The following is a 144,179-nucleotide window of genomic DNA, read 5'->3' as shown; positions in this document are numbered from 1 at the left end:
GCTACTCATTTAGGCATCACTGCTTGAGAACCAACTCTGCACCAGGTGCAAGCAATAAAGATTCTAGCTGCTCAGTGATTTGTTTGCTAATGTGGAACTTGAAGGTCTGGAAGAAATGGGCCAGATCTAAAATCCAGAAACCAGGGTTGCAATGCCAGCTCTGCCCCTTAAAGCCTAACTGACCCTAGGGGTGGAGGTCAGTTCCCTGCTGGACTTATTTCTTCCCCATGCGGGTAGTAGTACCAACCTGCCCATCCTCAAAACAGCGTTACATGCATGCACCTTGTTAATCTTTAATTTTCACAACCACTTACCCTCTGCTCCCAGAGCAAACAGGTTTTCATTACAAATGAAAGGCAAGGGAGCTAATGGGTAAGCCCAGACCATGGCTTCAGAAGCCCTGGGTTCAAATCCTAGTTCTGCCAGTTACTTACCTTGTTACTTTAGACAAACTATTTAATCTCTCTCAGTGCCTATTTTTCTTGTCTGTATAATGGGCATAATCATAGGGTTCAACAAGATAATTTACATTTTTAAACTTTAGTGTGAGCAAAATCCCCTGGGATTTTGTTACCAGAACCACCCCTTCTCAAACTTACTGGTTTCTGAATTTCTGAAGATGGCCCAGGCATCTGAGCAGTAGCCAAGCTACCCAGGTGACTCCGGTGTACAACAGCCTTTAACAACAAATAGAATACACCTGGACCCCTGGTTGTCAAGCTTCACCTCACATTGGAATCTTTAAAAATACCTCCCTGTCTAGATTCTGATAGAATGGATGCAGGGGAGAGTCTGGCACTGGGATTAGTAGAAATTTCTAGAGGGATCCTCATTTGTAGCCAGGGCTGAAAACCACTGCCTTAGCCCTGTGCCTGAAACAGCTGCAGCTGCTATATGGTCGCTAATTTGTGTCCAACTCTTTTGTGACAGCATAGACTGTAGCCCACCAGGCTTCTCTGTCCAAGAGATTTCCAAGGCAAGAATACTGGAATTGGTTGCCATTTCTTTCTCCAGGGGATCTTCCCGACCCAGGGATCGAACCTGCATCTCCTGCTTGGCAGGCAGATTCTTTACCACTGAGCCACCTGGCTTCCCATCTGATACAGAGAAAGTCCTAACACATGTTAAAAGAAGCCCTACTAACACATCCACGTCATGACTTAAACACCGAGCCTTTATTCAACAACAGTATATCGTGAGCCTCTACCAGGCGCCAGGCACTGGCAAAAAAGCGGCCATCCAACCAAAAGAGAGACAAAACTCTGCCCTCAGGGAGGTCACAATAATGCAGGGGCCGACTTGTCATTCTGTATGGGGCCCCCAAGATTATGGAGCCTACCCAGGGCATGGAGGTTGCATATCATACAGGGCATTGTGGGTCAAAGTAAAAACTTTTTCTCTTTGAGATGGATCTATTCACACATCAAGGCTATGGTTTTTCCTGTGGTCATGTATGGATGTGAGAGTTGGACTGTGAAGAAGGCTGAGCGCCGAAGAATTGATGCTTTTGAACTGTGGTGTTGGAGAAGAGTCCCTTGGACTGCAAGGAGATCCAACCAGTCCATTCTGAAGGAGATCAGCCCTGGGATTTCTTTGGAAGGAATGATGCTAAAGCTGAAACTCCAGTACTTTGGCCACCTTATGCGAAGAGTTGATTCATTGGAAAAGACCCTGATGCTGGGAGGGATTGGGGGCAGGAGGAGAAGGGGACGACAGAGGATGAGATGGCTGGATGGCATCACTGACTCGATGGACGCGAGTCTCAGTGAACTCCGGGAGTTGGTGATGGACAGGGAGGCCTGGCGTGCTGCGATTCATGGGGTCGCAAAGAGTCGGACACGACTGAGCGACTGATCTGGTCTGATCTGATCTGATCTGATTCACACATCCCACAGTTGTCTCTCTTGGTAAAGAAGAGATTTCAAGATGCCATTTTACCTTCGTAAAAGTGTCAGTCGCTCAGTCCTGTCTGACTCTTTGTGACACCATGAACTGTAGCTCACCAGGCACCTCAGTCCATGGAATTCTCCAGGCAAGAATACTGGAGTGGGTAGCCATTCCCTTCTCCAAGGGATCTTCCTGACCCAGGGATCAAACCTGGGTCTCCTACAACGCAGGCAGATTCTTTACAGTCTGAGCCACCAGGGAAGCCCCAGAGAAGAGATTTCAAGATGCCATTTCACCTTCAAAAACAGGACCATTCAATGGCAAGATTTCCACCGGGGGACCTGGGTAGGGGGAGACACATTTGGTGCACTGAGGCCCGTTCTGACTCACTGTGTCCCATGTATGTCTGTTCCCCTTTGAGGAAGGCTGTCTGAGAAGGAGATGGGTGACCACCAGTTGGAATGGCCTCTGCCTCCGCTGCTCGCTGTCCGGCAGCCAACACCACCTTCCTCCCAGCAGACTCAGCCGGTCAGATGTTTCCAGCTGTACAAGCAAATGGGAATACTTACTCTTAATTAGAATTTCAGCTTTGCACCTGCTCCCCTTGGCAGGGCTGAGCCTACTTCAGAGGCCAGAGCACGGAGGGAAAGCCCTTTTTAAATCCCTGTAGTCACTCAGCCAACCCCCAGCTGCTCCTTAGCACCCATGAGTGAGGCCAGGGAAGCTCCGTGAAATCTTGTTAAATCATTGAGAGCTTGGGGGAGGGACCGTGGAGAGGCCTCTCTCAACCTTCCTACTAAAATAACTGCCTCCCTGGCTCTCCTCTCTCTGCGTTATTTTTATTCACAGTGCCTATCATAAGCTGACACTTTGTTTGTTTACTTCTAGTGGTCTGCCCCCCACTAGAATGTAAATTCTGTGTTCATCACCCATGGTGTCCACGGCACCAAATGGTGTATAACACCTAGAAGTAGATTTGTTGAATATTGTTGAATGAATGAATGGATCAATGAATGACTTGTTTTTAGTTGACTCCAGTTAATACCAACTTGGTTGTTATTAAATGCTCCAGCAAGGAGAATAGGAGATTGGCGGAGAACTGACAACAGCAGTTCTGTGTAAACAAGACGGGAAAGTACGTGTCCCTTGTGAAGAGGGAGGATTCATTCCTTAAGTTTGCAGGGTTTTTTCACTGGAAAGAGGAGGGGAAAGAAGAGGGATCAGATGGGATCCCAAACAGGAAACCCAAGTACAGCCATCAGACATGTCCTGCTAGACCTGCAGCTTCTTTGTTTTGTTGGTTGGTTTTTGCTTTTCTGCAAATAGCATGTTTCCATATCAAAAACCCAGCCTTCCTGGAAAAGCCTCCTGGCAGCGAAGGAGCCCTATTCCTACAAGGGAACAGCAGCCTGTTGCTGTGGGGCCACTGCCCCTTTACCCAAGCAGGACTCTCCAGGAACGCCCTCCTCTAGGCTGCCTCCTCCTCTCATTCCCTCCTTAGCCTGGGCTCTGCATGGCTGGCCTTTCCTGCCTCTGCCCTGCTGCTTTACTCTTGGTCTGGGCCTAGGGACTTCCGTGCCCACTCCCAGTGACTGGCCCCAGACTGTACTGGGCAGTGGACTCCACCTGGTTCTCTGCCCTCCCATAGCTGCCAAGCACTGTGCAGTCTCCCAAACCTGTCCACAGAGCCACAACCCTGAGCAGCCAAGGTCACCTGAGGGACACTCAGCATCACTCCTATGTAACCACAGGGCCAACCAAGGTGGGTTTAGTCTTTATCCTTCCCTCATGTGGGAATTCGGCCACCAGGGTGATTTCATTCAGGTTATCTTCCCCAGCTCAGAAAAATCAGTACTCTCCATTTTGCTTAGTCTGGTAGACATGAACCCCTGCCTTCATGATCTCTGGTCCCCCTCTCCCTTTTATTCCCTGCTTAAGTATTTCTCAACCAATCTCATTCCTTTTCATTTCTCTCAGCACCCTCAATCATCCAGCCCTGCAAATCGACTCAGCTATCTCTGGCACACAGCCTGTTCCTTGTTACTAACAAGGTTGAGAAGAGTGGATAATAAATGAGACCTTGCTTTCAAAGGGCTTTCACACCACCAACTCAAAGCCTCCCAAGAACCATACAGGTAGATACTGACAGGTGGAGTTTAACTTTGTCTATGATCAGCAGCTAGATATCAGTGGAGCCAAGTTGGGAACCTATTTTAAGTGCCATTATTTATGTCCTATCAGGAAATTATCATTTTAAAAAATAAGTGAGAGGAAGAGACAGTCCAGATTTTAAAATACGACTTTATTACATGTCAAGGGCAAGATTTATTCCCCCTCCTTAGTATTATAATTAAAGTAGATGGAATAAGATTTGGTATTATATTTGCCTTTCAAACAACCTTTCAGAAATACCAGCATTGCTCTGCAAAAGGAAAACCATTTGCTTATGTATTCACTGCTTTAAACAACCACTCATTCACTCAATCAACAATTGTGTTGTACTCTTACTATGTGCCAGGTCCTGGGCTCAACACAAGACAAACATCGGTGAGCAAAGCAGGCGGGCCCTGCCCTCATGCATTTAGAGTCTGGTGGTAAAGTGATGCATTAAACCAAGATTCACACCAAGAATGTATAATGAGAAAGAACCACCATATGACTCAGCAGTTCCACTCCTAGGTATATGTTTGAAGACAATGAAAACACTGATTCAAAAACATATGTGCATCTCACTGGTCATAGCAGCAGTATTTACAATAGCCAAGACATGGAAGCTATCTACGTGTCCATCCACAGATGAATGGATAAAGAAGATGTGGTGTATATATATATATATGCACATACATACAATAGACTGTTGCTCAGCCATAAAAAGAAGAATGGAATTCTACCATTAGCAATAACAAGGATGAACCTGGAGAGTTAAATGCTTAGTGAAGTAAATCTAACAAATACTGTATGATATCACTCATATGTGAAATCTAAAAAATAAAACATGAATATAATAAAACAGAGACAGACTCATAGCTACAGAGAACAAACTAAAGGTTACCAGTGGGGAGGGAATGTGGGGAGGAGCAAGATAGGGGAAAGGGATTAAGAGGGCCAAACTACTAGATATAAAATAAGATATAAGAATGTAATGTACAATTTAAAATGGATAACCAACAAGGACCTACTGTACAGCACATGGAACTCTGCTCAATATTATGTGGCAGCTGGGATGGGAGGGGAGCTTGGGGGAGAATGGATGCATGTATATGTCTGGCTGAGTCCCTTCACTGTTCCCTTCAACTATCACAACATTGTTAATAGGCTAAACCCCAATACAAAATAAAAACTTAAAGAAAAAGAATACAATGTACAGCAAAGGGAATATAAGCAATATTTTACAATAACTTTAAATGGAGTATAATCTATAAAAATATCAAATCAGTAAGTTGTACACCTGAAACTAATATTATACCATAAATCAACTATACTTCTCCAACACTGTGTTAGTCTGAGCATCCCTTTGCCTCTCCTAGATTGTCGTAGTCACTTCCTAATTGGTCTTTGGGCTCTACCCTTGCCCCTCCACACAGCAATCAAGGGGCAAGTATTCAGTTTGTGCACATAGAGTCTGACCTGGGTGCAGATCTAGGCTCAACCCTGGGAAAAGTCACTTAAGCTCTGTTTCCCCATCTCTCAATCAGTAGTGATAAAACTGATGTCAGAGCGGACTGAGCATTCTGATTGAGCATTCAGTAGATGGTAAGTGTATCACGCTTAGCTTGACTCCTGGTTTATAACGAGTGCTCCATCTCAGTTCAGTTGCTCAGTCATTTCTGACTCTTTGCAACCCCATGTGGCACGCCAGGCTTCCCTGTCCATCACCAACTCTCAGAGCTTGCTCAAACTTATGTCCATAGAGTTAGTGATGCTATCCAACCATCTCATCCTCTGTCATCCCCTTCTCCTCCTGCCTTCAATCTTTCCCAGCATCAGGGTCTTTTTAAATGAGTCAGTTCTTCGCATCAGGTAGCCAAAGTTTGGAGTTTGAGCTTCAGCATTAGCCCTACCAATGAATATTCAGAACTGATTTCCTTTGGGATGGACTGGTTGGATCTCCTTGCAGTCCAAGAGACTCTCAAGAGTCTTCTCCAAGCCACAGAAGATGCTTCTCCTTCAAAACTATCAATTCTTTGGCACTCAGCTTTCTTTATAGGCCAACTCTCACATCCATACATGACTACTGGAAAAACCATAGCTTTGACTAAACAGACCTTTGTTGGCAAAGTAATGTCCTGCTTTTTAATATACTGTATAGGTTAATCATGCCTTTTCTTCCAAAGTGGAAGCGTCTTTTAATTTCATGGTTGTAGTCACCATCTGCAGTGATTTTGGAGCCCAAGAAAATAAAGTCTCTCACTGTTTCTATTGTTTCCCCATCTATTTGCCATGAAGTGATGGGACCAGATGACATGATCTTAGTTTTCTGAATGTTGAGTTTTAAGCCAACTTTATCACTGCCCTCTCTCACTTTCATCAAAAGGCTCTTTAGTTCTTCTTCACTTTCTGCCATAAGGGTGGTGTAAAGAGCAATACTGCATAGGAAACTGGAATATTAGGTCCATGAATCAAAGTAAGTTGGAAGTGATCAAACAGGAGATGACAAGCGTGAACATTGACATTTTAGGAATCCAGGAACTGAAATGGACTGGAATGGGTGAATTTAACTCAAATGACCATTATATTTACTGTTGTGGGCAAGAATCCCTTAGAAGAAATGGAGTAGCCATCATAGTCAACAAAAGAGTCTGAAATGCAGTACTTAGATGCAATCTCAAAAATGACAGAATGATCTCTGTTCATTTCCAAGGCAAACCATTCAATATCACAGTAATCCAGGTCTATGTCCCAACCAGTAATGCTGAAAAAGTTGAATGGTTCTATGAAGACCTACAAGACCTTCCAGAACTAACACCCAAAAAAGATGTCCTTTTCATTATAAGAGACTGGAATGCAAAAGTAGGAAGTCAAGAAACACCTGGAGTGACAGGCAAATTTGGCCTTGGAATACAGAATGAAGCAGGAAAAAGGCTAATAGAGTTTTGCCAAGAGAATGTACTGGTCATAACAAACACCACTTTCCAACAACACAAGAGAAGACTCTACACATGTACATCACCAGATGGTCAATACAGAAATCAGATTGATTATATTCTTTGCAGCCAAAGATGGAGAAACTCTAGACAGTCAGCAAAAGCAAGACCAGGAGTTCACTGTGGCTCAGATCATGAACTCCTTACTTCCAAATTCAGACTTAAATTGAAGAAAGTAGAGAAAACCACTAGACCATTCAGGTATGACCTAATGGTCATTAGGTCACATTAGGTAATGGTCACTGCCCTCTTTCACTTTCATCAAGAGGCTCTTTAGTTCTTCTTCGCTTTCTGCCATAAGGGTGGTGTCATCTGCATATCTGAGGTTATTGATATTCCTCCCGACAATCTTGACTCCAGCTTGTGCTTCATCCAGCCTGGTATTTAGCATGATGTATTCTACATATAAGTTAAATAAGCAGGGTGACAATATACAGCCTTGACGTACTCCTTTCCCGATTTGGAACCAGTCTGTTATTCCATGTCCAGTTCTAACTGTTGCTTCTTGATCTGCATACACATTTCTCAGGAGGCAGATAAGGTGGTCTGGTATTCCCATAACTTTAAGAATTTTCTATAGTTTGTTGTGATCCACACAGTCAAAGCCTTTGGCATAGTCAATAAAGCAGAAGTAGATGTTTTCTGGAACTCTTTTGCTTTATTGATGATCCAAGTGATGTTGGCAATTTGATATCTGGTTCCTCTGCCTTTTCTGAATCCAGCTTGACCATCTGGAAGTTCACATAGTGTTGAAGCCTGGCTTGGGGAATTTTGAGATTACTTTGTTAGGGTGTGAGATGAGTGCAATTGTGCAGTAGTTTGAATATTCTTTGGCACTGCCTTTCTTTTGGGATTGGAATGAAAACTGACCTTTTCCAGCCCTGTGGCCACTGCTGAGTTTTCCAAATTTGCTGGCATATTGAATGCAACACTTTCACAGCATCATCTTTTAGGATTCGAAATAGCTCTACTGGAATTCCATCACCTCCACTAGCATTGTTCGTAGTCATGTTTCCTAAGATCCACTTGACTTGTCATTCCCTAGGTGAGTGATCATACTATTGTGGTTATCTGGGTCATGAAGATCTTTTCTGTACAGTTCTTCTGTGCATTCTTGCCACCTCTTCTTAATATCTTCTGCTTCTGTTAGATACATGCCATTTCTGTCCTTTATTGTGCCCATCTTGCCTGAAATGGTCCCTTGGTATCTCTAATTTTCTTGAAGAGATCTCTAGTCTTTCCCATTCTATTGTTTTCCTCTGTTTCTTTGCATTGATCACTGAGGAAGGCTTTCTTATCTCTCCTTGCCATTCTTTGGAATGCATTCAAATAGGTATACTTTTCTTTTCTCCTTTGCCTTTTGCTTCTCTTCTTTTCTCAGCTATTTGTAAGGCCTCCTCAGATAACCACTTTGCCTTTTTTGCACTTCTTTTCCTTGGAGATGGTCTTAATCCCTGCTTCCTGTACAATGTCACAAACCTCCATTCATAGTTCTTCAGGCACTCTGTCTATCAGATTTAATCCCTTGAATCTATTTGCCACTTCCACTGTATAATCATAAGGGATTTGATTTAGGTCATATCTTGATGGTCTAGTGGTTTTCCCTATTTTCTTCAATTTAAGTCTGAATTTGGCAGCAAGGAGTTCATGATCTGAGCCACAGTCAGCTCTTGGTCTTGTTTTTGCTGACTGTCTAGAGCTTCTCCATCTTTGGCTGCAAAGAACATAGTCAATCTGATTTCTGTATTGACCATCTGGTGATGTCCATGTGTAGAGTCTTGTGTTGTTGGAAGAGGATGTTTGCTATGACTAGAGGATGTTAGCATTCTCCTGGCAAAACTGTTAGCCTTTGCCCATAAATGTGAGCTATTGTCACAATGATCCTCATATTCCCTTAAGGCCAGTTCTGAAAGTTGGGCATCAGTTGTTGCTGATGCTGGTCAGGAAACCAGGCAATGCCTAATTCATTATGTCAGTCTCTCATTCTTCCCCAGCCTATGGTGACTACTGAGCAATACTGCCAGCTTGGCACAAAGTTTTGAAACGTGATGTGAGATGGTGTTTGGACAGCTGTTTTCTCCACTCACAATGAAACCACGTCCTGAAACACCTATTCCCCAGACCCAGAGGGGAGCCCTGACTTTTGCAGGCTCCAACTCTGAGGCAAGACTTTGCTGTAACATCCTGGAAGCAGTCTTGGCCAAGAGAGGAGATGGGTGTGGCTAGGGCAGAGCTGTTGCTCATGTTTATATCCTACTATGGGATTTCCAAACTATGAAAATAAAACTCATCTTTTTGAAGAAACTAGAGCCAAACATCACAGGCTGGGGAACACAGGCCCTCTGGTGAGGGATCCCCAACCAGGCCCCTATACTTACCTTATATCATCTTTTCTCACTCCATCTCCTTCCTGGGAGGCTGCAGGTTCAGACTGCAGAGTCTGAAAGATGTGAGTGCAAGTCCCAGCTCTGCCACTGGCTGGCTGTTTGACCTGGGGCAACTCTGAACCCTCTTTGAACCTTGGTTTCTTCATCTATGAAGTGAGAAACAATAATAGGAGCTGTGTTGCAAAAATAATAAACATAATACTGAAAATGGGGAAGCGGCAGAAGACAGCAGTTAGGATGGGCTCTGGAGTTTGAATCCCACTTCTTCTGCTTACTGGCTGACCTTTGAACAAGTTAATCTCTCTGTTTGTCTCACCTGCAAAGGGGGGTAACAATTGTTCTTCCCTCAATGACACACTGCGGGAACTAAAGGTGCTAACATAGGTAAAGAGCCTTGGGCAGAGGCTGACACTTAGAAAGTGCCCACCCTTGCCTTTATTTCCACCTACTTCCTGTAGCCCTCAGTCAGGGAACTGACTGGTGAGGAGCCTGGGTGGAAGGGAGGTCCCAAGATAGGTATAACCCATCATTCCTTCCATAACAAAGAGAATTCATTGCGGTCTTCCTTGTTTTTCAGAATGCTTTACAACCAGTCGTGAACTGACTCCTGAAAGAGAAGCATCTGGGACCTGCCTAGGACAAGTCTTCCTGCAGAACTGCCAGGGAAGACAGACAGGCAGTCACAATTTCTGAAGGGACAATGGACTAACACAGACAGATGGAAGTCTCCCACAATGGTGCCAGGATGTGTGATTCTGGGCCTCTCTGTGAGTTCCTGCTCTCCAGGACTCTTTTGAAGACAAAGTCCAGCAGGACAGAAAGAGATGTCTCATTAGACAGCATACTGATGGTCATTGCCATATCACAGGCACAAAGGTGAGCCAGTCAATGGGTGGCCGTCATCTGATACAGAAGATGCACAGACAGGACATGGCTGGATGCATAGACAGTACATGCCAGATGGTTTGTATACTGCACACAGAAGATAGGTTCTCCAGAGCCCTTACAGCTGGGACATTTGCTCTCTGGGTTTGCTCTGGGGCCTCAGAAGAGAAGGGACCTGGGGCAGGATCGCTTTTGTTTGGGTTAGGGGGATACCAGTCCCCTCTTCCATATGCTGTATGTTATTATCAGTGTCTTATCAGAAAGACCTGGGTATAAATATGCCTGAGTAATCCTGGGGCCCAGGTGTTTCCTGTGTAAGGTTTAATTTCCCCCATCTGTTAAATGGAGTTGATGGTGGGACAATGTCATAGGATTGTTAGAATTAAATGACTCACTCCACATATGTGCTAAGAATGATGCCAGGCACACTTTTTTGCATTCAATAATTTGCTTTCAGTACGTGGTTATTGCCATTGTGGTTGGAAATACTCTGTTTTTATTCTCCAAATTCCAGTGTACATCCAGCCTCTCAATTTCCTGATACAAAGCAGCATCCAACTCTCTATAAGCCTCACAGAAATTGAGGAACTGTCCAGAGAGACAAGGCAAGCTAAAAGTGAGGTCCAAGAAAATAATAACAAATGAAACAACTGACAAAGGATTAATTTCCAAAATATCCAAGCAGCTCATACAACTCAATGCCAGAAAAACAAACAGTCCAATCAAAATGTGGGGAAAAGACCTAAACAGACATTTCTCCAAAGACATACACACAGCTAACAAACATGAAAAGATGCTCAACATCGCTCATTATTAGAGAAATGCACATCAAAACCACAATGAGATATCACTTCACACCAGTCAGAACGGCCATCATCAAAAAGTCTACAAACAATAAATGCTGGAGAGAGCGTGGAGAAAAGGGAAAGCTCTTGCACTGTTGGTGGGAATGTAAGTTGATACAGCCACTATGGAAGACGGTTTGGAGATTCCTTTAAAAACCAGGAATAAAACCACTATATGACCCAGCCATCCCACTCCTAGGTATATACCCTGAGGAAACCAAAATTGAAAGACACATGTATCCCATTGTTCATTGCAGCACTATTTACAATAGCAACCTAGGTGTCCATCAACAGATGAATGGATAAAGAAGTTGTGGTACATATACACAATTGAATATTACACAGCCATAAAAAGGAATCCATTTGAGTCAGTTCTGATGAGCTGGATGAACCTAGAACCAATTATCCAGAGTGAAGTGAGTCAGAAAGAGAAAAATAAATATCATATTCTAATACACATATACAGAATCTAGAAAAATGGTACTTAAGAATTTATTTACAGGGCAGCGATGGAGAAACAGACATAGAGAGTAGACTTATGGACATGGGGAGAGGGTAGGAGAGGGTGAGATATATAGAAAGAATAACATGTAAACTTACATTACCATATGTGAAATAGATAGCCAATGGGAATTTGCTGTATGGCTCAGAAAACTCAAACAGGGGCTCTGTATCAACCTAGAGGAGTGGGATGGGGAGGGAGGTGGGAGCAAGGTTTGAAAGGGAGGGGATATATGTATACCTATGGCTGATTCATGTTGAGATTTGACAGAAAACAACAAAATTCTGTAAAGCAATTATCTTTCAATAAAAAAATAAATTAAAAAAACAAGTGAGGTCCAATCTATGTTTACAGGGAATAGATAAACAGATGCAGGGAGGACTGGATTTGGTTATTCGTGTATTCATTGATTCATTCATTCAATTATCCAACAACTAGGCACTTAGAGACTACTGTATGTCAGGCCCTGTTCTGGCTCCTGGGACCTGAAGAAAGGGTGAGAGGATAATTTAACTCCCTCAAGTTAGCTCTATCGATTGCTGTGGTACCCCCAAACTCCTCCATATACAGAGTCTGTAAGGCAGTAAAGGAAAGTAGCCTAGAAGCCAGAAGACCTGGTTCTTTCAGTGGTGTTTCGGCCTGCTAGCCGTAGGATCTTGGGCAAAGCCCTTACCTTGTCAATTCCTTTAGATAGAAAATTAAGATGAAGACAATGATTCAGCCTCTGGGTTTCTACAGGGCTATTGGAAAAATCAAACAAGTAATACATGAGAACCTGCTTTTCAATATGGGAGCGGTTTACATATGTGAGGAACTGATTATTTTTAAATTTTTAATAAAGACCTTCTTGACAAAAGGACCATATTTTGCAGAAACCTAGAGCTCTCAGGGGAAAATCAAGAGGGAAAAATTCAATGTCTGTGCGATTCTCAGCCACCCACACTGCTCAGTGTCACCCTGCCTTTAGGCTCAGGGGACCAGGAGTCCATTGGCCTCTTAGGCTCAGGGGAGCTGCCATCAGCCCAGGTGCACCCTCACTCACACTCCCATCCCCTCTGAGCCCCCAGGGGAGGATCTGGCCTGCGGGCCTTTCTCCTGAAGGCACATGGCTCTTCACTAAGAACTAAAACCCCACCTGAGTTGGAATGTATGAAGCACCCAGGTCTAATCTCAGGTTTAATCCAAGGGGTATTAGCTAGATAGGTTTTTTCCTTTTGATGGAAAGTTTAAATAATGAAACTTGAGAAATGAACTACAAAGTGAAATCAGGAAAGAAAAATACTGTAGTATCTCCTCCCAGGATGTTTCTGTTCTCTCTAGGAAATACCCCAAAATGTAGACTTTTCCTTTCTAACTCTGGATTCATCCTTATACATCGTCATTTCTGCCAAATTAAGTTAGTCAAGATAGTCACCAAAGTCTGCTCGGGTTTGAAGGGAGAGAATACTGACCCTCCCCCCACCCCAACCCAACTTCAATGGAGATGTGTCACATTACAAAAATATCCCATCAAAGAGCAGCATGTACAGTGGGATATACATTGCTATGGCTATCTTTGGAAAATTCTACCTGCCACACTAGCTTTTTAATGAAAGCAGAAAAGCTCTCATTAAAAACTAATGAGTCAGGCTGAAAAATAAAATGCAAAGCAATGAATTATTATAGGCAATACTATTGCAAGAAAACAGCATGCTTACCAAAGCATCCTCCTGGAACATATTTTGACAATAATGACACCAGTGATGTTTCTCACCCTATAAAGTGTCTCCGTATCATGATCTCTAATCCAGCAATGCTGTCAAGCAGGGGTATCCACTTCCCAGGGGGAGAAACTGAGGTTCCCAGCAGTAGGTGCCCTGCCCTGTGTCATACACTGGTTAGTGACAGTATTAGTTTGAACCCAAGGCTTCTGACTTCAGTTGTGGTGTCCTTTCCACATCTGACCAGCAACTAGATTGAGTGATATTTAGCTCCTGTTTCAGAGATCACAAAAGCCCTCTGAAATTTTCAGCCTAGTAATCAGGTTCTAGGTGTGGCTTTGCCACAGTTTGAGTTGGAGCAAATCACTTTCCTCTCTGAGATTCAGTCTCTGCATCTACAAATGCAGGAGTTTAAAGTTTAAAGTTCAAAAAAAATTTTTTTCTTAAGCAACCACACTCTTTCCCCAAGTGAAACCTTATCAAGATTCCCATTCCATGAAACATCTATTCAAAAGCAAAACTGCTCTACCCACCAGAGCTAAACATGCAGCCACACTATGCTTCATTCATGAATATACACTGGACACAAATGCATTCATCTGTCCACCACAAAGATCAAACCAGTCAATCCTAAAGGAATATTCATTGGAAGGACCGAAGCTAAAGCTGAAGCTCCACTACTTTGGCCACCTGAAGCAAAGAGCTGTTTCATTGGAAAAGACCCTGATGTTGGGAAAGACTGAGGGCAAGAGAAGGGGGCGACAGAGGATGAGATGACTGGATGGCATCATCAACTCAATGGACATGAGTTTGAGCAAATTCCAGGAGATAGTGAAGGACAGGAAAGCCTGGCATGCTGCAGTCTATGTGGTCCCAAAGAGTTGGACACGACTGAACAACCACAGTCCACCACAAGACTTGTGCTGAATGTCCATGGCAGCTATGTTCATAACACCAAAACCTGGAAACAACCCAAGGGCTCAAGAGTGAAAAAGATCAATAAATTGTGGTGTAGTCACACAACAGAATTCCACACAGCCATGAAAAAGGACAGGCTACTTCCGCCTGCAAACACATGGATAAATCTCTCAGATGTAATTTTGAGTGAAAGAAGCCAGACATGAAAGAGCATAAACTTGTAATTTCATTTATTTAAAGGCTCAAAATGGGCAAAATCAGAATGGTGGTTACCTGTGGGGAGGATGTTGTTCTGACTGGGAAGGACAGCATACAGCCTGCCCAGGAGGGCAAAGAGTGTTCTTTACCTTGATCTGAGTAGCAGCTACACAGATGTATACATATATAAAAACTCATCAGGCTTTATCATTGAAATTCCTATACCTCATGTCATGTAAGTTGTACCTCAAAAAAAAGGTAAAAATGTGGAGTTCCTATGGCTGAAGTAAGACAGAGGGTTTTGAAGATCCATTAGCTAAGGCTTTACCCCATTACTTCCATCCACCCACCCCTTGGGGGACCCTAAGGGACCACAGGACACAGTATTAAAGGCCACCAGACTCGACCATCTCTAAGGAAAGAGCAGATCCAACAGATTCACTTTGAGAATTCAGCTTTAGTTACTTTATCTCAACATCACCTTACAGTTGACAGCTGCTTCAAACACCCAGCTTTTCACTTGATGTTCTTACCCTTTTCTCATCACCTTTTTCGCCACCCTGCAATGCCCAAAGCCCATGTGCTGCTCCCAGGACCAAAGCTCCCTATTCACCCTCCCTAAGCATCACTACCTCCTTCCAACTTGCTAAGAAGGCCCATGTAAGCTTCCCTCCTGGTGGTGAGCACAAGCTTTCCTCCTGGTGGTGAGCATAAGCTCTCAGGTCCATCCACTGAGGTTCAAGTCCTGGCTCCTCTACTTGCAGCTGGATGCACTGCTTCTTGTGCTATGAGATTGTTAATCATACAGACCTCACTGAATTGTCAGGAGAATGAATGAAGATAATACATGGAGAAGACTTAGTACAGTGTCTAGTCCATCCTGGGTGCTCAGTAAGTGTTAGCTATGTTCTGATCATTGTCTGTTCTTCAGTTCTGTCCTTGGTTGCTCATGGCTAGAGAATGTATAGCTTTTAAAAACCAAAATAATCTCGTAAAATGCTTACCACATGCTTTGTTGAACTTCATCCTCACATCCTAGCGTCCTTCTGAGTAGACTGAGGTTAAGTTTCCAGAGTCACACAGCTGATCAATCAGTGATTGAGTCAAAACTCTAACCCAAACTCTCCTGACCCCAAAGCCCATCACAGTCTGAGCTCTTGGCTACTTGTTTAGTGAACCACGTAACAGAATTGACAGAGAAGGCACCCAATCCTAAGAGAGTGTATACTGGAGCCACCAGTGTGATAGAGTTTGGAATCAAACAAATCCAGGTTCTAATCCTGGGTTGTGTGGGTTACTAGTTGTGTGAATTTGCACTAATTATTTAGTTTCTCCCAGCCTCAATGAGCTCATCTGTAAACTGAGACACAGTAGTGAAATGCATTAAAGGAGCTTCCTAATTGTAGCCAAAAGGAAAGAAAAGTTAACCCCGGGGATTTCCAGCATCATGGGATACTGAGGAGGAGTGATTTGGGGAAGGGACCTTATACTTCACCCATGTTTGTTCAGTTCAGAACAGAACCCCTTATCCAGGGACAACCCCCTCTAAGATTAGGGAGTTTTTTAAAGATCAAATGATACTGAAGTACAAAATGTTAAATTTGTCTGTGGTTCTGGTCTCTCTTCCCTTGTTGTCAGTTTTAAAAAAAACAGTAGCTAAAAACTAACCTCCCCTCTCAGCCTATCTTCCTCTTCTTGTTTCTAAGTCAAAGACTATATTAGAATTCAAGTCAGTTTTAGTTTTCAAATAGCACATCTTTCAAATTCTCTGTTTCTTATCAGTCATGACATTACTTTCTCCCCCTACCTCATTCTGGACAGCTATGCCTTAAGAGAGAGGAATTAGGGTTACATCCTAGACCTCATAAGTTCGGACTCCCAGGTTGCTCTGAGAAGCAGGTTGTTGGAACAGTGACTCAGAGTCAGAAGGGAAGGATTTGGCAATAAATGTGGGTTTAAAAGGTCTGATATCCATATACACTCACTTCATAAACTTTCACCACCCCCAAGAGGACAGTGGGGCAATCATGCTCTCTCTCTCACCTCCACACACATTACTGAGGCTGCAATTCCTTCTGTTGACAGCCCCCTCTTCTTTCCCCTGCAGCATTGCCTCTGATGGCCAATGAATCAAGATTGCACCTCTCCAGGCCTGAAAGAACATCATCATGTGAACTGAGCATATTCAAGCAACTGTGGACGGTCCAGTCTACCTGGAAGGGCAATCTGGTAATCAGAATTGAGTCTTTAAAAGGTTGATACTCAGTGTCTCAAATTATCCTTGGTTTATTAAGGAGCCCCAGTTTGCAGGGTATTAAACACAAATTTATCTCCAATTGTGTACTCTCAAATTCTCTTCAACAATGTTTAACACCATTTTGGTCAATTCTATTTAATTCTAGTTATTATAGATTATTCAGTCCCATTTTGTTTCCATAGAACTCTGTAGAAGTGGATGTTTTTGCTGATCACAGATTTATAATGATCAAATGTCAGTGAGAAGTAAACCCCGCAAAGGATCTAGAAACCTGGAAAAAGAAAACAGGAAGGTTAGAACGGGAGGCTAAGAAGTGACAAGGATTTCCAAAAGGAGTTCAATTAGTGCTGTCATCCTGGGTGACAAGCAGTCCTGACAGCAGAAGGTATGCAGGCACTGGTTAGGGACACTCTTCCTGTCCTGGGGTATGAATCCCAACTATGCCATTTGGATAAGTTAATTTCCCTTGGACTCAGTTTCCACATTTGGGATGCTGTGGGAATTAAAGAGGCATCACAACTGCAGTGTCTGGTACACAAAGGGATTTCAACAAGTATTAACCACCATTACTATATGTGCCCTGAAATTTCTGAATAATTAATTGTGACTGTGAACTCTTGAATGAGTCTGTGTATTGCAATTTACACAGAGAAAGTGCTTTATGGTCTAAAAGCACATCTTTGCAATACAAACTGAAATGTGTCACCATCTATCTCCTACCAAATTGGAAAATAATACTGCCCAGTGTTAATGAGAGTGTGGGGAAGTAGACATGGCTTTGCTGTTGATGGGAATGTAACTGAGAAGGGCTATTTGACAAAATGTATCAGCTCCCTTGAACATCCACACTGGGACCAAGCAGGATGGGGAGAAAAGTAATGTGGTGGCAAAGGGTTGAGCAGAGATGGGAGTAGGATGTCTGCTAGAGGCAAAATGCAGAATCTAGGATGAATCCATGGAATTCACAGATCTTTAAAGAGTCCCAGACATGCCAAGGAGCAGATGTAAAATGTGTGGTCCAGCAAATCAAGTCTCACAGGACTGTTGCTTGTATGTTAGGGAAAATGCTAATCTCTTAAGACTGGAAACATACAAAAAATACATCTCTAGCTGCCAATTGCATGTCCCCACCCAGAGATCTCACAGTCGTCTTCGCCTCAGCACACCCAGGTTGGACCAATTGACTGACCACACTCCCCACCAAAAACTATTTGTCTTCCAGCAGTCCAGTCTCAACAAGCAACATAAAAGATTCCACAACTTGCTGGTTGTTCCAGCCCCAGTCTGAATGGTCATCCCTGAATTCCATATTCCCTTCACCAATAAAGCACCTCCCCAAAACCCTACATCCAACCATTCAACGGATCTGGTTTCTTCTCCTTCCAAAATATATCCTGAATCCAGTGACTTCTTTCAGTCTCCTTTGCTACCATCTGATCTAGACCACCATTATTTCCCACCTGGACAAGCCTTGTTGATTATCTTACTTCTACTCTTAATCCAAGTCATTCTCCAGGTAACAGTCTGAATGTTCTTTTAAAAAGATAAACCAGATTGAGTCACTGGATCAACCAGATGAAAACTCATCAATTTCATGCTGTCAATCTCTTCATCTTTGTCTACCATCCATCTTCCCTTCACCCACTACCCTGCAGACACACAGATCTACTTTCTCCCTGTGAACCCCACACACTCATGGCCTTTCCCCTTTGCTCTTCCCTTGGCCTAGGAGGGAAGAGCAAAGCTCTTCTCAACCTTCAGATCTTTCCTCAAAGAGGTCTTCCCTCGATAGACCACCCAAAAGAGCCCCTCTAGTCACTATCTCAATACCTGTTCAATTTCATTCACAGCAGTAATCTCCAGCTGAAATTCTTTTATTTGTTGACTTGTACACTGCTTGTGTTCCCTACCACCTCATACCACTAGAATGTGAGCTCCACAAAGGTAGGAGCCTGCTTACCTCATTCATTGTTTATCCTCGGCATCCAGGGCATGGAAAGTACTCAATAATTAGTGGGAACAAATTAGTGAATAAATATAAAATCTGAGTCAAACAAGTTCATGGTGCCTCCCCCTCTAGAGTCCTCTGGCCATTGATGACTTCAAGGTTGGTGGCGGGAGAAGAGGGCAGAGAAGTAGGAGAAGAACAGGCCACCAGTTCTGATGGAGAGACAAGGATGAGTGCTTCTTGTTTAACCAAGGGGAAAGCTACAGGAGAGCTCAAGATTTGGTCCAGGATCTCACAGCAAGTTGATGGCAGGAGAAGCTAGTTTCTGCCCCTTGGCACTTGTCCGGGTGATTGCTCCAGATGTGTCTTGTCACTATCTCTACTGGGCTATTTCACAATGGTGTAAAGTGGATGAGAAGTAACTCCATCCCAGAGGAAATTCTCTTGGGACATCTGGTCATGAGGTATGTAGGAAGTTGATTAATGAATAAGCATTCAGATGATGAAATGCTAAAACATCACTGCCTGGTATGCAGCACAACAGAGATCCCTTAACTTAGTATTGAAGGCACACCACTCTTTAGCCTCTTTCCAGATCTGAAGTCTCTTTTCAGCTCAATTTCCACAAAAATGGGAAATACAATGAGAAGCAAATAATCAGCAAAGTCCCTTTCAGCCCTGATATAGATAGATAGATATAGATATAGATAGGCTGTGCTGGGTCTTTGTTGCTACATGAGGACTTTCTCTGGTTACAGAGAGCAGGGGCTACTGAGAGAGTCAGTTCCTAGGCAGGTTGATAAGGAGTCTAGGGGTCCCCAAGGAGAGAGGGGTCTGGAATTCTCAAGGAGGAAGAAAGGACAAACTTTTTTTCTTTCTCCGCATTCCTTAGGATTATATAACAATAATGTATCCTGCCTAAGGACAGTTCCTGGATTAAACCTTCTGTTATCTTAAAGTGTAAATTATGGGAGTAGGTCTGATGAGGTCTTTACAACCTCCAGACATTCTTTGGATTATATAACTTCATTATTAACACTAGCAAGCGGGTACTCTTTCTGCCCCCTTCTGATGCCTATGTCAAGCTTTCTCTATCTCCTTTATACTTCAATAAAACTTTATTACACAAAAGCTCTGAGCAATCAAGCCTCGTCTCTGGCCCCGGATTGAATTCTTCTCCTCCGGGGGCCAAGAATCCCGGTGTATTCACGTGATTCAACAACAGCCTTTCACTACTCTCTAGCTGCGATGCATTGGCTTCTCACTGTGGTGGCTTCTCTTGTTGTAGAGCACAGGCTCTAGAGCATGCTGGCTTCAGTAGCCATGGCACGTGGGCTCAGTAGTTGTGGTGCATGGGCTTAGTTGCTCTGCAGCATGTGAGATCTTCCTGGACCCGTGTCCCCTGCATTGACAGGCATATTCTTAACCTCTGGACCATCAGAGAACCCCGAACCCTGATATTTTAGAATGCTTCTCTTAGACATGAGTTCCTTCCCTAAACCAAATTGATGTACTTACTATCCTTCCTGTCCCCTATCTATGTATGTGTGCATGCTAAGTCCCTTCAGTCATATCCAACTCTTTGTGACTCGATGGACTGTAGCCTGTCAGGCTCCTATGTCCATGGGATTCTTCTGGCAAGAATACTGAAGTGGGTTGCCATGCCCTCCTCCAGGGGATCTTCCCAACCCAGGGATCAAACCCATGTCTCTTATATCTCCTGTATTGGCAGACAGGTTCTTTATCACTAGCCTCATCTGGGAAGCCCCACCTATACATAAACCTAAAAATACTTGCTTTTGTTTGTACTGCCCCTCTATTAATAATTCTGTTATGTCCTCTCTGCTCTCTGAAATACTGTATAAGCCTCAATAATCAATGGAATTTCTACTTCCACTCTTCTTCCTTATTTGTCCCAACTGAAAATATTACCCTTTTATAAACAATCAGGCATTTATTGTCTAATCCTGGAGTTGGTAAACAGCAGCCTGCAGACCAAATCCAGGTCAAATCTGTTTGTTTTATAAATATAGTTTTATTGGAACACAGCCATGCAATTCATTTGCATGTTGTTTATGGCTGCTCCTGCTGCACTGCAAGACAAGATTGACTAGTTATAACAAAACAGTTACAACTGGATTTAGAAAAGGCAGAAGAACAAGAGACCAAATTGCCAACATCGGTTGGATCATAGAAAAAACAAGAGAATTCCAGAAAAACATCTACTTCTGCTTTATTGACTATGCCAAAGCCTTTGACTGTGTGGATCACAACAAACTGTGGAAAATTCTGAAAGACAGGGGAATACCAGACCACCTTACCTTCCTCCTGAGAAACCTGTATGCAGGTAAGAAGCAACAGTGAGAAGCAACAGTTAGAACCGGACATAGAAAAACGGACTGGTTCCAAATTGAGAAAGGACTATGTCAAGGCCATATATTGTCACCTTGCTTATTTAATATCTATGCAGAGTACATCATGTGAAATGCCAGGCTGGACGAAGCACAAGCTGGAATCAAGATTGCTGGGACAAATATCAATAACCTCAGATATGCAGATGACATCACCCTTATGACAGAAAGTGAGGAGGAACTAAAGAGCCTCTTGATGAAAGTGAAAGAGGAGAGTAAAAAAGCTGGCTTAAAACTCAACATTCAAAAAACTAAGATCATGGCATCCAGTCCCATCACTTCATGACAGATAGATGGGGAAACAATGAAAAGAGTGACTGACTTTATTTTCTTAGGCTCCAAGATCATTGCAGATGTTAATTACAGCCATGAAATTAAAAAACGCTTGCTCCTTGGAAGAAAAGCTATGACTGACCTAGACAGCATATTAAAAAGCAGAGACATTACTTTGCCAACAAAGTCCCATCTAGTCAAAGCTATGGTTTTTCCAGTAGTCATATATAGATGTGAAAGTTGGACCATAAAGAAAACTGAGCGCTGAAGAATTGGTGCTTTTGAACTGCGATATTGGAGAAGACTCTTGAGAGTCCCTTGGACTGCAAGGAGATCCAACAAGTCCATCCTAAAGGAAATCAGTCCTGAATATTTATTGGAAGGACTGATGCTGAAGCTTAAGCTCAAACTCTAATGCTTTGGCCACCTGATACAAAGAACTGACTCATTTGAAAAGACCCTGATGCTGGGAAAGATTGAAGGCAGGAGGAGAAGGGGACAACAGAGGATGAAATGGTTGGATGCCATCACTGACTCAATGGACATAAGTTTGAACAAGCTCCAGGAGTTGGTAATGGACAGTGAAGCCTGGCATGCTTGAGTCCATGGGGTCGCAAAGAGTTGGACATGACTGAGCGACTGAACTGAACTGTATTGGAATGGGTAGCCTATCCCTTCTCCAGCAGATCTTCCCAACCCAGGAATCTAACTGGGGTCTCCTGCATTGCAGGTGGATTCTTTACCAGGGAAGCCCTGAACTGAATGGAAACTATATGGCCCACAAAGCCTGAATGTTTACTTTCTGGCCCTTTACAAAAACAAGTTTGCCAACTTCTGGCTAATCTGTGCTTCTCAAACTTGAGTACACAAAGATCCAGAATGGGTTCTATACATAAGATATCCAACAAAGTCACTGGGTCAACACAGGGTATCTTGTTGAAGCACAGATTTTACTAGAAGACTAGGGAGAAAAAATGGATAGTAGAATGTAAATGTGGATATTAAAGCAAAACATATTTATATTAAGAAGTGGATTCCAGCATATGCATGAAATATTATGTAAAATCCCAAATGTGACCAAAGCTTGGGAAGGGCTGCTTCACATTATTGCTGCTCCTCCACTGTTACAAATGTTTTGCTATACAATTTTGGGAAATACCTATCCATGCCATTTAATTTGAAGTGAAAGTACATAAATCCTATAGGGTTTTGTATCCTCACCGCATCTGACACAGTACATGACTATACAAACTCCAGAAGGTCTAGGGTAACTTATCAAGATAAATCCTAAAAGGTCCTCACCTGTCAGAACGGTTAATGGGTCCTGCCTGATGGCAGAGGAAGGAACCAGAGAACTTAACCAGCAATGGTTTCTTTCACTGTGGAGGAGCAGGGCAAGGGGCTTATTAGTGCTCTGACTGTCTCTCTGGCAACAAAATGTCTGATAGCATTCTGTTACCTTAACAATATCTGCAATAATACCATTATCAGGGTTTCCCAGGTGGCTCAGTGGTAAAGAATCCGCCCGCTGATGCAGGTGACACGGGGTTCCATCCCTGGACTTGGAAGATCCCACATGTCAGGAAACAAATACGCCCACGTGCCACAACACTGTGCTCTAAAGGCCGGAAGCCACGACTACTGAAGCCTGTGCACCCTAGAGCCAGTGCTCCACAAAAGAGAAGCCACCACAACGAGAAGCCTTCACACCACAACCAGCGAGTACCCCTACTCGCCACCACCAGAGAAAAGCCCGCGCAGCGGTGAAGCACAGCTAAAAACAAATAAATCAATAAATAAATTTAAAAAAAAATACCATCACCAACTCAAACCACTAATTAGTTCCTTCCTGAACTGAAGGTAGAACCTATCTTCAGAGTGAGTGAGTGATGATCTAGTTGTTTTTTATTTATATCTGCCTTTTCTTTTCCTATTTATCTACTTTGGAAGAGAAAAAGGGAGAGGAGATACTAGAAAGTTTACTCCATCCCTGGCAGCCGACACCACCACGTTGCGTTCCTGCCAACCATTCCCGTCACCTCAAAGCATCTCCCTCTGACTTCTGAGATCAGAATGATCCCTACTGGATAAAGACACTCTCTATGCTAATATGGGAACTTCTCCAACACGTATTAAGTGAAAACAAAAAAAGTGCAGAAGAATGTGTGAGTATACTACATTTTGTGCAGCAGAGGGGAAAATGAACCTAGTTATCCATTGTTTTCTATATGTGCATAAAGAAACTCTGAAAGTTCACATACAGAAACTAATAATAGTTTGTTGCTGAATGTTGTTGCTCATGTTTGTTTTGTTTTTTGAAGACAGATGTTCCTAGGAAAGGATAACACATAAAGTTATCCTAGTAAGAATCGGGAGATGGTTTTGGCTCTGGGAGTTGGGGTAGAAGGCAGGCCCAAACTCATGTCAAGGTGGGAAGATCTAAGGCCAACCCCAATTCTGCCATTGACCTGCGGACAAATTACTTTCCATTTCTGCACCTTCAGTTATCTTTCTTGTAATGTGAAAGTTGAGAGCTGGGTAATCCCCAGGAGTGTTTGCAGTTGTAAGATTCTACAGTTCAAGGCAGCATAACTAATGGAAAGATTAAGGTCCTGACCACATGGATAGACCTCAAAAACATAAACCAAACTGGAAAAGGTTAGTTGCAGAATGACATGGACTGTATGACACCACTCTAACTTTCTAATTTAATTTTTTCAAGTAAGTAACATAGTCCATCTACATTGCTCAAAAATCTTTAAGGAATACATTTAATATCTTCCTTCCCATCTCCCACCCCTCTGTCCTCCCACATGCAAAACTGTTATTAGTTTTTGTATGTAAACTTTCAGAGTTTCTTTATACACATTTCATCTCTTTTAAAAGACAATATGAAGCAAGCATGCTGTACTGTGCTTAGTCGTTCAGTCGTGTCCCACTCTTTGTGACCGTAAGGACTGTATGTAGCCTGCCAGTCTCCTCTGTCCATGGGGATTCTTCAGACAAGAATACTGGAGTGGGCTGCCATGCCCTCCTCCAGAGGATCTTTCCAATCCAGGGATCGAACCCAGGTCTCCCTTATTGTGGGCAGATTCTTTACAATCTGAGCCACCAGGGAAGCCCAGATTGGGTAGCCTGTCCCTTCTCCAGGGGAACTTCCTGACCCAGGAATTGAACTGGGGGCTTCCCTGGTGGCTCAGATGGTAAAGAGTCTGCCTACAATGCAGGAGACCCAGGTTCGATCCCTGGGTCGGGAAGATCCTCTGGAGATGGAAATGGCAACCCACTCCAGTACTCTTGCCTGGAAAATCCCATGGACGGAGGAGCCTGGTAGGCTACAGTCTATGAGGTTGCAAAGAGTTGGACATGACTGAGCAACTTCACTTCACTTCTTTCTCCTGCATTGCAGGCAGATTCTTTACCAGCTGAGCCACCCGGGAAGCCCATGAAGCAAGCATGGCAAAGAGGAAATAAAAGAGGAAGGAAGGAAAAGAAAAGAAAAAGAAAATAAACTTTAAAAATCAATGAACCTTGCCGGGAGCCAGCGTGAGGAGCTCCGCCCGTGGCAAAGGTCATGAGAAAGGAGGCTCGGCATATGCAAAGGCGGGATCGAGCCTCAGGAGTCCCCCTGGAAATTCTCAAGCATCTACCCCCCCAAACCAGAGTCTGCCTACTTTCTGCTTTGTGCTCTCACCTACACCTCTGACTTTATGGGGGGCTGTCCCCCACTACCTCTCTCTGAAAAAAAGAGTTAACTTACAGCTCCAGTTAATAAAGTTCCTGGGTGTGATAGTGTTTCAACCTACAAACTCCTTTGGAAGTCCTCTAGCCTGCCTGAATAGGTTTTTGCAACCACATGTGATTGCTCAGAGCCCCCCAACTGTGAGAGGCATGAGATGTTCTAAACTGTCTAAATACAGATTCCTTTGAGCAGTTAAAAGATGGATTAGAAATTGTATTGGTAAAGGGTTTTTCATTTGTTGGGCCAATGTTTGCTGCTAAGTCTCCATATCCCTTACCTGCTGTGTCCCTGGCAGTGTATTGATTAATATAATTGGTGTAAGTAGTAGCTTAATGTTTGTAACCTTGGACCCTTGAGTTAATTCTTTTTCTAGTTATACCCCACCACACCTTTGCCCTGTAGGAATGCAACTTTATTTAATGCTTTTGGAGGGTGGCGCCTGCCTAATCACCTTTAGAGAAAAATAAGTTTTCTGAAGAAAGGGTCTTAAAATGTTAACAGGCCTCCGGGCCAGAAGATGATGCAAATCACCTAAACTTTTGCATATGATAAGTTTGCAGGAAGAAAGCCTGGCTTACTGCATGACTCTACCCCTTCCCCCATTATCCTCTATGCATAACTTAAGGTATAAAAACTACTTTGGAAAATAAAGTGCGGGCCTTGTTCACCAAAACTTGGTCTCCCCATGTCGTTCTTTCTTTCACCTTCTGGCTGAATTATTCAGCCTCTTTTCTCCACTGAATTTCCTCACTGAGCTATCCTTATTTAACCACTCTTTATATCCTTAATTAACGTTTAATTAAGCAATTGTTTCCTGATCCTCACCTACGCCATCCCCGCTTCGAATTCCCTGGATCCACCGGGGCTGGACCCCGACAGAACCTGAACTTGAATCTCAGCCCCACCATACAAGCTCTCTTTCTCAACTTCAATATCTGTATGATACAGATAATGCCTGCCTGGCAGAGTGAGAATTAATGTAATAACTAAAGATAAGCCATGTGAAACCATGATTAGCACATAATTGTGGTTCAACAGCCTAGAGGAGGACATGGCAACCCACTCCAGTGTTCTTGCCTGGAGAATCCCATGGACAGAGGAGCCTGGCAGGCTACAGCCCATAGGCTTGCAAACAGTTGGACACAACTGAAGCAACGTAGCGTGAGTGTGTGGCTCAACAGTCATATTATAATTCTTAACATTAATTTGGTTATTATTCAAATATAAACAATACTTCAAGCCAAAGAAAACTCTAGTAGCTTTTGTCAGCTCTACTACCTCTTTTTCCCTTGGGTTTCCCAAAGAGTCTTCTTGATGACACCATAGCAACAGTTTCAACCCCTGTAACACCTTTTCCAAATGTCCTGCTCAGAGTTGCCTCTGTCTGAACAAACGACTTGTGTGACTGGGTGAAAGAAGCTAGGGTGTGGTCAGGGGCAGAGGGGGGAGTTTCCTCTGTGTCACAACCTCTGTTCCCACGAGTTCTGACCTCTACTAACACCCAATGAGACTCTGGCTTCCCACTGTGTAGCAACTAGAAAGTCCAAGTCCGACACATACCTTCTCTGGGAGCAAACCATAGGCAAGAATCTCCACCCTGACTCTGCCCATCCCTCTGCAGGATGACATGTGGGAGAATTACAACCATGCTTTACCTGAAACCTATAACCACTGTAGCCTCAGAAGTGGCCATTTCCTCCCTTGGGCCTGAGTCTGTGTTACATCAACAGGCAGCAAACTGCACACACTCTTACCGCCTCACTCTCCCAAAGAGAACCAGGAAATATTTGCCTTTGCTGTAAATTCCTTTTATCAGAACAGAGGAGATTAGAGTAGTCAATTTTTGTTTTTTGGGAGGCAAATTATGCTCAGAGATTGAGACTGTCTCTGTCAATATTTAACACAGGTTCACTGCAGGAATTATAATTTCACAAGCAAATAACATAGGATAATGTCTCTCAATAAACTAGTAAAGAAATAACGTAGCTCAGCTGGTAAAGAATCTGCCTGCAGTGTGGGAGACCCTGGTTTGATCCCTGGGTTGGGAAGATCCCCTGGAGGAGGGCATGGTAACCTACTCCAGTATTCTTGCCTGGAGAATCTCCATGGACAGAGAATCCTGGCAGGCCACATATAGTCCATGAGGTCATGAAGAGTCAGATACAATTGAACGACTAAGCATGCACAAACCAATAATGTATTAATCACACTTTTGTTCCAGGTAAGATGAGATGAAAGGAATAAAGTCCCAATTTAGGTGAGGTATGCCTTTCTTCATGAGTTGGTTCCTGGGAAAGTCAGATTAACCAACCTAGAGTCTGACACCCAGCTCCCAGCAAAACATAAGTCCCCTGTTGCTGGAGCAGGTTGCTAGGGAATCAAGATGCCAGTGTTGACAGGCAAGATAATCCCCCATGCAAGGAGCTGCACTGCTTTTCTCGTGTCCTTACCCCATTACCCACACAGGACCTAATGCCCCATGATCTAGCTGTTTAGGTCAGTGAAGGGTTGCCTTGCCCAGACCAAAACTGTCAGATTGCCCTCACAAACTGTGAGTGCTTATAGTCTAAATGTCCCCTCACCATACATGTTTCTTCATATTATTGCAAAGCCCCCAGGCACCCCTGGACAGCTGAGCTGCTGAGGGCTTATGGGCAACCGTAGACGTCAAGAGATGTCTTGATGTAGCTTCTTCATATCAAAATGACTTTCTTATAAAGACAATTTCATTCTTCAACCGAAACAACTTCACTCTTAAAAACAATTTCATTTTTGCCATAAGCAAGTGGATTTGACATCATATCAAACCACCACATAACAACTGAGCACATTCCTTCTTGAATCTCTGGATTATTTCCAGAGTTGAATTGGTTTCTATTCTTTTTCATTATTTTGACCCTAAAACATCACAAAACTAGAAAGAAAAGAGAAGAGGAAAAGGAGGATGGCAAAGATACAGAAATAAAAAGACTTGAAACAGACAGCATCTTAGCAACATAACTTACTGGACTCTTTAGGGAGGAAGATCCAGAAATGAAATAAAGGTCTGTGTCACCAGGTCCCTGATTCATGGCTGAACCCACTATAGAAGCCAATGAGAGAAAGCAGAGCCAATGCTACTAGCTGGGTGAGCTGAAGTCATACCTGCTCTAATAACGTCTGGAAGCTTCACCAAGTCAGCAAAGAAACCATCCTTCAAATATTGGTAGCAATGAACCAATAACAACCCATCAATCAACTAATTAAAATCATGGGGAAACATATTATGATTATTCATGGCAGGTGAAGAATACTTTCTCCTTGGCAGAACAGATCAGAATCAGAAAGGAAACTGCAAGACACATAAGCTTAACTTTCTGGAACTTGTAAGTATTTCTTTCTTCTTTTAGGGACCTGGATTCCATGAAGCCAACATCCTCTTCCTGTCGCATCCCTCGCAGGCCTGCCAACACATTTACTGCCAATGCCTCAAGTCTCTTCTCTTTATCCAAAATTCTCCTTCACTCACCTCATTTCCCATAGCTCTTCACTGAGAGACAACTACCTGCTCTGAGAAGCCAATCCTTCCAAAATGATAATGGATGCAGTGGTAGACAGAAAAATAACCTTCCAAATATATTCACGACTCAATCCCCAGGATCTTTCAGTCTTTCAAAGGGATTTCATGAATAGCATTAAAGTTAAGGACCTTGTTAAGGACCTTTGGCAAAACTAATACAATTATGTAAAGTTTAAAAATAAAATAAAATTAAAAAATAAAAGTTAAGGACCTTGAGATGGGAGGAGTATCCTGCATTATCTGGGTGAACTTAATAATCTAATTACTAGGGTCCTTAAAGGTGGAGGGGCTTCCCTGATGACTCAGACAGTAAATAATCTGCCTGCAATACAGGAGACCCAGATTCGATCCGGGGGTCAGGAAGATCCCCTGGAGAAGGGAGTGGCAACCCACTCCAGTGTTCTTACCTGAAGAATTCCATAGACAGAGGAGCCTGGCGGGCTACAGAGTCAGACGCGCAAAAAGTCAGACATGACTGAGTGACTAACAGTTAGAGGTGGAGAACCTTTCTGTGCTGGGTCAGAGAGATGAGAGGGAAGAAGAAGAAGCGTTGCTAGCTTTGACGATGGAAGAAGTGGACACAAGTCAAGGAGTGTAAGTGGCCTCTAGAAGCTGGGAATGGCCCTCAATGACAATGAGCAAAGAAACAGCTTCTCAGTCCTACAACCACAAGGAATTGAATTTTGCAAACAACTCAAGTGTGCAGGGAAACAGATCCTTCCCTAGAACCTCCAGTAATGAACACAGGCCTGCTGATACCTTGATTTTACCCTGCTAAGACACACATCAAAAGTTTTCCTACAAAACTGGAAGGTAATAAATTGATGTTGTTTAAACCATTACATTTGTGGAATTTTGCTATTCTAGCAATAGAAAACCAATGCAGATGCTAATATGAGACCCTGTTGGCAAGGCTTTCAGTTAGTTTGCTTGCTGAAGCAACTATTATGGTACCAGATTAAAAAATCTCACATATATTTTAGAACAGGCAGATTGCTTTACTGTTTACATGCTTTACGACTCGTGGCTAGGCGTGTCATCCACTTTGTTCATTCACCTGTTCCGTTATGGAACGCTAACTATGTACCAGGCACACAGTTCCCCATACATGTGGCTCCTTCACAATTATATCTGCTATACAAGCTTTTTTTTTGTTTTTGGTTTATTGCACTTAGCATAATGTCCATAAGGTTCATTCATATTGTAACAAGTATAAGAATTCCCTTCCTTTTCAAGTCTGAATAATATTCCATTGTATTTATATACCACATTTTGTTTATCCACCCAACCATTTGGGTTGCTTCCACTTCATGGCTATTGTGAATAATGCTGCTCTGAACATGGATATACAAATATCTCTTCAAGATCTCACTTTCACTTCCTTTGATTATAGATCAAAGGAGCTAGAATTGGAACATGATTCACTCTGACTCTGATGTTCATTTTCTTTCCAGGGTGCCACACAGCCTGGGGTGAAGTTATGGCTTTCTGTGCTATAACTAACCAGATATGTGAAGTTTTTTGCTCTCAGTCTGCTTTACACAGAGCTAGTTTTATTTTACGATTTTTCAGTGATTCAAATACAATCAGATATTCTGCACTTAGAATAAAATTCTATATGGCCCTATATGATCCGGCCTTTATCTTCGGTCTAACCTCATTTCCAACCACTTTAGCCATGCTGGCTCTGTTTCTGTTCTTCAAACATAAACATTTCCTAACTCAGGGCCTTTGCATTTGCTGTACGTTCTCCCTCGGATTTTGTATAACTGGCTCCTTCCTATCATTCAGGTCTCAACTCTAATGTGACCTCTCAAAGAGACCTCTCCCCACCACACTTTACAAAGTAGCACCTCCTAGCACCATCTGGCACATTGTTCTCATTTGCTTTCCTCATAACGATCTAAAATTTGTTTTGTTGTTGTTGTTTTCTAGTTTATTATCTATCTCCCTCACAAGAATGTATTTTCCATACAGAGATCTTATCTGTCTTGTTTCTCCAGTATCCCCAGAGCATAAAGCCATACCTGGCACATAATAGATGCTTATCAAATATTTGTTGAATAAAGGAAGTATCAAATACTTGTTGAATAGAGGAACTTCATTGCAATACTCTTTATCATATCCAAAAAAATGGAAACAGTGACCTGAATCAAACAGATCTTATAATCTATCACCTAGTACAACTCACCTGTGGCTTCCCTGGTAGCTCAGACAGTAAGGAATCTGCCTGCAATGCAGGAGACCCAGGTTCAATTCCTGGGTTGGGAAGATCACCTGGAGAAGAAAACAGCAACCCACTCCAGTATTCTTTCCTGGAAAATCCCATGAACAGAGAAGCCTGGACGGTTGGAGTCCATGGGATCACAAAGAGTTGAACAGGACTGAGCAACTAATGTCATCATATTGAGCAACTAATGTCATCATGTCACAGATCACTTAGAGAATGAAAGAGGTTATTGTTGATAATTACACTACATCTGTAGGCAAAACCAGGATTGCATGCCCAATCTACCTCAATCATTTATTCCAACCCTCTCAATTTGCCGATGAGGACACTTATGAGACCCAGAGAGGGAAAGTGACCCAGTGAAGGTTGCACAGCAAATTAGGGGAAGAGATGGAAAAAGTCTCAGTTATTGACACTCAGACTGGGGCCCTTTATTCCTCACCACTTGGTTGCTCTGAGGCTCAGCAAAACATGCCCAAGTTTGTCACTGTGCCCTCACATGACTCTGGGAAAAAAGAGAGCTCATTTTTCTGTCCCAAGAAGCATGCGGTTTGGAGCTCTTCTTTTTCTCTTATTTTTTCTTCCCCCTTTTTGTGGTCATATGTGGGCTGGCTAGAGGGGAAGCACTTAGGTATCGTGGGGTTTCACTGCTGTTCCATTACATAAGTGAAAGCCCTACCAAGGGGAGAATGAAATGCAAAGCAGGGCCATCTGACCAGCTCCTTGGCTGGTCCCAGGACTGCCTGGGTCACCCCAGGGCTTGGTTCCAGGAAATGCTCATTTCAGTACATTCCTCATCCAACTATTTCTGGAGCATCTTCTGGGTTCCAGGCACTGAGCTATACATGTGGTATATAAGAATGGATAAAAAAAGACATGATCACTGCCCTCGGGGAGAGTTCATTATGGAAAAAAGTGAGGGTTGGATAATAAACATACATACAGATAAATTAATCATAGACATGGTTAGTTCTCAAAAGGAAATACAGTGCTCTGATGAACAGTAGTAATAGTTGACATCTCTTGAAGTCATCTTGGTCTATACCACTTTGTGAGATAAATATTATTATGATCTTCATCTCATAGATGTGGAAAGAGAAGCACCAGGTCACACAGCTGGTATGTGTCAGAGCTGAACCTGAACCCTAGAGACGTGCTTCAGAGTCTGGGTTCTTAACCATGAGCTATCTTGGGCAGCAGTGGCTCAGAGGGGAGTGCATGCTTTCAGTAGGTGAGGGAAGGCCTTTCTGAGGAAGTGGCATATAAGCTTAGATGAACTATAGAAAGAACTGGCAGAAGAATGTTCTAGGCAGAAAAAGGAGCACACAGACAAAGGTGGGAAAGAGGCCAATATGTTCTATAATCCATCAGAAGGCCTGGGAGACTGGGGCAGAGGTTGGATTTTTATTAAGGTGCCCCCCACAAAGAGCCTTTATAGACATATATTTTCTCATTTGATCAAACAGCTTGGTTAGGCCAGTCAAGCAAGTGTTATCATCTATGTTTTATAGAACACTGTACATTGTTTCTAGGAACTTGAGGTTGGAGATGAGACTGGCCCCAAGACTTTGAACTTGGGTCAAATGCTCTTTCTCCTCAACCTCCCTGCAGCTGCCTCTTTGCTGCCCCATGTTTCCTTAACTACAATGTACCCCTGTGTCTCTAGCACTTCCTCCTCGTTTCAACTCAGAATTTACCTCTTCAGCTGCCCTAACACCTTAATTTCCAGGGGATCCTGATAAACCAAACTGTTCTCATCTGCTAATGGGGAGTGGAGCCCTGTAGAAACCTAGATGGAACTTGCTCTTCTATCTCTATGCAAACCTACAACAGCCTTCCCTTCTTCCGGTCATAAAATCAGCCTCCAGCTAACTAGCATTCTCTTCTGTGCCAAAGTGGCCATCATTATATGATTCATGGCCTCTTCCCAGAGGAGCCTGGCAGAGTTTGAGCTTTGGGCCTTTGGTTAACAGGTAGCAGTTGACAGATGCCAATAATCCATGCATTGTTCAAATCAGTTAATTCCTGGTCTGAGAATGTGATTGCATCCACCCTCAGAAACCAGCCCCATGAGATGGGGCTCTGGGCTCTTGTCTCCTCATCGTGGCACACGGGCCCTCCAAGTCCCAGACACCACCTTCCTCTCCACCTCAGCCTGTCCTCTTTCCTACCTTGACCTTGGGGAGCAGACTCACCAGAAGCTTCTCACCATGGGCTCTGAACACATACCTGCTTTCATACCTGCATGTGCTCTGCTTATGACATCCTCCCCACCTTCTTCACTGGCCCCCAACTTTACACCCACGAACACAACCCAGATACCACTAGCCCAGGAAGCCTTCCCTAACTGCACCTCACTGAGTCTTACACTCGCCTTCTCCATGCTTCCAATCACAATGAGTAATGTTGTTTGACTGCCTGCGATATACTCAGCACCCACGGCTGAGCAAAAAGTACTGTAAGTAGGTTATAAGCCAGGCAGTCTGAGTTCTGGGTCTGGATCATCACCATCTGCTGTGTTTACCATCACAGCCAACATTTATAGGGCATTTACAGTATACCTCCCATAGCTCTAAGACACTGACATACATACTCACATTGAATTTTCATAAGTCTTATAAAATTTAGTCACTACAAGATGAGTATTATTATGTCCATTTTGAAAGTGAGAAAAGTAGGGCCCAGAATGTTTTAATTATTTAGCTAAACCACACATTAAGCAGAATACATGGACTGTACTATCATGCATTGAAATTGCCCAGATGAGTTGAGGCCCACTAGTGATCTACCCAGCACTCCTTCTCCTCCCTTTTCATAATATCAGAGAGTGTATTGTCAGAAATAAAAATTGTTCAATTTAAGTTAAAAAAAAAAAAAAAAGATAAACAAAACCTCTCCCAGTCACCTCTGCAAATGCCGTAGCCAAAGATACATAACTCAATACCTTGGTGTATCACTTCCAGGTAACTGATTCAAAGAGGGTATACCCTACTATTACATACCTATTTGCATTTGGCCCTTTCTTCTTCTTCCTGTTTGAGACATGAAGACTAGATCTCCAACAGCCATCTTTTGACCATGAAGCAATCCTACAGGGAAAAAATAAATCAGAAGAAAAGAAGGAATCTGCGATCCTGGTGACACCACTAAGCAACCAGACCAGCATTGTGTTGCCCAGCTCCGAACTTCAAGGAATTTCAAAGAAAAAATAAAAGTCTTGTTTAAATTGCTGTTGCCTTGATTCTTTGTTCAGTTCAGTTTAGTTCAGTCGCTCAGTCGTGTCCGACACTGCGACCCCATGAATTGCAGTACACCAGGCCTCCTTGTCCATCACCAACTCCCGGAGTCTACCCAAACCCATGTCCATTGAGTTGGTGATGCCATCCAGCCATCTCATCCTCTGTCATCCCCTTCTCCTCCTGCCCCCAATCCTTCCCAGCATTAGGGTCTTTTCCAATGAGTCAACTCTTCGCGTGAGATAGCCAAAGTACTGGAGTTTCAGCTTCAACATCAGTCCTTCCAATGAACACCCAGGACTGATCTCCTTTAGGATGGACTGGTTGGATCTCCTTGCAATCCGAGGAACTCTCAAGAGTCTTCTCCAATACCACAGTACAAAAGCATCAATTCTTCAGCACTCAGTTTTCTTCACAGTCCAACTCTCACATCCATGCATGACTACTGGACAAACCATAGCCTTGACTAGACGGACCTTTGTTGGCAAAGTAATGTCTCTGGTTTTGAATATGCTATCTAGGTTGGTCCTTTCCTTCCAAGGAGTAAGCGTCTTTTAATTTCATGGCTGCAGTCACCATCTGCAGTGATTTTGGAGCCCAAAAAAATAAAGTCTGTCACTGTTTCCACTGATTCTTTGTTACTTGAAGCCAAATGTAATTCCTAACTCACTTATTTTGCTTTGTATATGACCAACCATCCCACTGAGCTGTGTGGTCCTAAAGGGTGAATTCAAAGTCCCTTTTGCCTCTGTACCGACATCAGGAGCACACCACCTGTACTGACCTCAAACAATTCTAACTTTCTCCCCATCTTATTCACCCTCCCTGGAGGCAAAGGACATGAAGTTAGGAAACAAACATTTCTGATTTCATGGCACAGAATTAAGGGAAGGGTTAAGAACAGTGTGGAGAGAAGTTGGCTCTAATGTGTGAAGTACAAACACTGGGAAGAATTGACCCAGCCTCCAACCTGCTCAGATGTGGGAGGGCAAGGCTGGCTGAGTACCATGTGCTCCACCTGATCCTCTGCTTCCAGCAGTGGTGATGCCATTTCCATGCCTGGGAAACCCAGGGCCAGGAGCCAATTTAAACCTGGAAAGTGAAGTCAGGAGAGTACCTGAACCAGAGCTGGCTGTCAGCCTATGCAAAATAGCCAGCCTCTCCAAGTATTGCAAATTGAGGAATTATCTTACATCTCCACCCTCTGCTCACCACATCTGAAATCCAACTGAAATCAACAAGACAGTTGATGCCAGTGAGATATAAGGCTTGCTATGCCATGCCCCTGAGACAATGAGTGCACTGGATGTTGGGAAAGTCAACCTCTGGGAACCTTGGTTTCCTCATCTGTACAGTGGAAATAATACTGTCTACTTCTGCTTCCATATGGGGAGTTGGTAATAAGGTCAAAAATAATGGTGAACAGGAAAGTCTTTTTGTAAATAATAAAGCATTATAAAAACTTGAGATAGTGTGTGTATTAATTTTTCCGGGGCTTCCACTTTCACAATTATGGAAAATTCCTTCTAGATCCTTCATTCTATATTCATTACAATATTTTCTACACTCAAGTGTATACAGTATTGAAAAGTTGTTAAGAGATAAATCCTAATTTCATCATAAAAATAATTTTTTTCCTTTACTTTTCTTATTTTCATTTTATTGTATCTATATGAGAAGATTGATGTTAGCTGAACCTACTATGGTAATCATTTCACAATCTATGTAAATTGAACCATCATGCTGGGTACCTTAAACTTACACAGCAATGTATGTCAATTATTTCTCAATAAAACCAAGAGAAAATGACTTTAACATAGTTTCCCCACCCCTGCCATCTCCCACCTCCTGTGGGGCCACCACATAATACAGAAACCAAAGTTTTTAGTCCAGTCATTAGGCTCTGGCCATCTTATTGATGCCACAATTGCAGGGAAACAAGTCTAGGTCACATGTTAGTTCCTGCCCAGCCCTGGGCTGGGTGCTGTCCCCAGGGTGTAGTTGCAGGGACACTGGATACGGAAGTATGAATCCCCATCATTTGTCAATCCCCCAGGTCAAGATCAGATGGAATGTACTTTAATCCAACTACAGCATTAAGTCATGGGAGGAGTTGCCCATTAGCTAATCTGCCCAGAGTAGAGGTTAGCTTATCTGATTAGCTCATTGCCACTACCTACTCCTAAACAGAAAGCAGAGCCTGAAGAGACTACAAAAAGGATATGCTAGTTTTGATGGGAGGCAAAAATAAGTAAATAAATATACACTGGAACTCAAAAGGACCTAAGAGATGATCTAATCAGGACACTGTAAACCCAAAGGCTCTAGCTTTATCCTGTTCACCAGTGTAATGGGGTGTTTTCCTCACATCTGAAGGCCTTTATACACATTTTTCATTTTACCTCTCCTCTCCCTGTTATCCTTTTTCTGACTGCCTGCCATCGCCATGTTATCTGCTTGGCCCAATGAGTGGCCCTGCCAGGACTCAGTCAGTTCAGTTCAGTTGCTCAGTCATGTCTGATTCTGTGACCCCATGGACTGCAGCACACCAGGCTTCCCTGTCTATCACCAACTCTCAGAGCTTGCTCAAACTCATATCCATTGAGTCGGTGATGCCATTCAACCATCTCATCCTCTGTCATCCCCTTCTCCACCCACCTTCGATCTTTCCCATCATCAGGGTCTTTTCCAATGAGTCAGTTCTTTGCATCAGGTGGCCAAAGTATTGGAGTTTCAGCTTCAGCATCAGTCCTTCCAATGAATATTCAGGACTGATTTCCTTTAGGATTGATTGGTTTGATCTCCTTGAAGTCCAAGGGCCTTGCAAGAGTCTTCTCTAACACCACAGTTCAAAAGCATTCATTCTTCCATGCTCAGCTTTCTTTATAGTCCAACTATCACATCCATACATGACTACTGGAAAAACCATAGCTTTGATTAGATGGACCTTCCTTTGTTGGCAAAGTAATGTCTCTGCTTTCTTTTTAATATGCTAAAAAGCATATTAAAAAGGTTGGTCTAGGTTGGTCATAGCTTTTTTTGTAAGGAGCAAACATCTTTTAATTTTATGACTGCAGTCACCATCTGCAGTGTTTTTGGAGCCTCAAAAAATAAAGTCTCTCACTGTTTCCATTGTTTCCCCATCTATTTGTCATGAAGTAATGGGACTGAATCCAACTCTTTGGGCCCTATCCTGGGGCCGTCTGGTTAGGGCTAAGCATCTATAAGGATATAGGCACCTAAAGGAGAAGGGGATAGCAAAAGGAGTGGAAGAACTGGACAAACAACACCATCTCTCCAAATCTCAGAAACCTCTGAATATTTCTTATAAAATGGAGCTAATACTGCTTAATGGAGCTGAAGCTCCAATACTTTGGCCACCTGATGCAAAGAACTGACTCATTGGAAAAGACCCTGATGCTGTGAAAGATTGAAGATAGGAGGAGGAGACGACAACAGAGGATGAGACGGCTGGATGGCATCACCAACTCGATGGACGTGAGTTTGAGCAAGGTCCAGGAGTTGGTGATGGACAGGGAAGCCTGGCATGCTGCAGTCCATGGGGTCACAAAGAGTCAGATACTACTGAGCAACTGAACTGAATACTGCCTATCCTTAAAAGTCTAATTAGAGAAGTCAGGTGAGCTGCCTGGGATACAGCATGTCCTCATTGAATGTTTCTTTCCTTTCCTTCCCAGAAGCTGAAAGATGCTCTCCAACACTCCTGCCTTGTGACTCCACATCACAAGTATGATCAGGGTGCTTCAGAGGGGTGAATGGAGGCAAAAAATCAGGAAATGATCTGCCCCTTGCCACTCAAGCAGCCACCTCCACAACTGTCACCCAGTTACCTAGCCACATCCTAACAATGGTTGGAGTTATGCTGCCAACTCTACCCACAACCTGGGTGCTGTATGGTATCAATACAACGATATTGATACCACTGATATTGGCCACTGGTTCTACACAAGTAAACCAGCCAAAGGCAGAGACCAGTCACAACAAACAAGCCAAGAGGTTTCTCACTGGTTTCTTTCCCTTGCTTTATTCTTTTGAAGAACAATGCATCTCACAGATTTTTGTCTTTTGAGTTGTCCCCTGGGTCAGCTTATCATTGGCACACGGATCCCAACCTAGCCAGTCATCTCAGCAACCTAGCCAAAACTTCAGTCAACAGGGGCAAAATGATTCTTTGGCGTCATGGAAAGCCACCACCCAGGGGTTGGGCACTATTTGGCCTTATGAGTTGGGTGCCCAAAAAGATTGCCCAGCTCCAGTTGGCTGATCCATTGGTGAGATCTCCTGTGCCCTGGGCCAGTCTCCTAATGTGTTTATTGATGAACATTAACCCCACTTTTAATGACTAAGTCAATTTGATCACAATAGAAACCAAGGGGGTCTGGCCCTGGCTGAAATCTTGGCATTTCTGCCACTAGTAAGCAGTGAACTTACAGCTGAAACCCACCTCTTCTTTCTCTCTCTCCTCCTAGTATTATCTTTCTTTGGATTTTCCATGGAGTTTCATTTCTTAGCAGCTGTTTCCCTGGGTTTTTATCGTTTTACACTAATTTCCTCTTTGTCACTAGTCTTAAGTCCTACTCTCCCTCTGCCTCTGCCTCCTCCACATTACTCTTTCTTCCTCCTTCTCCTCCCTGTCTCCTTCATGTAAACGTTCCTTGAAATGCTTGGACTCCGATGAGAATTGAATAAATCTGTCAAAGAGGGTGAACTAGGAGAATTTACTGGTTAAAAGCAGAAGCCTTTGGTGCCAGCTTTGAATTTGAAGCTGAGATTTGCCACTTAGTAATTGTGTAAACTTTGGGCATATGATCTAGCCACCCTGAGCCTCAGTTTCCTCAACTTAACAACAGGTGTGACAAGACTCATTTCATGGGATCAAGGGGAACACTGTGTATATATAAACTGTTTTCTCAGCAAAGTGCCTAGTATATGGTATACTGTAAATAAAATTTAACTTGGCAGGGGAAGAAATTTTAACTTAGGAGGGGATAAAGGTATTAACACAGTCTTTGGTCTCTTTCACAAAGTAGATCAGCAAGGTTCCAGCTGGGTTTGTTGAAGGTCTGAGGCTCTAAGACTTGCCAGGGATGGGGAGACATGTGGTAGGTGGCCAAAGGCTGAGTCCCATTACTCTCCCACATTCAAAACAGATCCTATTTTCTCTCTTTTTCATGTTGGGTCTCTGAAGAATATTCTGAAAAAAGGATTCCATAGCCACGAAAAAAATTTTGGAACTGGCTTAAACTGATTTTTCACCTGTCCTTTTCCTGGTTATTTTCCTCTTTGCATTCATTCTAAAGAGTAAGTCCCTAACACACAGAAACTACTAAATCATTGTTCCAGTCCCTGTCATTTCCTTGAACTTAAACCTTCCTCTCTCCATGAAAAATTGTAACTGACATTTCTATTTTGCAAAGAAGATGTTGAGGAGTTTAACCCATCCAGGAGACTTTCTTGGGAGTTCATTTTCACAGGCCCGACTATCAGACAGTGAAAGACAGTTATTAGGTGCTCAGTTTCATTTGAAAAAAGAGTCAATTGCCCATTTTCTTTACCATTTGAGAAATGTGGTTACACTCAGAATTTCACATGAGAGCCTGTGGTTGCGAATTGAATTTGAAAAAGTGTTCTCCATCCTAGGCAATGCTGTTTCACTACCCTAAAAAATATTCTCTTAAAATAAACAAGCATGACCTTATTGAAAACAGACCAGAAACAAAGGTCATCTTTATGATCTGTAATTCCCTCAATGATCCCCTGGAAGTAGAGGCCCCATCACCCCATGTTCACAAATGTATTCAGGCTTCCACAGGTTCTAGGCTTCTGGCAGGTGAGTTCAGAGGCCTCTTCCTCCCCCACCCTCCCCCGCACCATATCCATTTTGCATCCCCACATTTATTTGCATCCCTTGTGTTTTGCTGAGGGAGGTAGGACACTGCAAGTGCCTAGGGAGGAAAGAATCCTATGCGGTTACTAGTCCCAGAAGTGAGCCCACATTAAGGTACATGTGGTTCAGGTAAACCACTGTAGGATTCATGTTCACGAAAGATGATGTATACAGACAGAACTATTTGAAGATCTAGGAAACCAAGAGGGACATTTGACTGAAAATTCAATGGTAGCAAAGCTCAGGCCAATATCATATATCAGTGTAGTCCAAGGGCCTAACACATTGCTGGCACACAACAGACACTCAGGAGAGAGCCATTGAATGATGAATGAATCAATGAAAGAAAAAGGAAAAAGCGCTTAGGAAAGAGTTATTCTCCCTTACCTCCCCTACCCATTCCACAATAGTTCATAGTGGGGCTGATGGCCTTTCTGCTTCCCCTCATGTTACTCTCCAATTTACCCTTCCATGCTGCAGGAAGAGTGAGCCATTTGAAACTTAAATCAAGTCTGCCAGGCCTATGGCAGGTATGGTCCCTGGCTAGCTCAGTGGCCTCATCCCCTTTCTTCCTATCCCTTTAATTTCTCTACTCCAGTCACTCTGACCTATTATCCATTCCCTGGACAAGTGAAGCTCATTCCTGCCTCAGGGCCCTTTCACTTACTGTTTCATTAGCATAAAACACTATTTCTCTAGATTTTTAAATGAAAAGATACTTTCTTATCATTCAAGTAAGTTAAGTCGCTCAGTCGTGTCCAACTCATTGCAACCCCATGGACGGTAGCCTACCAGGCTCCTCTGTCCATGGGATTTTCCAGGCAAGAGTACTGGAGTGGGTTGCCATTTCAAACCTCATGTCAAGTGATACCTCCTCAGAGTGTCCTTTCTTGAGCACTCAATCTAAAATAGCCACCTGTTCATTCTCTATCATGTCATCATTTTCTTTTTCCTCGTAACAGTAAGCACTTGGGAAATTATTTTGCTCATTTCTTTGTTTTCACAATTATTGTCAGTCTTGGGCTCTAGAATGCAAGCTCCTTCGATTGTATTCACTGTCTAATCCTCCAGTGCCTAGAACAGAATGGCACATGCAGGCCTCTATAAATATTTTGAATGAATTAATAAAAGCAGCCTTGGCATCCTAAGGGCTCTGGGAAACAAGTGAATTCACCCAGGAGGCTAATGCATCAGAAACAGAAAATAGATGCCTCAAACAGAAGTGCCAAGAAGGAAGAAATATGAATGATAATAGCTAACATTTGTAGAGTATTTACTATATGCCAGATATTTTTCCAAGCCCTCAATATTTATCATCCATAATTCTCACAGCCATCCTTGGAGGTAGGTCAAATTATCCCTATTTTTTAGATAAGTTGATGCTTTTGAACTGTGGTGTTAGAGAAGACTCTTGAGAGTCCCTTGGACTGAAAGGAGATCAAACCAGTCAATTCTAAAGGAAATCAGTCCTGAATATTTATTGGAAGGACTGACGCTGAAGCTCCATTACTTTGGCCACCTGATGCAAAGAACTGATTCCTTGGAAAAGACCCTGATTCTGGGAAAGATTGAAGGCAGGAGGAGAAGGGGATGACAGAAGATGAGATGGTTGGATGGCATCACCAACTCGATGGACATGAGTTTGAGCAAGCTCTGGGAGTTGGTGATGGACAGGGAAGCCTGGGGTGCTGCAGTCCACGGGGTCACAAAGGGTCACACACGACTGAGCAGCTGAACTGAACTGAACTGATACAAAGAGAGTAAACAACATATCCTCTGACAAAAGTGGAAAATAGAAAAGCAAAGAAACAAACCAGACTGTGAACCACTACACTACAGCTCTTCCTTCACACTGTCTTGCTCAGAGCATACATGGGCTAACAGCCACTCCTGGGGAGACTATAGGAGGCAGGTAGAAATATGAAGCAAGTCATAACATCACTAAGTATTAGAGGAATGTAAATCAATGGTCAGAATGAAATATCACCTCACAATGGTCAGAATGGCCATCATCAAAAAGTCTACAAATTTGATTATGCTGGAGAGGGTGTAGAGAAAAGCAAACCCTCTTACACTGTTGGTAGGAATGTAAATTGGTATAGCCACTATGGAAAACAGCATGGAGATTCTTCAAAAAACTAAAACTACAGCTACCATATGATCCAGCAATCCTATTCCTGGGCATATATCCAGAAAAGATGAAAACTACAATTCAAAAAGATACATGTACCCCAATGTTCACAGCAGCATTATTTACAATAGTCAAGATATGGAAGCAACCTAAGAATCCATCAATAGATGAATGGATAAAGAAGACGTGGTATGTATATATATATTATACACACACGCATACACACACACACACACACACACACACACATATACACACACAGACACACACAATGGAATACTGCTGCTGTTGCTGCTGCTAAGTCTCTTCAGTCGTGTCTGACTCTGTGCGACCCCATAGACGGCAGCCCACCAGGCTCCCCCATCCCTGGGATTCTCCAGGCTAGAACACTGGAATGGGTTGCCATTGCCTTCTCCAATGCATGAAAGTGGAAAGTGAAAGTGAAGTCACTCGGTCGTGTCCGACTCGTTGCGACCCCATGGACTACAGCCCACCAGGCTCCTCCATCCATGGGAATCTCCAGGCAAGAGTACTGGAGTGGGGTGCCATTGCTTTCTCCAAATGGAATATTACTCAGCCATAAAAAAGAATGAAACAATGCTATTTGCAGGAACAAGGATGAATCTAGAGATTATTATACTAAGTGAAATAAATTAGATAAAAAATGACAAATACCAAATGATATCACTTATATGTGGAATCTAAAAAAATGATACAAATTAACTTATTTACAAAACAGAAACAGACTCCTACACACAGAAAACAAACATATGATTACCAAAGCAGAAAGGTGGGGGAGGGATAAATTTGGAGTTTGGGATTAATAGATATACACTATTATATATAAAATACATAACCAATAAGGACCCACTGCATATAGCACAGGGAACTATACTCAATATCTTGTAATAACCTATAACAGAAGAGAATCTGAAAAAAAAGAATATAAATGTATAATTGAATAGTCTCATGTTAATAGAAAATGCCCTGAAGTCTGCCATTTAGCCTTTTGGCCAAAAACATTCCTGGTAAAACTCCATACCCACAGCTGCAACAGTATCTGGTGGCCGTCCCTCTGCCATCATCCAGGTTTGTGTGACCTGTAGCCTGAGAGCCTAAAGACATGTTTTGCTGAATCTTCAAGGTATAGTTTACATAAACATTCTTTAAAATTATACCTGTGGCCAACCCTTAAAATTAGGATACTGCACACTGAAGTTCAGATTTCTGGCTTCCATCAAAACACAAGAACTTATAATACTCATCTTGGTTTAACACCTAGCACAGTCAGTCAGAACTGAGTCACAGAAGTCCTCCTGGAAAGGAGCATGTGCATTTAGTTCATCATGGTCTCCATCACTCCCTAGTTTGTCTTTAATACTGAGCCTTATACTTCTGTGTGTATTCACTTACATGAGCTGTGTATGTTTTGAGTGTTTGAGTTAATGATCAATGGCGGGCATTTACCACCATATCCTGCTCTGCTGAGACAGCTCTAACTGGCCTCTCAGCCTCCAGTCTTTATTAACCCAATCAACCCACAGCCATTATTCCCAGTGCTACCAGATCCCAACTAACGGCGAGGGAAGTGATCAGCCACATAGCCAGGATTTAAACACAAATTCATCCCTGGCACTACCATCTGCTGTGTTGCTGTCCTCCCCTCCCTACACTTTCCTCATCTTTAAAATGGGAGAGTAATAATACCCACTTTGGATGGCCAAAGAACATTTTTAAAATATGAACAAATTCCATGGCACATATGCCATTCTGCTGCTAAATCACTTCAGTCGTGTCCGACTCTGTGCGACCCCATAGACGGCAGCCCACCAGGCTCCCCCGTCCCTGGGATTCTCCAGGCAAGAACACTGGAGTGGGTTGCCATTTCCTTCTCCAATACATGAAAGTGAAAAGTGAAAGTGAAGTTGCTCAGTTGTGTCCGACTCTTCTGGGCATCATATACCATTTATATCTGTCTCCATTGTTCTTTTACCCAGAATCTTCATCATTTGATTAAAAATAATAAGATACATGAAGAAGCAAGGAAAAAATACCCTCCTGCTAAGAGAGAAAATATACAACAGAACCAGACCCACAAATAACCTAGCTTCAGAAGTATCAGACAGGGACATTATAACTACTATAATAAATAAGTTAAAGGAGTTAGTATTAAAAAGGAAATGTATGGATGATGGGGAGTTTCAGCTACTAAAAAAGGGTCAGATGAAAATTCTAAACATGAAAACACAACATCAGAGATGAAGAATTACCCAGACAGACTTGTCAACAAATGGGACAAGCAGAAGAAAGGATAAGTGAATCTGAAGATAGAAAAATTTTATACAAAAATGAAAAGAGAACCATCAGTGAAAAAAACCCAAGAGCTGTGAGACAATATCAAATTGCCTGACATAAATGAAACTGAGTGCCCGAAGGAGAAGAGAGAGAATGGGGCAGATGAAGTGTGTGAACAGATCATGGTCAGTGAGAGAAACAGACAAAGCAATAATTATAGTTGGATATTTCAACTTTTTTCTTGTCAATAATTGGTATAAAACTTAATAGCAACTCGACCTAATTCATAGAATACTGCATCTCAGAGAATTTACTTTCTTTTCAAATGTTCATGAAATATCCAAAAGTAGACCATATTCTAGGCCATAAAACTAATCTTAAAAAATTTAACAATAAAAGAATTAAAAACACAGAAAGATATATTTTCTGATAACAATGATGTTCAATTATAAATCATCAACAGAATGACACTGAGAAAATTCTGAAATATGTAGGTAATAAACAGAACACTTCTAAATAATCTATAGGTCAAAGAAATAACCAGGAGGATTACAACATATTTTTTAACTAAATTGAAATGCTAGGAAGTCTTATAAATTTGTAGGATTCAGAGATTTCTATGGTGGTCCATTTCCCAGTGGTTCAGGTTCAATCCCTGGTCAGGGAACTAGATCCCACGTGCCACAGCTAAGAATTCACATGCTACAGCTGAAAGACCCCATGTGCCGCAGCTAAGACCTGGGCAGCCAAATAAATACTTTTTTAAATGTGTAGGATGCAATTAAAGCAGAGCTTAAACAGAAACAGATGGCATTAAATTTTCATATTAGAAAAGAAGAAAGGTCTAAAACCAATTACCAAAGTTTCCACTTTACGAAACTAAAAACTTAAGAGCAAATTAAAACCAAAGTAAGGAACTATAAAGATAAGTGCAGAAAACATTGAAATAGAAAACAGAAATATAGTAAGCAGAACAGAAATATAGACAGTTGATGCTTTGGAAAGATCAATAAAATTGGTAAACCTGATCAAGAAAAAAAGGACAGAGACCCAAATTACCAGTGTTGTAAATGAAAGAAGAACTGTCATAGAAGATCTATCAGATATTAGAAATGATAATGTTATTTTATGAACAAGTTCCTGACAATTAATTTGACAACTTAGATGAAATAAACAAATCCCTGACTAAAACTCATTCAAGAAGAAAGAGAAAACTTGTGTGGCCTTATATCTATTAAAGAGATTGTATTCATGGTTAAAGTCCTTCCCACAAAGAAAAATTTCAGTTTTAATGGCACCCCACTCAGGTACTCTTGCCTGGAGAATCCCATGGATGGAGGAGCCTGATGGGCTACAGTCCATGGGGTAGCTAAGAGTTGGACACGGCTGAGCGACTTCACTTTCACTTTTCATTTACATACATTGGAGAAGGAAATGGCAACCCACTCGGGTGTTCTTGCCTGGAGAATCCCAGGGATGGGGGAGCCTGGTGGGCTGCCGTCTATGGGGTCGCACAGAGTCGGACACGACTGAAGTGACTTAGCAGCAGCAGCAGCAGGGAATTCTACCTAAAGAAGATACAATATCAATTCTACATGAACTCTTTCTGAAAATAAAAGAGGAAAAGGATACTTTCTGGGGACTTCTCTGGTGGTCCAGTGGTTAGGACTTCAAGCTTCCAGTGCAAGGGACATAGGTTTGATCCCTGGTCAGGGAATTAAAATCCTGTATGTCACATGGCTTGCCCCCCCAAAAAAGTAAATTAATTAAAAAAAAAAAAACCTTCCAATTTGTTTTACCAGGTTGCCATTATCCTGACATTAACCACACAACCCAGTGATTCTATTCCAAGGAATTTACCTGAGAGAAATGAAAACATATGTCTTCCCAAAGATTTATACAGGAATGTTTATTGTATATTTATTGCTAATAGCCCCAAACTGGAAACAACACAAATGTCCATCAACTGGTGAGTGGATAAACAAATCATGGCATATAGTAGAGTACTACTCAGTAATAAAAAGGAACAAACTAGTCAGAAACATGGATGAATCTCAAAAGCAATATGCTAAGTGAATAAAAAGACACAAAAGACCACATAGTGTATGATTCCATTCAAAAGACAGTCTGCTGCTGCTGCTGCTAGGTCGCTTCAGTCATGTCAGACTCCGTGTGACCCCAAAGACAGCAGTCCACCAGGCTCCTCTGTCTCTGGGATTCTCCAGACAAGAATACTGGAGTGGGTTGCCATTTCCTTCTCCAATGCATGCATGCCTGTGAAGTTGTGCAACCCTATGGACAGCAGCCCACCAGGCTCCTCTGACCATGGGATTCTCTAGGCAAGAATACTGGAGTGGGTTGCCATATCCTTCTCCAAAAGATAGTCTAGAAAAGGCAAAAGCATAGTGACAGAAAACAGGTAAGTGATTTCTAGGGACTAGGAATGGGGAGAGGGGGTTAATAGCAAAGAAGCATGAAGGAACTTCTGGGGATGATGAAAATGTTCTATATTTTGATTGTTATAGCATTTATACATTTATACCTTCCTGTATAAATTTATATATTCCTGTTGTTGGAGAAGACTCTTTAGAGTCCCTTGGACAGCAAGGAGATCCAACCAATCCATCCTAAAGGAAATCAGTCCTGAATATTCATTGGAAGGACTGACGCTGAAGCTAAAGCTCCAATACTTTGGCCACATGATACGAAGAATTGACTCATTTGAAAAGATCCTGATGCTGGGAAAGATTGAAGGCAGGAGGAGAAGGGGATGACAGAGGATGAAAAAGTTGGATAGCATCACTGACTCAATGGACATGAGTTTGAGTAAACTGCGGGGAGTTAGTGGTGGACAGGGAGGCCTGGCATGCTGCAGTCCATGGGGTCACAAAGAGTCAGACATGACTGAGTGACTGAACTGACTGATAGCTGATTCATTTTGTTGTACATAAGAAACTAACACACATTATAAAGCAATTATATTACAATAAAAAAGTGATTTTATCATATCTAAATTATATCTCAGCAAATTTTAAATCTCTTTAAGAATGTCACCATTAGGGGAGATTGGGTAAAAAGTACACAGGATTTTTCTGTAGCATTTTATACAGATGCATGTGAATCTACAATTATATCAAAATTTAAACTTTTTAAATAATAAAAAATTTAATTATAAGACACTTTAAAATCTCTTTAAGAGAAGGATAGAGCAGAAAATGCTACTTCTGTTTACTAAAAAAAGGAAGAAAAAGGTTTATCCTATAAATCAAAGCTCAGAAATAATGTAGATCACACCCCTGGGTAGAAGTTCAAGGTAATTTACCCAGTGTTGTATTCATGTGAGACAAAATAATGACTTCTCCTCTGAGTTTGCTCAAGATGCCATCAGAAAGCCACTGCCAATTATGATTCAAAATGGTTCCAAAGTTTAGAAGGAATTCTGCAATCTTCAGCAACAAACTTCAGCTTGAGATCTTACCACAAAGGCTCATAGTGACAGTTGTGCTAAGAATCCAAGTCAAACAGCAACTATTCCAAATCTCCCAGCTGTACTTTCCACTAGTAGAAAAGGACAACCCAGGACAAGTGGCCCTTGCCTAACAAGAGACTGGTGAGCCACAAAAATACGTCCCCAAAAGTCCACGGGGACATAAAGGGCTAGAGCTGTCCACAGCAGTTGGTGAAGTTCCTCTTTTGGGCTCCACCTCTGCCTGGCAGACTTCCTCCCTTTGGTACGGCAGACCGGGTTCCAATAACCACAGGCTGGCATCACTATGGACTAAGCAGGGGTGAGGCATTCTGGGAGGAAGCAAAGGGGCAAATGGTTAAACAGAGCCTGAACTCTGATCTGAGCAAAAGGCCCTCCACACGTTCATCCAGAAGCTAGAACCTAACTTTCATCAGAAGACTTGAGGTTCATCCTGGCTCAGTTATTGTGGGACCTTGTGCAAAGTCTTCGACCTCAGTTTTCTCAACACTGATGATCGTAATACATCATGAGAAAGATATTAAAACATAATGAGGTCATGGCTATTCAAATGGTGGATTTCTCTTTTTCCCTAAGTCAATGTTTTCCACGGTGTAGCACCAAGCAGGTACATTAGAAAATTTTAGGTTAGACTTTTTTATTTTAATACTTATAAACTAATTTAAAGGGCATTAGAAAAACAGAACTAGTTCATCTACCTTGCTAAGATGAAATTTAGTTTAAAATGGAATGCAAGTAAAACCTATGTTAAAAATATATTAGGTTAAAAAATTTTAAACATAGTAGATATGGCAAAATAATAAAGATGATTATAATTTGAGATATAATACTGCCAGCTATGAGGACCAGGGCTGTGAATTTCATCATTGGGTCTCCTGGAAGGAGCACTTGAGGCCTTTCACATTATATAACACAATACTCTCTTTGTAAGAACCTAGGGACACATTATTTTAGGTCATAGGATCAGATATAGCTGTACTTGTCTCAAGTATTTGGTTTATCTAATGGACACTGCAAACTGTATAATTGATTGTTTCCTTGTTTGCACTGAGAAGAAAGCTTAAAGCCTAAACTGGGGACCAATTAACACATATGTATAGGACTGTGTTATATTCGTTGTTTATGAGCCTCACTACTAACTCTTAGTATCATTTTTTAAAATCTCTCTTCTATATTTAACTTGTCTTCCTATATTTTATATCTTTTTAAACCACCTTAAGTCTTATTTGAAATTAAAAAGGAGATAAACCGTTAAATGTTTTTTCTTTTTTTAAAGACAGCACAAGCAAAATGTGTCAAATTCCAGGGACTGTTCTTTCTGAATCTTTTGGTGTCCCTAAGTTAATACAGATTCAAGTGCGCTTTGATAAGAGTGAGACAATCAAATCAGTTTCATTTTGAAATTAGTCCTTGTCAAAAGTCATCCTTTTCAGTATTATATCACTGGTACAGAGAGTTTTGACTGATATCATACCTGGGTAACCCCATGGACCTTAAGTAAAATGGGAAGTGGGTGCTGTGGCGGAATTGGGCTTCCTCCTTTTTCCTCAAAAGCCAAACTTGCTGAAAAAAAAAAAAGCTAAAATGATACCAAAATCTGGCGTCAGAGCACTCAGAATACCTGCAACAATGGGAAGCTATTTTATTCACAGTTTATACACTGAGTCTCCTAAACTAGCAGACTTTTCTGATTGCATCTCCCTGCATCTTTTCCAGTATGAGAAGGGTGGGTATTTGTTTTATATCTACCACTCATTTTTCAATATTTTGGTTACATTTTACTTTCTGAGCCTCATTTTCTTCTCTGTAAAATAATCTCTATTCTATTTCAACATGAAGTTACAATAAAATATTTATCAGGACTCTTTTAGTTGCATGTGACAAAAATTCAACTAGAACTAGCTAAGGGCAAAAGATAGATTGGGGTGGGGTGGGAGAGGGAATTATTACAAATTATTCACGTGAAGATTGAACAACCAAATCAGTGCATAAAGTGGATCTCAGAGACCTCTGGAATCGGAAATTTAAATGCCACCAAGACCCTCTCTGTGCCTCTCATGTTTCATTCTGTAAGGTCAACTTTATTCTTTGGATTAGCCAGGAACATGGCGACTCATAGCTTCAGTATCTCAAATCTCACAATGCACAAACCCACAGAAGAACCCAGACTTACTTTCACTAGTCTCAATCTCACAAATGCTACAAATGGATCCAACTGGCTAATTCTGGGTCAGCTACCCATTACTGAACTCATCAATGGTAGCTGTAAGTTTAGGTATTAGGACTGGCCTAAATTAGATCAAGTGCTGATCTGTAAGCCATTAAACACTATATAGGAGAGAAATCTTAAGAAGATAAAGCCCTCACTCAAGTCACATTTTTTTAAATTAGAGAAAGAAGAAAGATGGAGAAAGATAGACTGTTATAGGCAGAAAAAAAAATTACTATAGAGTGTTTTAGGAAATCAGAATTATTAGACAAACATACAGTTTTCATGTCAAGCAGGATTTCAAGACTCATAACAAGTGCTACCTACCCCAAGAAAACTTTCCTGCTAATTATTGCCAATTATTAAACCCTTCCCTCACTGGCCTGCCCATTATGCTTATGCAAACTATAGAAAAGCAAAGTGAAAGTGGTAGTCACTCAGTCATGCCTGACTCTTTGCGACCCCATGGACTGTAACTCACCAGGCTCCTCTGACCATGGAATTCTACAAGAACAAACACTGGAGTGGGTGGCCATTCCCTTCTCCAGGGCATCTTTCCAACCCAGTGATCAAAGTTGGGTCTCTTGCACTGCAGCAGATTCTTTACCATCTGAGCCACCAGGGAAACCCAAGTAGCTGCCAGGGAAGCTACCAGGGAAGTGAACTATACTTTCCACTAATTATATTTAATTTCTCATTTGAGTATAGAAAGTGAAGTTGCTCAGTCATGTCCAACTCTTTGCTACCCTGTGGAGTATAGCCCACCAGGCTCCTCTGTCCATGGGATTTTCCAGGCAAGAATACTGGAGTGGGTTGCCATTTCCTTCATCCAGGGGATCTTCCCAACCCAGGGATCAAACCCAGCTCTCCTGCATTGCAGGCAGATACTTTAACCTCTGAGCTACCAGGGAAGTAAATTGCCTTCTAGCATACTATTTCAAATTTTTCTTCTCTACTTGATTAGAGTAGATCATTACTTCCCTAGTGATAAAAACTGGCTATTTCTTGCTTATGTAGTCACAATGATTGGTATTAATTTATTATTGCTCCCAAGAAAGATACTGCATTTTAACTGGGGTCTGCCACACACAAAGTCTGAACCCAAGGGAGTAATTATAATTTGGGGACATCTTTGGTAATCTAATCTACAACACAAATACTGTCAAATCAAACATAACCCCCACCATAGTACTCCATTATTATCATCACTGCTGTCATCATCAATTTGGGTTAAACTCAGAGCAATTATCCATCCGGGGGTACTATCTGGAGTTAGAGAGGGGAGGACAGCATCACATTACAGTTAAGATCGTGGCCAAGCAGACCTGAATTTGGTCTAAGTTCTGCCACTTAGTTGTGTGACTAAAGTCAAATTACTTCACACTTCTGAACATCAGTTCCCTCACTATAAAGTGAGTGCAACAAGAATACCTACTTCAGGGAGCTGTTTTTAGGATTAAATGAAATAAGATGTCTGAAGCCTCTGGTACCTGGCAGTGTACCTTGTACACAGGAAATGTTACTGAAGCACAAGTCCATGTGCCAGACACCATGCCCAGTGAAGTCAAACAATACCAAACTGTCAGAGTGTGGAACAGAGAAAGATTTATTGAGGGTCATGCAAGGAGATGGTTGGCTCATGCTTTAAAAACCCCAAACTCCCTGAAAACTTTCAGCAAAGCCCTTTTCTAGGAAAGCTGACGGAGGGGCATGGTTAGTTGTTCTAAACTTCTTGGTGTCAGATCCTTTGTTCTTGAGGTCAGGTCATGGTCAGGTAACCATGTTCCTGTAAATCGCTGCTGCTGCTGCTAAGTCGCCTCAGTCGTGTCCGACTCTGTACGACCCCACAGACGGCAGCCCACCAGGCTCCCCCGTCCCTGGGATTCTCCAGGCAAGAACACTGGAGTGGGTTGTAAATCGCTACCAAACGAATATTATTCTCTGTCCTGACAAGAAAGGATGAGGTCCCGGGTACAACTTTCACCCTCTGAGGTCCAGGTCCTGGCGGAGAGGAGGCAGAGCTCAGTTGGCGGCTCCCTCAGGGCCAGGTCCCCAGACTCTGCCCGGCTGTCATCACTGAGGGAGCCAGCACCTGGGACCCAGCTGGCCCTCACGTTTCTCAGGCCACCTGTATGGCGGAGGCAGGTCCAGCAAACTGTGCCCCAGGCAGACGGCCACTGCTTTTAGGTCGCAGAGACAGGACTGGGGAGAGGTTCACCACCTCCTCAAGGGCCGGGCCTGGCCAGTGGGTGACCTTGGCAAGGTCTCTGGAGACCTACAAGACACAGTCCCCAGCCTGTTCTCTGGGACCCCTGGCTCACCCATTGATCCAAGGCTGGGTGAGCTGGAGGGCCCTGGTGAAGCCTGGATCTGCCTCTTACCTCACTCTCTGGCTGACAACCATCACTCCTCTGTTCGCTGGCTGAATGGGCCACTAACAGTCGCTTACTGACTGTTGCTTGTGGGAGGGGCCGACTGCACTGCCAGCCAATGGCTGAGCAGGACCACTAACGGTCACTCATTGACAGTTGGTAGCTTGGGGGAGGGGCCCACTGTGGCATTGACCAACGGCTGAAGAGGACCGATACCGGTCCCAGGTAACCGTTCCTTGCCTGCCCGACAGGGTAGGGGGCAATGGCACAGCAACTAAGTGCACAGTGCTAAGGGCTGCACTCCACCGAACTCTATTACATAAGTGCTCAATAAATGATAGCATTTTGTTAAAGTTCTAATTCAAATAATGTGTCCCATTCCCCCATAAACATATATATTCATCAAGATACATGACACACATGCACACAAAAGACATGTGGCACAACTTTTAGTTGGAGAATACAAAATTATGTCTAAACTCTATGTGGAAGGGGCTAAAAAATCGCAATAGTATATTCAAGTGCGAGCATGCTAAGTCGCTTCAGCTGTGGTCTGACTCTGCAAACCTATGGACCATAGCTCACCAGGCTCCTCTGTCTATGGGATTCTCCAGGCAAGAATATTGGAGCGGGTTGCCATGCCCTCCTCCTGGGGATCTTCCTGACCCAGAGATCGAACCTGCGTCTCATACCTTCTGCATTGGCAGGCAGGTTCTTTACCACTTGTACCACCTGGGAAGGTCTGGAGACCTTATACAAAAGATTCAAACTCTCTGTGCCTCAATTTCCTTATTCATGATGAGGCAGTTATAGTAGAATTGACCTCATAGGGCTGTGGCAAGGATTAAATGAGATAATGGCTTTAGAGACTTTGGCACATGAACCTTAGCTCTTACTATAAATGTTAGGTTTTATTATCAAGGAACACCCTGGGTATTACTGAATAGTCATCATGTAAAAAACCTCTAACAGAAACTTTTAAAATACTTTACTATCATAAACTTATTTTTAGAACTAAAAGAGATCTTAGAAACTACCACAGCTAAGAACTGCCAACTGTTATCTTGCAGAATTATTATTTAGACCACACTATGGTTTTTAGAAATTGAATCTGAATATCTTTATTGTGACACTGTGTTCTCCACTTGACCACAGGCTTGCCCACTTCCAATTCCCTTGGCAGAGCCTCACATTTGGGTTACCTCTTTGATGTGGAAGGCATTTGGGTTTGGACTTCATCTGAAACTGGTCCAAGCCCCTCATTTTCCTGCTGAAGAAACAGGGGCCCTTGGAAGCAGACACTCAGCTGGTAGGTGCAGAACCAGGACTATCATTCGGTTTACAGATAGCCAGGCCAGCACTTCCTCCATGCACACCAACATCTAGAAGATCCTGGCTGAGAGGGTGGGAACACAAGATGTTCAGCTACTGTTAGAACATGTAACACTTGGAGGCCTTGGTGGGACTTTGAGTTGCTCTTTACTTTACCACTGGAGCATATCAATCATTATTGGAGGCTGCTGCTGCTGCTGCTAAGTCACATCAGTCGTGTCCGACTCTGTGTGAACCCAAAGACGGCAGCCCACCAGGCTCCTCTGTCCCTGGGATTCTCCAGGCAAGAATATTGGAGTGGGTTGCTATTTCCTTCTCCTATAATAACTTAAATGAAGACCAGTGGGTCACCCTGGCAGGGAGAGAAAGAAGATAATACCTGGAAATCAGTATTTCCAAAGAACCTGGTCTAAGATGCCCCAAGGCTTCCCTGGTGTTTCAGTGGTAAAGAATTTGCCTGCCAATGCAGGAAATGTGGGTTCAATCCCTAGGTCTGGAAGATTCCCTAGAGAAAGAAATGACAACCCACTCCAGTGTGCTTGCCTGGGAAATCCCATTGACAGAGGAGCCTGGTGGACTGTAGCTCATGGGATCGAAAAGAGTCAGACACAACTTAGTGACTAAACAAGATGCCGGAAATCCAGTCCTGAGTAAATCTGCCAGCTAGCCCTCCCTGCAGCCTTATTTCCTTCCTCACCTTTGTTTAGCAAACCAAACTTAACAAAGCTCAATCATTTGATTCCCAGCATAAACCCACTGAGAAGAAGGTGACCTGGGGTAATTATTTCCATTTTGTTTTTGAGGAGACTGGACTGACAAGAGGTCAGAAATTAAAGTTTGCTCAATGCATATTTTGTTTTTGCCATATTCAAACGCTACCTGCACTATTCGTTTTTTTTTTTTTAATTCTATTTTATTCTATTTTTTAACTTTACAATATTGTACTGATTTTGCCATATATCAACGTGAATCCGCCACAGGTATACACGTGTTCCCCATCCTGAACCCTCCTCCCTCCTCCCTCCCTGTACCATCCCTCTGGGTCGTCCCAGTGCACCAGCCCCAAGCATCCACTATCGTGCATCGAACCTGGACTGGTGACTCATTTCATACATGATATTATACATGTTTCAATGCCATTCTCCCAAATCTTCCCACCCTCTCCCTCTCCCACAGAGTCCAAAAGACTGTTCTATACATCAGTGTCTCTTTTGCTGTCTCGTATACAGGGTTATTGTTACCATCATTCTAAATTCCATATATATGCATTAGTATACTGTATTGGTGTTTTTCTTTCTGGCTTACTTCACTCTGTATAATAGGCTCCAGTTTCATCCACCTCATTAGAACTGATTCAAATGTATTCTTTTTAATGGCTGAGTAATACTCCATTGTGTATATGTACCACTGCTTTCTTATCCATTCATCTGCTGATGGACATCTAGGTTGCTTCCATGTCCTGGCTATTATAAACAGTGCTGCGATGAACATTGGGGTACACGTGTCTCTTTCAATTCTGGTCTCCTCAGTGTGTATGCCCAGCAGTGGGATTGCCGGGTCATAAGGCAGTTCTATTTCCAGTTTTTTAAGGAATATCCACACTGTTTTCCATAGTGGCTGTACTAGTTTGCATTCCCACCAACAGTGTAAGAGGGTTCCCTTTTCTCCACACCCTCTCCAGGATTTATTGCTTGTAGACTTTTGGATCGCAGCCATTCTGACTGGCGTGAAATAGTACTTCATAGTGGTTTTGATTTGCATTTCTCTGGTAATGAGTGATGTTGAGCATCTTTTCATGTGTTCGTTAGCCATCTGTATGTCTTCTTTGGAGAAATGTCTATTTAGTTCTTTGGCCCATTTTTTGATTGGGTCATTTATTTTTCTGGAGTTGAGCTGTAGGAGTTGCTTGTATATTTTTGAGATTAGTTGTTTGTCAGTTGTTTCATTTGCTATTATTTTCTCCCATTCTGAAGGCTGTCTTTTCACCGTGCTTATAGTTTCCTTTGCTGTGCAGAAGCTTTTAAGTTTAATTAGGTCCCATTTGTTTATTTTTGCTTTTATTTTTTGCGTTTTTTTTTAATGGGTGCTTACCAATTTTCTTAAGTCAATTGATATTTAGAAGAAACTTTACTTCACTACCTGAAACAGAAAACCAGCATCCCTTGCCATAAATAGATTAATAAATACAATGTAAAATTCTAATTAGAAACTGCTGCTTGGAGAGCTTTTAAAAGTCCTAATGCACAGGCCATACCCCAGCAGGGGAAGTGGGGAGGAAGAGACCAGAAAAAAGTGATTTTTAAAGCTCTCTTCAGGAAATAGTAGTGTGAGCCAAGGATGAGATCCTCTAGAATTGATACACCTGCCTTGTAAAACCTCAGCATCTGTTGAAAAGAGAAATCAACAAGTAGTGGAGGGACTTCCCTGCTGATCCAGGGGCAAAGACCCTCAAGTCCCAATGCAAGGGCCCAGGTTCAATCCCTGGTCAAGGAACTAGATCCCGCACACCACAAAGAAGATCCTACAAGCTGCAATGAAGATTGAAGATCCTAAGTTCACAACTGAGACCCGGCGCAGACAAACAAATAAGTAAATAAAGGTGTTTTTTTTGTTTTTTGTTTTTTTTTAAGGAAAAACAAGAAGTGTGGAGAGGTATTGCTGCTGCTGCTAAGTCGCTTCAGTCATGTCGGACTCTGTGCGACCCCATAGACGGCAGCCCACCAGGCTCCCCGGTCCCTAGGATTCTCCAGGCAAGAACACTGGAGTGGGTTGCCATTTCCTTCTCCAGTGGAGAGGTATTAAGGACGCACTAACCCCAAACTGAGACCTCCTCCTTAACTGCATCAGAAAAACTTTGAAATGGAAAAAGTTCTCATTTGAGATCTGTAACTGTTTAACAAGCTGTTCCCTTATAGTCTAAAATCACCTCACCTCGCACTTGCCCTTTGGAAAACACGGGACCAGAAGATCCTAGGTGGCCTGGTTTCTATTTCTGTGCCCTTTCCATTCCCACTTCCCAGCCAAAACCTCCACCAAGGTAATTCTGGAGAACCCCTACTCACCTTTATGTGTTCTCCAGGAGGGACTCCAAACGCCTGCACTTACATCACACTTTCAGGCTTATCTTTCTATTTCAAAACGAAAGGCCCATTTTTCAATTTCAAAAAATCCAGCTGTTCACATCAGAAAACTTTAAGGCAAAACCACATCTCTGTCTTCTTTCATTTCCTCTCAAGAAGCCCCTCTTTTTCACCCAGGAATATCTGGCCCTAGAGATGGTTAAAGTCAGTGATGCCCTTTTGGATCTTAGAAGGAAGTATCAGCAGAAAAGAGAGAACCAGGGGAGACGGCGCAGAAAGTCACATGACTGGCAGAGGGGTTTCTACTATTCAGTTTCTCTTTCTCCCCTCACGTCTGAGCACACACAAGCACCAGTGATAGTCCATCCCGATCTAAGGACAAGTCTAGAATGAAAGCTGGATTTCTGAGTGGAGACTCCTGATTGCCAAGACATCATTCCCTCTTCTGGCCTGGACTGGATCCCTCTAGAGCTGGATCCCTGCATGGACTCGGGTTTGCAGAGCTTCCCCCTGGAAAACAGTATGGCCTCAAAAGTAGGCAGCTTGGCTCACTAAACAGAAAGTTGAGCAAAGCTCTGATCTCCTGTTGGGGGCCAGCGTGAGGCACTCCGCCTGTGGCAAAGGTCATGAGGAAGGAGGCTTGACATACGCAAAGGCGGGATTGAGCCTCAGGGGTCCCCCTGGAAATTCTCGAGCATCTACCCCCATAACCAGAGCCTGCCTACTTTACTACTTTGTGCTCTCACCTACACCTTTGACTTTACGGGGGGCTGTCCCCCACCACCTCTTTCGGAGAAGGAGTTAACTTAGAGCTCCAGTTAATAAAAACTCCTGGGCGTGACAAGAGTGTTTTAACCTACAAACTCCTTTGAAGGTTCTCTAGCCTGCCTGACAGGCTTGTCTGGCTACATGTGATTGCTCACAGCCTCCCAACCGTGAGAGGCACGAGATGCTTTAAACCTTCTAAAAACAGGTTCCTTAGAAAAGTTAGAAAACCATTAGTATAAGTACAGTGGGCTGATTAGAAATTGTATTGGTGAAGGGTTTTTCGTTTGTTTAGCCAATGTTTGTTGCTGAGCCTCCACATCCCCTGCCCTTACACACATTAATGAATATATAGAAGAAATAAGTATTAACCTTTGATATTAATCACGTTAGACCTTAGGCTAAGTAAATTCTTTTCTTAATTAAAACCCACTACACCCTCACCCTATAGGAATGTAACTTTATCTGGTACCTTCGGAAGGTGGAGTCTTTTTTAAGAATAATCACCCCTGGAGAAATAAGTGTCCTGGTTGACTGACCGCTGTCACAAGGAGAGGGTCATAAATTGTCAGCAGGCCCCCTGGCCAGAAGATGATGTAACACCCCTAAGACCTCTGTATACATTTGTATGAAGCACCTGACTTTGATAAAAGTCAGGACTGCTGACCCCACGTGACTTTAGCATAACATCTCAGTGTATAAAAGTAGACCATGGAAAATAAAGAATTGGGATCAGTTTCTCAAAATACTGGTCTCCCCATGTCTCTCTCTCTCTCAAACTCTGGCTGAGTCTCCATCTGGAGCGCGGAACCCACCAAGCTTACTAATTTTGCCTGGGCTTCTAAGATCCGACTGGGGAGGCCTCAGTGTCTCCTCTCCTTTAGGAGAATGGAAGGATGCCTGCGGCCTATGTAAGTGGTGCAAACTTCTTGTCTTGAAGTTTTATTGGTCTCCAGCGTAAACCAAGCTACTCAGCCTCTTTTCTCCACTGAATTTTCCTACTAAGCTATCCTCGTTCTATTACTCTTTACATCTCTAATTAATATCTAATTGAAGCTATTGTATCCTGATCCTCGCCGACGCTGTCCCTGCTTCGAACTCCCTGGATCAGCTGGGGCTGGACCTCGGCAATCTCCTCACTTCCTGTATTTAAAACCTCAAATGCTGACAGTGGCTATCACCAGACATCCAGGCCATTTTAATGCCTTGTCAGCTGAACCCTTATCTCCTGCTTCCCTTCTGCTTTATTGGCTACACCAAAGCCTTTGATTGTGTAGACACAACAAACTGTGGAAAATTCTTAAAGAGATGAGAATACCAGACCACCTTACCTGCCTCCTAAGAAATCTGTATGCAGGTCAAGAAGCAACAGTTAGAACTGGACATGGAACAACAGACTGGTTCCAATTCGGGAAAGGAGTACGTCAAGGCTATATATTGCCACCCTGCTTATTTAACTTGTATGCAGAGTACATCATATGAAATGCTTGGCTGGATGAAGCACAAGCTGGAATCAAGATTGCTGGGACAAATATCAATAACCTCAGATAAGCAGATGACACCACCCTTAGGGCAGAAAGCAAAGAGGAACTAAAGAGCCTTTGGATTAAAGTGAAAGAGGATAGTGAAAAAGCTGGCCTAAAACTTAACATTCAAAAAAAGTAAGATCATGGCATCTGGTCCCATCACTCCATGGCAAATAGATGGAGAAACAATGGAAACAGTGAGAGACTTTATTTTCTTGGGCTCCAAGATCACTGCAGGTGGTGACTGCAGCCATGAAATTAAAAGACACTTGCTCATTGGAAGAAAAGCTATGACCAACCTTGACATATTGATAAGCAGAGACATTACTTTGCCAACAAAGGTCCATCTAGTCAAAGTTATGGTTTTTCCAGTAGTCAGTATGGATGTGAGAGTTAGACCATAAAGAAAGCTGAGCGCTGAAGAATTGATGCTTTGGAACTGTGGTGTTGGAGAAGACTCTTGAGAGTCCCTTGTACTGCAGGGAGATCAAACCATTCCATCCTAAATGTAATCAGTCCTGAATATTCATTGGAAGGACTGATGCTGAAGCTGAAACTCCAATACTTTGGCCATCTGATGTGAAGAACTGACTCATTGGAAAAGAGTCATTGGAAAAGAACTGACTTGCTGGGCAAGATTGATGGCTGGAGGAGAAGGAGGTGACAGAGGAGGAGATGATTGGATGGCATCACTGACTTAATAGACATGAGTTTGAGCAAGCTCTGGGAGTTGGTGATGGACAGGGAACCCTGGTGTGCTGAAGTCCATGGGGTCACAAAGAGTTGGACACAACGGAGCGACTGAACTGAACTGAACTGGTCCTAATTGGACTTTGCTCAATGGGCTCAACAGTTCTTATCAATTATTTGTATATCTGTCTGCTGTTATCTTTCTAGCTTCATTTTTTCACTTTTTCTTTTGTCAACACCAGACTCCAGGGTAGAAGAAACTGGTATCTTCTGGACACTCAGCCCCTGCATTGTCCTAGCTCAATGCCCCCTCCTTGACTGTCGTTCTCTTCCTTGTAACAATACAGCCTCCCCTCCAAATCTACTGTGACAACGTCTCCTTCATGTAATCTTCAACCTCCCAAGTAGGCATGGTCTCTACATGCCTTACCTTCCCCTAGCAGTTCTTTTGAACTTTGAGCCCTTCTCTCATCCCGTCCTGTTTAATAGCCATCTGAGCACTTGGTTTATTTCCGCTAGACTGTAAACTTCTTATGAAAAGGAATTTGCTGTCAACCAAACAATACACTAGGCATTCAATAAAAGTGTGATGGATGAAAGAATGGCCAAATAAATAAAATGTGTTTGTTTCGATGCTTCCTTGGAGAGGATCCCTGGCTTCCTGGGTGTGTTTGGTATCTGCATTGCACTGAAAGCACTTTTGTCCTGAGCGTTTTGAAGGGGAGATGACTGTTCATTCATCATATTTATCTAGTCCTGGATGACAGGAGTCTCCAAAAAAAAGAAAAAAATGAAACCTTAACTCTTAACAGGTACTGAGTGTCTGTTGTAAGCCATGAAGGTCCTGTTCATAGAGCATATGAACTCTCCTCTGTGCACAACATTTACTTCAATTTTCATGACAGCCCTTTGTGGCAAGTACTAGAAAAACCATTTCCATTTTAACACAAGGAAAGTACAGCACAGAAAGACTAAGTATCTGTTCCAATGCCGTATAAACAATAAATGGTAGAGTCAGTGTTTAAGCATCTGGGCTCATAGTGACCATTACCTTTAACTATGCACCATATTCCATCTTAAAAGGTAGCAGGAGCTTACTCTAATATAATACGTACTGAAGTATGGATGTATCCTTTCATCCATGTATGAAAGGATATAGCACTGTTTTCCATCCCCACTCTCAGTGCCCAATAAAGCCATGCTTTTTCTCCATAAATTAATTACTTGAACCACTCTCCATATGGCAAACCATGACAAGTCACTGGATCCAGGAGGGAACTCAGATGATTACACCTTGGGAGAAGAACATGGACCCTTTAATATGACAACTACAAGTGCAAATTTTCCAAGGTGAGGATTTTCCCTGGGTAAGTATTTCTCTCTGATCATCTACCAGATAGAAGGAGATAGCCTAAGCCAGCTTCTTCATACAGAATAGATTTTTCTCATGTCTTAAGTGTGGACCATTGAGGACACATTTTGCCTCTGAGTGATACTATGGATTCTCTGGCTGTTTTCCTGGGTACAGCAATCACAAGGATGATGTAAGGTTATCTCCCTGTTGCCACAGGAACTGCTTTCATCAATGTCTCAAGCTGCCTGGAAAATTTGCATACATGATGTCATGCAGAAAGAGAAAGTTAAACTGCCTTAAAGTCAACAGGTTCTACTGGCTACTTTTGATTGAAACAAGACAGTACTCATATTGCATCAAGGTTCTGGGGGCATTCCAAAGGCAGGGCTGCTCTTCTGAGCACTAATCCTCACACTGTCTCTCAGTCAGCAAGAATGGCATGCAACTAAAGAAACAGATGAGAGCAACCAGAGGAGTGTGTTGCGGGAGCCGGGTGTTGAATTCCTTTTCTGCACATTCCATAACCGCCTTCTGGCAGGATGGTCCTGTTTACAAGGGACTATGCTTAGTCAGCTTAACTGCAGGTTCTGACAACACCAACCCTTCAGAATCTTGGCATTCATTGCTTCATCAGGGACCCCCAAATCACTACTACACATGGCATATTTATATTCAGCACATGCTTTCATGCTACTGCTGAAGTTCTATATGCACTTCTCACCTTTTCTCTCTTCTCCTTTATCCAAAGTAGCTAGACTGGGTTAGCATTCTGGGGCCACCCTTATTCTTTTATGTGCAAATAGGACACAAATTCCAGAAAAGGTGGTGATTTTCCTTCCTAGAATCCTCATGTATCATATTACTATGTGCTCAATATGGTTTTGAGAAAGGATTTAGTGGCAAAGGAATAGCTTCATTCCATAGTCTGAAAGTAATATGTCTATTTCTGTGGTCTCCCAACTGTATACCAAGTCACCCCAGGGCACCATATAAATTTACAGAAGTTCTGGAAGAGGCTTGAAATTCCCCAAGGGAAATGGGAAATACTGAACATCTGCTGAACACCTCAGTAACTCAGGGTTATTCAGTGTCAGGCTTATTCATGAGATCAGGCTGCATTCCTTTCAATGAGGGCATATCTTTGCAAAGTCATGTTTTCTGCAGTAACTGTGATGAAAAGCAAGTCCCAGAAGGAAATCTGTGGAACAGGAAATGAAGGTGGCAATGTCCAATCTGATTCCAAAGTCTGAGTAGTTGTGCAGTAACCATCAGGCACACGCATCCCATTAGTAACTGGGTGATTTAAGAATGCAATAAAAATACTATATTTTTCTTTTAATTTGTGGGTATCATATTCTTTTAAATGACTGCTAAAAAGTTTCTAGGACATAAAGATATTACAGGACTTCCCAGGTGGCACCAGTGGTAAAGAACCCGCCTGCCAATGCAGGAGACATGAGACGCAGTTTTGCCCCTGGAGAAGGAAATGGCAACCCACTCCAGTATTCTTGCTTGGATATTCTTGCTTGTTTGGAACTAACTACTTAATAAATGGAACCATTATGTATTTCTTTTGGTCTAAGGGCACCATAAAAACAAAAATCACTGGGGCACTGAAGTTTCCATGAACCTCTGGTCCAATCAGTGATGCTTTGCAGCTCCCAGGGACCTCATTTGTAATTGATCATGGTTTGGATGTTGGGGCTGCTTCAGCTCAGTGAATTTTCCACCTTTTGGTGCTCAAGGTTACACAAGGTCTTTTGATACAGCATCTAGCCCAGGGCAGTGTCTCAACCTCACCAGGGCACCTCTGCTGTCTGTGCTCCATGCTTGGCTCACACTGCCCTCCTCCCAGTTCCAAGCCCTTTCCCATGATGGGAACTTCGTACTGGCTCTTATCCTGATTTATTCTCAGGTCCCATCTTAACTGCCACCTTATCAGAAAAGCCTCCCCTGGGGACTTCCCTGGTGGTCCAGTGGCTAAGACTCTGTGCTCCCAATTCAAGCTGCCCAGGTTCGATACCTGATCAGGGAACTAAGATCCCACAAGCTGCAACTAAGATCCAGTGCAGCCAAATAAATATTTAAAAAAATAAGACTTTCTCAACTTAAAAAAAAAGACCTTCCCTGACCTATTGTAGCAAGCTCTCCCCATTATTCTGTCTCACACACAGCTCATTTCCTTCACAGGATTCTGTCCTCTCCACGTACATGTTCACCTTCATCAGGACAGTGTGCTTGTCTGTCTGCTAACAGCTTTGTCCACTGAACTTAGCACAGGGACTTAGCATATAATTGTCATTCAATAAATCACTGTGAAATAAACAAATGTCAGGACTGTGACCATAGCCCTATCAAGTCCAAAGCATTCAGAGGTTTTTCTGGCAAATAGTCTTTCAAATAAAAATTAGGGCCAATTATATCACCAGCCCTGGGGAGAGGTGGTCCAGGGTAAGGTTTAAGGTCACAAATCCCAGCTCTGCTATCTCTGCACTGGCAGACACTGGAAAAGTTGCTCATTCTGTCTCTCTACCTACAGCCACTTTGCCTGTAAAAAGGTTGTTAGCAGGACTAACTGCAAAGCTCTTAATAGGTGTCTGGCAAGTAGCTAGCGTTCAAGTTCCCTGCCATTATGAGGACAGCATTCAAGGATTTCCCCACCAAGGCCCACATATTCTTAGGGGAAGTTTCTGCCTCCCAAACTGATGGGTCCAAATGACTCTTGCTCACTTTAGAATACACGGTTCACTGCAAAAAGTGATACGTGACCAATTAAATCCGAGACCCATTGGTGTTTGTATGGTACTTTGTATGGTACTTTGATTATCCAGTTGGATGACAGAAATGGAAAGTCTCAGCTGGGTTATTGCTAATTTGTCTAGACTTGGCCTGCACTGTGGCCCCATGCATTGAGTGTGTTGGCTTTTATTTTAAAAATTAATTTTTATTATTATGTATAGTTTCTCTACAATGTTGTATTAGTTTCTACTGTACAGCAAAGTGAATCAGCTATACATATACATATATCCACTCTTTATTGGATTTCCTTTCCATTTAGGTTCCCAAAGAGTACTGCGTAGATTTCCCTCGTGCAGTACTACCGAATACAGTAGGTTGCCACTGAGTGTGTTTGCGTGATCCTCTCGATCCTTTGCTTGCTCCCTCTTGGCCAGCTTTATTCATTTCTTAAAAGTAAGCCCAGTGCACCCCAGTATCTGCCCAGTAGTACCTGGGGAACCCACATTCCCTGAGCAAATGTGCCACGTGACTCCCCTCCATGCAGGGAGAGAAAGCATGAGCGCTGTCTGCATCCACTTATACCAGTTTGCTGTGGACTCTCCTTCCTGGGCCTTCTGCCCCAGCCTCTCCCCACCGGATCCTCATATCTGGATGCATCATTCTCAGAAACCACTGGAATCATATCATGGTCCTCCTCAAAAGCTCTCCACACCTCCTGTTTCACATGTACCCACCTCTCAGAAAATCATTTATCCCTTGAGCCTTCTCTATATGTATGACTGAGGTGAGGATGGGCTTCCCAGGAGGCGCTAGTGGTAAAGAACTCACTTGTCAATGCAGGAGACGTAAGAGACAAGGGTTCGATCCCTGGATAGGGAGGACACCCTGGAAGAGGGTATAGCAATACACTCCAGTATTCTTGCTTGGAGAATCTCATGGACAGAGGAGCCTGGCAGGCTACCATCCATAGAGTTGCAAAGCGTCAGACATGACCAAAGTGAGTTGGCACACACAAGGAGAGGATAATGTCTTTCCTGCTAATCTGAGTTGCCCTTACTGTATAAACATAGCGGAGGCCTTTCATGATGACACCAATGAACTCAAACTTGTGATATGTTTCAATCCCAGTTTCCCCATTTACTAGCTACATTTTCTAGGGCAAGTGAACTACATCTACAAGCCTGTTTCCTCATCTGTAAAAAGGGCAGGATGGTACCTACCTCATAGTTTTGTTGTGAGTACTAGATAAGAAAACACATGTGAAACACCTAGGCTTGTACTCAGTAGACAGGAGCATGCTTAAAAGTTAGCTATTATTGTTTCTCTTACAAACTCCTCATTCTCAAGGTCTCAGCTTAGACATTACCTCTCCTGGGAAGCCTTTCCCGACTACCACTTCAAAAATGCGTGTGCCTGTAAAGCATCTGTCCCTGATCACCATAGTAAGATGTGTCACACTGCTGTGTCCCTGCCTCTTGACTTTTTGGCAGCCCTCTACAGTCCTATGAAACATCACTAGTGAGGATAGTGTTCCTCCTACACTAACATAGCACCTGGCACAAAGTAGGTGCCCAGTAAAAGTGTGGCCAAATAAAAAGTAATGAATTAAATAAACAAAGACAAAATAATTGTTAAACCTTTGCTATGTCATCTAACCTAACAATCTCTCCATTGTAAGACCAGATGTTTGTTTGGCAACCAATCACATCCCTCTTTCATAGTATTTAATTGTAATAAGTGTTATCATCGACTGATCCATCTTCTATGCAAAATGCAATTTGATCCTGATAATTCCTCTGAGGTAGGTACTGTGAGCAGTGCCATCTTCCTCAGAGGAGGACACCGAGGCTCACAGAATTGAAGGAATTTGCCCAATATCATCCAGCTAGTGGAACAGAGCTGAGGCCAAAATCCAAGACTGTTCAACTGCAGGATCTGTTTGTTGTGCTACTTCTTGCTATACTTGAAGATGCTGCTCTTCCTTTTTTTTTTTTTTAATTTTATTTTATTTTTAAACTTTACATAATTGTATTAGTTTTGCCAAATATCAAAATGAATCCACCACAGGTATACATGTGTTCCCCATCCTGAACCCTCCTCCCTCCTCCCTCCCCATACCATCCCTCTGGGTCGTCCCAGTGCACTAGCCCCAAGCATCCAGTATCGTGCATCGAACCTGGACTGGCATCTCGTTTCATACATGATATTTTACATGTTTCAATGCCATTCTCCCAAATCTTCCCACCCTCTCCCTCTCCCACAGAGTCCATAAGACTGTTCTATACATCAGTGTCTCTTTTGCTGTCTCGTACACAGGGTTATTGTTACCATCTTTCTAAATTCCATATATATGCATTAGTATACTGTATTGGTGTTTTTCCTTCTGGCTTACTTCACTCTGTATAATAGGCTCCAGTTTCATCCACCTCATTAGAACTGATTCAAATGTATTCTTTTTAACGGCTGAGTAATACCCCATTGTGTATATGTACCATAGCTTTCTTATCTATTCATCTGCTGATGGACATCTAGGTTGCTTCCATGTCCTGGCTATTATAAACAGTGCTGCGATGAACATTGGGGTACACGTGTCTCTTTCCCTTCTGGTTTCCTCAGTGTGTATGCCCAGCAGTGCTCTTCCTTTTTGCTAAATTTCTCTGGCATCCCAAATCCTACAGAGTGGTGTTTCATCACCACTGATACTTACACCATAAACATGATAATGCCTCAGGCATAAATTCATCTGGTTACTAATCACCCACTCAGTGCCTTGCCACATTTTTGTCTTGGCATCATTTAACTTTCAGGCCTTATCAGGTCTCCCCAGAGTAAGCACAGCCTGTTGATGGCAGCACCCAAGTCTGACAGTTTTGGCCCCCAAAGCCTACAGGAACATCTTTCACCTGGTAAAAACATAAGTAAAATTAAGTTCCATATATTTGGTTGTCACATATTCAAATACAATGACTAAAAGATTATCACCAAATGTGAACAGTAAGTTTAGGACAGCCTGACTTGGCTATGGTAAAAAACAATTTCACAATGGGGAGTCCAAGAGCTACTTCAAGAAGGAAAACATTTAATAACCTTAGTACTGTTTTATTTTTTTTAAGCCAGAATCATGAGTTATTTTTTAAAGCACCATAAAACATAAATAGACAGGAGTTTTAAACCCCCAAATTGGAATGAAAATGACAGGGCAAGAGACTAGGGTCAATAGTTATCTTCCTGAGCAGACTTTCAGAGCAAGATATAATAAAAGCTCAGAAGAATACAAACTCCTGTGAACAAAGAAATGAATGTAGCCTCAAATGTGAGTTCCAAATCATCAGTCACAATGGAAGATGCACCAAATCACAAACCCTGTTTTTTGGTCAAGTTACTTCTTATTTACTATGTGTACCAGGATGAGCAGCAGAAATATTCTTTACTAAATGGTAGTTTAACAATTCATCCTGCAAATGCAGGGTAGCCAGTTGATAGGCAATAATCATCTTTTTGGTTTGAGTTGATGTAGAAAGGAACCATCAGACAGCAGATGGTAGGGCTTCGCCCCAGATGCCTACCTTCTCACCTGTGTCCCACTTTGCCTTGTTCTATCTGTCTCTGCTAGTTGCAAAACCAGACCAACTGTTTCCACACCTTTCCAGCATAAGCATTTAAACACCTCGGCAATTCTACAGTCCAGAGCACACCCACTTCCTTCCGGTTGTCCACACACACCCATTCCTTTCACTGGGATTAACATAAAATTGCATTTAGAGATGAAGAGAAAAGTATTTCCATATGCAAATTAAAATATCCATTTCCGACTGGAATATCTGACTTACTCTGCAGTCAGTCCAGTAGAGCAGGTCAAAGATGCCCACTTGGTTGATGAACTTCAGAAGTGACTACATCCAACACGTGCTGCTACATAGCACAAGCCCAGGAAAGAAGGATGACATAGAAATGTGATCAAAGCCATGGCTGAAGGAGAAGAGGCTGATGAAAATATCTTAGTTTCGGTAAAAATGAAGCTGACTTTAGGGATCTTTTACAAAGTACTAAGACAAAAAATAGCATCTGAAGGACACTTGAAGTAATTGAATGAGGTCACTTCAGGCAAGTCTTTTGCCTCAAGGAAAAATCATAGCTAGGGCAGACGCCTCTCCAACACCGTCCACAAAATACAGCTCTTCACAGTAACTTGGCAACTTTCATCCCCAGAGAAGTTTATAATCCAGGAACACATTCAGTCATATTTGACATATAGATTATGTTCAAACACAGGACTGTCTGGTTACAGAACGCAATTTCCTAACCACTAAACATTCTGCCCTTTTTGTATATTTCATTCACCCCCTTTTCAATGACATTTTCCAATTAGGAAAGCAATACAAGTTCATTTTAGACATACTGGAATATTTAGGAAATTTTAAAAAGGACAAAAATAATCTACTATTGTACCACTCCAATATACACTGTTAAATTTTTGTCTATAGAATTCTAGCAACTTCCCTGGCAATCCAGTGCTTAAGAGACTTTGCTTTCCAATACCTGGGGTGTGGGTTCCATCCCAGGTTGGGAAGCTAAGATCCCACATGCCTAGTAGACAAAAAGCCAAAACATAAAACAGAAGCAATATTGTAACAAATTCAGTAAAGACTTTAAAAATGATTCACATTAAAAAACTCTTTAAAAAAAAAAAAAACTTCAAATTTTTTTTCTGCAAGAGCACACTTCTGAGAGGGCAGGTGGGGATTACCACCAATGCCTTTAAACTGCACGTGTCCCTTCAAAAGCAGCTGACCAATTTGGGGAAGAAGCCTTGGTCCTCATGAGCCACAAAACTGCCATACTGCGTCACTCTGTTGGCACTACTAACCAGTCAGGCACACCTAAAAGGCACACCCTTGGGGACCTGCCATTTCCATCTGGTTGGAGTATTCACTCCTATGGAATCCTGATCCTCTAGCAGTTCAGGGGCAAACCTAACTTGGCTAACACTTTCATTGCAAAGACAGGTGGAGGCTGCTGGACACAAAACAGACTATCACAAGGAAAGAGCAATTTGCAGAAGAGTATGTATAGTATGATTCCATTCTGATAGCTATAAATACATAGAAAAGGGCTAAGAGTAGTCTCTGGAGGAATACACATCAAAATGTTAGCACTGGTGACCTCTGGGAGCCACATGAATCAGCACCTTAACTTTTTATTCTATCTTTATTTGTATGGTTTGAAGTTTTTACAAGCATGCATACATGTATTGCTTGGGTAATTTTTTTTAAATATTTCAATTTTACAGAGTACACAGCTTCCCCTTTTTTTGAAACTTGTATAGAAATTCAGAGCATTCTTTTAGAAAAAAAAGTTTGTGGTCAAAAATTCTTCAAGTTATTTTTAGTTTCTAGGGGAATCCTCTCTATCTTACAGGTCAGCATGGCTGCTGTCTGTCAGCAGAACTGCCTTTCCCAGAGGAAAAGCCACAGGGAGATCACAGCCTCTGGTTCAGTTTGCCTGGGGTCAGGCTCGGTCTGAATGGTGAAGTGGGACAGCGTGATAAACCTCTTCTTTGAAATCAGGACATGGGCTGACATCACCAGAGTGCTGGCCGGCCTTGTGGGGTGACCAGAGATGAGTAAGGAGTGGATGTTATCTCCAGGAGGTAGAGCACAGGGGCTGTGTAGCATGTATCACATGTGGGCAACAGTCCCCACATCAGAAACACCGGCAAACTTGTTAAAAAGGAAATTCCTGAGCCCCACTCCAGATCTCGTGAGTCATAAGCTCTGAGGGTTGGGCCCCAAAACCTGAATTTTTTTTCTTATCTGTCGATAACATATGAGAACTACTTTCCTCAGTGGGTGAAGCGGCCTCGTCAAAACAGGTAGTCAGTCCTCTGGGCAGAGGTCGGACAAGTACAGGTTCTTCTTTCTCATCTTGGCTACCTGAATGGTCAGAGCCAAATTAATGGCCCAACTGTAGTGATGTGGTTTAATGGCATGAGGACAATGAGGAGCCCTCTTCTTGGCTCCTCACATTGATTCCCCGACTTCTTTCATTCCTCTTGCCGTCTTCAATGTCCCCATTTGAGCTAACAAGAGTCTTCCTGGGATAAGCAGGACAAAATGAATAAATGAGTAAAAGCAGCCATTTATTAAGCACTTAGCCGGATACTGTACTAAATGCATTACATCATATTTCATTTAATCTTCACAACAAACCTAAGACCAGGTACTATTATTAATCCCATTTTATAGATGTGTGAACTGAGGCTTAGAGACGTTAATAATTTGCAGAGCAGGTGTTGGAATCCAGGTCTCTACTTTCAGAGCCTATGTTCTTAAACACATAGTATTTGCCCTTGGCATAGGTGAACAGTAGTGGCCCCACACTTTCCATATAAGACTTGCCCTGAAGCTGCAATCTGAGTGGAAAAGAGGGTGGTGATGGGAAAGGCTTACCTTGAAGCTTTTATTTTTTGCATAACAAGCACACTATTTTAACTTAGATTTTATGCTTCAGATCAATTTTTTTTAATTTTGAAGAAGATTTTATGAACATTTTAAAATGTTTTGTCTTATTTTATGTATGTATATATTTACAAAGGGTCACAAAAGGTCTCATCTGTTTTGGTGCAGCCATTGTAAATGAATTAGTAAAAGTCATGTTAAATTCATTTTCAATTTTCTGTTCAGTAGCCACTGATGACTTGCTGGGGGAAATATATGTCTTTTTACAGGAAGGACTCCTCGACCTGGTACATATTTTAATACATATTTAATATATGTGTATATTATATAAAAACAACAAAAAAGTCAAACTGTGAAAAGGCCCCATCACTGCCTAGCTATACTCCTCAAGGGATGCCCACTGTAAAAAGCGCATGCACACACCTGCGCGCGCACACACACACACAGTATCATATCACCAACATACAATAGAACCTTATGTGAACTACTTTGTTCACATAACCATATATCTCAAACATACGACGTTGTGCTTTGTTGTTTAACCTGAGAACTCCGTTCACCTTCAAGCCTGGAGGGCAGAGGACCCCGGAGATGCCCCTCTGAGCTGGAGGTACCATCTCCGCCCAAGTCAGAGCACAGGGCTGGATAACCAGTGGGACTGCCTGCTAAGCGCCCCCGCCCTCCCGCGGTCGGGACAGCGGCGGGAGGGAGGAAGTGCGGCTGGGAAGCTCCGCCGCTCTCGCCCGGGTTCCCCGTTTTCCCTGACTGAGACTGCGAGGAAACTTAGTGTGGAAATCTGCACCCACCTTAAACCCGGCCGGCCCCAGGAACTTCCCTCGCGGCTGGGACCTGAGGCTTGGATGGAGAAGTCAGTACAGCACGCGCGGACCCCGGGCGCTGCGCGGGGACCGTTTCGCAGCAGCGCCCTCTGTCGGCGATGTACGTATTTGAGCACGGCCTGCACTTGCTCCCTGTAGTATTTGGTGTAGGTGTTTTTAATGTTTCTGTTCGTGCGCAGATGGGAATCGGGGTGTCTAAAACAGATGTACACCTTTGCACCTCTCTTAAACTCTGCTGGAAATCTTCAGATAGTTCTGCTACCTCTGTGCATCTGTGTAGAGCTCCTAGGGTCATAGATTTGTGTGAAAATGAGTGTGAAGTCTGGGTGCCCAAAGAAGTGTACCTTGAGTGTGGCATTGGTTGTATACATGCCTGTGGATATTTCACTTTCTGCTCACATCCGTCTATCAGTAAGTACCTGTGAGCGTAGACAGTATTCCTACATATTTTGAGTGTTAGTAGTAATATACATGTTTATCATCTTCCCAGGGCTGTGTCTTGATGAGTGTGCACAGTGTGTTGGAGGGTTGGCAGGGACACAATGGGTAGTAAGAGTATGTTTCTGAAATCCACACGTTAAAGGCGTAATATGGGGAAGGGCGTTCAGGACATACTAAACCTTTGCCCTCATCTCATCCTCTTTGACTTCAGGAGGACCGTAGATTTTGCTTTCCAACCCTCCAGCATACAATTGCTGGATCCTGACCTGAACTCATCCTCCGGCTCGACGTCTCCTTGTTCTTCCTTCTTCTCTTGTCTGCGGAGTCCAGGGAGGTTGCCTCTTACTGCCTCTGATCTCTTCGGCCATGATGTCAACTCAAAGAAGTGAGCATCCCATCTCCTTCCTTTTTCTCCACCCGAAAGTCATTTCCTCTTAGTTCACTACCTGGGATTTTGATGCCTGTGTTCCCTCTGAGCTATTGATACACATAGAGAGAGAAAAAAAGGAACTGCTTGAAATTCCCCAGAAGGTTGTGAGAGTCGTTTTCAGTGTTGCAATTTGGAACAAGTCAGTTTCTAGTTTAAGTTTCCATCAGAAAGCTTGTTAGGAGTAGGGTATATAAGCTCCAAGAGTAGCAACAGCAGCATCAGAAGCAGAAACAACTGTTTCAGACCCAGCGAACTCTGCAGCAGGAGCAGAAGCAAGGTAAGCATTTCCCTGCCCCTGTCGCCCCTTCCACAGGCCACAGGCTGTCCAGGGGTATAAAATATTCATTTTAAAAGTCAACTAATAATAATTATTTACTAAGGTCTATGAAGGAAAGCATATTTTTTAGAAAGGTTTGTCTTATTTTAAAGTAGTATGTGTATAAAAATGTTTTCTTCAATATTAACATTCATCAGTTAAAGGATTGTATAGAACTAAAGTGAGTGGTGCTTCCCTTGTTATTGTAAACTTACTAAAAGCCTTTCATTCAATAAGTAATAATAAATTCAAGAAATAATTGAATTCATGCTTAGACCTCATAACTGTATATTGTTAGCATAGTTAGTCCCATATTTGTGGTGGGTTTGTGACAATCAACTAGATTAATAGTTGGGTTATCTAGATCTTTTGGATTAACTAATCACTTAAACAATGGAAAGCAACTCCAATGTTTAAAATTACTTTGTGAAGTTTTAAAATCTGTAAGAAGAGGGAAAAATGATCATCTCTACTATACTGGTATCTGATGGTTGCCCAGGTTAATCATGCACAATAATTTTCAGGTTAAAAAAATAATCATTAGTTTAAAATATCATTTTAAAAAAGAGATTACTAAACCTGAGCTGATGGCCCACTTTGTTTTCAAATGAGGAATTTCAAGGTATTAGAAAGAATTTGGGCAGCCTCTTAGACTTCATTTTATTGGGGTCTGAGATGTTATGGTTTCTGTCCATTCATCCATTCTTCTAATAATGAAATCCCTCTAAGATAGATTCTCTCTGCTAGACTCTGGGGACAAAGTATAGAATAAGACAGATGTGGCTGCTGCCATCAGAGAGCTCAGTGTTGTAGGGGAAACAAACGTGAAAGAAGCAGCAATATGATTGCAGTTGTCTTAAGTAGGTGCTGTCAAAGGAGGAATGGAGCTCTGAGAGGAAACCGCCGGGAGTCCTGCCTTCATCAGGGCACTGTGCTGAATACTTTATGTGAATTATTTCATTATCATTTTATCACAACAGGGTGACCATTTTACAGATTAGGAGTGTGAGCCTCAAAGAGAGCAAGTGACTTGACCAGAGTCATACACCTAAAAAGCGGCAGAGCTGGGATGCCAACACAGAGCTGCCTATGTCTAAAACTAGGACCATTTGCATTTGCTACACATGCCTTCTGTGACTATGTCTTTTTATCTTTAAATGATAATTCTCTTTTCTGATTAAAAAGTAATGAACGAAATAAAACTTGAAAGAGAGACACTCAGCCAAACGTCACTGGCATGCCCATGTTAACACCAGAGTTAGGGAGCCTTAACACACTACAGTATCTAGGGATCTGACATCCATCATATAAAGGTTTCAAGAGTTTAGAAAACCTGTGAAATTGCATTTTCCAACATTTAATCCTTAAAACTCTCAAATTGAGCATGTTGAGAAAATGTGGTCTGTGGGATACAGCCCAACAACCCTTTGAGATGGGTATTACATCCATTTTACGGCTGAGGAAAATGAGGCTTAGAGAGTAATTTGGCCCATATCATATGACTAGTGAGTTGTGGAACCAGAATTCAAGCCCATGGTATCAGATGATCAAGAGAACAACAGGGTAACTGCAGGCAGCCTCTTTGTGGTTTCCCCTGCATTTGATTAAGAGAGTAGCCCAGCACCATCTCCACCTTCTGCCACTGTCCTGTGGTTTAAAATGTAGATGATACAAAAATGGGAGTTGCTTCTTAGAACCATCACCAAGGCCCTCTTGACTGTGAAGTATGGTTCACCTGATATTCTCAGATGCATCTGAGGCCCGGAGAGGAAGTGCTGGGCACCTAGCTAAAGGGAAAACCCCAGTGTTAAGAGAGCATAAAGGACTCACCAGAAGGTGCCAGGAATCTCTGTTTTTTCATTCCCAGAGTGCTGACATCTGGGTTTTATAGGCCTGTATAATTGCAGTGCCTCTGGGCATTTCCCTATAGCCAGGCATGACTTTTTTTTCATTTTTATTTTATTTTATTGTTGGAGCACTGTTGCTTTACACTGCTGTGTCAGTTTCTGCTGTACAGCAAAGTGAATCAGCCATATGTATACATATATCTCCTCTTTTTGGATTTCCTTCCCATTTAGGTCACCACAGAGCACAAGCAGAGTTCCCTGTGCTATACAGTAGGTTCTCATTAGTTATCTGTTTTATACACAGTAGTGTATATATATACAGGCAGGACTTTTTAATTTGTCCATCATGCACAAGAGAGAAATTAAACTCTTACTTTATTTCTTCTTCTGGGTACAAGCTAATATGTTTGGTTTGGCTTCTATAATATGTCATCTCATTGCATTCCCTCAACAATGCTTAGAAATGGGTCTTATACCCATTTTAGAGATGAGGAAACTGAGGCTCAGAGAGTAATTTGGCCAATATAAAGCAACTAGTGAGTGCTCAAACCAGAATTCAAGCCCATGCTGCTGGACTCCATGCCTACAAATGTAATAACTGGTCCTCTGTGGCAACTAGAATTTCGCTACAGTCACAACTTGAACTAAACTAAACTAAAGTCTTGTCTGTGACCCTGACAAGAGTGCTGATGGTGCTTGGGAAGGGCTGACTTCTAGTCCTGACTCTGCCACTCATAACCTTTATAATATAAGGGAATAAAGTAGGTGGCAAAGTGCCCCTAGGATTAGCATCATTCTGACAGCCATGATTTGTCAATATTTAGTCACCCTGACCAAGGGGTGCTTATTTTTAAGGTATTTTGCCAAAAACTTTTTGAGTCTGGTCTTCATATAGACCAGTGGTTTTTGAAACTATATTCCTACAGAACATTGGAGAGCCAAGATGGATAGAGGTGTGTCAGATTGAAAATAAATAACAATCTCCATCTAATTTTCAGTCTGAAAATTTTCATAAACCCTGAATACTAATCTTGACTGAGTTTCACTGTAACATGGTGAATTCACTATAATATGGCTGATTTAGCACAAAAGTATACACTTAATTACTCTGTGGTAGATATTCAGTATTTTATGGTCTTCTCCCAAGGAACATCTTGATTTTCAGGGGCTCTGGACCCTGGACATATATTAAATCAATGGACCTTGAAGAGTAGTCCTCAGACCAGCAATATCAGCCTCCCCTGGAAGCTTGAAGGAATGTAGATTCCCATACCCAGACTGCTGAATTAGTTATTTTAGGGTCAGGGTAGGGGGTGGGGTCACCAGTCTGTGCTTTAGCAAGGATTCCAGGTTATTCTGACATACACTCAAGTTTGAGAACCACTGGATACCTTACATGGGAGGAAATAATCTTTGTGTTTGGAACAATTACAGCCTAAACAGGAGAGAAAGGAGACTTCTTTAACAAGGACTGAACTCATTGCCAGAACTTGAAAGATCACTTCAAATCTGACTCCCCCACCCCACAACGTAAATCCTACAGTCCGGAGTGTCACTGCACATTCTGCCTTGTGCTACAATAATGTGGATATATAGCTTATTTCCCCAACCAGAGGATAGGCATTTAACAAAGTGACTTAAGAAATACTTGTTGAATGAAACTATTTGCTCCTGGAAGTCAGGATCCAGGTAAAAATCCTTTTCAGTTTCAGCTGTTCTAGCTCAGTACCCTCTACTTAGGGAGTAAATAATGACTGAATGTCAATCCAGACAAGTCACGCTCCTTCTCTGACCCTTAGGTTTCTCATCTTAAAAATAAGAGGGTTGTATCAGATGGCTGGCCTTAGGTCTCTTTCAGCTCCAGATCATCTGTGGTTCTCTGTTTGGAGATGCTCTTACCCAGAGACTGGCAGAGGGCTCCTGGAATTCACTGCAAATTAACCTAACAGCACAGAGAAGGAAGCGGAAGAAAAGATTAAAGACAAATGGAATACATAGAATGTGAATATGGCTTGCAAATGTGACTGTGTAACTACTGACATTTTCTCTTCTCCTATCCCTCTTCTTTTTTCTTTTCTTCCTTCTCCTCCTCTGTTTCTGCCCCTCATGCAGATGCACCCTCAGCAGTTGGTCGTTTCCTGGTTTTCCCTGGTTTTGCTGGCATCTCCCATCGTGGCCATGTGGGAACTGGAGAAAAATGGTAACCAGCCTTTCCTGATTCTCTTCGAAGGTCCCAGGGCCTAAGCCAGGACTGTCAGGCAGTCCTGTTGAGAAATTAGACTGAAATGGGCAGGCACTGGGACTTCACTCTGGGATAACGGCGGCCCTCTGTCCTTGTTCCACCTTTGAGGATATCTGTATTGTATGGCTTGACTGTTTGGCTCTCACATTAAATGTCAGAGAAGGAGCTTTTGGTGGACTATGGTAGGAAAAGAGATACAGACTTTACCAGTATTACTAAAAATCAGCTGTATGTTATGATTAAGATTCCAAAGTGAGGGATTTGAAAAGTATAAGAACTATGTCTTCCCCCCCACCATGCAATATCAGCCCCTCAGCTGGCACTGAGATGACTTACCTCTGACCAAGCACTTTGGGGAAAGCACAGGATTTTAGACCCACATTGACTTCCGTTCAGAGCTGATTCTGCCATTTATTAGTTATGTGACCTTGAGCTGGGTCACCTCTGAGCCTGAGTTCCCTCAAGTAAACTGAAGTTTACGAAGTGATATCTACTACAAAGATTATTAAATATACTAGTGAATACAGAAGACAACTCAACAGATGACGAAGTGACAGTGAATGTTAGCTAGTATTATTGTTTTGGTTGTTTAAAATAATGTGTCTGGTGATTCAAGGCCATCTATTTATTATCCCAGTGATCAATAAAAATTATAAGTAGAATAATAGATACTTATTATTATAATAAGGGATTCCCTCTATCCTTCTAGTATCTCACACACAACAAATGTGTATTAACAGATTGTTAGCTGTTCCTGAAAAGCCCTCAGATATTTCTCCGTGATGTCAATGTAATAACATAGACAATTACTATCTTTAATTGTATAATAATAATGTTTATTGAGAACAGCATCTCATTTAATTCTCACAACAACCATAAGAGATAGGAAGTGTTTATACCCCATTTTACCGATGTTAAAAGTAGAGGCTATAGAGATTAAGTAACTTACCAAATTTCACCCAGTAAGGGTGGAACAGGAACTTGACCCCAATTCTGTCTCACTTCAATGCTTATGCACTGAAATATTTGAAGAAGGCTTTACCAGAAGGACATGAAGCAATTGTTTCCTCTGTCCTCAGACAGCTGAGCAAGAGGAAATAGGCATGCATTTACAGTGAAGACATTGCAGCTGATCATGAGAAACCATCTTTCAGTAGCGAGGAGAACACAGTACAGTGGGTCCCTGAAAGAAATCTGGGGCTCTTCCTCTGTTCTTAAGAATTTACGGAAGACAAGGATCCAACCACCCCTACTCTGCCTCAGGAGAGTCTGAGAGTTTTAGACCCTCCCCTGAATAAAGAGAAAGGTCTGAGCCAGATGACTGTTCCAAACCCTTCCAGCTCTGGGATTTTGAGCGAGCTCAGGAGGTATGGCCCTTGCATAGCCTGCCCTGAGTTACTTCTGATTTGGTAAACCACAGAAATTCCAGAAAGTCAAAGTGAGAAACAATGAGAGGGCATGCGACTCTGGCAATGAGACGAGATGCGCCGGGCGCTAGGTTCTAGACACATCTCCTCATGCAGCTGTTTCCCCTGCCCTTGGACAGGTGTCTTTGTCTTCTGAGTCTTAATTGTGACAGGAAAATAGCCCTGCTGGTCGGTCACCAGTGTGACAGAGAAAGTCGAAGGTGCCGTGTAGTTTTATATCGGCACAGCTGACCATTTTCAGAGCTGGGCCCCAGGTACTTTTACATCAGGTCTGTGTTACCCATCAGTAATTATAAATCCCTTTGATGTCAAGTGGGAACTTTATATTCCATAACGATTCACATTGGGATGCCAATCACAAGAGCCAGCAGTGACAGAGCATTTAAGGACACTGGGTCAAGCTCTTAGATGAATTAGCTCTTGTAAACCACATCTCCACCTTCTGAAACAAGTTCTAATATGTTGCTTATTTTAAAGATGATGACACTCGAAGCTTAGAGTAATTGAGTGCTTTGCCCAAGGCCACAGTGTAAAAGATAGAGCTGAGTCCTAACCCAGACCTGTGTTGACTCCAATATCCGGGCTTTTAACTACCATGGCTCTCTAGAGTGGGTTTCAGAATCATCTGCAGAGATTACAAATAGGTCACTGGACCCAGCTCAAAGTTCTTGATTCAGTAACTGAGAACTTGTAGTTCTAACAGAGCCCAACTACTATGCTGCTGATAGTGGTTGGATGATCATGCACTGAGAACCACTGCATTAAACAGTTCTATTTAATTAATAATTGATGCATGAATGAATGAAGGTTTGATATGAAATACTCTTCAAAATGAGATATTAGGCCATTCCTCAAGTGCCAGTTTAGATGCTGGTATTAGAGGTTCAGGGCAAAGGCCTGAGATATAACTCTTGCGGTTCTAACTTGATGCAACCTTGCTTAACCTCATGGGCCTCAGTACCCTTCTCTATAAAACGGGAAGACTGAGATCTACTGAACTGCCTCGTAAGAGTGTAAAGTCGCTTTTAAAAACACAGAGGGAATGAAAATCTCCATTGGTGAGTTTCATGCAGTAGGAAATAAATCCTTCAATCCCTGTGGAAAATTGGAAAGCAGTTTCTGGCACAGTTGTCTAACCTTTGGTCTGTGAATAACAATAACAACTAATTCTGAGTGACAGATTCTGTGCTAAGTGTTTTACATGCTTTTTTCATTTAATCCTCACAGCCAAACCGACAAGGCAGATACTATTATTATTGTCATTTTACAGACAAGGAAACTGAGGCTCATGGTGATTAAGTATCTTTCTCAAAATTCCCCAGCCAGCTAGTGGGGACAGGATCTCAGTCCTCATCAGTCTTTTTCAGCATTTATTCTCTATGAACGTGAATTGTGCTGGAAGTTTCCTATGTCCACCAAGACTTTGAGAAAGAGTATTGTGCTGTTTGTAATTTTTGGTATATCAAGGTCTTCCTCATCTGCCAGCTAATCAGAAGTTAACTATTAATGGCAGCCTGACAATCAGTCAGTGGCAGCTATTACACTCAGCTTCTCTCTTCCACAATTTTGAACCCAAGTGAAGCCTGGTAACCTGAGGTCATCTTCAGCAAGCATTTGCTGTTATTAGCAAGGTTGTGCTTCAGCCATTCAGATGCCCAGGTGATACAAAAAACACAGTCCAGTTCTCCAATCCCTGTGCTCTCCAGTTTATGTTGTAGAATTGGATTGGTATCCTGATGCTCCTGGAGAAACAGTGGTCCTCACGTGTGACACTCCTGAAGAAGACGGCATCACCTGGACCTCAGACCAGAGCAGTGAGGTCTTGGGCTCTGGCAAAACCTTGACCATCCAAGTCAAAGAGTTTGGAGATGCTGGGCAGTACACCTGTCACAAAGGAGGCGAGGCTCTGAGTCGTTCACTCCTCCTGCTGCACAAAAAGGAAGATGGAATTTGGTCCACTGATATTTTAAAGGATCAGAAAGGTAATCCCATCCCCTTCGATGGTGTCAGTTTTCTCTTTGGATCCATAAGAGATTAAAAAAAAAATTTAGAATTTAAAAGGCAAGACAGGCTTAATGTGGTTAATGAAGTCATACCAAGTCCCTTACTGAAACCACCGAAAACCTATATTTTCCTTTGCTTTGTTTTTCCTTTGCTGGACACTTTGGATTATCAACCACCAAAATCTCCTGTTGAGAGAGTTTCAGAGGGCATCTAGATGCTTTTCCTGAGGTTCTTTTCAAATAGCAGTAATATGATTGGATGACTAATGGAAGTTAACGTGCAGTGTGCGTAACTCAACTCTGGGCTGATAGCCTTGAAAGAAATTAATACCTCCCTCTGATATGTTAGGTGTGTAGTATAATCTACAGAATCAACTTCCTCTTGGGACCTTCCCAGTCCTCACTGAACTGCCTGCCAGGGGAACAGCAGCATTTTCCTAGGACATAAATGGAAAATCTTCACTCTTATACCATACAGTGGTCTGTAATTTATGGCAATACAAATCTGCAATTTTAAAAGAAAGAAAATCCCTGAATATTGAATTTTTGTTCTTTTCAAATCCAGAACCCAAAGCTAAGAGTTTTTTAAAATGTGAGGCAAAGGATTATTCTGGACACTTCACCTGCTGGTGGCTGACAGCAATCAGTACTGATTTGAAATTCAGTGTCAAAAGCAGCAGAGGGTAAGTGAAACCGCTGGGGTTTCTCAGCATTTTTCTTGAACTTTCTCATTAAGAAAATAAGGGCAACCTAGCAATACCCTATCGGTTAATGAGAAGGCAGAAAATAAAAGCAATCCTATGTTTTTAATCCCCCCCTCCGCATATACACACCCTTGCCTAAATTAGGGAAAGAACATGAAGGTTTATGCTAGTTGCCTGAATAAATGTAAGCATTAGAACAGGATATTATTGGGGCTTGGAATAGCCTCTGCTATGTATGAACCCATACAACCAAATTGCCTGGCAATGCTTCATTAAGGCTCATAGCACCACAGGGAGAGAATAAAAGGAGAAATCAAAGCTATGAAGGACTTGTCAAAATTGCACCTTGAGTCAAAAATAGAAACAAGAGCCCTAGGGCATGTATCTTGTAAGCCCTAAGACCAACTCCAAAAGCTCTGTGAAGCTTCTAAAAATTTTCCCAGGGCCACTTCAACTCCTTTTTCTTCTGCTGGCACTACTAATCTGAAGTTCACTGTTTGTCCAATGCACTTGAACTTACCCCAAGAAACCACTTCCCTTGGTACGGAACCTACGTTAGCCCTCTATGTGACTTCCTTCCCTCTCATCTAAGTTCCCAAACAAAACAGGCTAACAGAACAAACCCTACGTGATCACCCTGGCCTGGCCACTATTTAACTGAATAAACCATTGGAGTCTTACTATTTCATCATTAAAATGAAAGTGCTTACTAAAGAAATGCTTATACAAGTTCACAGAGACATAGATGCAAGGGTTCATCGTGATGTTCTTGGTAATCTGCAGGGCAAAGATTAAACAGTGAGGTACATTATACCCCCTCTTATTGTGCAGTCTTCAAAATGAATAACCCAATCCATGTGGTGTGTCATGGAATACTCCATATGTTCAGAAGGGGGAAAGATGGTTGCAGAATTATATATATACATACATATGTATGTAAATATGGGTGTCCCTGGTGGCTCAATGGTAAAGAATCTGCTTCCCAAACAGGAGATGCAGGTTTGATCCCTGGGTTAGGAAAATTCCCTGGAGAAGGAAATGGCAACCCACTCCAGTATTCTTGCCCAGAGAATCACATGGACAGAGGAGCCTGGCAGGCTACAGTCCATGGGGTCACAAAAGAGTCGAGCACAACTTAGCAACTAAACAACAACATATATAATATAATAATATGTTAGAATTTTAAAACTTATAAAATACATATCTTATATATATATATATATAATTTGATCCTTTTTCATAAAAATAAAACCGATATATGTATATATAGACAAACACATGTATATGCATATACGTGTGTGCGTGCTAAGTCACTTCAGTCGTGTCCAACTCTTTACAACCCCATAAACTGTAGCCCACCAGGCTCCTCTGTCCATGTGATTCTCCAGGCAAGAATACTGGAGTGGGTTGCCATGCCCTTCTCCAGGGGATCTTCTGAACCCAGGGATTGAACCTGCATCTCTTACGTCTCCTGCATTGGCAGACAGGTTCTTTACCACTAGCACCACCTGGAAAGTTCTTATGTATATATACATGTGGATAAATGACTGCTTTGAATATTCATAGAATAATGTCTGGAGGGATACAACAAGCCAGGAAAAGTATTTGTATTTATATCTAGGGCATGAGATTATGGTTAAAAGGGGGACTAGAGTTAAAAGAGGCATATACATTTCATTTATACACTATCTTTATCTTCTTAAGAATAGGTATGTATTGATTTTTGTTCAGGAAAATGAATTAAAATGTTTGATAAGGAGATTTAACCAGGAGCTTTGGATCCAAAAATTTTCAGATTCATTTAGGCCAGAGGCATATAAGTGCAGAGTTGTGTCTAATCATTTGTACTACTTTTTGAAGCTACACTTGGTCTCATGGGGAGAGCAGTTGCTATCCCCTTGAGAGAAATCAAACCAATTGGAGAAATTGCATCCTTGGACAGATGTCTAGCTACAATGGCTAGGGACTCACCTACAGTCGTGTGACACAGGATAACTTGTCTTTGATTTCAGCTCCTCTGACCCCCGAGGGGTGACGTGCGGAGCAGCGTCGCTCTCAGCAGAGAAGGTCAGCGTGGAGCACAGGGAGTATAACAAGTACACAGTGGAGTGTCAGGAGGGCAGCGCCTGCCCAGCCGCCGAGGAGAGCCTGCTTATTGAGGTCGTGGTAGAAGCCGTGCACAAGCTCAAGTATGAAAACTACACCAGCAGCTTCTTCATCAGGGACATCAGTGAGTCTGCTTGATTGTATGTTGCTTAATCAGGATGATGCCATTCATCACATGTTCACAGTGCTCCATGCGGCGGAGTGAGGGTTTATACCTGCGTTATCTCTTACTCTTCACCTCTACCCCAAAATAATTACAATGTAGATACAATTACTGCTTTTAAGGAAGAGGAAATTGAGTCCTGGTTAGGTTAAACAACTTGCCCCAGATCTCACAGCTAGCAATTCAGACCTAGACTGCCTCAGAAAAAGCAGGCTCCTGGTTATGCTTCTGTTCTGCTACCCAAGCACCTTCCATGATGAATCCAAGAGCAGTCCCTCAAGCATAATATTCATATGCAGAACCAGAGCTTCCCCTCCTAATTGCAATTATTCCCAACTAGTCTTTCTCCAGCATTTGAAAGAGACTTCTTTATAAATTGGCAGATGGAGATTTGGCCATTTGTCATATCCTTCACCCTTTATCCAGTGACCATGCATCGTGCCATAAAGTGTGACAGAATCCTTCACCCTTTATCCAGTGACCATGCATCGTGCCATAAAGTGTGACAGAATCCTTCACCCTTTATCCAGTGACCATGCATCGTGCCATAAAGTGTGACAGAATCCTTCACCCTTTATCCAGTGACCATGCATCGTGCCGTAAAGTGTGACAGAATCCTTCACCCTTTATCCAGTGACCATGCATCGTGCCATAAAGTGTGACAGAATCCTTCACCCTTTATCCAGTGACCATGCATCGTGCCATAAAGTGTGACAGAATCCTTCACCCTTTATCCAGTGACCATGCATCGTGCCGTAAAGTGTGACAGAATCCTTCACCCTTTATCCAGTGACCATGCATCGTGCCGTAAAGTGTGACAGAATCCTTCACCCTTTATCCAGTGACCATGCATCGTGCCGTAAAGTGTGACAGAATCCTTCACCCTTTATCCAGTGACCATGCATCGTGCCGTAAAGTGTGACAGAATCCTTCACCCTTTATCCAGTGACCATGCATCGTGCCGTAAAGTGTGACAGAATCCTTCACCCTTTATCCAGTGACCATGCATCGTGCCGTAAAGTGTGACAGAATCCTTCACCCTTTATCCAGTGACCATGCATCGTGCCGTAAAGTGTGACAGAATCCTTCACCCTTTATCCAGTGACCATGCATCGTGCCGTAAAGTGTGACAGAATCCTTCACCCTTTATCCAGTGACCATGCATCGTGCCGTAAAGTGTGACAGAATCCTTCACCCTTTATCCAGTGACCATGCATCGTGCCATATCCTTCACCCTTTATCCAGTGACCATGCATCGTGCCATAAAGTGTATCGTGCCATAAAGTGTGACAGAATCCTTCACCCTTTATCCAGTGACCATGCATCGTGCCGTAAAGTGTGACAGAATCCTTCACCCTTTATCCAGTGACCATGCATCGTGCCATAAAGTGTGACAGAATCCTTCACCCTTTATCCAGTGACCATGCATCGTGCCGTAAAGTGTGACAGAATCCTTCACCCTTTATCCAGTGACCATGCATCGTGCCGTAAAGTGTGACAGAATCCTTCACCCTTTATCCAGTGACCATGCATCGTGCCGTAAAGTGTGACAGAATCCTTCACCCTTTATCCAGTGACCATGCATCGTGCCGTAAAGTGTGACAGAATCACAGAACCTGCTCTAGCATTTGTGGAGTCGCCTTTGGCGGGAAGCAGAGGGTGGGCTCTTGTTCACGTGAGGTGGCCAGGGAAGGTCTCTGTGACGAGGTGGCATTGTCTGAGTCCTAAAGGAAATAAGATGTCATTGTGTTAAGAAAGAGGAAAGAGTATTTGTGGAACATATAGGAGTCTTTTGTCTTTGTGTGCGGAGGTGCTGGGTCCAGATGTTTCAAGCCCATTCTATGAACTCCCTCTCCTCCCTACATCCTTCTAGAAGAAGGCATATTATTTGAGGACAGAGTCTTTCTGACACTCAGGGATGTGCTTTCTGTGCACAGTCCAGTGGCTGGCACATAACAAGGGCTTTTTATTGAATGAATGTGTCACTGAGCATAGAGACAAGTTGGCTTAACTGCCACAGGACAAGTCTGTGTCAGCTTCCATGAAAGGCGAAAGAAAGGGCACTAAGTGGGACTCTCTCATCTAGTCCCCAGCAAGAGGCTCCACCCTTTCTGAGTTTGGTGCAGAGGGGAACGATTGTACAGAGGGTGGTCCTTCACTGCCAGCCCAGATGTAAGTCTTGTTGTCTCTGAGATCTTTCCTCTGAGCACCATACAGAGGTGGTTCCACCCCCGAGGCCTGTATAACTGCACAGTGATGAGAAGGATTCTGAGTCTCTCTTAGGTTCAGCCAAAGCAGCGGTTGGTGAGGACTGCCTCCCACAGGCTTCAGCATGAGCATCACTTGCAGGGGTGACTCATGTCTGTCAACCAGATCAGAGAAGTTCAGTAACTATTATATGGACCTAGGCTCAGAGCTGGTCAACAGCGAAAGTGGGGTCAGAAGCCAAAACTACCTTACCCCAAAGCCCCATTAGGAAAATAACTGTTTCTCTCTCTTCTACAGTCAAACCAGACCCACCCAAGAACCTGCAACTGAGACCATTAAAGAATTCTCGGCAGGTGGAGGTCAGCTGGGAGTACCCTGACACGTGGAGCACCCCTCATTCCTACTTCTCCCTGACGTTTTGTGTTCAGGTCCAGGGAAAGAACAAGAGAGAAAAGGTAAGGTGTGGTTCAGATACCATCTGTTCTGTAGTCAGGTTTACGTAGGCCCACATCAAGGAGAAGATCAATAATGCTGCTGCTGCTGCTGCTGCTAAGTCGCTTCAGTCTTGTCCAGCTCTGTGCGACCCCATAGACGGCAGCCCACCAGGCTCCCCCGTCCCTGGGATTCTCAAGGCAAGAACACTGGAGTGGGTTGCCATTTCCTTCTCCAATGCATGAAAGTGGAAAGTCAAAGTGAAGTCACTCAGTCGTGTCCAACTCTTAGCGACCCCATGGACTGCAGCCTACCAGGCTCCTCCATCCATGGGATTTTCCAGGCAAGAGCTAGTAACAGCTAATGTTTGGTTGGTACTTTCTATGTGCCTGGAACTCTGCTGAGGGTTTTCCCTGCATATCTCACTTAATTCTCATAGTAACCCCAGAAAGGCAGGCAGTGTTATGTGTACTTCACTAGTGAAGACTGTGAAGCTCAGAGAGGTGGAATGACATGCCCAAGGTCACCCAGTTAGGAAGTGGCAGAACCGGGACGCAAACTCAGTCTCCAGGACACAAAGGCCATGCACTTAGACCCTACTGCCACCAGTATGGATGATCATTAATTTTTGCTCTCAGAATTGGCCTCAATATAGAAAATCTGGGCTCTAGGAGCCTAAAATAATTGTTTCTAATGAATGAATATAATGGGTGATAGAACATTCATGCTATGTTTCTTCTAAAGTGTTAGATAATTCCTAGCTTGTGAAATTATCTTATTGAACAGAACGTCGTCTCAGACATTGGCTTTCAAACTTCCTTGCCTGAGCATCATAATCTCAAGTTCCTAGAGGCCCTTTTATAGATCCAAAGACTCCTTGGACCCCAGTTTTAGAAATCACTAGATAAAGGCCTTATTCAGTATAGTGTTTATATGTGGTAGAAATTCGATGATTCAGGAACTCCCTGAGAATTTTTTTCTGGAAAGGAAGGGCTATTCAGGAGTAGATTTTACCTAGATTTTATTTAAAATCTTGCTATGTGCTTCTCAATATATTATTAATATATAGTATTAATAGATAGTAGTACTTACAGAGCATTTTCTACATGATTAAATACTTTGCTACTTTAACTTTTATAAAATTCTATAATGGAATGATTATTATGATTATCTCTCTTTTATAAATAAGGAACTGAGACACAGAGAAACTAAGACATTATCCTGTGGCCACATGGCTAATAAACAGCAATGCCTGGGTTTGAACCAAGATATTTCTGACAAAAGGATCAGACTATAGAATTTCAGAATATTCAGGGGACAGCTAGAGGAAATCTTTCTCAGCCTACCACTGGCCTAGTACTAGAGCGAGTGCACATGGGGCCTTCAAGCAAGGCAACTGTGCTGAAAAAATGAAGCCTTGACCAATTTCTTCCTCCAGGCTTTTGGCTTACAAGGTAGAAAAATCGTGTCTATGCTGAGAGCTTCTGTCAGTAGGTGGCGCAAGTTCTACATACGCCCTGTGAATTCCCAGAGTAGTGCCCTGAGACTAAGGTGTGGATGTTTTGGGAGACTGTACTTGTCAAAATATGCCCAGCCCACCTTGTGATTGCTTTGTCAAAAAGTTCCCTCTCCCTTGCAGAAACTCTTCATGGACCAAACCTCAGCCAAAGTCACATGCCACAAGGATGCCAATGTCCGCGTGCAAGCCCGGGACCGCTACTACAGCTCATTCTGGAGTGAATGGGCATCTGTGTCCTGCAGTTAGGTGAGCAAGCCAGCAAAGCCCAGCCCAGACTTGTGCACTCAGTGTACCCACGGTCAGGACAATGGTGGGGATGGTGCGGGGCAGGAAGCGGGGGGCGGTGCCTAACACATAGTCGCCAGAGATAGAACCGTACATTTGTTCATTAATGGGTGTTTATTTGATGGCCATGGTATTCCAAGCACAATGCTCGGCACAGGGACACTACAGTAAAGAAAGCAGGCACAGGTCCCGCCCTTCCAGAAGGGAAGGCAAAGAGAGAGAAGTAGCTGAAAGTCAGAGAACTGGTGGCCTGAAAGCTGTTACCAGGAGTTAAAATCTTATCTGGTGACCCCTGGGGCCACTGAAGGGCTTTAAGCAAGGAAATGACATGATCAGATAGATGGTCTTTTAAGAAAACTCCCAAGAGAACCTCTGGCAAGTATAGTACCAGCAAAATCTTAGGCCACATAAGGAAGGGGAGGACCCTTCTGACATGGAATCCCCAAAACCCAACTGCCTAAATAATGTGTTGTGTGAAATAAGGGTTGGCTACTGAATTTTGAATCCACATAGATGCTCGGCATTCTTTTCCAGGTTCTAACCTCAGTATGAAACCTCAGAGGAAAAGTGGAAGACATTATGCTAAATTTTTAAAAGACATGACGGAACAGACCTCCCCAAAGATATTTTCTACCAATTTCCTTTTTTTTAAGATTATAAAGATGTCTTTGCTGTATTTTTATATTTACATGCTAAATGCCCACTGAAACAATCAGCTAATTTATTTATAGTGTTTCCAGCTAGCAGGTCACAGCTGACTTTTATGTTATTTAAATATTTAAGTAATTTATGTATTTATTAATTTATTACTGTTATTTAACATTTGTGTGCCAAGATATGTTTCATACACTCATAACCTGATATAAGGAATGGGCCTTATTATGCAAAATGTGAATTTATGTGTTATTTATACTGACAACTTTTCAGTTGAGGCTGCAAGTGCATCAGTTTTATGACAACCAGTAAGAACACAATGTTCTGATGCCAGCACCATAATATATTTGTGATGAACGGGAACACAAGAGATAGTGAACACACAAGAGACATGAACACACAAACTGGGAAGGTCCTACACAGCAGATATTAGTTCTCGTGTCCACGAAGACTTCCTTGAAGTGGTGGTGATAACTCAGGGCTTTCTGCACCTCTAAGCAAGTTTAGTCTTTGGATACCTGAACTCAGAATTTTAAAAGATGATTGAAATTGAAATTCAGCTTCAGCCTTTCTCGCAGCCCCCACTGCCTTCTATCTGTAAGACATAGGAGAGTGATATGGAGAAATTGTTAGTGTCTGGAAAATACAAAGAACTTACAATTCAAGAGAGAAGACAAGTGTAGTTATGGCAAAGGACATAAAATTGTCATAATTGCCAGTTGTTCCTTAATAGCCACACAAAGAAGCAGACAGATGCAGAGAAAGCAGCCAAGAATCTCTTTCTTGTCAGCATGAGGGAATATGACAAGTGGATATAACCAGAAAGTGCCAAGCCATTACAATGATTTACTTTCTGTAAAATGACTCCATTTGTTTTCTGTTTACTTATTTACTTTTATATTCTGATGGTGAACTAATAAAAATATAATTCTTCTTTGCAATAATATTTTGGACTTTCTCAGTTGACTGGCTATGCCGTTCCCACGTTGATCAGGGCTGCATTATTTTTCCCCTGTTGTTGAAGAATCACCCCATCTTGGAGCAATTTCGTTTCTGGTTTTGCAGAATGGACCCTTTACCCTTATAGGAAAGTTGGTGTCTTGCTGACCTCAGGAAGTGTCACTGTGGTCTGACCACAGGGGACTCTTTGAGGGCACTCAACTGCATCATGCCCCTTCAGGGATGGGATATTCTTGCTTCACCTTCTAACCTGGAATCGATCCTACTGGTTTCCAAAGCATCATGAAAAAAATTTCCCAACTGGTAGAGCCATAGGCAGCCCATCCCGTAAGTCCAGCTCTGATGTTTATTGAGGGTTTACAGTGTGTCTGGCCAACTGCTTGGGCCCTGGGCTTGAGCAGTTCCAAAAATCCTTGTGTTGCTGCCCCCAAACAGTCCCCACTCCTGGCAAAGCTTATAAGACTAAGATGAAAAGTTAACTTCAACACCACTAAGTGCTAATATGTTCACTGTATATGGCGCCCTGGGGTGAGAATGAAGATGGATCGGTGAGAATGAAGATGGATCGGTATAACCTGGAGTCACCCAAGAAGGCTTGATGGAGAAGGGGATGTGCCTACTCTGTGCTCAAAGAATGGCCAGGGCCTGCCAGTTCCTCTTTTGTTCCTCCCATGGAAAGAACAAGTGGTGGAGTTAAAGAGAATGGCGTCCATTCTCTATCTTCAAAAGCCACATGTACACATCTGGCTACCTTGCAATGGCAAGGTAATTTTGATAGGGATGTTTATTTACATTCCTTATTTTAAGTGTTCCCTGAATCCCCAACTTCACTACTCTCCTGGTCTGGACAGATGTTGTGAAGTTTCTGTCATCTTAATCCAACATTTGAAACATCATCTTGTGTGATATGCCCACTCTTGAAAGCACATGACTGGTTAATAGTAACTATATGTATCCTCCTGAGTACCTTTCATCTAGAGATACCAAAACACTTACTGGGCACTTAATAAACAACACTAACCAAGAAAAATATAATTACACCTCATCAGCACAGAGACATGGGGACCTTTCCCAAAACTTCCAGCCAGCCTGGGGCACCACTCAGGTGTCCTGGCTCCACCAATGCCCAGTGCTTTCCTAACACAACCTCTTAGCAGTTGATTAATTTCAGTTACATATAAGTTATGGAGAGTTTTCCTCTTGGAAAGATACTCTCCAGGACAGTCCTTTTTATTGGGAAAATAGCCACTAAAAATTCATCAAATGTCCCAGCAAAAAGCTCAGGATGGGGAACCCAGAGCCTGGGTCCTGGACCTGGCCAGCCCTGCTGTGTGACCATGTGACCTTTGGCAGAGCACCAGACATAACCAGTTCTCACTCCCAGAGGCCTTCTCCCCATGTACCTCCTCAGCTTAAAGGTTGGGAAGCTAAGTAATCACTTTTCCAGTTGCTCTTGCTTCTTAGCAAGGCCATGAGACCCAGTTCTGGCCCATGAAGTAGAAGAAAACTCTTCTGGGGGTTTACCTGATTTAAAAAACCAGAGCCATGGCTAGTATCTCCCTTCCCCTCCTTCTTCCTCTCTTGACCAGATGAAATTTAAAATGTTTCAGAGGATACCTTGAACCCAGGATAGAAACCATCATGCTAAGACAGTGAAGAGAAAAAGACTCTGAGACCCTAGTGACATCATCAAGGAGCTGAACCAACCCAGACTTACTGTTGTGTTAGAAAAGCAGACCCATATGTGTGGTTTTTTAATTCTGGTAAAATATAAACAATATAAAATTTACCATTTTAACCATTTTTAGGTGCAGAGTTCAATAGTATTAACTACAGTCACACTGTCTTGCAACCATCACCATCATTCAGCTCCAGAACTTACTCTTCTTCTGAGGCTCTGTACCCATTAAACAACTCTGTTTTTAAAATAGAAAATGAATAAACTGAAAATTAAATAAAGACATCCTCCTAAACATTCAGATCCCCATCTACAGGAGGCTGTTGGCCAAGTCAGATAAAGGAGCCAGGTCAGCACAGGAAGGAACTGGCATCAGAAAATCTAGTTCTACTCCTTAGAGTTGGCACAACCATGGGGAGGCCCTGGAGGACTTGATCCTAATGATGCCAGGTGGGATCCTGGTAATACCCTACCTAGCCTGGTAGGGTTGCCATGGTCAGGAAGCCTGCTTCAAGGACAGCCTGAGTGTCAGCAGGATTCACATGGTGGGGTGCAAGAGGAGGAAATGAGGGGTTACCTCTTGAGGGTTAAAAGCACTATGAAATGAGATCATCAGTTTATCGTGATCAGTACAGTACCCGGTCTACCATAAGCACCCAGAAAATTGAAGTTATTTCCACTGACTAGCTCTGTGACCTTGAGCAAGTTACTTAAGCACCTCAAGCCTCAGTAAAATGAGATAATAACGGTTCCTATCTCACAGGGAAGTTGTGAGGATTAAATGGAACAACACTCAGAAAATGCTTAGAAAAATACCTGATCCATAGAAGTACTCAATAAAAGCTTGTTGTTAATAGTCTTAGCATATTACTTATCACCTGAAAGAAGCATAATTTATCACTCATGCTTTTGGGAGGTGGTAAGATGGAGGAGTCATTGTTGGGAGGCCCTGATGTCTCTAAGAACCAGGTTGGGATGGAGGCGGTATTAATCAGCCAGTGGGGAAGAAAGAGGCAGTTCAGCCCCTTGAGACTGAAAACAGTCTTCAGTGTAGAATGCCTTTCTTATAAATAAAGTTGCAAAAACATCCCCATGGGGGATACCAAGATGCAATGAAAGCAGTTGCTGCCCTCAGGGATTGTAGTCTAGTGAAAGAGAAATGGGCCAAATACAGCGACTATATTAAAATACAGGCTAGCTAGCATAAGAGCATGTACACCCTAAAAATTTCTTTTTATAAAGGTTTACAGCTTCTAGGAAGAACCTGTCATTGCTTTTCACCTTCCTGGATGCAATAATTTGGCGTAAACCTACCAATTCACTTCACCTATAAATCAGACTGTAATCATTTCTTTCCGTTTCATTTCAGTACAGCCCATCTTCAGGACAGAACCTGTGAGCAAAATATATTTGGACAAGACTTTCTCCAGAGGGTCATATTATACCAAGGAAATGAATTCCCTCTCTCAAGCTCGTAAAATACAAAAATAAAATCAGCTTTTGGGCTGAAGGCAGAAGAGACCAGGCGTGCATACTGAAAAGCCTCCTTATGTGGGAAGCAGAACTGATTCACATTTTCCTTCACGCAGGCCTGGGTGCCAGGGCAGCGGTTGTGCCCAGCCTCTCACCAGGTGGATGCCCGTGTGTGATGGGCTGCAAGGCTCAGCAGCTGCTCACTAGTCTCCCATTTCCTTTTTTCTTTTTATATAACTTTTTTTTTTTTTGGAGTTTACTTGCTTTACAAAACTGGGTTTGTTTCTGCTGTACAGCAAAGTAAATCAGCTATACATGTACATATATACATATACTCCCTCTTTGTCACTGCAGAGCATTGAATAGAGTTCCCTGTACTATACAGTAGGTTCTCATTAGTTACCTATTTTATCCATAGTAGTGTATACACGTCATTCCCAAGCTCCCAATTCATCCCACCCTTTCTGACCCTCCTTGGTGTCCATACATTTGTTCTCTATGTCTGTGTCTCTATTTCTGCTTTGCCAACAGGTTCATCTGTATCATTTTTCTAGATTCCACATATATGTGTTAATATACAGTATTAGTTTTTCTCTTACTTTGCTCTGTGTGACAGTCTCTAGGTACATCCACTTCTCTGCAAGGGGCACAATTTCATTCTTTTTTAGGGATGAGTAATATTCCACTGTATATACATCTTCTCTATCCATTCCTCTGTTGATGGACAATTAGGCTGCTTCCATATCCTGACTATTGTTAAGTAGTGCTGCAATGAACACTGGGGTGCAGGTATCTTGAATTATGGTTTTCTCTGGGTATACGCCTAGCCTGAGACTTCTATCTCCTTTCATAAGGAGCACAAACTGACTCTCCCCTGCCCTCTATCCCAATCTACCTGGCATCTTCCCTGACTGCTTGCTAACTTGAGCAAGGCGGGCTCTAGGGAAGTGAGCATTCTTCCTGTGGTCCTGGAATTTGAGGGAGTAGGAAAGTTGCAGGACAAATCTTAGACAAATTACAGTGTCCAGCCAGCTTTATTCTCCTCACACCCACCAGCTGACATTCATACAGGTGGGAGGGAGTTAAAGTGGTGGCAGGGAGTGTGTGGGAGGATTGCCAATGGGGTGTGCACATGTGACCCAGGGCTCAAATCTGCACACACAACTTGCTTACCAGTGATGTGCTCCTAGGCATTTCCTTAATCTCTTTTGGCTCAGTGTCCTCACCTCTAAAACAAGTATGCTGGCAGGGCCATCACCTCCCACAGTTACTATGAGGGTTACCCAAGACCAGGCTCAGAGCACCCAGCACTCAGCAAGTACACAACAATGTTAGGTACACTTGCTGTTTTTCTGAAGTCAGACCAAAAAGAAGCAACACTAATGCCACCTCATCTTCCCTCCCTACGGCAATGAGGGCAGGTTCAGGACGTGTACACAAGCCTTCCCATTCTAATTTGTGAATGTATGTCCTCCTGCCCATGAGCCCTCTCCTGGGTACATTGCCAGCTCACAGCAGTGACACCACCCCCAAATCACAGCACCCAGAGCAATGCTCCATTTCAGCAAACCATTGCATGGGTTTCCATTCAACCTTGTAGAACCAGTGGTGGCTTGCCCCTTTCTCTGAACTCCCTCTTTTTTGTGTTTTTAGGGTCCTTGGAGGCTAATCAGACCAATGGTCCCCTAGCTTGTTTGAGCCAGGATCTCTGTGGTCAAATGGAAATCTTAAATGAATTTCCAACATATACAGGGACGTGGGAGGATGGGTACCAAAGGGGCCTTAATTGTGTCTGCAGTATTCTAATTCCTTACAAGAAGGATATATTAGTAGATTTCCTGCAAAATTAAAAATTAATTTTTTATGAAGTCCTACATGTAAAGTAGACAAAAGCAGAACTGGCTGAAGCTTCCCACCCACTCAGTCTCACCTACCTACTCACCACTGAGAGCCTGGGGTGTCACCTCAACACCCCTAAACTCTGCAGGGAATCGTGTGAGAACCTCTAGTTTTATAGGTGAGGAAACTTGAAGGCCAGAGAAGGTCACTTGCCGGGAGCCGGCATATTGCATATTGAGTGCATATTGCATATTGCATATTGAGTGCAGCACTTTCCACAGCATCATCTTTCAGGATCTGGAATAGCTCAACTGGAATTCTATCACTGCCGGGAGCCAGCATGAGGAACTCCGCCCGTGGCAAAGGTCATGAGGAAGGAGGCTCGGCATATGCAAAGGCGGGATCGAGCCTCAGGAGTCCCCCTGGAAATTCTCAAGCATCTACCCCCCAAACCAGAGTCTGCCTACTTTCTGCTTTGTGCTCTCACCTACACCTCTGACTTTACAGGGGGCTGTCCCCTACTACCTCTCTCTGAAAAAAGAGTTAACTTATAGCTCCAGTTAATAAAGTTCCTGGGTGTGATAGTGTTTCAACCTACAAACTCCTTTGGAAGTCCTCTAGCCTGCCTGAATAGGTTTTTCCAACCACATGTGATTGCTCAGAGCCTCCCAACTGTGAGAGGCATGAGATGTTCTAAACTGTCTAAATACAGATTCCTTTGAGCAGTTAAAAGATGGATTAGAAATTGTATTGGTAAAGGGTTTTTCACTTGTTGGGCCAATGTTTGCTGCTAAGTCTCCATATCCCTTACCTGCTGTGTCCCTGGCAGTGTATTGATTAATATAATTGGTGTAAGTAGTAGCCTCAATGTTTGTAACCTTGGACCCTTGAGTTAATTCTTTTTCTTGTTGTAGCCCACCACACCTTTGCCCTATAGGAATGCAACTTTAATGCTTTTGGAGGGTGGCGCCTGCCTAATCACCTTTAGAGAAAAATAAGTTTTCTGAAGAAAGGGTCTTAAAATGTTAACAGGCCTCCGGGCCAGAAGATGATGCAAATCACCTAAACTTTTGCATATGATAAGTTTGCAGGAAGAAAGCCTGGCTTACTGCATGACTCTACCCCTTCCCCCATTATCCTCTATGCATAACTTAAGGTATAAAAACTACTTTGAAAAATAAAGTGCGGGCCTTGTTCACCGAAACTTGGTCTCCCCATGTCGTTCTTTCTCTCACCTTCTGGCTGAATTATTTCAGCCTCTTTTCTCCACTGAATTTCCTCACTGAGCTATCCTTATTTAACCACTCTTTATATCTTCAATTAATGCTTAATTGATCTATTGTTTCCTGATGATCGCCGATGCCGTCTCTCCTTCAAATACCCTGGATCAGCCGGGGCTGGACCCCGGCAGTCGCTGCCTGCCCAAGCACTGATTAATGTCAGGGCTCACATTTGAACTTGGGTCTCCTGACTCCCATTCTGGCAGTTCTTGTTATATTAGGTTATAATTTCCAGAAGACTGCTATTAGAATGGCCAACCTATTGCTAAAGAGGGAGGCACATTAAAACCTAGGAGCTCCCACAAGCACTTTAGGACTAATGAGTTTCTCCAAATAGTCACCATGCTCCTTGGAATATGGTGTCCAGGACCCAAAGAAGATCCTCTACTCCACTCTTTGGGAGACTGGAAAGCAAACAACAGGGCATGTACCCTATCAGACAAGAAAAGTCAGAATGTGGGCTGTGATAGCACTGCCACCAGTCCTGGAGTACCTTACTGCTAATACAATAAAGTGCCCTCTCCTCTGAGCTGGCTTTCCAAGTGGAGATTTCATCTAGATTTCAGGCTAGATTTCAGCCCCAACGTGCTCCCTCCACCGGGGACTTGTGTGCAGTACACAACCTGCCCAACCATACATAGCAATTCTCGTCATGGTAAGAGGAATAGGTGCTTAGTTAGAGGAAACTGAAGGAGAGGGAGAGCTTTCACTCATTCATTTATGTAGCCAATAGTTGCTAAATGTTTACTGTGCCAGGTACATAGGTGCAGGAGAAAGTACGTTAGTAAGGTGGACAGGTCAGTTGCCCTCCAAGATCTTACAGCCTTGAGAGAGATGAAGATGAGGCCACAGACAACCACAGTGTGCTAAGTGTTAGCACAGGAAAGAAAAAGCGTTCTCTGGCATTACAAATTATGATTCTTCAGGCTGCAAGAAAGACTCTACTAAAAAGTGGCTTGGGCAATAAGGAACAATAAGGGCAACCCAATAAGAACCGTGGAGGTAAGTAGGAGTGGGATGCAATTCAGCAATTTTGTGACATCATCAAGAACTAGGACTCTTGTGAACTCCCTCCTCTACTAGTTCCAGTGTGCTAGCTTTTGTCCTCACATGTGACCTTCATGATGGCTGCTGCAGCCCCCAGCATCATGTCCTCACACTGCCATGCCCAAAGATCAGAAAGGCAGTTCTCTAAATTTTTGTGTTTTTTTTTTTACTCAGAGAAGACAGTCTTTCCCAGAGTCCTCCAGCAGAAGAACCCATACCCTACCTACTTGAGAGGCTGGGGAAGCAAAAATCTGGCATTTTCACCCTCCAAAGTGGGAGGCAGTCTCTGAGAGCAGAAAAGTACTATAGCTAAGAATGGGAAATGGTTATTGGTGAAGCAACCAGCAGTGCCTGCCACTGGAGCACAAGGCAGGGACATAGACCCTAGATTTGAAGGTGGGCACCTGTAATAGGCAAAACTACCCGCCCTCCACCCCCCCACTAAATATCTCCCTACTCTATTTCTCAGACCCTGTGACTGTGATGAGATTATCCCAAATTCTCCAGGTGGAACAAGTATAATCACATGAGCCCTTAAGAGTCAAAGAGTTGGAGAAATGTCTATTTAGACCTCCCATCCATTTTTTTTTAATTGTATTGTTTGTTGTTTTGATATTGAGTTGTATGAGCTGTTTGTATATTTTGGAGATTAATTCCTGGTCAGTTGCTTCATTTGCAAATGTTTTCTCTCATTCTGAGGGCTGGCTTTTCATCTTGTTTATGGTTTCCTTTGCTGTGCAGAAGCTTTTAAGTTTTATTAGGTCCCAATTGTTTATTTTTGTGTTTATTTTCATTACTCTAGCAGATGTGTCCAGATGAAAGGAATGGAGACACAGATATATGGACAGAAAACAGATATATGGACAGAGGCTGGGAAGGCGAGGGTGGGACAAATTGGAAGACTGGGATTGACATATATACACTACCATGTGTGAAATAGGTAGCTAGTGGGAACCTGCTTTATAGCACAAGGAGCTCAGCTCAGTGCTCTGTGATAACTAGAGGGGTGTGGTACAGGGGGGAGGTGGCAGGAGGTCCAAGATGGAGGGGATATATGTATACATATAACTAATTCACTTCCGTTGTATAACAGAAACTAATACAACACTGTAAAGCAATTATACTCCAACTTTTAAAAAACAATCAAAAGATGGCAGTAGAGGGAGAAGTCGAAGATTTTTGAAGCATGAGAAGGGTTTGACCTGCCATCACTGGCTTAGATATAGAGGGGCTACGTTTCCAGGAAATGGGGATTTCACTTCTACAACCACAAGGAACTAAATTCTGCCAAAATCCTGAATGAGTTTGGAAGCATATTGCTCCTCAGAATTTCCATAAAGGAATGCAGCCCTGACTTGTGAGACACTAAGCAGAGAACCCAGCCAAGCCCATCTAGACCTGTGACTTCTGAAATCTGTAAGATAATAAATGGGTATTACTGCAAGCAGCTAAATACAGGCATTTTGCTGCAGAAGCAATAGAAACTAAAACAAGATCCCAAATGAGAATGCACACATGCTGTGACTTTATGAATTAAGAATTGCCAGGTGAAAGGGCTAACATGAGCACAAGTCTAGAAAAGGGAAAGACATGTTTGGAAACCAGCAAAAATTCATTTCAACTGAAGCATAGGAGCTTCGGTTGCACAGAACCATGAAAGCATAGGGGCTAAGAGGAGAAGTGTAGGAGAAAGATGAAAAATAAAGACAGGCAGATATTTAGGAACTAAACCAGGTAGGTCCTCAAATATCAAGCGTGGGCTGCATCATGATGACAACAGAAAGTCACTGAAGGGTTTTAAGCAGACAAGTGATGAGGTCCAATTTCTGTATTTACCAGTTCATTCAAGTTGCTACATGGAGAACAGATTGGGAGATGGCATGAGAGAAGGCAAGTGAACCAGGTAAAGGTCACAGCTGTCGTCTGGGTGAGAGAGTATGACAATTTGGACTGGGAAACGAGAAGAGAGGACTACTTTGAAAGAAACGATGGAGAGAATTGATAGGGTTTATTGCTTGGAGTGGTGAGAGGCAGAGAAAGGAAGGATGAAAGGATGAAGCCATTCATTCATCCACTCATCAGGTCATTATTTGCACTTTTCACAGTGAATGGTCCAAGACTGAGCTAGCTAGACACAGAATGTTGGCTCAGCATAAACAACCAGTCCTTCTTAACATGGAACTGAGAGGTTTCTGATTTGATCAATTGGGTCACTGTTGATACCATTCTCTGAGAAGGGAGGAGAAGGATTGAGTTGGGAAGGAATCGAGAGGAGGGAATAAAAATGATGAGTTCCACTTTATATCTGAGAACATATATAAGGGACAAGTAATTGGAGCATCCAATAAACTTTGGATATATGGGTCCGGGGACTTCCCAGTTGGCTCAGTGGTAAAGAATCTGCCTGCCAATGAAGGAGACATGGATTCGATCCCTGGTCTGAGAAGACCTGCTGGAGAAGAAAATGGCAACCCACTCCAGTATTCTTGCCTGGAGAATCCCATGGACAAAGGAGGCTGGTGAGCTATAATCTATGGCGTCACAAAGTGTCAGACACGACTTAGCGACTGAACAACAAGAATCCGGAACTTGTAAGTGAAATTTGGGCTGGAGATAGGGAGCTGGGGATCACCAGTATATACAAGAAAAATTACCTTCAGTTGCTCAAAAGACAATGCCTATGAGGAGAAGGGTTAAGAATTAGGAAATGGGGATTTGCTTTCAAAAGCTTTCATCTCCACCTTTTTTTTTTTTTTTGCCTTGGGACCAACCCTGAATGAGAGACTAACTGAAACCTGGGACTATCTTCTTCATCAATTTATACTGGCTAAGCCTGGCACCAAAAAGCCCAGGGGTGCTCAATAAAGGTTAAATGAATGAAGGAATGACTCAAGAAGTCAAACAAATGAAACCCAGTGGACTATTCTCTCTCAGATTCTTTGCTCTAAAATAGATGAAACATTTGCTCTCCACTTTTTAAAGTAGCTCCACTGCCCTAGAATGCAGTCTCCCATGTATTTTAATAACTTAATTCCAAATATTCCCTTAAATTAGTTGCTCACTTTTAAAATCAATTCTCTCCTTGAAGGCTAACACTTCTTTCTTGGGAGACTAAGACACAGGAAATACAGTGTCTTCAAGGAGGCAGCTATTTGATTTCACAGGCTGGGGTGGTTATGGGGGAATGGGCAATAAGGAAACAGGAGGGGGCATCCAGCTGTGCACTTGGCTATTCTTCACCCTTGGAATTTATATATGATATGGAGAGAAATTGGACTTCCCTGGTGGTTCAATGGTAAATAATCTGCTTGCAGTACAAGAGGTGTGGGAGGAGCCACAGGTTCGATAGGATTCTGGGTCGGGAAGATCCTGTGGAGAAGGAAATGGCACCCCACTCCAGTATTCTTGCCTAGAAAATCCCTACAACAGAGGGGCCTGGTGGCCTACAGTCCATGGGGTTGCAAAGAGTTGGACACAACTGAGTGACTAAACAACAAATGGAGAGAAATTGACCAAAGGTAACCATTTCACATTCTGTAAGAAATCTTCAGCATTGACATCCAGAAGTGTGTGTAGTGGATAGGAATATGGTGATATCATAATATAGAGGCTTTAACCCACCCAGCATATACTAGCTGTGTAAGCCAGGGAAAGCTACTTATCTACTCTGTGCATCAATTCTCTCAGCTATAAACTGGAAGCAATAATAACACCTCCTGCAAAGTGATGGGGTGAAGATAAAATGAGATAATGCAGAAGAGCCCAATGTTCTAAGTTCTCAGTAAATGTTAACTAGTGTTATGGGTTTGTTAGGACTGATGTAACAAATACCACAATCCAAGTGGCTACAACAACAGAAACTTACTGTCTCACTGTTCTAGAGGCTGGAAGTCCAAGATGAAGCTGTTGGCAGTGCTGATTTCTTCTGAGGGCTGCCAGGGAGGATCTGCTCCATGTCTCTCCCCTAGCTTCTGCTGCTTTGCTGGCAATCTCTGGAGTTCCCTGACTTCTGCTACATCACCCCCATCTCTGCCTTCATCTTCACATGGGATTTGTTCTCCCTGTGTGCCTGTGTCCAAATCTCCCCTTTTTGTAAGGACAAGTTGGATTAGGGGGATACCGAACTCCAGTATGGCATCATCTTGACTTAATTACATCTGCAGGGAAGGACCCTGTTTCTAAAAAAGGTGACACTCCTGAAGGTACTAGAACTTCAACATGTAAATCAGGGTGGGGGGCAAATCCAATAGACAACAGCTAGTATTATTACTGTTAACTTTAATACTATGCTCAGTTCAGTTACCATATAAATATACCTATCTTTCAAGTTGTTATTTTGAATTCATTTCAGACAGAAAAAAAAACTTCAAAAATACTATGTTGCCTTGTAACTATTACCCAGCTTCTCCTAATGTTATCATCCATAATCTTAGTATAAGAATCTAAATCAGGAAATTAATGCTGATACAGTACTATTAACTAATTCATAGACCTTATTAAAATTTTTCTAATTGTCCCACTAGTGTCTTTTCTCTGTCCAAGAATCTAATCCAGGATCCAATACTGCATGTAATATCATATCCTCATAATCCAATCTAAACTGTTTGGTCTTCCCTGCTGTTGCTGCTCCTGCTGCTGCTAAGTCGCTTCAGTAGTGTCCGATTCTGTGCGACCCCATAGACGGAAGCCCACCAAGCTCCCCCGTCCCTGGGATTCTCCAGGCAAGAACACTGGAGTGGGTTGCCATTTCCTTCTCCAAAGCATGAAAGTGAAAAGTGAAAGGGAAGTCACTCAGTCACGTCCGACTCTTAGTGACCCCATGGACTACAGCCTACCCGGCTCCTCCGTCCATGGTATTTTCCAGGCAAGAGTACTGGAGTGGGATGCCATTGCCTTCTCTGTGGTCTTCCCTAATCATTTGCTATTGCTACAGTTTGAAGAGCAATGACCAGTTATTTTGTAAAATGTCTCTCAATTTGGGTTTACCTGATTATTTCCTTGTGATTAAATGTGGATTCTGCATTTTTGCCAAGGATCCCACACAACCGATATTGTGCCTTCTCAGTGATCTTGTCAGGCGATTCAGCATCACTCAGGGTTGACGTACTGGAGCCTTAGGACCGCTCAGCACCTGATGTCGGTGGTGTCCGCCAAGCTTCTCCACTGTGGGGTTCTATTGTTCCCTGAGGATTAATATAGCTACCTTGTGGAGAGATACTGGGAGGCTATGTTAATATCCTCCTTCTCATCACACTTTCACCCACTGATTTTAGAATACAGTGATGATACTTGGCTGCAGCAATAGTTTTGCCTAATGGTGATTATCTATTTCCACCATTCTGTCTACATTTACTGATTATAATTTTACCATAAAGGAGGCTTTCTCTTCTTCCTGTATTCTTTTTAATAACACATTCTTACATTTGAGGTTATCAGAGGCCACCAAGTTAGTTTCTTAGGGTTCCTTAGTATCTTATTCTTGGGTCTGCCCATTACTGAGGTATTCACTTATGTGCTAAAACAAACAAAAAAAATCTCCTTTGTTTTGCATTTAAACCTCATAGTTTCATTTCCCATTAATAGAATTTTTGAGGGAAGAGTATGCTAAATGCTTTTCAGGGTGAAGAGGATGTTTAAATTATTCAAGAGAACTGCTTTTAAACAATTTGGATGTACCCATTTACACATAAAAATTAATGCTAACTAGATATAATTTTCATCTAGTCATTAAAAGAAATCCCAAAGCATTCCAGAAATCCTTATTTAGCCTAGTGTTATACTAAGTACTTGAAAACAAAATCACTTTTCTTAAAAAAAGAAAAATCATGACTTTGCCTTTTATGAAAACATTTATAAGCACTAACGGTGAAGCTGCTGGCTCCTCTTTCCAAGCACCCACTTCTTTTGCTTTTCCTCATCTATCAGGCATCAGAGTCTTTTCTAATGAGTCGACTCTTCGCATGAGGTGGATTGGGGGCAGGAGGAGAAGGGGATGACAGAGGATGAGATGGCTGGATGGCATCACCGACTCAATGGACGTGAGTCTGAGTCAACTCCTGGAGTTGGTAATGGACAGGGAGGTCTGGCATGCTACGATTCATGGGGTCGCAAAGAGTAGGACATGACTGAGCAACTGAACTGAACTGAACTGAATCTATCAGGCATTCATTCAACACTCATTCACTGAGAACCTATGGTATGCCAACCTCTTCTCTAAGTGCTGAGACCAAAGACCTGCCCTGAATACCTGCCCTGTGGAGCTTCCAATTTCAAGAGGAGATAAACTACAAACAAAACAAAAAATCCCACTGCTTTGAAGAAACATGAAGTGAGCTCGAGTGAGGGAATAGAGGACAATACGGTAAGAAAGCCTCCATTCAGGTAGGGTCAACCAGTGGGATGACCCCTCAGACAAGGTAGGACATGACAGAGACTGAAAAGAAGTGAGGGAGAAGCCCAGGGTGGGGGGCAGAGAGGATTCCAGCAAGTGCCCCAGGTTTCAGTTCTGTCTTAGGAGCAGTGATTGGGTGCGTCTGCCAGTGGGAGTGGTTGTGGTGTGTCCTTCCCCAAACTGGTCCACTGATGCTCTATTTACAGACAGCCTTCATCTGTTAAGTCTTCAGCTTTTCGTGCCTTCCAATTTCCCTCCCTTCCCCTGCTTAATTTTTTTAACATACAGTTTTGAAAATCTTTCCTCATCTGGAAGAATACTCCATGTAACTAGATAGATAACTAAGATAGATACATATAGGGTTTTGGTTTATTTGGCTTCACTGTGTGTCAGGCAGACAAATTTGCATTTAGTAACAGAACTTCACTGGATAAGAGAAACACTGAGTACTGACCCCCCAAAGACTAATATATAGAAATAACAAATTTGTGACTTTACACTCAGCCCTAGATCCACAAAAAGAACCATTTCACTTTTAAATAATGAAAAAGTTATTTAAATATATAGAAACAAACTCTCATATTAGGCTTCATTTTCCTAACTTCATAAACTGAGGCTACTAAAACTTAAATATCAAAATCTTTTGACAGCTATAATGAGTATAATTCACACAGCTGTGCAACCGACTACTTAAAGCATAAATTCAATGGCTGTAGCATATTCACAGAGTTGTGCATCCATTATCATAGTCAATTTTAGAATATTTTCAATACTCCATAAAGAAACCCAGCACCCCTTAGCCATCAGCCCCAATCCCACCATCTCTCTCCTCCCCCTGGCAGTCCCAGGCAACCACTAATCTACTTTCTGCTCTGCCTCTGTGGGTTTGTTTATTCCGTTTCACATAAATGAAATTATATGATACACAGTTTTCCAACTTCCTTCTTTTCCTTAGCATGTTGTCAAAGTTCAAACATGTTATAGCATGCATCAGTACTTTACTCTTTTTATCACACTGTGTTGATATGCCACATTTTATTTATATATTCATCAGTTGATGGACATTTGGGTTGTTTCCACTTTGGGGCTATTTATGAATAATGCTGCTTTGAATATTCATGTACCTAATTTTAAACTTAAGTAATTCTGCTTTAGGGCTTAGATGCATCCAAGGAAAGTGAGTATAAAACAAACTTTATCAGTGATTGCCATTCGTAAATCATGTTTTCCCAAGGAAAACATTCCCTAACAGCCTGATTTGAAAGCATTAAGTCTCTCTGAAAAAACTGTTTGATCCTTTCACACAAACATATTTATTGCATGGCTACCCAATGCAACATACTGTTTATGCTGGATTGATAAACTTGAACTATCAAACAATGTTTTTCCCTGTATTCCTTTGCACCTCTTGTTCTGCCCCCTCTTTGAGCCATTCACTAAGAAATATGTGGGGAACGGATACCTCAGAGAAGAGCAAAGTAATCAGCTTTGGGCTTTTGAATCTCAAAAGCCAGGCAATAAATTTGGGAACACAGGTGATGAATTAGATCAAAGCTTCCTCCCACAAAGATTAGGTTCTTCTGGAATTGAGGGAGTGTAGTAGGAAAATGCAATGGCACCCCACTCCAGTACTCTTGCCTATAAAATCCATGGATGGAGGAGCCTGGTAGGCTGCAGTCCATGGGGTCGCTAAGAGTTGGATACGAATGAGCAACTTCACTTTCACTTTTTACTTTCATGCATTGGAGAAGGAAATGGCAACCCACTCCAGTGTTCTTGTCTGGAGAATCCCAGGGACGGGGAAGCCTGGTGGGCTGCTGTCTATGGGGTCGCACAGAGTTGGACACGACTGAAGCGACTTAGCAGCAGCAGCAGCAGCAATAGGAAAATGAGCCCAGGACGGGGACAAGGAGAATTCCATGAAGGTTCATGAGATCAGAGAGCAAAGCAAATGCAGGCCTCTCTTCTCAGGTAGTGTCCACGAGGGGTGCCATGATCTCAGAGAAGAAATGGCTGTGTGGTGTGCCTTAGGCAGAGAGAACCTAGACAGCCCCGCAGAGTGATACCGTGGCTCAGCTTCCTCTTCGGTGAAGGGAGAAGGCTGACCTGAAGAAGGCTCCTGAGTGGCTCTGAGGTACCACAGGGTGTTGGCTCCACAGAGTGACTCAAGGCTGAGGGAAGCACAGGAATTCTGTACATTCAGCAGAAGTTCAGACATAACAAGGAGCATCCCTGGACCTGGCGTGGAATGGGAGTTAAGGTGGCAACAACTCATGTGGACCAGTGACCAAGGTCCAGAGCAGATTTCGGAGACTTTAGCAAATACAAGTGTGGCTAATTGAAAACCTAGAGCAGACCCCTCCCCATCTCAATCCCATGCCCCAGGAATGTTGTCAAAATCCTCATTACCTGGATTACAAGATTTTATCCCTTCTGGAGATGGCTTATCTGTTTTCACTGGCCCCCCTATATTTGCTACCTGCCTGTCTTTGAGTCTGACCTCACCTTGAAAGGGGAAGGAAGGGAGCAGGGCACAACCATTAAAAGAATGACAGAGCCAGGACACAACAAAAACTGGTTAGAACCAACGAGGCCCAATGGGGCAAAGGACTTGACTTCTAGCAGACTCTTCCCCAATACAGCCTGGCAGATACCTTGTTGCAGCCTCGTGAGACCCTGAACAGAGGATCCAACTAAGCAGTACACAGACTCCTAACATCATGAGGGACTAAACGGGTGTTGTCTTAAGCCAGTAAGTTTGCAGTAACTTGTTATGTAGCAATAGGAAACAGAGAGGTTGTGTTTCTTACCTTAGACCCTCATATAAGTTGTAGCACTGGAGATCCAACCTGGGTCTGTTGACTCCCATGTTATTCAGAGCCACCTGTTGCATTTATGTGGTGCTTTCAAGACTGTTGCAGATCTCAGCCTGACTCCAACATAGGACTCAGTTAAATTCCTCTAATTACTCAAATCAAGACCTTCCCTGACTTGGATCACCTGCAGGACCTCTCTACCTTCTCAAGTAGGCTGCGGCTGCCTGATGGAGTAATGATAATATGGGCCCATCTTGGGAGCTAACATTTGAGAAGTGTCGGTGGTCAGTGGTCCTAGCAAGACTTCCTACAGGCCAGGGCCCCCATGCACATTTCCTGCGCCCCACCATGGGGCTGGATGTGGGGGTGCTTAGTTAGTTGCTCAGTAAACTGGATGGTGGCAGGCAAATGGCAGCACTTTGTTTTTGATGATTTGCTGCTCAGTGGCATCTACATGATACCTATCAGTGTCCTCTTAGTCAAAAGAATCATCTAGCCTTGAGCTCTCAGAATTCCCTAAGAATATCAGTTTATGAGAAGGAATTATGGCGTTTAGACAGGTGCTGTGCACTTTTATTATTGTTTGGTAAAGGCATTTGTAAACTGTATGAATCAATTTACTACTAAAGAAGGTACTAATAAATAGATGATAATCTCTCCTGTGCATCATGAGACATAAATGTATAGCAGAGGAGCCATCCAACATTGCATCAGTAACTAGAACTTACAAATTTCATCTTTACAATAAGTTCTCATGAAAATATTGTCCTTATTTCAATATACACCCCTCAAAGGTAGATGGAAAAAATTAACATACAGGGATGCAAAAAGGGAAATACATATAGTCGTGAGTCTCATTATGGTTGAAAGCATTTAGAGCAAATGTTTCAAATAATGACATTACATAAGTGTATATTTTATGGCTTGTTTATATATTCATTAGTTAACTCATATTTGTCTTGTATCCACCAGGCCTACTATGTACCTGGAAAGAATTCAAGAGGAAAAGAAATATAGTCTCTTCTTCCAGGGGCTTTCCAACTATCATTTAAGTGCAGTTTAGTTACTCAGTCGTGTCCGACTCTTTGCAACCCCATGAACCTCAGCATGCCAGGCCTCCCTGTCCATCACCAACTCCCGGAGTTTACCCAAACTCATGTCCATTGAGTCGGTGATGCCATCCAACCATCTCATCCTCTGTTGTCCCCTTCTCTTCCTGCCTTCAATTTTTCCCAACATCAGGGTTTTTTCAAATGAGTCAGCTCTTCGAATCAGGTGGCCAAAATATTGGGAGTTTCACCTTCAACATCATTCTAACTATATGGATCTGAAAATAACCACATGGGCTAATTCAAGCACATAGAGCCCCTAGGACATATTTTGACATTCTTGTACACATATTCCACCAGCACACATGAACACTGACAAAAACCTGAAGTACATCACAGTGTTAATCATGGCTACCTTGAGGTGGTGAGATTTTACGTGATCTTTAAAAATTATATGTACTTCTTAAATAAAACAGCCCTATAAACCAAATATTTAATGATGTTCTGCAGTTTTTAGATTAAATATACTTTGTTAGGCACTAATGTCTGAAAGTTTGGAATATCTGCATATATAAAACTAACTTTCTATTTCACTAGAATATGCATCTGAATTAAGCCATCTCTTGGTTCTGTTGTGTACACCACATACACAGATATATATAGATACATCTGTTCAATAAATCATGAGATGCTGAAGACAAACTAAAATTCTCACACTACGAATGTATAACCACACAAGCACATGTGATTCCAATAAGCTGACAATGACAAGGTTCACTCAGGACTGCTTAATTTAGCATATCCACTAATAAACTTTGGTTTAGGATACCACCTAACGGCAGAAAAAAAATTTTCTTGAATCCTATTCTGCTTTGCTTCCTGAAGGTTGCTAAGTTTTATATTCTAGTTTACACTGATTTAGAAAATGTTTGCTCTTTATCAACGTATATAAACAGTTTGAAGTTTTCAACTTTCTTAAAAAGATCAAGCCCTTTCCATGCCTAACTTAGAATAATAAGCTGCTTTTTACAGTGGGAAAATGTGCCAAAGAAATACTCTAAAAGATTCTATTCTATCTTTAAATATTTAAATTTAGCCTAATTAAAATGCTCTCATTGAATCATTTTAATTAAGGGTTCTCAAATGCTTCTATACTCTATATCTTTATAATAACCACCCCAAACAGTTTATCTTTCTGAAAACATGGTGCTTATTAGAAATAAGTAAGCTAACTACCTAATTAGTTGCTAAAATCAACTCCAAATGCATGAATAGTGATAAACACTTTAAAAACTATACACATTTAATTTTTTTCAAGAAGTGCCTACCTGAACCTAGTGTTTGTTTCATGATTCAACAAAGAGACAAAATATCTGGGATAATATAGAGCAGATAACCAATGTCTTAAGAAAAGAAATTTATTATTTACACCACTGAAATAGTCCCCCATAAGAACAATATATACCATGTTTATTTGAAAGAATCAGATTCCTTTCAAATAGAAGAACTCTATAAAGCAATACTGTCAACACAAAACAGTGGTCACATTACATATCTGCAGGCACAAGCATTGCAAATAAATTTTTTTTCATCTTATGGCTAGGTATTTTCACTGAAACACAGTGTCTGCACTTCTACAAGACAGAGCTGGAACAGAACAAAAACTTTTTGTTCATGCTTTTCAGGGCTGAACCAGTGATACATCCCATTTGAAAATGTACTGCTTTTAGGACAATGGTTTGAGGCAGGAGTGCTTCTACTTGGCCACCACAAAGAAACACACTCTAGTTCTGGACTTCCATTCCTCAGTCTTATGTTTACTATTTGTCATACTATGACATATGTGTATCACAGCAGACGTTTTCCAGTTTTATTCAAAGAACACTGACACACATACAGACCCAAATGAAACAGGTCAGAATGTAGAAATGTAAGTAGTGGAGTAAGAAGAGAAATTGTGTTTATGACAAAGGAATAAAGAAAAAAATCTTAGTGATTTTAAGCAAACCAAATTAAGTTCCTTACTAAGAACATTTCTTTTTTTGGTTTTAAAGAGAAAAACAGTAGTTTCAAGATGGGTTTGGGCTTAGACAACACATTGAGACAAAAACACAAGACATACTTGTTTCCAAAGTCACAAAATAACATTGTTAAGTATACATTTCTGCCACTTCGTGTGTGTGGCGGGGGGGGGGGGGGGTGTGGTGTGGTCAGTACTCACTACTCTATGCTGGAGAAAATATTTTTTAAGAGTTACAGTATATTCATATGGGGGGAGCTTTTTTCTTTTTTGGCGTATTGCTATGATCTTCAAAAAATATAAAATTAAATTTACAAAAAAACTGGAAGACCAAGTATAAGCAGTTGGTATTTGCTGCAGTGTCCAGCACTATCATAAAGATCTTTAGCATAAAAGCGAGAAGTTGTTCCTGGATAATCAAGTATCTTCAATAACTGCCAGTACAGCTTGTAACTACTGTCCTTGCTTCTTTGAGAGATACCTGCAAGAAATCAAAATAAAGATGTCTAAGCTGTATTACACTGAATTCAAGTTAACAATCTAACACTCCTCCCCAAAGAAAGTTGCTTATTTTAATAACAAACCTTTTCAAGATAAGTAATAACTGTTAATAATCCCTAACATGCATTAGGAGAAGGCAATGGCAACCCACTCCAGTATTCTTGCCTGGAGAATCCCAGGGACAGAGGAGCCTAGAGGGCTGCCGTCTACGGGGTCGCACAGAGTCAGACATGACTGAAGCAACTTAGCAGCAGCAGCAGCAGCAACATACATTAATTATGTGCCAAGTACTGTTCTAAACACATGCATTAATTTATTTAGTCCTCACAATATTCTATGAGGAGTTTTCAACGAGAATTTATTTCTATTTTACAGTCACAAGAGGTTAAGCAATTTGTCCAAGTTCATACAGCAAGAAAGTGGTGGAGTTCAGATTGAAAACAAGACTCTGGAGGCTGCACACTGTCACTACATACTGTCTTACTTCCAAATGTGAAACCAATGTATTAGCCAATATTATAAATTTCCCCCAAAACTCAAAGTCCATTTAATGATCTTCCTGCATAAAGGTAGTCAGCCAAAGCTGCTAAAGAACTCTGATCAAGAGTGTAAAGATGTTAATTCACTAAACAAACAAATTTTTCTTCATATTATTTTATAGGAGTGTGCAAACAAACTAAAATTTTTACATCTCTATTTCTCCCATTTATGAATTACTATACTCAGAGCTATGGGGGTGGAGAAAGAGTTCTTAAAATCAGGAGATCTAGATAAGTCTTGATGGTAAAACTTGCTCACAATGGTGTCTATTATTCCTATGACTTAGTTATTACACCATTTATAGGAACTGGGGATAAAAATGACAGTCCTAATATTATGAGACTCTAGTAAGAAGCATATTACAAGTTTATGTAAGTATATAAGTATATCTAAGTAAATAAGTGTATGAGTGATCTGAAAAGCCAAAAGTGTAATTCAGCCAGAGTGTTATATTACATGAAGTTTCTTTTGTTGCTGTATTAGTGAAATCCAATCTTTAAAGATCTACTTTGAAAAGAATACTTGCAGTACATAATCCTGTCCACACCTCCAGAGGTTTATCCTACAAAATCTTGATGTTTACATGCAATCTATGTGTAGATTTGTATTTAAATTTGTGCTCAGAAAAAAAGACTAGAAGACAAGACATCAAGCTAGTATCTTTCATAATCACAACCGTTTGCCTAAAGGAATTAATTTTCTAATTTTTCTGCTACAGAGAGGTTACTTGTAATTTTTAACAAAAAACATTTTAGCATATTTTATTTTATCCTGACATTATTTTACAGTATGAGAACAGGGACTACATTCTCATATGATTCATAAAAGAGTGACCCACTAAATGTTACAAAATAATTAACAGGTAGCATTAAAAACATGCACTAGCCTTTGAGAGCCTCTCTACTAAAGAAGTACCGAAGGTCTTAAGAGATGTGTTTATGAACAAGTCAGAGGTTAAGACGAAAGGGAAAAACAGTTCCAGGGGAGATGTCACTAGATTACAAAACAGCTTTAGAATTTACCCATTTTAAATAAAAAATAAGAGTTATGTGTATACCACAGATACCAGATAATTTTTTCATTCATTAACGTACAGATGAAATAAATGATTAAACAAATGACACTTACCTTTCCCAGTATTTGTGATTCAGGTCCAAAAAATCATCTAGTTTTGCTATTTCCTTGAGGTATTGGGTTAATTTTAAAAGTTCTTTGTCTTTATCTCGATTTAGGTGTGCTTTCATAAAAGGTCTTATCTATTAGCAAACAGACATTATCCAATAATTCACATTGCAGTAAGAAAAATAGTACAAACTTGTACATTTAAGTTACAGTCAAAGAAATTAATATCACCAAGGATGTCAATACTAAGAATTACTTTTATATTATCTCACTGACAGTCATGGTGTGTTTATAATAGAAGAGCCCTTCCACCTAATTTGTCTTCTATTAGCCTTTCAGTCTGAACTTGACAACACCAGCTATCTTACAGCACTTCAACCCTACATGGCTTCTCTACTTTGCAGAACTACTTAAGACTTTTCCCCCTTCTATCTAGTTGCTTCTTACTAATTAAATAATCTCATCCACGTCACTTCATTCATTAAAAAGGTACACAATACAAGCTTGATTTATAGAAGAGTGAGATAAACTTTTTTAAACCATAAATTTATTATTACAAATAATTTCAAAGACCAAAAACTGATAAAAAACTATCAGACAATAAAATGCAATATTACATATGCATTTAACCCCAGAAGTCCTCCACATAGTTGTTTTGTTATTTAAAAAAAAGAAAAGAGAAAACATTTAAATAAATTTAAAAAATCAACTTTGTATTATAATACTAGAGAATAAAACATCATTATCATATATTAGTATGGAAGAACAAACTAATGATGAAAAATAAATGTCTGATTATTTCACATCAGTATTTTTCTATTAAATTTTTATATAACTAAGATATTATGCATTGGTATAACCTGTTTTCACTCACATTTTATCATAAGTATTTTTCTTTATTATTAAAGTCTCTATTAAAATATTTTTAATTATATGAGTTTTTCCATAAAAAGTGGTCATGGTTTCTGAATTTTTAAGTTCAATATATTTTATTATGATAAAAAGTTCATTTCAAAAGCATCAAAGTCAGGATGATGGACAGGGTTGAAGACTATAATTAGTAAGGAATTTTATATTTTGACTTGAATGGTAGTTACACAAGTTCTCTGTAAAATAATGTTAAACTATACATTTTATGTACTTTTCTTTATGTTAAAGTTCTAATAGAGTTCTACTTTTTAAAACAACCTGCTCATCTATATACCACTCGATAGCATTTCATAAACCTTTAACTAATTTTAGATGAAATAATGTCTAGGATTTGCTGCAAAATATCAAAGAGAGGAAAACAGTTAAGGTATAGAGCAAACATTCATGAATTAACAAGTTGTTTAAATAGGATGATGCATACATGGGGGTTAATTTATACAATTCCAAGCAGTTCTATGTTTGAACTTTTCCATTATAAAAAAAAAATTGTTTTTAATCAAACATACTCCTATAAGAAGTGAATAAATCATTTTAGTAAAATATTAATACATCCTTATCGTGACTGAGAGAAAATGCACACTGGTCAATTTTACATAGGGACATTTAAAAATATGACATTTGATCACTGTTACATATTGAGAACAATGAGCCCATGGGAGTGTTACCGTGTCAATCAAGAGTAGAGGTTTAACAAGAATTTTTATATACTGTGTCATGGGAAAAACACAATAGCAGCTTGAAACCAACAGAAGAAAATACTCCCATACATCCCAGGTTCTACTTGCATCAAAACAGCTTAGGGCCAAGGACCTCCACAGCTGTGAGTCAGCGGGTGGCTGACTGGCACCAGTAAGAGCTGTCAGAATCTGCACAGATGCAAGCTCTTGTAGGAGATCCTACTTCCAAACAGGCAGTGCTGCTTCACAGCAGCAGCAGTGACTGCTGGAGATCAAGAAGAGTCTCCGCAGGGGCTTGCGTAAGCTCTGCAGCTAGGTATAAACAGGCATGATATCAGAATGTGGTGACATGAGTTTTTGCACAATCCTGGGCAATACTGTAATATTTTAAAGTATTTCCTCATGTAACTAAAGGTTGTAAAAGAAACATACTAACTTCTAAACTATTAACATACAATGTACCAAAGTGATTTCCAGTGTAAAAGCAGGAAAAGATTTAGACTGAAAGAGAAAGTACAGATTCAGTGCCTAATAAATAAGACTTTCAACCCAAGGCCCTACTAAGCTACTTTTACTTTCTAAACAATTGAATTGGTCTTAAGCACTATTAACAAAACTAAAATAACCCAAAGATTCTAGATCTAAAAGTTAAACCAGTTAAGTGGAAAAAATTGACTTCAACTGTTTCAGTATAATCACTGTTCCATTCTCAAGAATAATCTAAGTGATCAACATATATTATCCCTACTGCTGCATAACCAAAAAAACATTTTTAGGAACTTAAGAATATTTAGATGATCTACATTCTTTTATATTTCCACTTCCTTATATAGATAATAAAAGTGAAGTTCAGAGTAACTACTGTTTATGCATGACCGAAACTCAACTTCCTTAAGTTCAGTACTATATTTATAACTGACAAAGCCTCCTATGTTATATTTCAAACCTTAAGATTAACAAACTTTTATTATAAGAAGTTAACTACTTCAAAAATAAGCAGTCTTTAAAATCTCTGTGAAATCTTTGAGATTTCTACCAGAAGTATTATGAAACAGTGCTAACAAACACATAGTTTAAGAGTATTTCTCAATTTCAAAACCACTTCTATGTCAATGTGGGCAGAACATTAATTACTACTTTCTTAGAAGGAGTTTTCAAAAGGAGACATGAGAGAGATTACCTACAGAATGCTTAAAAATACCTCTCCTGAATTAGAATTTTTGGAGGTGGAAACTAATATATTTTTAGGAACTCCTTCAGTGATTCTACTGAGTACTCTGGTTAAAAAAAAAAAAAAATCTTGCTCTAAAGTACTAGAAATTTGTATCATCATCTTGCTGTATCCAGAGATGAGGAGGGCCCAAATGTCGGCTGGGAAAATGTTTCTTCTAAAAACACACATGAAAGTAATATTTTTTTTTTTAATTTAAGCTCTTCTCAAAAGTCATTCCCTGTCTTACTTACATGCAGAATCTAAGAAAAAACAAAAACAAAACAAAAACAAAACACACACACAAAACCAAGCTCATACCTAACAGAGAACAGAAAGAACAGATTGGTGGTTGCCAGAAATGGGTAGGTGGGAGAAACGAAGAAAGTCAAAAGGTACAAACCTCTAGGTATAAAATAAGTCATGGGGATATAAGGTAGAGCATAATAACTATAGTTAGTAATACCGTATTGCATACTTGAAAGCTGCTAAGAGAGTAGATCTTAAATATTCTCATCACAAGAAAAAAAATAACTCTGTATGGTGACAGAAGTGTGGTGATCATTTCACAATTTATACAAATATCAAATCATAAACTATATTGTACACCTGAAACTAATATTATACCTCAACCAAAAAAAAATTTTAATCATTCCCTGAATACCATGATTTTACCTCCTTTCCAGTACAGATACCATTGGTTTCATACAAGATTCAGCTTAGACCAACTGAATCTTTGCTCAAGACTGAAGAATGTACTTTTGTGTCTTTTACCTGGTAAACCACACAGGGGAAAAGCACTTCTCCTAAAGCCTCAAACAGAAATCAGTTTTTTAAAGGGGAACATAACCACCAATCTATCCCTAGTACTTCTCTTCCAAGTCAAGAGTTTTTATATTTGTGACAATTCACTGCCTAGATTAATAAAAATTCCCTCAACTATCCTTCTTGTACACCGAAGACCACATCAATAGTCTGCAAGGATAGCTTCAAAAATGTATCTGCTTCAAGTTTTTCTCTTGTCTTTTAAAGTCATCAAGAATTCAGCTTGTGGAAAAGTTTAGGACTGAGATTAAAAATATCTTAGTGTCAGGATTTACACTTCAAATGGAGATTTCATTTGCATTAGTACCATAATATCAAGCTCTCTTTTCCATTTTCATATTGTACTGACACATTGGCAGTCACAGGTACCAAAAACTTTAAGTTTCAATTTCTCTCTCACCAATTTTACACTGCTCACACAGTAAAGAAACTGCCTGCAATGAAGGAGACCTGGTTCGATCCCTGGGTTGGAAAGATCCCCTGGAGGAGGGCATGGCAACCCACTCCAGTATTCTTGTCTGGAGAATCATCATGGACAGAGGAGCCTGGCAGGTTACAGTCCATGGGATCACATAGAGTAAGACATGACTTAAAGACTTAACAACAACAACAATCCTTAATCCAACAATGTCTGATGCTTTCACTTTTGATGCTGAAAGTCAATGTCAGTAAGCTCATGTTGTTCCTCAGAGCTTAGTGAAAATAAAACATCAACATGAGTTGGTTAACTAAGGAGATACCATGCGAAAGAGAAAATGTTCAATTTTATACGAATTTTTCTAAACATGTAAGTTCTTCTTGCCAACACATTACCTGAAAAAATGTATGAAATTCAATAGTGCTAAAGTTCTACTACATATACCAGCATATATGAGAATAGCAAGTAAATTATGTCTTACCTTTAGTCCATTCTGTGGGTTCATTAGAAAATTTCTTCCTATGTCATCAAACATGATGGTGTTTTTCTTGCTGTAAAACTCCGAAAACTTTCCCCATATAACACCAAGAGGCTTTACCTTAGAATAAAAACTTAGATTTAACTTAAATTTCATTAATAGTTCATCCTTTCTTAGAAGCAAAAATACTGCAAAATGCCTACAGAACTATGCCAGAGTGTTCCTTTACCACAAGACAGTGATGGCTCTGTGAACAGACCAGAACTGAGAGGCAACACACTTTAAGAGACAATGTATCTCCCAATGTTAACTTCTGAAAGGTCTGCTCATGTCTAATGGAACTAAGCCCATTATAACACTTTCAATAATTTTAACACAAAGATTTGGGATCAAAATAAGAGTATTTAATTTAAAAAGTAAGAATCTAGTAATTATTTAGAGTCTGCTGAGCAGTCTTATGTCCCCAGAACCTGAGGTTTCACTTGGGTTCTGTTTTCAAAACTAGCAAACCTTAACAACAATGTATCTGGCTCTTTTACTACAATATTTAAATATTTTGTAAAGCAAAAATTGACTTTCTCTTTAGTTCAGTAGTACAGGTGCACAATTTCTAGAGCATTTGACTGCTTAACTTCAAAAATACCATAATATGTAAATTCTTTCTTGTATTTCTGAATTCTTAAAATGAGCCTTCAAAAAGATAATTCCTCAGATATTCATATCTGTTGATACTTGCATAAATTCTCTGTAAAACCACATGAGAAGTAACAGTGATTGCCTATACGAAGGACAGTTAAGTGGCTGGAAGGTTCAGGACGGAGGAAGACTTTTCACTACATACTTTGTGAATCACGTGAACTTTTTTTATACATTCAAAAATTTTTTTAATACACTAACTTTTAGAAGTTAAAAGTTTTTTCTTTTAGAAGAAAAAGTACTTTTTGCTGAATGCAGGAGTCTCATTTGTGATACGAGATTACATGCTATTAACTATATGAAATTAAATGGTAGTAATAAATAGTGATAAGAGTTGTCATTTTAAAATGTTTTCTTTTTTCCTTCTATAGTTTATTTTAATATGGAGAAAGTCTCTTTTCCTATCTTAGCGTTCTTGCTACTACAAAAAATGTTATTGAAATATTTTAATGTCATTAAAATTTTATTTGCTGTATGTGTTTGCACTATCTGTTTACTACTGAAACAAACCCCCCAAATACTTGAAGACAAATATATTGGAACTGAAACAACAAACCAGATTTTTGGTTTTCCTAGCCAACATAAAGTCTCAAGAGATAAGACAAGAGCTCTATGACAGCCAGGGTTAGCAATCCTACATCCTCCTAAATAGAGCTGTCATTTTGTAATTAGGTCAAGCACTATATGTTCCCCAAAACATGCGCTACTTTGTTCTCAATTAGAGAAGTAACATTGCTGACTGTAGGGAAAAAAATTGTGAAAACACAAAAAAGGACAAAGGAAAAATTTTAAATATCTATAATCCAGTTAGTACCAAAGATTACAACTAGATATTCCGGTATATTTACCTCCAGTCTTTCTGATAAACAGCGGCAGCCTCAAAGAGTTCACAGATCTTTTGTTAAGCTAAGGGAAACCCTGAACCAAACAAAGGTTAAAAAACTATTTTCTAACAGTTTGCAAATACTGCTAAAATACTTCTTTCACTTTAATAATGTATCATGAAAAAATTTTAAAGCACTAAATACTACATCAAATAGTTAGCCGCATTCCATTAAATGGGTGAACAAAAATTTATACAATCAACTGTCTACCGTGGTGGGGATTTGTTTATTGAGGATTTCTTTTTATTCCTTTTTCATTATTAGAAACATTCCTATGTTTAACATTTGCCACACTTCTTTTCCCCGTTTAGATTTAGTAAATGTACCACTTCAGCAGATAATAAATTACATTTTCTCCTGATGTAGATTTAATTTCCTTTACTGAAAAATCCCCATGCACATAATTTGACTTAGGATGGACAATTTTAATACTGTCTCTTCTAAATTTTCCTAGTTTGCTAAGTTCTCCCCAATTCCTATTAGTCTGTGTGTTTCCAAAAGGCATGGAACCAGGTGTTCTCATCTCTTTATTCCCAACAGTGCCCATTGCAGGGCTTTGCAGATACTAGAAGTTCATAGTATGACTAGTTACTTCATGAGTAAACAAAGTGAAGAAACTTAATCTTTTTAAGCACAAATCTTTTTTGACGGTTCTTCTTATTTTCTTTAGGCCTTCACATACGTCACCCCAAAGACATGCATCATGATGTATCTGCTTTTATTTATCAGTTTCATATAGGCCAAGACAAGTATGTTCTGGTCTGTTTCTACTATCTTCCCTGAAGATATCCAGTATTTTTTCTCATCTACTCTGTCTCCTCTACACTGTTGGAGAAGGCAATGGCAAGCCACTCCAGTACTCTTGCCTAGAAAATCTCATGGACGGAGGAGCCTGGTAGGCTGCAGTCCACGGGGTCGCTACAAGTTGGACACGACTGAACGACTTCACTTTCACTTTTCACTTTCATGCATTGGGGAAGGAAATGGCAACCCACTCCAGTGTTCTTGCCTGGAGAATCCCAGGGATGGCGGAACCTGGTGGGCTGCCGCCTATGGGGTCCCACAGAGTCGGACACGACTGAAGCGACTTAGCAGCAGCAGTAGCAGCAGCATTCTGTCTTTAGCAACACTGTGCTGCTATCATCATAGGACAATTAACCATGACTTTTCCTGACAGCCCTTCCTTAAGCTTCTTAATTTTGTCACTAAAATTCAAATCTATTAACTTGAAATACAGCTTCCTCCGTCAAAACTCAACTGATACTTTATTATCCAGTCGGATTTCTAAACTCTTTGTGTAGTTTATTCCATAAATACAAATGCAAATAATATATCAGAAAACAAGCAAGTCTTTAAATAAAAGAAAAATGACTTCTTACATCTATTAATCCTCTCCTCGGAGTATGCACTGTTATCATAGCAGCACTGTCCAACATGAAGGTAATCTTGTAATTTGCATTTGTACTCACTCCCAGCTCCTATAAATATAAATGTTCACATGGTTAAAATATAATAATGTAGACAATCCCAGGCTTTATGAATAGCCCAGCATAATTTCCCATTATACCATCTTTCTATCCCCCTGGCTACCACATCTTGATCAACAACTGGCAAGCATTTTAGTTTCACTAAGCAGATTGAGTAAATGGTAGTCCAAAGAACTCTAGTCTATTTAGCTTCCAAATGAGGGGCCCTTTTCAATATACTACCAGAAACAGGTTACTTCCTAATTCACTATTTTAGAAGAGCATCACTCCTTTAAGCATCACATATCAGACAAAAGAAGGAAAATAAAGTGTTAGCATAAAATGAGGGAAAGAGGAACAGGAGCTTTGCTGTACTTTATCTTGAAAAAGACATAGGTAGGTAATCAAAGCAAATCACCACTAAGCAGACTTGAAAAACACCTCTAACTCCTGATATTGGCATTTGTTTTGGTACTAAATGTCCTCCAATCACAATGAAATTAATTCAGAATTTTCTAAAAAGACAAATGCAGTTTCAAAATGTTCTTAAATGGATTGTTTTCTAACACTTACTTTCATTTTAGCTTCAATCCACTTCATATTTGTTGCAGCTAAAACATGAGGAATGATAACACAATATATATGAAAAGTTTGAACTTAATTTAAAAAAATCTTTCTTCTGTATAAATTAGTTTCTAAGCAATACTAAAAGTTCAAATATACCACAAATAATCCCTAGCATAATTTATGGTTAATTTTCTTTTAATTATTTATAAAAACAAACTTATTTTACTGTGTCTTCAAGACAACAATTTTTAACTTTTCTCTAAAAGATACCAGTCACCAATGCTCAAAGGAACTCTGAACCTAGGAAATTCATAAATCAAGCCCTAATCACCCTTTAAAAAACAGCCCTGCTACTATTCTCCATCAGTTCTAAACTTGAATTTAGGGTGCCTGGATCTCCATTTTTTTCTATGTTCCCCCTGCCAGGTAACACACAGGTGGCGGGGGCGGGGGTTGTGTGGGTGGGGGCGTGTGTATGTATGTATGTCAATATAAGCAGATGAATATGTATGTATGTCAATATAAGCTAATGAAAATTACAATTTTTCCAGGTCTGGCAAACTTAGTGATCACTGAGTCGAGCAGCTTTTAACAAGTCTGGGACAACTAAATTCATAAACTGCATCTATGTTATGTACCTGCTCACTGTCAGTTACCAACCTCTTTGAGATCACTGACATTAAAATTCAACCTTCAGCTTCATGTGCATTACTCATCTCAAGTTACTGGACTTAAACTACATAGGTATTACAGAGTAAAATATTTCAAAAGGGAAAAAGGAGTTCAATTATTTAAAGTGTGTATACACATGCATGTATGTTATTTTTTAAGGGCAATTGAGGTACCTAAGTTCTTGGAATAAAAATCTTTAGCACACATAAAAGAACCAAAATCACCTTACACGCAAAATTGGTCAGCTGAACTAAAATTTTAGAGAATGATGTGTCTACAATGACAACAAATCATGTGATAGGGAAAAATAACTTTTTAATTCAGTATATATTTTGAATCTGTAATTCCCAGATGAAAAACAGATTCTCAGCTAATAAAAAGGATTTCTTAACTATTAAGCAATTATTACATGTCAGACACATTACTAGTTGCTATATCAATATTTTATTCTTATAACTATCCTGAAATATAGGTTTCCTTATCTTCATTTCTCAGATGAAGAAGCTAAGGCTCAGAGTGATTAACTGACCTGCCCAGTATCAGGAAGGTCAGAGCCAGAATTAAAACCTTAGTCTACTTAGCTATAAAATGAGATGCCCTTTTCAATGTACTACTATGAAATTTATAAAAATAACCTATTTTAAATATATGATTGTAAAAAGTTCTCAAAATCCCTAAGTCTACTCTAATAACATTTAGAGGATAAACGTTTTTCTCAAATGTCATCTCAGAAGTCAGAATTGCTGAACACAAAACTGTTTTTTAGGAAGCTTTCTCCTCTGTATCTTAAAAATCAGAAAATTATATGTTTAAGTATATATTTAGTTATAACAGATATGCACTCATGTTAGTACTAAACTATTGAAATACTCTGATTAATAAGAGAAAATACAAAGGAAATTTACAGACTGCAGAAGTATGTAGCCTCTATAATCAGTAACCTAATACAGTTAAATGTACCATCTTTAGCTGATGGGAGTTTATTAATTCACAATTAGGATAGCTCTTTTCTGCTTATGACATTGCCAAGAGAAAACTTAAAATGTTTATGGGAAGGTAAGATATAAATCAATACACCACTCCCCTTTCCTTTTCAGAAAATCATGCCACAAAAAAAATAATGTCACCTCAACTGAACAGTGTGCTCAGTAATGCAGTAAATTTACTTTTCTGGAGCAAACTCACTCTTGTCATAGACCTACAAGTTCCTGGGATGGCAGACCACAACTGAGTCACACTGCTTTAACCCACTTATTAATTTTCCCTAAGTAAATTCACATTGCCTTTATTTCTGAACTATATCACTGTAAATTTTTTTTAATACATATGTTTCTCTAATGTTCTGAGACTAGAATAATGAAGAAAGGAGAAAGCAACAGTATACTAAAACATCAAAGATTCTATAGGAAATATCAGAAAGAAAAGATCCTTATCAAAGTGGGGTCTTGTAAAAACAGGCCATTTTATTTCACACTATAAACTACTCTCATCCTATATTTAAGTATTTCAGTGGTATTGGCAAATACATGTATACGTTCACACTGTGATAAAAGTATCAAACATGCTTCATCAGAAATTTGCAAAATAAAATTTAAGTCACATTTTATAAAGCAAAGTAATATAAGCAACAACCTTATTTTCATGAAAATCTAAACAAGAAATACAGCTTACACCAAATAACAATGTCATAATCCTCATATGCAGATGTTAGGAATTCATGAAGATATGGCCGCATTAATTCTACCCCAGTCTCTGCACAAGACCTATGGTCTAAAAGAAAATCAGTTAGAAATGATGATTAGTTTATTATCATGGACAAGTATCTAACATCAATTAAACTTCTGAAATATAACAGAAACACTCAAAATACTAACTACTTCGGACTAACTTCTATCAGCTGACAGAGGGACATCTTCAAAGCACACGATTCACTATTCTTGCTCCAACTTTAACTGATCAATTCTGTTCAATTTGCAGAGTCAATACCCAGAATTCAGGCTTATATAATAAACAGTACGTTTTCTTCTAATCTCTAAAACATAGATCTTATTTTAGGATATGAAAAACAAACTAGGGCCAGATATACTCACTTTTTAGCCATTCACCTTCCAAATATAATCATATTTCACCAAAATAACAGATTCAATTAATTTACCAATCAAATTTTAAAATAAATGTACACTAATTTATGACATGTACTTAAAGGTTAGGATTAGAGGTAAATATGATCATTTTAATGTCAGGAGTTAACTAATTATTTCTGGCAATATTAAAGGATGACATGAATATCTTTTTTTGTTGACATGAAGTATCAAATGTCAAATTCTTAAATTCAAGAATCTGTTTTGAACATAACAGAAAACCAGAAATAAACTATCAAAAATGATTTTTAAATAATCCTCATAAAATGTTAATAAATAGGTAACGGCTTTATTAAAGTATCACGTATTCACAAACTAGAAAATCACCAGACCAAAAAATACATATATTTAACTCACAATGAATACAAAATGATTGAAATGTTGAACATATCATTAAGTAAACATGAAAAGGATATACATATAAATATCCAGGAAATTAACACATAAAAAAAGATCTCTGGATCTTGGGATTACATATGACTTCTTTTTTTTGCTTACAATAAATGATTTACTTTTAAAATAAAAAGAAATGCTTTCAAGTAATTCGTAGTGCAAGGAAAACACAAAAGGGGAAAATGCTGTTACGGGTAACAGACGATGAAGCACCGTTTCAGCTGACTTACCAAATAATGTATAATCAACATCTAGTACCAAAAGTTTTTTCCCTTCCCTGGGAGGATTCAAAATTTCCACTTTGTACTCTTTTACTCTGCGGGAAATTTTCAGTAGGTTTTCCTCCCTAATGAAAAATAAAATCAGACGAAAAGATTCACTTTTTCTTGTATTACAACCAATTCCCTTTGATGATGAAAAGCACTCACCTATTTTCTACTTCAACTACTTCATCTTCAATATCAAAGTCGTTAACAACGTCATCATTGTCAGGAGGTGGACCTAAGACATCTTCCTATTAAGACGAAAAACAGTATTGCTTTACCATATTATCTTTAACATAACAAATATATGCATAGCATAAAAAATTAAGAGATACAAATTGAGTCCAAAAGTCTTGCAAGCACGCGCTATGGGAAAACGTCCACATTTTACATATGTTCACTGGGCAGATTTACCACGTTAAATTTGACCATTATCACTACTACTATACTAAAAGCTGCCTGTGTACACGGAAAAGTTCCCCAGTGTTTGCTTTCTGCTGAGTTAATACCACATTCACTGTGCAGTTTTTACTTTCTATTGACTATTAAACTGACAATTTTACCACAATTAAAACTATGATGTAACAGTGTGATATAAATCATAATATCTTCAGCCTCGGTGGCTCAGTGGTAAAGAATCCACCTGTAATGAAGGAAACGTGGGTTTGATCCCTGGGTCGGGAAGATCCCCTGGAGGAGGAACTGGCAACCCACTCCGGTATTCTTGCCAGAAAAATCCCATGGACAGAGGAGTCTGGAGGGTCGCAAAGAGTCGGACATGACTGAGCGACTAAGCACACACGCATCTTCAATGGGACAAATGTAACAAAAGTAAACATTTACCAAGCTCTCCTCACGAGTTCCCATCATCATGATTTTAGTATTTGGTTTCAGTTTGAGAGCTCCAAGCTTAACATCATTTTCTGCAGGTTTGCCTACAATACAAGCAAATGACTGTTTTCTCACTAAAGTTCAGGTGCTGATTTCACTATCCCATTATACAAAACCCTAACATTAAAAGATTCCACAGCAGGTTCTTTTCCCTTAAATTAATAAACGATTACTGCTGAATTAGCAGTTTCTAACACACTATGAAGAGCAATTAATACAAGGTTGGGTTTTTTCCCCCAACTCCGTCTTAGAGGAACATCTTTAATTCAACTAACTAAATAAACTCATGTTTTATTCTTATTCTGTTGTTCAAGATGAAAATAACTGTTTTCCGGAAAGTCCTGAAAATTGACTGCCTGGGATAACTGTAGATTTACTGCTACTCAGAACTCACTCTTCAATGATAAAACAAACAAAAACACCTTAAAAGTGCCTTTTAACTGAATATGAACATTGCTGATAATTTCTAAATCATTATTACTTTCAAAAGAGAAAAGGTTATTTGGAGAGAGTAAAAGGCCCAAGCTGTAATGAAAAGACTGTACTAGAAGACAGATATTACAAATTACACTCTTTACCTGGGACTTCCATGTCCAAGGTTTAACAAGCAAACATCAACCGTCAGAGGAAATCAACAGTAATCTTAATAGTGGTGTTATTTCCAAGTATCCTTAAATACTCTTATTGTATCACTAAAATAGTTTAAGGGATATCCCTATCAAAGAAACCTCCAGGGGGAAAGACTTATTAAGGTGAACTGGTAATAGCTAATATAAAGATTTATAAATATATCAATGCAATAAATTTGAAGAAGGAAGAAAATTACCTTTAACTTTGAGCCCAAGTAACTTCTGGCGTTCTGGTAGCACTCCTGTAAGGGTCTTCAGAAACTGTTTGAGATCCAGCACAGTATCATCTTCCGAAAGTGTGGTCACTGAATATTCCTGTCCACCCCATTTTACAATGATAGGAAGAGCCATCTTTGAAACATATGATAAGGCAGTTTTCCTTCTGAAAAAGATACCTAGAAAGAAAACCATATACATGTTGAAACAGACGTATCAAAGATATCATGGTCATACAGCAGAAACTAACACAACGTTGCAAAGCAACTATATTCAACAAAAATTTTTAAAAAGATGTATCAAAGCTCTAAGTCTTATAAACTGCATCCTTTGAGTCCTATTTTACAACTTGATGGTACAGAAACAGGATTTTCTACTTATAGAAATGTTATCAGAACACCAAAAGTTATTAGGAGTCAAAGTTAAAATTCCTCCATGCTCCCAACTTTTAGCTTAGTTACAACCCTCTAATATTCTATCAGATTATTCCTGTTTGGAAAGCTGCAATCATGAACTACATATTAGGTTTGTGCTACAGGCAAATTCCTCCATGATGGACCATCCATGTTCATTTACCATTTGCAAGGTAGGACAGTGAGTTGTTAAGAGCACAAACTGTTGAGTCAGATTACCTGAATTTGGAGTTCAGGAATCCCACTTATTAGCTATTTAACCTTAGAAAGTTAATTGACTCTTAGTGCCTAGGTTTCCTCATCAGTAAAATAGGGATGATAATACTACCTACTTCTCAAGGTTCATGAGGAGTAAGTTAATTTTTGTAAGTCACATACTACCTGGCACATAGGTAGCACTATGCAAGTAAGTATTGGTTAAATAGTTTCAAAAATTAGAACTGCAGTGTTTTAGGCACAGCATTAAACAAATGGTAAATGGCCATTATTTATTTCAGATTTAATAAACAGGGCTTCCCTAATAGCTCATTTGGTAAAGAATCCGCCTGCAATGCAGGAGATCCCAGTTCAATTCCTGGGTCAGGAAGATCCACTAGAGAAGGCATAGGCTAGCCACTCCAGTATTCTTGGGCTTCCCTTGTGGCTCAGCTGGTAAAGAAACCGCCTGCAATGCGGGAGACCTGGATTCGATCCCTGGGTTGGGAAGATCCCCTGGAGAAAGGAAAGGCTACCCACTCCAGTATTCTGGCCTAGAGAATTCCATAGATTGTATAGTCAGACACAACTGAGCGATTTTCACTTTCACTTTTTCACAGGGGATGAGATGGTTGGATGGCATCACTGACTCGATGCATATGAGTTTAAGCAAGCTCCGGGAGTTGGTGATGGACAGGGAAGCCTTGCGTGCTGCAGTTCATGGGGGTCACAGAGTCGGATACAACTGAGTGATTGAACTGAACTGAATACACAGAACAGTTTTTACACAATCTCATTTAACAAGGTTGTTTGGTAAGAACTGTCTCTCTTTCACTGTGAAGGAAACAGAGAGTTTAGAAGTGAAGTGAAAGTCGCTCAGTTGTGTCCGACTCTTTGTGACCCCATGGACTATACAGTCCATGGAATTCTCTAGGAGTTCAGGGAGGTTATGTAATTGGCTTATGCACAAACAGCTGATAAATGAACAGGTCTTCTGACTAAATCTCAAGTTTCTTCCCCTTGTGTCTCTCTTGAATTGAACTTAAGGTACCAAAGATCAGTAAATACAAAACCCACAGGCACAGATAAAGTACACAAAGATTATACAGCAGCTGCCACTCATCAATGATAGCAGGTAGGTCTTCCCCGCCATAAAGCTTTCTACCAGTTTTCATGTTTGTTCCCCCAGCAGGTCAGAGAACTAGATCTTTTTCATCTCAAAGTAGTGGTATTTCCAAATGCTGTCATAATATATTATGACTGCACTCTTCAAGTATTACAACCAACAAGAAAGAAGGCAAATTCTGAATCTTAACATGCAAATGTAATTTGGAAACTCAAGATGTCTTCAGCATGCCCATTGAAAAGAGCACCATAAATTCACTTACATTCATTCTATGTTTATAACCTGCTCTACAAGAAGGTATGCTACTTTAGAGCAATGTATTCTATTTGGCAAGAACGTGCTCTAACAAATGCTATACTCCTCAAAAAAAAAGCCAAATAGGCCTTTTGTGTCAAACTGAAATACCATTTAAATATTATTTTTCTGTGAGAAGTGGAAATAAAAATGAAAACTTACAAGAGCTAGGAATGCAAACAGTGCTAATACAGCACGTTGTATTGGGCAGAACAAAACATTTGAAGCGAGATCACCTCAACTCTAGGTGGGTGCAGACAAATCATTGTGCCTCTAGATGAGTGTTCTCAAAGTGTGGTCCCCAGACCATTCAACAGCACTGACCCCACTTGGTAACTTGTTAGAAATGTAACTGGGCCTGGAAAGAAGAGACCTAGCACTTCGTGTTTTAACAATCCCTGTTGCCACCTCCCCCCCATCTTTGAGGCATCTTAAAGTTAGAGAGGCTCTTCAATTTTCTCAGCCTTAAAAAAGAAAATGTGCCAGATGGCATGGGCTCTGCGTGCTTAGTAAAGCAGTATACAAATGTTACATATCACCTATGCCACAAGTGGATTTCCAAACTGACAACTGCTCTAAAGGACTAGGCACAATAAAACAAATACCATAAAAAAGTGTAATGCAAAAGCCCTTAAAAGTGTTTTTCAAAGTTATACTGAACTTTACTCCTTGAATATTTAGATTATTCACAAGAATGGAGCAATGCAATGCAAATGCACGAGTCATTTTCTGTTTTCACATTTGGCCTTTCCCTACACAATTCTAATGTTTTGTGTCATTCCAGATCTTATCAGATTTATAAAGTGAAAAACGATTTTGGGGGTAGGTATGGCGATCCAACCAAAATAAGTTAGCAAGGAACATACCTTTATGGTGGTGAAACTACGGTCAAGAACGGCTGTCTGGATAAATTCTTCCAACCTAACATACAGTGGTGACTTGTCTAGTCAAGGTAGTAATGTTTACCATGACAATAGCGTTAAGCCCTGCAATAACAGCTGTGACAGCACTTATAAGCGATACAAATGGTGGTGAAAATAGAAAAATTATAATATGCTCGACAATTTTATTGAATAATCTCATTTAATCTTCACAATCCTAAAGTGACAACTACTGTCTTCACTATACAGACTAGAAATTTGAAAAAGAAAAACAAGCTGCTCCAGACCACACAACTAAAAAGTAGCAAAGGCGGTCAATTTGAAAGGACCTTCAGCTTTAGGAATTGAGGGGAATTAACTTTTCAACCTGCCTACTATTGAAGAACTGCCAACTCGTTCTCTGGACAGCACGGCTGCAGCAACTGCGAGCGAGTGCAGAGAAGCAGCTGCTAGGGGACAGCACAGAAGACAGGCAGAGACCCCCAAAACCCAGAAGGGCTGAGATACGTTCAACAGGGAGGGGGAAGAAATGGACAAACCCCAGACGAGAGAGGAATGAGACGGGAGGACGCAAAAACCCACAGAGGCGCGGAAAGCCCTCCACCCAGGCGAGGAGGCTGGATGCGAGGGTGGCGGCCCCTGTGATGAGCGGGCCGAGGCCGAAGGCCTGGGCCGCGCACGGACCAGGGTAGCCGCGGGCGGGACGCCCTAATGCAGCCCCAGCCGGCCTGCCAGGCCACAGTGAAGGTCGCGCACCGAGGACAGCAAAGCTGCGGTCCTCCAGCCCAACGGTGTTTCCGCGGGTAGTGGGCAGGGATGCCCAGCGTTCCCTCACCTGGAGCACAGCTGAATCGACAACAGCGGATGCAGGAACCGACCGCAGAGGAGCCCACGGCGACCGGAAGTGAGAGACGGGGACCGGAACCGGCTAACGAACCGGAAGTTAGAGTTTGAAACGGAAGCGCGCCAGAGACGGGACAATCTCTTCCTTTGTTTCTCTTCGTGTAGTCATACTACGTAGTCGCCGCCAAGAACTGCCTCGCCGCGACGAGGGAAGCAGGCCTTTCGGAGACTGTGACCGGTGTACACACACCTGCGACGCCTAGCTGGCTGTGGGCGCGCGCCAGTTCTGCGCATGCGTCCCGCTGGCGGGCTCTTGGGCGGGAGCCGCGGGAGTATGACGTCTGTGGTATTATTTCGACAAAGTCGAAGCTGGTTCGGAGGCAGTGCACTGAGGCTTACTCAGGTGAACGGAGATCCTCGTGGGAGACGGGCCTAGGACTCGTGTGGCTTTGTCATGTTCCGAATGAGGCCTAAAAGGTGATGTTTGAGGACTGAGGACTTGAGAACTCGACCTGTCACCAGGGGCCACTAACACTAGTAATTTCAGGAGTTAAGAATTCTACCCGTTTTACCCAATCTCAGAAGAAACAGGATCGTCAAGAAAGGGGCAAGCCCAAGTCTCAGAGAATCATGCAAGCTGATCTCGTTATAAGAGCTGCCATCGAGATTACTGTAGTCTTGTATTGAATTATGTCTACCTGCCCATTGCCACCTCCATTACCACTTCCCTCATAATGCTAAGAAAGCCAATTACAAACCCTAACAAAAGAATTACAGACTTTAATGAAAATATGGAGCACCCGCTATCTGGTACAGCGAATTCCCAACGTGCATCCCTTTATGTTAAGCAGGAAAATAATAATAAGTGCCCACTAGATTGTTGTCCGGAGAAGGCAATGGCACCCCACTCCAGTACTCTTGCCTGGAAAATCCTATGGATGGAGGAGCCTGGTGGGCTACAGTCCATGGGGTCCCTGAGAGTCGGACACGACTGAGCGACTTCACTTTCACTTTTCACTCTTATGCATTGGAGAAGGAAATGGAAACCCACTCCAGTGTTCTTGCCTTGAGAATCCCAGGGACAGGGGAGCCTGGTGGGCTGCCGTCTATGGGGTCGCACAGAGTCGGAAACGACTGAAGCTACTTGGCAGCAGCAGCAGATTGTTGTCTGTGGCGGCAAATGTATTAGGCTTTGAAAAGCAAGGGAAAAGGTGAAAATAATATTGGCCTCTACGTATGCACTAGTCGGGGCTTCCCTTGTGTCTCAGCTGATGAAAGAATCTGCCCGCAATGCGGGAGACCTGGATTGGGAAGATTGCCCTGGAGAAGGAAAAGGTTACTCACTCCAGTATTCTGGCCTGGAGAATCCCATGGACTCTACAGTCGCAAAGAGTCGGACAGGACTGAGTGACTTTCACTCACATGCACTAGTCGAATTACTTGTATTTTCTTTCTTCTTGATAGCATGTAACTGATCCATGTTTCCCTTTTGGCTGTTGGAAAGGGAGCAAAGAGCCAGGTTTTGTGTCTTAACAGTTTTTAATTAAGACACAAGAACTCTGTTTTCCTCCCCCTTTTTGGTAATTCTTATTGCACTAGTAATGATAGCTGCTCATTTTTCTTAATGAAGCGTATTTGCAAAAAATATTCCCTCTAATTTTAAAAAAATAAGAAAGGGAAAACCCAAAATTAATGGAATTTGTACAAAAGTCACATATTAGCAATCTAGCTAAAGAGATGGTCAAAATACGAAGGACTAGGCAATGAATTACCTTTCACCCCAATGTTTTTTGCTTTATTCAGGTTCTAAACAGCTTCTTAGGCTATGGTTTTTCCATTAGTTATGTATGGATGTGGGAGTTGGACTGTAAAGAAAGCTGAGTGCCGAAGAATTGATGCTTTTGAACTGTGGTGTTGGAGAAGACTCTTGAGAGTCCCTTGGACTGCAAGGAGATCCAACCAGTCCATTCTAAAGGAGATCAGTCCTGGGTGTTCTTTGGAAGGACTGATGCTAAAGCTGAAACTCCAGTACTTTGGCCACCTCATGCGAAGAGTTGACTCATTGGAAAAGACTCTGATGCTGGGAAGGATTGGGGGCAGGAGGAGAAGGGGATGACAGAGGATGAGATGGCTGGATGGCATCACTGACTTGATGGACGTGAGTTTGAGTGAACTCTGGGAGTTGGTGATGGACAGGGAGGCCTGGCGTGCTGCAATTCATGGGGTTGAAAAGAGACACGACTGAGCGACTGAACTGAACTGAACTGAACTGAAACAGCTTCTTGGCAACTTTGTATTTTTGCCATTGCAGTTAGAGAAGACTGTTTCTGTTAACATCAGTTAAAAACATTTTTAAGCTTCACTATTTCTAAGCAACAAAATTCACAAGGAGGTTCTTTTTAATCACAGAATAGACATTGTACAAAGGGTCTGATAAGTCTCTTATTACTAAATGTAAATAATTTAATAATTATAAATTACCTAGCCAAGTGTTTAACAGTAGTATTTCTCAGAGAATAATGGTTGTGGAGTATTTTACAAATGGTTCATGTAACAGATGATTTTTAATTATGCCCATACCTCAGTTCCTCCAAGTCTGTTTATATTTAGCTAAACATTCATTAAATCAAAAATAATGTTGAGAAAACACTTGAGGTCAATTGAAAGATATCATTTGAGTAAAAGAACTGGACTTGGTAACTAGGAAAGAATATAATACAATGGACCTAAAAAAGGACTCACAGCAACTCACAATTGCCAATAAGAGAAAAATTAAATGTCAGCCTGCTCTTGCTCACTAGAGTTGATCTTCTAATGGATGATACACTTGTGCCTCATTCATCCTTCCCTGCAGCCACTGAAGGTGCCTGGGAATTACCCCATAGGGTTTGATAGATTATCAGGTCTAAGAGACTAAAAAGAAATATGTAACAGTTTCACAAAATCTGATATCACAGTGAAGATTTCACAGTGAAGATAAACTGATATCACAGTGACTATGCTGGGATTGGAGGACAAAAAGACATTCCTGACCCCCAGCTGGAAAGCTGTCACCCTGTTTGCATCTCCATCTTTCTCTTTACTTCCTTCCCTTTCTCAGGCCATTTTCTTCCTCTCTTTCCAGTTGAAAAACATCCTCTAATTTCTTAAAAAATGCAGTGCACTGTAGCACTTTGTCTCTCTCTTTGAATGTTTGTACACTTGTTTTTTCCCTGACTTCAGTCAGTTTGCTGAAAATGGTTAGAATCTGCCTCATAGAACCGACTCTGCAGGCCCTCAACTCACCCCTGGCAAGAGTACTACTGCATGTATCTACTCATCTTGCTTTCCCAAATGACTACTTAAAATCTCAACTCTCTTCCAACCTCAGATCTTCTGATTTATATCCTTACTTTTGGTAGATGACATTGTCTTGTATTTTGCTAAGGAAATAAGCAGTCTCAAAGAGGAATTGCCTGAACTTCAGACCTCTAAATCTACAAACTGAATTATAGCTTTACTTGTCCTCACTTCCTATGCTTGTTTCAATGTGGCATTTTCCTTTTACCTGAAACCAATTCATATTTGTGCTGTGGCTCCTTCTATTTCAGGAAGCTTTCATAGAAAATCAGTTATCCCTCTCTCTTGCTGTGGTATTTTTAACCTCTTTTCTCTCTGCAGTCTCATTTCTATTAATAATAAACATGCCGTGGTATCTTGCCATAACTACTATCCTCTCTTTTCACAGTTGGGCATTTCAAAGCATTGTTTGCATTTGTCTAAACTTGACATTATAATTGTGTATTTCTTTCAGTTTGTTTAGTGACAGTTTTTACTATACTGTAAGCTTTCTGAGGAAATGGATGTCTGCTCTATTCACTACTATATTCTCAGAGCCTCACATGATGGTGGCTAAAGAAGGTACTCAAATAAATACTTGGAAATGAAAAATAAATGAAAAGAATTTCAAGTAATGAGATATATATACAATATATATTAATATATATAGTATACATATTATACATATAATAGTACACACTGGTGATTATAATTATTATAATTTGTAAATGACTTTGGATGCACAGGAACGTTCTGAAATATACACCAAATGTTAACCATTCATGGCACCATAAGTGAATGAAAGAAATCACATGATGGCATCATAGAGCAGGTGAGTTTCACCTTATTTGTATTTTTCTGTAGTTGAATTTTTTATAATAATTTTACATTCTTTTTCTCTCTTATTAAAAACAGTACAGGGACTTCCCTGGCAGTCCAGTGGTTAAAACTACACACTTCTACTGCAGGGAGCACAGGCTCAATCCCTATTAGGGAAACTAAGATCCCACATGCCCTGTAGCATGTCCCCCCCCAAAAAAAAAACAATAGCAAAAATAATACAGACATGTCCTTACCACTATTTTTATGCCTATCTTTAAAAACCTTTTCTGTACTTTAGGTAAGGGTATACAGTTTATACATGATATTTTAAAATAATTGTAGATTTATAGGAGGTTTCAAAAAGAGATCATGTGTACCTTTACCCAGTTTTTTTCTAATGATCACATCTTAGATAATTATAGTATAATATCAAAACCAGGACATTGACATTGCTACAATATGTGTGCATGTAATTCTATGCCATTTTATCGTATAGATTCACACAGCCACTACTGCAATCGATACAGAACTCTTCCATCACCACAAAGATACCCCGTGTGCTGCATCTTCATACTCACAGAAACCACCATTTCTTTCACCATTTCTAACCCTCGATCACTAATGTTTTTCTGATTTTCTAATTTTCTAATCATTAACTAATGATTTTCTCATTTCCAGATGTTATGTAAATGGAGTTATGCAAGTATATGCCTTTTGAGATTGGCATTTTTCACTCAGAATAAGGCCTGTGAGATCTTCTCAAGCAGTTGTGTGTATCTGTAGTCCATTTCCTTTTATGATTGAGGATTTCCAGGTGTGGATTTAACACAGTCTGTCTAATCATTCACCTGTTGGACATTGTGATTCTTTCCACCTTTTGGCTTTTACAAATAAAATAGACCAGTTGTATGTAATACAATTATTGATATTTTGAAGCTTCAGTCTGCCACTTTATTGATTTCTGGTTTGGGTGGTTTTTCTATGTTGTCTGTCTTTCTGTTGGTTACTTGAACATGATTTAAGAACTCCATTTTTATTTGCCTGTATTATTTTAAAGTGTATCTCTTTATATAAATTTTTATAGTGATTGCTCTAAGTATTATATATACATAACTTATCAGTCTATCCAGTTCAGTTCAGTCGCTCAGTCGTGTCCAACTCTTTGCGACTCCATGGACTGCAACACGCCAGGTTCACCTGTCTATCACCTACTCCCGGACCTTGCTCAAACTCATGTCCATTGAGTCAGTGATGCCATCCAACCATCTCATCCTCTTTCATCCCCTTTTCTTCCTGTCCCCAATCTTTCCCAGCATCAGGATCTTTCCCAAGGAGTCAGTTCTTTGCATCAGGTAGCCAAAGTATTGGAGTTTCAGCTTCAGCATCAGTCTTCCAATGAATATTCAGGACTGATTTCCTTTAGGATCTCCTTGCAGTCCAAGGGACTCTCAAGAGTCTTCTCCAACACCACAGTTCAAAAGCATCAATTCTTCAGCACTCAGCTTTCTTTATGGTCCAACTCTCACATCCATACATGACTACTGGAAGGACCATAGCTTTGACTAGATGGACCCTTGTCGGCAAAGTAATGTCTCTGCTTTTTAATGTGCTGTCTAGGTTGGTCATAGCTTTTCTTTCAAGAAGCAAGTGTCTTTTAATTTCATGGCTGCAATCACCACCTGCAGTGATTTTGGAGCCCAAAAAAATAAAATCTCTCACTGTTTCCATTATTTCCCCATCTATTTGCCATGAAGTGATGGGACTGGATGCTATGATCTCCATTTTTTGAATGTTGAGCTTGAAACCAGCTTTTTCACTTTTATATACATAATATCTTTTTAAGTTTATAAGTATATGTGTAAGTTATGTATAAGTTTATATATATAACTTCAATACATTGACTTATCTCTCCTCTTTCACTTTTTTCAAGAGGCTCTTTAGTTCCTCTCCACTTTCTGTCTTAAGGGTGGTGTCATCTGCATATCTGAGGTTATTGATATTTCTCCTGGCAGTCTTGATTCTAGCTTGTGCTTCATCCAGCCTAGCACTTTGCATGATATACTCTGCGTATAAGTTAAATAAGCAAGGTGACAATATACAGCCTTGACGTACTCCTTTCCTTTGGAAACATTTGTTGTTCTGTGTCTGGTTCTAACTGTTGCTTCTTGACCTTCCTTACAGATTTCTCAGGAGGCAGGTATAGTGGTCTAATATTCCCATCTCTTGAAGAATTTTCCACAGTTTGTTGTGATCTACACAGTCAAAGGCTTTGGTGTAGTCAATGAAGCAGAAGTAGATGTTTTTCTGGAACTCGCTTGCTTTTTCTATGATCAAGTGGATGTTGACAATTTGATATCTGGTTCCTCTGGCTTCTCTAAATCCAGCTTGAACATCTGGAAGTTCACAGTTCACATACTGTTGAAGCCTGGCTTGGAGAATTTTGAGCATTACTTTGCTAGCATGTGAGGTGAGTACAATTGTGTGGTAGTTTGAACATTCTTTGGCATTGCCTTTCTTTGGGATTGGAATGAAAACTGACCTTTTCCAGTCCTGTGGCCACTGCTAAGTTTTCCAAATTTGCTGGCATATTGAGTGCAGCACTTTCACAGTATTATCTTTTAGGATTTGAAGTAGCTCAACTGGAATTCCTTCATCTCCTCTAGCTTTGTTCAAAGCGATGTTTCCTAAGGCCCACTTGACTTTGCATTCCAGGATGTCTGGCTCTATGTGAGTGATCACACCATTGTGGTTATCTGGGTCATGAAGATATTCTTTATATAGTTCTTCTGTATATATTCGTGCCACCTCTTCTTAATATCAGTTACTTGGTGATAGTATTTTACTAGTTCCAGTGAAGTATAAAATCTTAACCTTTACTCTCTCTAGTTCATGTGTGTTTTAATTATTTCCTCTACTTACATTGAGAGCCATATCAAACAATATTATAATTTCTGTTTCAATCATCAAATATAACTCAGAAATTTCAAGCAGAAGGAAAGTCTGTTGTCATTACCCATGTTTTTATTCTTTCCACTGTTCTTCCTTCCTGGTGTTCCAAAATTCCTTTTTGTTTAAAGAACTTGTTATAAGTTGTTCTCTTAGGATAGGTCTGCTGGGAACAGATTCTTTTAGGCTTCCTTCATTTGAGAACGTTTTGACTTATCCTTTATTACTAAAGCATATTTTCACTGGTGGCAGTTCTTTTCCTTGGGCACTTGAAAAATGTGTGACTTTCCTCTGCCCTCCATAGTTTCAGAGGAGAAATCTGTCATTTGAATTGTTTTTCCTGCTATTTATAAGCTGTTGTTTCTTGATGACTATGCTGTGTCTTGGTGGAGATTAATTTAGGTTTATTCTGTTTGAAATTCACTCAGACTTTTTATTCTATAGGTCTATGTTTTTTTTTCAAGTTTGGAAAATTTTCAGACCTTATTTCCTCAAATATTTTTCCTGGTTGTGGTAGAAGTCCAGGTTCCTCATTATGCTCCTTTGACACCCCAGGTGGGCAGGAAAGGGCACCCCACTACTCTTGTACAGGAATGAGGGTGAGGGTTCTTTACCAGCCTCTACTGATAAGAGTTGGGAATACCAGAGCACCTGACCTGCCTCTTGAGAAACGTATATGCAGGTCAGGAAGCAACAGTTAGAACTGGACATGGAATAACAGACTGGTTCCAAATAGGAAAAGGAGTACATCAAGGCTGTATCTTGTCACCCTGCTTATTTAACTTATATGCAGAGTACATCATGAGAAACGCTGGGCTGGAAGAAGCACAAACTGGAATCAAGATTGCCGGGAGAAATATCAATAACCTCAGATATGCAGATGACACCACCCTTATGGCAGAAAGTGAAGAGGAACTAAAAAGCCTCTTGATGAAGGTGAAAGTGGAGAGTGAAAAAGTTGAGTTAAAGCTCAACATTCAGAAAACAAAGATCATGGTATCCGGTCCCATCACTTCATGGGAAATAGATGAGGAAACAGTGGAAACAGTGTCAGACTTTATTTTTTTGAGCTCCAAAATCACTGCAGATGGTGACTGCAGCCATGAAATTAAAAGACGCTTACTCCTTGGAAGGAAAGTTATGACCAACCTAGATAGCATATTGAAAAGCAGAGACATTGCTTCGCCAACAAAGGTCTGTAGTCAAGGCTATAGTTTTTCCAGTAGTCATGTATGGATGTGAGAGTTGGACTGTGAAGAAAGCTGAGTGCAGAAGAATTGATGCTTTTGAACTGTGGTGTTAGAGAAGACTCTTGAGAGTCCCTTGGACTGCAAGGAGATCCAACCAGTCCATTCTGAAGGAGATCAGCCCTGGGATTTCTTTGGAAGGAATGATGCTGAAGTGAAACTCCAGTACTTTGGCCACCTCATGGAAAGAGTTGACTCATTGGAAAAGACTCTGATGCTGGGAGGGATTGAGGGCAGGAGAAGGGGATGACAGAGGATGAGATGGCTGGATGGCATCACTGACTCGATGGACGTGAGTCTGAGTGAACTCCGGGAGTTGGTGATGGACAAGGAGGCCTGGCACGCTGCGATTCATGGGGTCGCAAAGAGTCGGACACGACTGAGCAACTGAACTGAACTGATACCACCTGAGTTGGGAGGCAGAAGGGTGCTTCATCATTACTCCACACAGCCTCCACTGGAAGAAAGTCAAAATTCTGGCTTCCTGCTCAGTCTTCTCTTACATCATCCTGGAAGAGGGTTGGAGTACCTCTTTATAACCTGGCATGGGTGAAGGCCTAGACTTCCTACTGGGCTATTGCTGACAGAGGTGATAGAACCACCACTTTCCCTGTGATGTTTGCCTGGAGTGTGTCGATTTGTCAGCAGTCTCCAAGAACACTGCTTTGTTCAATGATTCACCTGAGGACTCACAGACTCAGTTTGTTGTATTCACAGTTGAGATTTACAGCAGCAGGTAACAAGGCAAAACCAGCAAAGGGAAAACCTTCATGGAATGAAGTTCAGAGGAAATCAGGCACAACATTCTAAGAGTTCTGTCTCAGTCACAGTTTTTCAATCATGAATTGTGACAACACGATGATGTGTTTTTTCCCTGGGAAACTCTAAAAACAGTACCCAAGGTTTTTTGGAGGGCTGATCATGTAGGTACTCACTTCCTAATACTAATTCCAGACTCCCAGAAGGAACAGAGGGGAGCATAATAAACCACATGGTTTCCATGAACAATCTAGGCACAATGAGACACTCTTCTCATTTAGGAAAGGTTTAATATCCCTTGTAGGGAACTTCCATGTAAATTCCCATGTAGGGAACTATCGGTGCAGTTCCCAAATGTCAGCAAAGGGCCAACCTTGCAAATAGACTTTCTGCAGACAACAGGCTCAGGCTTTCAGTGTTTACTCTTCTTGCACAGGTGGTTATTAGCTAAATGCTTTCTCCCTTGCTAGGCTCTGGCTTTCCTGGTTCTTTGTCTAGAGAATACAGGCTTTTTTGTCTGAGCCCACTGGCATTTCTGGGTTGCCTGTATCTCTAGCAACCCCATCTGAGAAATATGAAATAGAAAGAAAACTCATAGAACTCACTGCCTTGTCTTTCCAGGTAACTAGCCAATCTGACTTCTCTCCACCTTTCAGTTTTCTTATATTTGTTTTATAATGTCCAGGGTTTTTAGCTGTACTTGGCAGAAGGAATGGGGAGAAATGCAACTACTGTGTCTCATCTTGAAGCAGTAAGTCTCCATTACTTCTATAATTAAGAAAAAGTGATTTAAAAATTTTTTCATTTTGAAAACAAGTTATATATATATACAAACAAAACTCACATGTATGTATACATATATATATTAAAAATAGGTTTAATTTTTAAGTTGAATTAAGAACACTTAACATGAGATGTATCCTCTTAGAAAAATTCTAGGTCAGACAGTACGGTATCCTTGCAGACAGTTACCCATGCAGAGTGTTAACTGTAAAACCTTTGCTTCTGGTTTACAACCAAAGTCATGTGCATAGGAGACCATATCGTCTCAGTCACAGAAGAAATAATTATAAATGTCCCTAACCAACAAATTTTAGACTAATGAACTATTTCTGAGATGAAAAATTTTGTAAGATATACTGCTGTTGTTGCTGCTGCTGCTGCTGCTGCGTCGCTTCAGTCGCGTCCAACTCTGTGAGACCCCATAGATGGCAGCCCACCAGGCTCCCCTGTCCCTGGGATTCTCCAGGCAAGAACACTGGAGTGGGTTGCCATTTCCTTCTCCAGTGCATGAAAGTGAAAAGTGAAAGTGAAGTTGCTCAGTTGTGTCCAACTCTTAGCGACCCCATGGACTGCAGCCTACCAGGCTCCTCCGTCCATGGGATTTTCCAGGCAAGAGTACTGGAGTGGGTTGCCAACTGCTACCTAATAAATATTCAATTTGAAGTCTTAAACAAGAACATCAAATTGTTATTCTGTTGCAATATTTCAAATTATGAGGGCAGTTTGATTTGTTTTTTATATCCACAGTGACTCATAAGTAGATAAATTAATATTTCTCAAACTTGCAATAAATGTTAATGAAATATCTAGGCTGTTGCAATCCAAACATTTACAAGCAAGCTTTGATTACCAGTAAGTTGTAATGAATAGGTTACCATTGTTTTGATCATTATACTTCTAATTGTCAGGAAACATTTCTTTAACCATGTATTTGTGCCTAAAGAGCATTAGTCAGGGTTCTGGAAGCAGGCTTTAAATTATCCTCCTGACTTTGAGGTAATCAATTTCTACTACTTCAATCCCTGTTTACAAAAATGAGCTAATTGAATAACCAAAATATGCTTTTAAATTCTGTATTTTAAATCTTTAGTTTTTAATTCAGTAGTTCTCAAACAGCCACCCATGGACCTATGTGTGTCATGATTTCCATCAATCTTTCACTTTCAAAATTAGAATTATAAGGATCACCTACTGCATTATCATAAAGCTTAATGGAAAAATCATGTTCTTTTTTATTGATAGCTTTTATTACTTCTCTCATGTCTGTTTATCTTTCCTGGAATTTCCAGAACTCCATTATTCATATTGAAGTAAGTGTCATAGAGTATTTACATTTAGTATTTAAAATTTCATTGATGACATGAAAGTGGTACATTTTTTTCTTAATGGTATATAAATATTACCTCAAGTGATTTGTTTTGAAATCTTATTTATGGTTTTACCTAATAGAAGCCTAATCAGGCTAGCTTGTGCTACAAAAGTGGGGACTGGTGTGGGGAAGAAGCAAAATATTGCAAGGGCGTAGTACCTGACAGAGGGTAGTAATTGAATGTTGCTGAACCAGGTACCAAGGCAAGTTTAAGATCTTTTGCAATAAATTCATGGACCTATATCCTTAGAGTGTTACTATTCATATAATTTTCAGTCTCTAATATCACTTAGCTTCAAATTCCAAAATCCTGGGATCAGATCTTGATGGCATAACTTAGGTCACATGTCTATCTCTGGACCAGTCAACTCCTTCAGGGGCATCAATTTCTGCCTAAGCCTGCCCCTGGCTACTGGGGAGGGTTCTTAAGGAAAACAGCCTCCCTGTAGGTCAAACAGCCACTCCTGAAGTATCTTCTACACTGATGTTTAAGGGTGTCAGTTCTCCTCCCAACAGGTCTCAATATTGTTCTTTTCCTCTTCTTAACATTCTGGTTAATTTAGTATTCATTTATCTACTCTATTCTTCAGTAATAGTCACATTTTATCAGTAAGCAAATCATTCATTTTCATCTTCTCTATCACCTCTTTGGATATATCTAATTTTATTTTATTTTATTTGAATGAATATTTACATTTTTTTAATACCATAAAATTCACCATTTTAAATTACACAATTCAGTGGATTTTAGTATATTCAAAACCATCACCACCATCTAATCTGAAAAACTTCCATCACCCTGAGAAATTTTGGGGTTGGGTTGTTCTGTTTCCCCCTACCTCTAGCCCTCGGCACCCACTAATTTGCTTTCTGTCTCAATGGGTTTACCTATGATGGACATTTAGTATAAATGGAATTATGCACTGTATGGGCATTTATGTCTGGCTTCTTTCACTTAACAGTGTTTTAAAGGTTTATCCATATACTCATGTGTATTAGTATTTTGTTCCTTTTTATGATTCCATTGTGTGGCTATGCCACTTTTTGTTTATTTATTCATCAATTGATGGACATTTGTGTTGTTTCCATGTGTTGACCATTTAGATAATGCTGCTATAGACATTTGTGTACGTCGTTGTGTGGACATACTTATTTTCAATTCATTTGGGTAGATGCCCAGAAGTGGAATTTTCTGGGTCATATAGTAACTCTATGTTTAACTTTTTGAGGACCTGCCAAACAGGATTTACACAAATTTTAAATTCTACCCCCTGCAAATGTATTTTATGTTATCACTGTTACTAACATAGAAAGAAATATTAAACAGTTCCAAATTAGTTCACAGCTCTCAAATATGGATATATTTTAAATCAACATAAATCTCTCCATTATTTTTTTTTCTTAAAATTGCCCCTCAGAATTTGATTTCATGTGAATAGCTCCAGTTTTGAAGTGAGTCACATTACTATTCTCTTTTTGATGTAGTGAATCTATAACTCTTCTTTCTCTTCATTAGTTTCCCATAATAATATTCCTAATTAGCAATAACAGTGATAACAGCTATTATTTATTCATGTAAACACCTTAGGTACATTATTTCATTTAATTCTCATAACCTTATGGTCAGATTGGGGTTTTTTTGCCCCAAAACAACAAAGAGCAGAATGTATATTCTGCATTTTGCTCATTGTTTGAGAAAATCACTGGCAGCAGTCTGTTTAAAAACACAATTCATTACTTGATGTTCTACATTTAACCACAGTTTAACTCAGTTTTTGCCTCCTCAAAGGCTGGAGAATGAAACCTTAGGACTCCAATAAACAGTCTCAGATGTATCATTAGCATTGCTTTTCAGTCATATTGATTTTTATTTCTAAGCAATGGTCAGCACATCTGACATCTGGTACTATTCCTTCTAGATGTCTTCTGTATCCACTGACTTGAACATGACGCTTTCATGACCATGAGAAATGAATCTTCAAATATTGCTTATAATTGCTCTTTGGTTTTGTTTGTTTGCTTTAATAAGCTGCTCCAATGATCCTTCCATTTCTCAGTTATATCCAATTTCTGAGTCTGTTCTCTGAAGTGCTCACTCTTTGATCATTCTGCTGTTTCCTTTAATATTAAGTTACTCATCACTGACACATGCCCATATCAATATGTCTAAGAAATGCCTTTCCCAGGTTAAGTATTATCATTACCCCTGTTGTGCAGATAAGGAAATGGAGACATAATAATGACACACCAAGGGATTAGAAGATTTGCACACAAGCAGTTTGACTCTAGAGCAGCATTATCCAATAGAAACATACATATTTTGAGCCATATATGCATAGTTTTTAATTTTCCAGTAGTCACATAGAACCAGTAAAAATAGGAAATATCCATTTTAATAGTATTTTTATTCAACCCAGGGTATCCAAAATATTATCATTTCAAATGTAATTAATATAAAAAATTAAAGAGATATTTCTTTTCTTCATACCAAATCTTCATACCATACATGCTTTTCTTCATACCAAGTCTTTGAAATTCATTGTGTCTTTTATACTCAGGGCACATCTCAGTTTTCATTAACCATATTCAAGTGCACAGTAGCCACATGTAGCTTGTGGCTACTGAACTGGACAGCAAAGCTTTGGAGTGTGCCTTTTTAACCTTTTATTCTGCCTCCTCCAGTATTCTTCTATACTGTTATGTCTTCATTATGAATTTTTAAAGTTTCTTTGTATTTCCTCAAATTTTATCGTATTAGAATTGAAATAATCCATAACTTGGGCATGGAAATTTTTTAAATCACACGATTCAGAAGGAAAATTTTAAATACCCCTTCCAAACACTTAGAATGCTATTATTGCATTTATAATTCATTTGTGGGGGGAAATGTAGTTTTTGGTATCTTTTAGTCTTTAAAACATCGTAAAAAATTAATTAGTATCTATGGGTTCAAATTTAGTATCTGTGGCTTTCCTGTTGGTTCATTGGTAAAGAATCCACCTGCAGTGCAGGAGCCGCAGGAGACATAGGTTCGATCCTTGGGTCAGGAAGATTCCCTGGAGGAGGAAATGGCAACCCACTCTAGGAATCTTGCCTGTAAAATCCCATGGACAAAGCAGTTTGGCAAGCTTTAGTCCATGGGGTCGCAAAGGGTTGGACACAACTGAAGCAACTGCGTGCACGGGTTCAAACTGGAGTTTAACTCACTCAACATCTGTTGGACACCTGCAGTGACACAAACTACCAGTTGGCAGAAGGAAGACAAAGATTCCTTTGAAGGAGGGAATGCATATGGGAGAGATAGAACCTGAGTGTAAGCACATCTGTTGCCTGCTTCTCCCAACTCTCCTGCAGAGGGAAATTCCAATCTTAATTGTCAGTGTGCATGGTAAGTCTTTGAAGTACATCGCAGGCAGACATTTTCCCCCTTCATTTTAAAGGTATATTGTGTCTTTAATCAGAAAGTAAAAGAAAACCCAAATCCCCAAGAATCTATTTTGCATAACTGACATAAGAAAATTAAGAATGTAGCTGTTTCCTAGATTACCTCTTGTAAGTCGTACAGAAGAGGAAATTATTTTAGCACAGCTTGTTTTTAGCCAGAATTTGTTTTGATAAGTGCATGAGTCTTTCACTAGAGTAAATTCAGCCACTGGTATAGAAAACTAGACTTTGAATTTCAAATGTCTTTATGTGTTGTAATTATACAACACATAATTGCGTACGTAAAACTCAGTTGTAACTGAGTTTTACATAAGCAATTACAACTACAGTTCATGTTATCAGGGACTTTAAAGTAAACTTGTACAATGGAAATGTCTTCATGCTGTGTAGAGGTAGAAAAAAATGGCATTCACTTTTACATCAATTTATAAACACTAATTTTAAAATTATAGTTCTGTTGAACTTTCATTTGAGCAATTGTGTAATCACATAACTATAGCAGAAAAACTAAAGAAAACACTGAAGAATACTTTAGGGGACAAAATTATTGTGTTTTTCAGTATCGATAGAAGAGACTTGTTAAACAGCAACATCAAAAAATAGCATACTTTATGTAGAAATTGGAAAAAAAGGAAGCAATTTACTAATAAAATTCCTATTCATATAATATATATTTCTAAAACATCCTGAGAATTATATCATGCTTCCACATGAGCACTTCTATGCTGCTAAGTCACTTCAGTCGTGTCTGACTCTGTGCGACCCCATAGACAGCAGCCCACCAGGCTCCCCCGTCCCTGGGATTCTCCAGGCAAGAACACTGGAGTGGATTGCCATTTCTTTCTCCAATGCATGAAAGTGAAAGCAATGAAACTAAAAGAGAAATAGTCAAATTATTAATATACTAGATTGAGAGCAAATCACTGTAAACACAAAAACCAGTGGCCAATGAAAAACACATGGAAATATCCAGCTCTTTACTTGGGGCTAAAAGAGATACTCTGAGGATAGATCTAAGCATTAGGAACAAGTTTGACATTACAAGAGAGACTTGATCTTTGAAAAAATGCACCAGAACATATTCAGTTGAAAGTAGCTGCAACCAAAACAGCCTTAAAATATACATTTGCTAGTGCATAATTCAAGGCGGCAATAAAAGATGGTTTGGATCAAAGCGCCTATCCTTAGGAAAGCATACCGTACTTTCATGGGAAGCTAAAGAATGAAAAGAAAGAATAAATGAACTTAATAAACAGGAAAAGGTAGAGAGGATGAGAGAATGGGCTGCTGTTATAGAAAAAGAAAACATGGACAGGCTATTGGGACTGAATATAATGAATGCTTCAGACAATGAGACTTCACAGTATATTGACAATTTTTTTTTATTGAGGTGAAGTTCAAATAACAAAATTCATTTTAAATATAATTCAGTGTCTTTTACTAATTCACAGTATGGCCCAGCCCACCCTTTGCTGTAACAATAAATATCTCTTAGATAAGTTCCGGATTTTGGTTTTTGTCGACACAACTCGAAAACAGAAGTGATTATGCACCTTCTAATGAGTCTATTTTTGAAGGTCAGA

The 144,179-nt window shown here is 41.0% G+C and overlaps 2 protein-coding genes and 1 long non-coding RNA gene across 8 annotated transcripts in view; 1 reads left to right on the top strand and 2 right to left on the bottom strand.

The window, feature by feature from the left end:
• Window positions 1-2,500, bottom strand: part of LOC147369795 (uncharacterized) — a 16,852-nt gene extending 14,352 nt beyond the window's left edge. For 2 of the 3 annotated variants that reach the window (XR_015167897.1, XR_015167896.1), the window contains exon 1: window positions 2,278-2,474. This is a non-coding gene — a long non-coding RNA (uncharacterized LOC147369795). Of the gene's footprint in view, window positions 1-2,277 lie in introns of all 3 variants that reach the window. The other variant, XR_015167895.1, reaches the window with a different exon arrangement.
• Window positions 2,501-72,369: 69,869 nt separating this feature from the next.
• Window positions 72,370-89,028, top strand: IL12B (interleukin 12B). Of its 2 annotated transcripts, XM_086412691.1 has the most exons (8): window positions 72,370-72,455; window positions 76,454-76,541; window positions 79,717-79,992; window positions 80,579-80,696; window positions 82,730-82,947; window positions 85,492-85,649; window positions 87,266-87,391; window positions 87,965-89,028. In XM_086412691.1, exons 2-7 carry the CDS (start codon window positions 76,454-76,456, stop codon window positions 87,389-87,391), a joined length of 984 nt encoding a protein of 327 aa, XP_086268817.1. In that variant the 5' UTR covers window positions 72,370-72,455; the 3' UTR covers window positions 87,965-89,028. The 2 variants fall into 2 exon arrangements, with proteins under 2 accessions (XP_086268817.1, XP_086268816.1); XM_086412690.1 differs by lacking the exon at window positions 72,370-72,455 and having other exon boundaries at window positions 76,226-76,541.
• An 18,991-nt stretch (window positions 89,029-108,019) lies between these two features.
• Window positions 108,020-127,971, bottom strand: UBLCP1 (ubiquitin like domain containing CTD phosphatase 1). 3 transcript variants are annotated; one of them, XM_086412693.1, is made up of 11 exons: window positions 127,051-127,971; window positions 124,138-124,335; window positions 123,264-123,355; window positions 122,586-122,671; window positions 122,388-122,503; window positions 121,295-121,393; window positions 118,958-118,995; window positions 118,298-118,396; window positions 115,342-115,458; window positions 110,807-110,934; window positions 108,020-109,118 (listed from the first exon to the last, which is right to left on the bottom strand). In XM_086412693.1, exons 2-11 carry the CDS (start codon window positions 124,289-124,291, stop codon window positions 109,091-109,093), a joined length of 957 nt encoding a protein of 318 aa, XP_086268819.1. In that variant the 5' UTR covers window positions 124,292-124,335; window positions 127,051-127,971; the 3' UTR covers window positions 108,020-109,090. The 3 variants fall into 3 exon arrangements, with proteins under 3 accessions (XP_086268819.1, XP_086268818.1, XP_086268820.1); XM_086412692.1 differs by having other exon boundaries at window positions 127,901-127,971; XM_086412694.1 differs by lacking the exons at window positions 108,020-109,118; window positions 110,807-110,934 and adding an exon at window positions 111,739-112,719 and having other exon boundaries at window positions 127,901-127,971.
• Between the last annotated feature and the right edge of the window lie 16,208 nt (window positions 127,972-144,179).

Source organism: Bos grunniens, chromosome 7 (assembly GCF_055505025.1).
Source record: "Bos grunniens cultivar Pamir isolate PY7600 chromosome 7, Bosgru_T2T1.0, whole genome shotgun sequence".
Taxonomy (NCBI): Eukaryota; Metazoa; Chordata; class Mammalia; order Artiodactyla; family Bovidae; genus Bos; species Bos grunniens.
Note: the sequence above shows the minus strand (reverse complement) of the source record. Positions and strands in the feature narration are given on the sequence as shown.

Bases quoted from the DNA above. Each gene is read 5' to 3' on its own strand.
- IL12B (XM_086412690.1), top strand. From the start codon at position 76,349: ATGGCTTGCAAATGTGACTGTGTAACTACTGACATTTTCTCTTCTCCT. The intron at 80,697-82,729 runs GTAAGTGAAACC...CTTTGATTTCAG, and splicing joins AGTGTCAAAAGCAGCAGAGG to CTCCTCTGACCCCCGAGGGG. The intron at 82,948-85,491 runs GTGAGTCTGCTT...TCTCTTCTACAG, and splicing joins CTTCTTCATCAGGGACATCA to TCAAACCAGACCCACCCAAG.
- UBLCP1 (XM_086412693.1), bottom strand. From the start codon at position 124,291: ATGGCTCTTCCTATCATTGTAAAATGGGGTGGACAGGAATATTCAGTG. The intron at 123,356-124,137 runs GTAATTTTCTTC...CTTGTATTGTAG, and splicing joins ACTTGGGCTCAAAGTTAAAG to GCAAACCTGCAGAAAATGAT. The intron at 109,119-110,806 runs GTAAGTGTCATT...GATTTCTTGCAG, and splicing joins AATCACAAATACTGGGAAAG to GTATCTCTCAAAGAAGCAAG.